General features: G+C 34.4%; 11 protein-coding genes and 1 pseudogene across 27 annotated transcripts in view; 5 read left to right on the top strand and 7 right to left on the bottom strand.

Moving 5' to 3' along the window:
- Window positions 1-2523, bottom strand: part of LOC117929085 (putative serine/threonine-protein kinase) — a 3256-nt gene extending 733 nt beyond the window's left edge. Inside the window, exons 1-6 of one of the 3 annotated variants that reach the window (XM_034849289.1) lie at window positions 2337-2523; window positions 1681-1808; window positions 1084-1294; window positions 759-996; window positions 251-401; window positions 1-14 (exon numbers count right to left, since the gene is read on the bottom strand). The exon at window positions 1-14 is cut by the window's left edge and continues 733 nt beyond it. In XM_034849289.1, the coding sequence (XP_034705180.1) occupies window positions 1-14; window positions 251-401; window positions 759-996; window positions 1084-1294; window positions 1681-1808; window positions 2337-2412 (818 nt within the window). In that variant the 5' untranslated portion in view covers window positions 2413-2523. The remainder of the gene's footprint in view (window positions 15-250; window positions 402-758; window positions 997-1083; window positions 1295-1680; window positions 1809-2336) is intronic. The other 2 variants (XM_034849290.1, XM_034849291.1) reach the window with 2 other exon arrangements.
- Window positions 2524-21941: 19418 nt separating this feature from the next.
- LOC117928095 (aminodeoxychorismate synthase, chloroplastic-like) lies at window positions 21942-44981 on the top strand. Of its 7 annotated transcripts, XM_034847923.1 has the most exons (15): window positions 21942-22016; window positions 23757-23921; window positions 24030-24135; window positions 24928-25059; window positions 25659-25735; window positions 32347-32411; window positions 33905-33971; window positions 35309-35596; window positions 35682-35795; window positions 36020-36283; window positions 37244-37320; window positions 37571-37658; window positions 39212-39294; window positions 42611-43228; window positions 44156-44981. In XM_034847923.1, exons 2-15 carry the CDS (start codon window positions 23817-23819, stop codon window positions 44661-44663), a joined length of 2592 nt encoding a protein of 863 aa, XP_034703814.1. In that variant the 5' UTR covers window positions 21942-22016; window positions 23757-23816; the 3' UTR covers window positions 44664-44981. The 7 variants fall into 7 exon arrangements, with proteins under 7 accessions (XP_034703814.1, XP_034703813.1, XP_034703812.1 ...); XM_034847922.1 differs by having other exon boundaries at window positions 23757-24135; window positions 25659-25726; XM_034847921.1 differs by having other exon boundaries at window positions 23757-24135; window positions 37574-37658.
- An 8150-nt stretch (window positions 44982-53131) lies between these two features.
- LOC117928439 (aminodeoxychorismate synthase, chloroplastic-like) lies at window positions 53132-61151 on the top strand. The gene is made up of 12 exons (XM_034848321.1): window positions 53132-53447; window positions 54437-54568; window positions 54648-54715; window positions 55457-55521; window positions 55806-55872; window positions 56655-57024; window positions 57383-57666; window positions 58398-58474; window positions 58621-58723; window positions 58906-58988; window positions 59526-60143; window positions 60617-61151. Exons 1-12 carry the CDS (start codon window positions 53132-53134, stop codon window positions 61149-61151), a joined length of 2718 nt encoding a protein of 905 aa, XP_034704212.1.
- A 4743-nt stretch (window positions 61152-65894) lies between these two features.
- LOC117928870 (chorismate synthase 1, chloroplastic-like) lies at window positions 65895-75926 on the top strand. 3 transcript variants are annotated; one of them, XM_034848940.1, is made up of 14 exons: window positions 65895-66163; window positions 66996-67146; window positions 67411-67487; window positions 67598-67656; window positions 68595-68678; window positions 68800-68892; window positions 69827-69907; window positions 70906-71037; window positions 71190-71292; window positions 71464-71558; window positions 71665-71730; window positions 72405-72489; window positions 73119-73270; window positions 75726-75926. In XM_034848940.1, the coding sequence occupies exons 1-13, from the start codon at window positions 66028-66030 to the stop codon at window positions 73265-73267; spliced, it is 1311 nt and encodes a 436-aa protein (XP_034704831.1). In that variant the 5' UTR covers window positions 65895-66027; the 3' UTR covers window positions 73268-73270; window positions 75726-75926. The 3 variants fall into 3 exon arrangements, with proteins under 3 accessions (XP_034704831.1, XP_034704832.1, XP_034704830.1); XM_034848941.1 differs by lacking the exon at window positions 75726-75926 and adding an exon at window positions 74186-75090; XM_034848939.1 differs by lacking the exon at window positions 75726-75926 and having other exon boundaries at window positions 65896-66163; window positions 73119-73606.
- LOC117929410 lies at window positions 69983-70125 on the top strand (annotated as a pseudogene).
- A 5683-nt stretch (window positions 75927-81609) lies between the features above and the next one.
- Window positions 81610-87302, bottom strand: LOC117928868 (patatin-like protein 6). 2 transcript variants are annotated; one of them, XM_034848937.1, is made up of 3 exons: window positions 85771-87301; window positions 84221-84515; window positions 81610-82493 (listed from the first exon to the last, which is right to left on the bottom strand). In XM_034848937.1, exons 1-2 carry the CDS (start codon window positions 86875-86877, stop codon window positions 84246-84248), a joined length of 1377 nt encoding a protein of 458 aa, XP_034704828.1. In that variant the 5' UTR covers window positions 86878-87301; the 3' UTR covers window positions 81610-82493; window positions 84221-84245. The 2 variants fall into 2 exon arrangements, with proteins under 2 accessions (XP_034704828.1, XP_034704829.1); XM_034848938.1 differs by lacking the exon at window positions 81610-82493 and adding an exon at window positions 82690-83164 and having other exon boundaries at window positions 85771-87302.
- Window positions 87303-89360: 2058 nt separating this feature from the next.
- LOC117927927 (pentatricopeptide repeat-containing protein At3g13880-like) lies at window positions 89361-92735 on the bottom strand. 4 transcript variants are annotated; one of them, XM_034847658.1, is made up of 3 exons: window positions 92317-92735; window positions 90278-90470; window positions 89361-89830 (listed from the first exon to the last, which is right to left on the bottom strand). In XM_034847658.1, exons 1-3 carry the CDS (start codon window positions 92358-92360, stop codon window positions 89777-89779), a joined length of 291 nt encoding a protein of 96 aa, XP_034703549.1. In that variant the 5' UTR covers window positions 92361-92735; the 3' UTR covers window positions 89361-89776. The 4 variants fall into 4 exon arrangements, 1 of the variants encoding a protein (XP_034703549.1); XR_004653451.1 differs by lacking the exon at window positions 89361-89830 and adding an exon at window positions 91637-91770 and having other exon boundaries at window positions 89866-90470; XR_004653452.1 differs by lacking the exon at window positions 89361-89830 and adding an exon at window positions 91654-91770 and having other exon boundaries at window positions 89866-90470.
- Window positions 92736-94941: 2206 nt separating this feature from the next.
- LOC117928826 (tyrosine-specific transport protein-like) lies at window positions 94942-97361 on the top strand. 3 transcript variants are annotated; one of them, XM_034848863.1, is made up of 8 exons: window positions 94942-95123; window positions 95214-95415; window positions 95485-95875; window positions 95959-96096; window positions 96182-96341; window positions 96449-96602; window positions 96713-96856; window positions 96949-97361. In XM_034848863.1, exons 1-8 carry the CDS (start codon window positions 94993-94995, stop codon window positions 97141-97143), a joined length of 1515 nt encoding a protein of 504 aa, XP_034704754.1. In that variant the 5' UTR covers window positions 94942-94992; the 3' UTR covers window positions 97144-97361. The 3 variants fall into 3 exon arrangements, with proteins under 3 accessions (XP_034704754.1, XP_034704753.1, XP_034704752.1); XM_034848862.1 differs by having other exon boundaries at window positions 95196-95415; window positions 96716-96856; XM_034848861.1 differs by having other exon boundaries at window positions 95196-95415.
- A 221-nt stretch (window positions 97362-97582) lies between these two features.
- On the bottom strand, window positions 97583-101027 carry LOC117928827 (V-type proton ATPase subunit G1-like). Its single transcript, XM_034848864.1, has 4 exons — window positions 100928-101027; window positions 98741-98833; window positions 98426-98526; window positions 97583-97989 (listed from the first exon to the last, which is right to left on the bottom strand). Exons 2-4 carry the CDS (start codon window positions 98826-98828, stop codon window positions 97846-97848), a joined length of 333 nt encoding a protein of 110 aa, XP_034704755.1. The 5' UTR covers window positions 98829-98833; window positions 100928-101027; the 3' UTR covers window positions 97583-97845.
- A 2043-nt stretch (window positions 101028-103070) lies between these two features.
- Window positions 103071-121832, bottom strand: LOC117928694 (protein disulfide isomerase-like 1-4). Its single transcript, XM_034848673.1, has 12 exons — window positions 121065-121832; window positions 107696-107825; window positions 106846-107011; window positions 106636-106754; window positions 106474-106554; window positions 105290-105373; window positions 105105-105179; window positions 104890-104958; window positions 104717-104797; window positions 104466-104600; window positions 103764-103820; window positions 103071-103611 (listed from the first exon to the last, which is right to left on the bottom strand). The coding sequence occupies exons 1-12, from the start codon at window positions 121580-121582 to the stop codon at window positions 103447-103449; spliced, it is 1680 nt and encodes a 559-aa protein (XP_034704564.1). The 5' UTR covers window positions 121583-121832; the 3' UTR covers window positions 103071-103446.
- An 825-nt stretch (window positions 121833-122657) lies between these two features.
- LOC117929092 lies at window positions 122658-129337 on the bottom strand. Its single transcript, XM_034849302.1, has 4 exons — window positions 126162-129337; window positions 125507-125633; window positions 125275-125376; window positions 122658-123328 (listed from the first exon to the last, which is right to left on the bottom strand). The coding sequence occupies exons 1-4, from the start codon at window positions 129173-129175 to the stop codon at window positions 123275-123277; spliced, it is 3297 nt and encodes a 1098-aa protein (XP_034705193.1). The 5' UTR covers window positions 129176-129337; the 3' UTR covers window positions 122658-123274.
- A 756-nt stretch (window positions 129338-130093) lies between these two features.
- Window positions 130094-131509, bottom strand: LOC117929093 (caffeoylshikimate esterase-like). Its single transcript, XM_034849303.1, has one exon. It carries the CDS (start codon window positions 131320-131322, stop codon window positions 130333-130335), a length of 990 nt encoding a protein of 329 aa, XP_034705194.1. The 5' UTR covers window positions 131323-131509; the 3' UTR covers window positions 130094-130332.
- Window positions 131510-142262: the final 10753 nt, after the last annotated feature.

Genomic DNA, 142262 nt, shown 5'->3' with positions numbered 1-142262 from the left:
TACAGTTCCCAGGCCTGCACCACAGGTCCATATGTAAGTGTTGCATGGGGCCTACGTCTGAGCTGGTCTAAGGCCCAGCACATGCCCCTCCAGAATAACTTCTGGTGGCGTGTCTTAGCCTCCCGTTGAATCACCCTAACTTTCTTACTTAAATTTATCATATGAAAATAAATATTTGATAATTTATTCATTGTCTCTGTAGATGTATTGCATGAGAGTGGGGTTGTGGGTTATGGGTTGTTGGTGTTACCTTCTGGACGAGGTAATGCTCTCCCAGGTCCAAGTCAAAGTCGATAGCGGTTCTTCCGCTCACAATCTCTAAAATCAGCACTCCAAAGCTATATACATCAGATTTTCTGGTCAAATGCCCACTTAAGGCATATTCCGGAGCAAGATAGCCTCTGCAATATCATCCAACGTGAAAACCCAACACACCATTACTACTACTCATATACTAGATACAATTGAATGCTTAGTAAAGAAATTCATATACAATTCAATTCAAGGTAGCCTGCGAAAAGCTCCTGGAGTTATATATTGTAAGGTTATCTAGGTCTTAAATAGATGATATTAATATATAAGACTAAAAGTACGTCATTATAAATAGTATTAGAATTGATATCGATCTTACTGTAAGAATTATTTGGCCATGAGTGTCCCAAAAAACATTATATCTTCATGGGGTGCTTTATTTAACCATATAAACGCATTTTAAAGTAAGCATCTAAGCCTATTTGAGTAGGAGTGATTTCACTTACAATGTCCCGGCAACCCGTGTTGTAATGTGAGTGATGTTGGTATAAAGGAGTTTGGAGAGGCCAAAATCTGAAATTTTTGGGGTAAAATCTCCATCAAGAAGTATATTGCTAGCTTTAATGTCCCGGTGAACCACGTGGGGTGTAATGTCCTCGTGGATATAAGCAAGCCCTCGAGCAATCCCCAAGCAAATTTCCCTTCTCGTTTTCCAGCTAAATTTAGCTCTTCTTTTCTCCCCACCTAGAGTTGGAAAAGAATTAGAGAATTAATAAGGGTGTGATTTCTTAAATTGTAAGAAAAAGAAATGAACAACATTGATGTACGTACGGAGTAAGGTATAAGAAAGGCTATTGTTCTGCATATAGTCGTAAACGAGCATTCTACGGGCTCCATGGACGCAACCACCATGCAGCTTGACAAGATTTTCATGGTTGATATTAGATATTGAAGCCATCTCAGACATAAACTCCCTGTCCCCTTGCTTTGATTCTGCTGAAAGAACCTTCACTGCCACCACTGTTCCATCTTGAAGTCTTCCCTTTATAGTCCAAACCAAAACCGGTTCATTAGCTAACAGTACACATTACAGCAAAATGGAACAGATCATGGGAATTATTATTCAAATGGATTAGTAATTAGTTTGATAAAACACTTCTTTTAATGCTTTCTCCTAAAAACATCGGTAGAAAAAATACTTCTACTAAAATTAATTCAAATAAAAACACTAAGGTGGTGTTTGTTTTTTTTTTAATAGAAAATATTTTGATTTTTTCTATTCAGCCAAACACCAAACACCACCTAAAGAACATACTAAAAGAGTAGGTGTGAATGATTTTAAGAGTGACAAAAAAGGTTAAAAACGTTTTTTAATGTTTGAAAGCATTTTTTTATAAATTAATGCACGTATGAACTGTATAATTATACCTTATAAACAGATCCGAATCCCCCTTGGCCGATCTTATCTGATGAGCGGAAGCCACCGGTGGCAATTTTGAGTTCATTGTATGTGAAAACATGAGCGTTTTGGAGTGTCGGTAGACCTGATTTTATGACTAGTTAGCCAAACCAACCAACAGTCAAAAATTAATAATTGATGAGAGAGCCATTATACTTATATATCTAATATGCAAATTGTCAATTTGAGGGTGCGCCAAGTGTATGTGTATTTTCAGTCAATACCAAATTCAAAGGCAAGTTACATTTGATTTCTGTAAGCTACTATGCAATATTGGAGTACTGTGTACCAAATCCTCAGTCCCACGACCACTCATGGGCTCATTCTGGGGTTATAGACAAAATTCATCAGCATTTTGTTAGGCTGAAGGACCCAGAAAACATGGCTGTTGGACACCTACATTATCCTTTCAATGGAAGTGAACTTTTCTTTTTCTGACCTTTTGTTTCTCCAATCAATGAACCTTAAAACTAGCTCACTTTTGGTTTTCTCTCTGAACAATCAAATCAATTTTGATGGGGAAGGAGAAGGAAAAGAAAATGGGAATCCTCCTTGAGTTTTTCCAAAACCAAAAAAGAAAAAGAAAAAGAAAAAGAGAGAAAGAAAAGGAATAAAAGATGCGCACCTCGTCCTCCGTTGTTGTCATGGAGGTCGTCAGAAGAAGGATAGAAGCACTCTGAGCATGCAAGTGGGAATTTCATTCCGTCAAGGGTTCAAAGCGGCGTCGTGCTGAAACCAACTCTTCTTCATTCCCTCAAAGCGCACGCAGTGCCTCTGAGCAGCAACAGGCAAACGTTGTCCAAATGTGAGACACAGACACGGCTCAAATGCAATGAACCTGGGTTTTAAATTCTTTATATATACATACACAATCATTGGACAGGTTCTTTTTTTTTTTCTCTGTTCTTTTAATATTGGGGATTGAATGGATAGATGACTGGGGTGGTCGAGGCGGCTGCTGATGCTACAGGCCACGTCTTTAATTTTCCTCCCTTCATAGCTTTGGACTTGTTGATTTCCACTTAAAACAACCATCTTGTTAGAAAAGTCTCATTTTATTTTAACTTTTGTAAAGTCCGTGATTTTCATTTTTGAGTTGCAAATCAAAAAGAGTAATTAAGATATAAATGAATGAAGTATAAATATGATATAAAATACTATCATCAAATTATACATATGACGTATTATGATTGATCTTATTCTTTAATGGGTTTTCGACCGATACCGTCTCAAACCGAAAAACATAATGTGACCAAAACTCATTGGGGAAGTTGGGAAATGAAACAAAAGTTATTAATACAATAAAGTTTGTTCTGAGGCAGGTACATGTAATTGAAATTAAAGCAATCCTGGTAATTAATTAATAGAAAGGGTAGAGAAAATGGTGAGGAGGTAAATGGGAGAAGGTGTGGAAGATGAAGTTTGAAGGAGGGCGAGCAGACCCTCTCGAGGGTATAGAACTAAATGGGCAACACAAAGGGTCCATTCAACCAAGACAGGCATGGTCAAGGTCCAACTCAGTCCTGCAGCTTTGATTTTAAGCCATACATGACTCAGTCTTACGTGATTAAAACCAGATTATTTAGCCAATGGCTTCCCTTTCGGGTCACAATCCAGCATGCCCACGTGGAGTCTTTATCTTATACTCAGGGTCCATCGCTTCCATTGGCACAATGAAGCTTCAAATTTGTCTTCATGTGGAAGCCGCCAGCCCCCTGCAAATACCAAAAGACTAGAGCCAATATTTGCTGACTTTGAAATGGGATGGAGAAAATACTCCTCCCATCTCTAACAGTGTGTCTAAAATTTCAATATTCTCCAAAAGAACATGCATGTTTGTTTCTTTCATACTAGGTATTTACAAATTTTTATCATCATAAATTTTTTAAAAATAATTTTTAAGACATAATATTGTTAAGGACCTATGGAATGACATGTGAGAAAGAGTGTTAAAAATATATATATATATATATATATATATATCGAGTCCAAATTTTATAAATTTAAATTTGTATTCCTTAAAAAAAGAATGAACATGAAATATTATTAGAAAAAATGGAGTAGCATATATTTTAATAATTTAAAAAAATTAAAATTTTAAAAATAATTTCTTAAAATAAAAGCTAAATTTTTATATTTTATATAAGACTTAATGCATCCCAACCATTAATATATCTGGTCTGACTGAGCATTCAGCAATTCATCCAGCATCAAATCAAAGTCCTAAAATATTTAGGTGATGCAAGACAGATGGCTTCATTCAGCCGCCACCTGTGCATTTAATTTTTTTAATTAAGTCAACTTTGACAATTTCAATCTTCTATTCAAATTTTAATCCTTCAAATACATCTCTCTCATTCAGCATCCTTAGTCATATATATATATATATATATATAGTCTTTGATGATAGATAATCTCAATTAAAAACAATATTATTCAGATTTTTGGTTTTACTTGACACAAGTTCTACGGTGGGTAAAGGTGGGATCCGAGGTCAGGTTCAATCTTTACGATAAACAAACAAAAAGCCAATTAAAAAGACGGGTTAATATAAGCTATTAAGACTATATTTAGAAAGTATTTTCAAAAAATAATTTCTGAAAGTTTTTTTATAATATTTTGTAAAATAAAAATCTAATATTTTGAATATATTTTTTATATTTTTAAATAGAATTAAATACATTTTATCCCATTAATCTTTTATTTGTTTTACATTTTGTCTCATCATGTTTAAAACTCAAGGTTTTGCTTCTCAAATTTACTAAAATGCAACACTTAGCCCGGTAAATTTATTAAAAAGTGAAGAAATAGTTTGTTAAGTAAAAAAATAATATTTAAATACAAAGAAAATTTGTTGAAATGTAAATAAAAACATTTATTACTCAAGTTCCCAGCAACTGCACTTTGTAATTATATGTAAAAATCATGAATAGTCACTTGAACATCTCTTTAAAATAAAAAAATAAAATAATAAAATCAAAATTAATAATTACTATATTTTGAAAGTATTTGAAAATTTTTACTTCAAGACTCTTAATTCAAAGTTAGTTTTACCTAATTTCATATAATCAAAGTTCTCTTTTATAATTTCATGAACGGTTTGTAATTTGGGGCACAATGTGAGTATTTAATAAGTTTAGGAGACAAAATATCAGGTTTTGAATGTGAAAGGACAAAGTGTAAAATACAAAAAAATAAAAATAAAAATTGAGGGTAATTTTATCATATTAAATATATTTTAAAAATAATTTTTATACGTAATACTTTATTTTTTAATCATTCTTCATATTTTTAAAATAACATTTAGAAAATAATTGAAAATAACTAAAACATATTATCTTAAAATATTGTATTTTTTTTATTTCTTATTGTCAAATATGTTTTTCTTTTTTTTTAAGGGGAATAAAAAAACTTCTAAAATAGTCATCAATGACCTTTTATTATTTTTTTTTTATTTTTTTTATCTTTTCTTGTGTCGACTTTGTGTGATTTTGACTGAAACAAATGAAAAGATGGTTTAACTTCTTGAGAAACCATGCGTATTGAATTATGGAGCAATCTAGAAGATTAGTTTATCACCTAGTAAGTCAATAATACTGTATATTATGTGGAATAAATTCAATGAACTGAGGAATAAAAATAAAAGATGATTAAAATCAATTCTACCGTCCAAACCTAATACATTGATTATTACTTACCTTGTTAAAATCATCTCTAATTAGTCCTTACTAGGAATGGCTTTTTCTTAGCGGTCATTGATCATTACTTTTTTGAGTACTATGTAGAAAGGATTTTGCATTTGTTTTTGAAAAAAAAAAAGGACTCTTTAAAAATATTTATTTATTTCAATTCATTTGAATTTTATTGTTATCATGAATCTCTATGGATTTGGTTTGACTGTCAAATGAGGTTTTGAACATTGTTCCTTGCAATGCACTTTGGTGAAATTTTTAGAACATGATGAGTACAAATTTGGGAAAAATTTATTGTTGAAGATATTTCTCAAAATAATTTTATATTGTTTTTAAAAGTAAAATTTCGTTTTGAAACTGAATTTTGAAAAATGGTTTTCTTTTTCAAGTAAAAAGATGTTTAAATAATTTAACAAATGGAGATTTATAAAACAATAGCTTAGAAATGAGATATAATAATGACATGTTTTTTATTAATACTACATATAACATTTTGTATTATAACTCTTTTTAACCTTTAAAACTAGTTTGTCTCTCGGTCAAAACCTTCACATACGTGTCATCAATTGCATCAATTCGATCTTATAACAAAAAATTGCATTATTTGTAAAGATAAAAAAAACATATGTACTTATTCACATCAACTTCAAATAGTTAAATATTATGTATAAAATCTTACCTTGAACCATAGAATATCCCCATGGAGGCAACTCACTAGCTATATTGTTAAGGTAGATAAGGATTTGTTTGGATAATATAATGCTTCTTTAACTTCTTTAAAATGTCAAGAAATGGTTTTTGTTGAGTGTTGAAAGCAATTTGATGTGACCTTGATTATCACATTATGTCGTACTATCAATAAAAAAATAATAACGGTCTTTTCTACTATTTTCCATTGTATATATTTTAAGTTTTCATATCTCTTAAGATAATCACAAAGGTTAACAAAAGTTTGTTTATTCATTCCAAACAAGTCATAATATGTTTAATGATGACCATCTAAGGTACATGATACAAAATGTACACCACTTAGCATAATGTTCTGTGAGCTATCTTGCTTAATATATATATATATTGATCATACTCTTCTATTTTTAGTGTAATAAATATTTCATCTTTATCATTATCTATCTCAAAAAATGAAGTTGAGTCATCCGGTAAACTACTACTCATGCTCTAATTATCCATTATGAGTTACATAAAATGAAATAATATACAATATCAAATAACATTTGATAAACATTAAAATAGATACTATTTAAGTTTCATAAGCATAAATGAAATCTACACAAAATCTAAACATAATAAAAGTAGTCTAACAAAAGATAAAGAGTATATTCATTGAGGGTGTGAATACTTGATCTCGAATTAAAGATACTTTAAAATTGTTTTTTAGATCTTCAAACTTGTTCTTTGAGTCTTCGAATTTGTTCCTCAAATATTTAAACTTGTTCTTCAAATTTACCAAGGTTTAGCCTGACATGATAATAAATTTCTTGAACAAAATCATCGAGAGTTTTCTGCAGGACTCATTCTTGAACAAAATGATAATAAATTTCCACATGTTTAGCCTGAGAATGAAGAACAATATTTGCAGCCAAATAAGTAGTGTTGAGATTATCATAGTAAAGAACAAGAGGTTGAAATAGGAGAACAAAGAGTTTTTTAAGTGGTGATTGGATCCAAGTGTGTTCAACCGCTGCATTGGTGAAACCCTTATACTCAGATTCGATACTAAAACGAGAAACCACCTTTTGTTTAGAAGCTGACCAAGAAACCAAATTACCACCAAAAAATATACAGTAGCTACTAATGCTATGTCTATCATCAAGGCAAGATGCCCAATCGACATCTATATAAACAATAAGATCGAGTGAGGAAGATGGTTAGAAAAAAAGCCCATAAAATAATGAACCTTTAAGATAACAAAAATCACGCTTCACAGCTAGAAGATGAGTAGAGGTTGGAGCATGCATAAATTGACAAAGCTTATTAAAAATATGAGCAATGTCTAGTCTAGTGATTGTGCAATCCTAAAAGACACCCGCAAGACTCTAATACAAATTGGGATCTTCTAATTTGGTACCATCAGCTATGGAGAGAACAGGACCAACAACCATTGGGGAAGCTATAGACTTTGATCTAGACAAACCATCATGCTGACGAAGATCATAGATATGTCTAGCTTGGCTTAAATGCAAAGAAGATCCAAAACTGAACACCTCTATTCCAAGAAAGAAGTTGAGATGACCAAGATCCTTGAGAGCAAAGCAAGAGTTTAAGGATGATATAAGTTATTCAATGAGCAAGGAATTTGATCTAGTGACAATAATATCATCAACTTAAACCAAGACAACAAACATGACAAAATTGTTACAGTAAACAGACATTGACGTATCTACTTGAGGTGTTGTGTCTCAAATGTGAAGTGTAATGTAGGTGTTGGGGAGTAAGACTTAGTGATAACTTCCATCTTGTAAAAATGTTTATTGTACTTTCGAATATTGGATTGGTGATTAGAGGTCTCTAACCTTGTGATTTTTACATCCACACATTTTGTGGTTGGTTTTCCATGTAAAAATCTTGTATGTCTTGTATTAAATGTCTTTTGGCTTCTTCAAATTGAAAAATAGTTATTACAGGATTAAAAAATAACTAATTATTTGGGACCAAAGATTTAAACACCTATTCACCCCCTTTAAGTGTTACCTAAACTAGATCATATAACTTTCAATTAGTATCAGAGTAGAAAAATTTATTGAAAATAATTTTTTTTTATTCTACTAGATTTAATTATGGACCAATAGAGGGTAGAACCCTCCATTCATAATCCACTCCACTTTTATGGTGACAACTATTCACACTCAAAGGCTTGTATGATGTTTTTCTTGAAAATGCAAGGAAAATGGGAGTGGAACTTAGTAGCCATGAAAATTGGATGGAACTAGATAACCAATTGGAAAACTTAAGCTTAAACAAGAATAGGTCAAACTAGATAATAAGGATAGTAATGCAAAAGCTCAAGCTCTCTATAACATATTTAATAGGGTCAATCCTCACAATTGTTTTAGGATATATAGTTGTGGTCCTGCATTTTTCATGTGCGTTCCCACTCAATCAACAAGACTCGCTTTTGTTTTATTGATGAAAAATTAGTTTTGGAAAAGTTGGAGTCGCCACTTATTTTAATTTATTTTAAAATGAAAAATAAAATAAGAAAAAAAAAACCCTAAAGAATTGACTCCATAGTTTTGGAAAAACATGTATTTGAAAACTCAAGTCTTGGTTCGGGGATCAAGTTACCTATTGGGAAGGTACCTGTAAGAGGTAGCACCTCTCTAAGCCCTAAAGAGGTCTTTAATGACTAGGTTGAGGGAAAAACGGCAATTAATCAATTGATTGAAGGTACCTAGGTAGGCTAAGGTAATTTCAAAACTAGCATGCTAAAAAATAAATCAAATCATAATCGCAAAGGAAAGTTAGGATGTGTACCTGGATTGTCTCTCAAGTGCTATCATAAGACATTAAAATTAACACAGAAATATAGCACACGACATGTATTTAATCATAGCAAATCAAACATACATCTAAGCATCAAAGGATTACATCAAACATAAATATAGTCTTCAATAGTATACATGTTCATAAAATTCTCGAAAGTAGGTGAAAAAGAGCGTATCTGGATAGCATGCATAATTTATAAGATTCCTCCAAAAATGTTAGAGTGGTTAGGACAAGTATAAATTATATAACATATTCATTATGTGTAATATACAGTACCAAAGCCAAAATTGAGCCAAGGTAAGTCAAATGACTCCAAAAATAAGTAACAAATTCAAGCAAAGTATAAGATCATCAACATGCAATTAGAAAATGGAGCATCTCAAAACAATTTCTAAAAAAATATCTTGGAGTGAAATTTAATTACAAAAAAAAATATTCAAGAAACAACTCCTACACATTTAGAACAAGATACCAAAGGCCAAACACTCATTCAAATGACAAATTACAGCAAAGACACCCAAAAGTTCTAGAAGGTCTAGATTTGGTAAAAAATAGTGGCATGCATAAACGATTTTTAAAAAAAAAATAATAATAATAAGACAACACATAAAGCTGTACAAAAAATCACACATATCGTTCAAAGTGTCTATATCACAACAAAAAAAAAAAATGAATCCAGGGTCGAGTCGGGTAGTACTCAAAAATATTTTTAAAATACTCCAGCTAATCAGATGTCCAGAATCCATCATGTACAGTAGGTACAACTTTGAAAAATCATATCTCCCTCAAAAAAGCATATTTTTCAATATTTTATATATTTAAAATAAATTTCAAGAAGTCTAGAATTAAGAAAAAATATCGAGTCAAATTTAAAAAGTCATCTATTATTTTATTTTTATAGAAAGATTTCGGGTGTTCAGAATTGGGTGAAAACAAAACCCTCCTAAAAACTCATTCATATCTTCTATTCCAGAATTTCTTTCTAACTCAAACGAAATTTTAAATTCAAGTTCAAGAAGTGAGGAAAATCATACAAGTTTTGGAAATTTTTTAAAAATAATTTAAAGTTGCTGAAACAAATTTTAAAGTTAAAGGGTCAATAGTGTAACTAAAATATGTTATCTCAAAATACCGTATTTTCTTATTTCTTATTGTCAAATATGCTTTTTTTTTTTAAGGAGAATAAAAAAACTTCTAAAATAGTCATCAATGACCTTTTATTATTTTATTTTATTTTTTTTATCTTTTCTTGTGTGGACATTGTGTGATTTTAACCGAAACAAATGAAAAGATGGTTTAACTTCTTGAGAAACCATGCGTATTGAATTATGGAGCAATCTAGAAGATTAGTTTATCATCTAGTAAGTCAATAATAATGTATATTATGTGGAACAAATTCAATGAACTGAGGAATAAAAATAAAAGATGATTAAAATCAATTCTAAGACCGTCCAAACCTAATACATTGATTATTACTTACCTTGTTAAAATCATCTCTAATTAGTCCTTACTAGGAATGGCTTTTTCTTACCGGTCATTGATCATGACTTTTTTGAGTACTTTGTAAAAAGGATTTTGCATTTGTTTTTGAAAAAAAAAAAAAAAAGACTCTCTAAAAATATTTTTTTATTTCAATTCATTTGAATTTTATTGTTATCGTGAATCTCTATAGATTTGGTTTGACTGCCAAATGAGGTTTTGAACATTGTTCCTTGCAATGCACTTTGGTGAAATCTTTAGAACATGATTTCTTTTAGATTGGAAAATTTTATTGTCGAAGATATTTCTCAAAATAATTTTATATTGTTTTTAAAAGTAAAATTTCGTTTTGAAACTGAATTTTGAAAAATGTTTTTCTTTTTCGAGTAAAAAGATGTTTAAATAATTTAACAAAAGGAGATTTATAAAACAATAGCTTAGAAATGAGATATAATAATGACATGTTTTTTTATTAATACTACATATAACATTTTGTATTATGATTATTTTTAACCTTTAAAACTAGTTTGTCTCTCGGTCAAAACCTTCACATACGTGTCATCAATTGCATCAATTCCATCTTATAACAAAAAATTGCATTATTTGCAAAGATAAAAAAAAAATATGTACTTATTCACATCTACTTCAAATAGTTAAATATTATGTATAAAATCTTACCTTGAACCATAGAAAATCCCCATGGAGGTAACTCACCAACTATATTGTTAAGGTAGATAAGGATTTGTTTGGATAATATAATGCTTCTTTAATTTCTTTAAAATGTCAAGAAATGGTTTTTGTTGAGTGTTGAAAGTAATCTAATGTGACCCTGATTATCACATTATGTCGTACTATCAATAAAAATATAATAATTGTCTCTTGTATGATTATCCATTGTATATATTTTAAGTTTCCATATCTCTTAAGATAATCAAAAGGTTAACAAAAGTTTGTTTATTCATTCCAAACAAGTCATAATATATTTAATGATGACCACCTAATGTACATGATACAAACTATACACCACTTAACATAATGTTCTGTGAGCTATCTTGGTTAGAAACAATATATCTTAATCATACTCTTTTATTATGAGTGTAATAAATATTTCATCTTTATCATTATCTATCTCAAAAAATGAAGTTGAGTCATATAGTAAACTACTACTCATGTTCTAATTATCCATTATGAGTTACATAAAATGAAATAATAAATAACATTTGATAAACATCAAAATAGATACCATTTGATAAACATTAAAATAGATACCATTTAAGTTTCATAAGCATAAATGAAATCTACACAAAATCTAAACATAATAAAAGTAGTCTAACAAAAGATAAAGAGTATATTAATTGAGAGTGTGAATACTTGATCTCGAATTAAAGATACTTTAAAATTTTTTTTTAGATCTTTGAACTTGTTCTTTGAGTCTTTGCATTTGTTCCTCAAATATTTAAACTTGTTCTTCAAATTTACCAAGGTTTAGACTATTAAAATGTATGAAGTTTAATTAACATCCTGATAGTTATTGCCCTAACGCAAATTAACCTTATGCAGAGATAACACGCAGATCGACCTTAGTAGAGTCCCCCGGATGAAATTTTGTATGTAAGCATACTTTAAGTTGGGGTATTTTAGGGATTTTACACATTTGATTTGGTTATCCGAATTAAGTTATATGTTTAAAGTAGCCAACTTGATGAGTTTTTTTATACATTGAGAGAGATAGATAAACGTAGAGAATAAAACCTAAAGAGTGTGAGGTGGTTTGTGATTCTCTTGTAATCTTCATTTCCTTATAGTAAAAATTTGTACCAATTACAAATGGACATAACTCTCACATTGAGAGTAAATCACTATAAATCTCGTATGTTCTTGTACTTTAATTTTTCGCATTCATTTATTATTGCTTTCAAGGATTAGGGTATTTTAATCCTAACATAAATCAAAATGTCTCCAATTCTTGTCAAGTGTCATAGTGCATAAGTGTACAAATGTGCTTTCAAAGCTAAAAAGGTCTATTTACAGAGGTTGAGAATCTTCTATGGTGTTCATTATTATTATTTTTAATAATTACCTTCATTAATTATTTTTAAATTTTTATAATTATTGGAAGTTTCTTACTCCTTTGTATAGGTCTTATGTGACAAATGTTATGATCATATTCGAATATACGAATGAGAAATGATAAAATTTGATGTGTCATAAGTGCCACACTTTGGAGACGTGGTATTATATTATTTAAAACAATTAATGTCATACGGTATTTTCTTTACTTGCTAGAAGTATCTACTATTGTAAGTTTAATTACGACACTTGGACAAGTTTTCATTTAGCTACTTAACACCTCAATTTAGGATTGATCATTTTTTAATACATGGTAGTTTGTGAGTGGTCAAATTTTACCTTTTACAAACACAACAAAGTAATTATAATTTTATTATTGCCTAGCATGGACAACAATAGTAGAATCTTGGGCAACAATAGTAGAGAAAAAGCTCAGAGATATGGAGAGAAAAAAAATGTAGAACACCTGATTGAGAGAAAACTGGAGAGATGAAAAATAAAAATTTAACAACAACCTAGCAACATTGATAAGTGTTCTATCTCTTATATACAAAAATTCAAAGATTAGTTACAAATGACTAACAACTTTCTAATTAGTTACAAACAACTAACAATCTACTAAGTACTTAATAACTCTAATTGACATCCACCCTCAAGCACACAGACGAGAAAAAACTGTGAGCTTGCTTTAGAGATGAAGGAAAATTTTGAGTGGAGAGAGGTTTGGTTAAGATATTGGCAACTTGGTATTCAGACGGAAAAAACCGAACATCGAGAGCTTTCTACAGGACTCATTTGTGAACAAAATGATAATCAATTTCCTCATGTTTAGCCCAAGAATGAAGAACAGGATTTGCAGCCAAATAAGTAGTGTCGAGATTATCACAGTAAAGAACAAGATGATGAAATAGGAGAACAAAGAATTCTTTAAGTAAGGACTGGATCCAAGTGTGTTCAACCGCTGCATTAGTGAAACCTTTATACTCAAATTTGATACTAGAGCAAGAAACCACCTTTTGTTTAGAAGCTGACTAAGAGACCAGATTACCACAAAAAATATATAGTAGCTACTAGTGCTATGTCTATCATCAAGGTAAGATGCCCAATCAACATCTCTATAGGCAATAAGATCGAGTGAGAAAGATGGTTAGAAAGAAAGCCCATGAAATAATGAACCTTTGAGATAACGAAAAACACGCTTCACAGCTTGAAAATGAGTAGAGGTTGGACCATGCATAAATTGACAAAGCTTATTAACAATATGAGCAATGTCTAGTCTAGTGATTGTGCAATACTAAAAGATACCCACAAGATTCCAATACAAATTGGGATCTTCTAATCTAGTACCATCAGTTATGGAGAGAACAGGACCAACAACCATTGGGGAAGCTATAGACTTTGATTTAGACAAACCATCATGCTGACGAAGATCATAGATATGTCTAGCTTGGCTTAAATGTAAAGAAAATCCATAATTTTACACCTCTATTCCAAGAAAGAAGTTGAGATGACCAAGATCCTTGAGAACAAAGCAAGAGTTTAAGGAGAATATAAGTTGTTCAATGAGCAAGGAATTTGATCTAGTAACAATAATATCATTGACATAAACCAAGACAACAAGCATGGCAAAATTGTTACAGTAAACAAACATTGACGTATTTGCTTGAGGTGTTGTGTCTCAAATGTGAAGTGCAATATAGGTGTTGGGGAATAAGACTTAGTGATAGCTTCCATATTGTAAAATTGTATATTGTACTTTCGAATATTGGATTAGTGATTAAAGGTCTCCGACCTTGTGATTTTTACATCCACACATTGTGTGGTTGGTTTTCCATGTAAAAAATCTTGTATGTATTGTATTAAATGTCTTTAGGCTTCTTCAAATTGAAAAATAGTTATTACAGAATTAAAAAATAACTAATTATTTGGGTCCAAAGATTTAAACACTTATTCACCCCCTTTTAAGTGTTACCTAAACTAGATCATATAACTTTCAATTAGTATCAGAGTAAAAAAATTATTAAAAATCATTTTTTTTTATTCTACTAGATTTAATTATGGACCAATAGAGGGTAGAACCCTCTATTCATAATCCACTCTACTTTGATGGTGACAACTATTCACACTAGAAGGTCTATATGATGTTTTTCTTGAAAATGTAAGGAGAATGGGAGTGGAACTTAGTAGCCATTGAAATTGGATGGAACTAGATAATCAATTAGAAAACTTAAGCTTAAACAAGAATAGGTCAAACTAGATAATAAGAGTGGTAATGCAAAAACTCAGGCTCTCTATAACATATTTAATAGAGTCAATCTTCACAAATTTTGTAGGATATATAGTTGTGGTCCCGTATTTTTCATGTGCATCCCCATTCAATCAGCGAGACTCGCTTTTGTTTTAATTGTGAAAAATTAGTTTTGGAAAAGTTAGAGTCACCGCTTATTTTAATTTATTTTAAAAGGAAAAATAAAATAAGAAAGAAAACCCTAAAGAAGTGACTCCATAGTTTTGGAAAAATGTGTCTTTGAAAACCAAAGTCTTGGTTCGAGGATCAGGTTACCTATTAGGAAGGTACCTCTAAGATGTAACACCCCTCTAAGCCTTAAAGAGGTCTCTAATGACTAAGTTGAGGGAAAAGTGGCAATTAATCAATTGATTGAAGGTACCTAGGTAGGCTAAGGTAATTTCAAAACTAACATGTCAAAAAAGAAATCAAATCACAATCGCAAAGGAAAGTTAGGATGTGTACCTAGACTGTCTCTCAAGTGCTATCATAAGACATTAAAATTAGCACAAAAATATAGCACACGACATGTATTTAATCATAGCAAATCAAACATACATCTAAGCATCAAAGGATTACATCAAACATAAATATAGTCTTCAATAGTATACATGTTCATAGAATTCTCGAAAGTAGGTGAGAAAGAGAGTACTTGGATAGCATGCATAATTTATAAGATTCCTCCAAAAATGTTAGAGTGGTTAGGATAAGTATAAATTATATAATATATTCATTATGTCTAATATACAATACCAAATCCAAAATTGAGCTAAGGTAAGTCAAATGACTCCAAAAATAAATAACAAATTCAAGCAAAGTACAAGATCATCAGTATGCAATTAGAAAATGGAGTATCACAAAACAATTTCTAAAAAATATCTTGGAGTGGAATTTAATTACAAAAAAAAAAAATTCAGGAAATAACTTCCACACATTTAGAACAAGATACCAAAGGCCTAACACTCATTCAAATGAAAAATTATAGCAAAGACACCCAAAAGTTCTAGAAGGTCCAGATTTGGTAAAAAATAGTGGCATGCATAAACGATATTTAAAAAAAAAATCATAATAAGACATCACATTAAATTGTACAAAAAATCACACACATCTTTCAAAGTGTCTATATCAAAAAAAAAAAAAAAAATGAAACCAGGGTCGGGTAGTACTCAAAAATATTTTTAAAACACTCTAGCTAATTAGATGTCTAGAATCCATCATGTACAGTAGGTACGAATTTGAAAAATCATATCTCCCTAAAAAATGCATATTTTTTAATATTTTATATATCTAACATCAATTTCAAGAAGTCTAGAATTAAGAAAAAATATCGAGTCAAATTTAAAAAGTCATCTGTTATTTTATTTTTATAAAAAGATTTCGGGTATCCAGAATTGGATGAAAATAGAGACCTCCTAAAAACTCATTTATATCTTTTATTCCAGAATTTCTTTGTAACTGAAACGAAATTTTAAATTCAATTTCAAGAAGTAAGGAAAATTATACAAGTTTTGGAAATTTTTTAAAAATATTCTAAAGTTGCTGAAACAAATTTTAAAGCTAAAGGGTCAATAATTGAGTGAAAACTGGCAACAAGGAAGAGTTTTGAAAAAATGATTTTATGTAGAGGTTCCACCAATTCCCCAATTGTTTTTGCATGAGTTGGTTTTATTTGGCACCATGAAGTTCTAGAGGTTCAGTTTCAATGTTCTCAATTTCGTCACTGACCCACATAATTGGTATGAGCAATCCCAATAAAAAATAGTAAGGAGTGCCAACCACTATTGCAGCGTCAATTGGGTATTGTAAGCCAAAGATAATCAGATTCTATACTAAGAGTTGGAAAGTCAAGTTGATATTGATCTCTAATTTGAGGAAGTACATCTGAATTCCCTAAGGCATTATATATATCAGTGGATTTTGAAGACAGTGATTGTGCATTAGATACATCTTCAGTAAAACATCATCAATATCTTTACCATCCTTCCCCAACCCACTAACAATCATGTACCCATGGATCTCTCTACCATGCATCAATGCTACTAAATGAGAGCAAGTTGGAAGGACAGTTGTGACTGTAACCAAATCAGGCTGAATCCCTGTACCCAGCATCCTATCAAGAAGCCTTAGAGTTCCATCATGATCACCACACTGTTCATGAACAGATACAATCGAGTCCCATGAGAATATATCATTCTCTCTCATCATCTCAAAAAATTTCCAATGCATCTTTAATGCGCTTGCATTTCCATACATATCAATCAATGAGTTTGAAACAACAACACCTGGATCATACCCATTTTTATGGCAAACCCATGAATTATTCTGCCATTATTCAAATCTCTCATCACAACAAAAATTGATAAGACCCCAATATCAGTAAATTTACTTGGAACAACACTCTCGTCATTTTTCCTCCTAAAAGTCTCTAACACCATCTCAAACTAGCCAATCTGTGCACACCCATTAACCATAGCATTCCATAGCACAACATCTCTTATTGGCAATTCCTCAAATGCTACTTCTGCATGCTCCATCAGACCAAATTTCAAATAACAATTTACCAAAGCACTACCAATGAAGACATCCAATTCCAATCCAAATTTGAACAACAACTCATGAATCTTTTTAATCTCCAAAACATCAAGGCAAGCTTTGATTGCACATGGGAAGGTGAACTTACCTAGAATAACACCCTCATTCTACATCTTTTGATAGAATTCAAACCCCTCTTCAGGAAAACCATTGGTGATGAACCCAGATATGATTACATTAAAAGCAAACGCATTTATTTCATGGGTGGGGTCGCCGAAGATTGATAAAGCAAGGCTTGTGATAGAAAGCGGGGAGTTGAGGAAGCCATTGATAAGCATATATGAGTGGATTTCTTTACCTTTAGCAAGGTTCTTATGGTAAGCAGAGGCTTGCAATGAAGCAACGCATGTGGTGAGATTGTAGGGTTGTTGGAAAAATTGAATTGCGGTGGATATGGAAAAGAAGTTGAAAAAAAAAAATGAGACTTCTTGATTAGAATTCCAAAGAAGCATGTTATTTTGTTCATTTAATATGCGTTCAGTATTAGTTGAAACTAGATTTAATGAGTTGAATCTCGTATCTTGTTTTTTAATGGTACAAACGAGAGAGGAAGCCAACAGATCAAATACTCATCATTTGAAGCTAGAAAAACTAAAACAAATTACACACCCAAAAAACCTTTCCCAATCTCATGGTTCAAAAACAAAAACCTAACTTTATTTCAGCAAGAAAATAAATCACAAGATACAAGATTAGCCAAGTGTGTTTAAGTGAACCTAAATAGACCAAGGTGAACCTAGATGGGCCTAAGGTAATGGGCTTAATGTGGTGCCTAATGAGCCAAGAGTGTCTTAGTAACCTAAACATGCCTAAGTGTGCTATTCTAAAAGTGCACCTAAAAGAGTTATCCAAAAAAGAAAGAAAAATCCTAAGCCTAACTCAAGACTGCTAAGGTCACAATGAGGAGTCAGATAAACCCCTCAACCAAAGTCTCCAAGATGGCTAAAAAAAAGTAAGTAGTATGAATAGTAATGAGCCACTAAGGAACTATTGTGGAGCACTGGAAGTGGACTTAAAGACATGTGCTAAAGGGACAAAATGGAGGGTCTACAATAACCATATACAAACATGATAAGAAAGCATAAGGCATTCTCTCTGTAACCCATGAGGGCACTTTGGTTGTGAAGTTGTCTAAAATATAGATGCTCATGTCTAAATTTGAGAGCATAAGGACACAAGAGAATAAGACTCTCTTTGCATTCCATTTTAAACTTAGTGACATAGTCAACTCTTATTTTAACCTAGGAGAGAAGTTACTTGAATCCAAAGTTATGAGAAAAATTCTAAGATCTCTCCTTAAGAGATTCAAACCCAAAGTCATGACCATAAAGGAAAGCAAGGACATCGATTTTAGGAAGGTTGATGAACTTATAAGATCACTTTAGACCTATGAGATGTCTCTACATGATACTTAAAAGCCTTGGGAAATCACTATTAAGACTTCTAAGAATGAAATAAAAGAGACTGAAAACTTTGAGCTTATAAGAATGGAAGAGCTTGCTTCAATGTCTAAATGAATTAAAGATACCATGAGATTTTAGAAAAGGCTTTTTAGGAAACAAGACTCAAAGAAATGAAAAATAATTGAACATTCAATTAAGAAAAATGACAAGGGCTCCTCTAAGGAAAAAAATTGTCAAACATTATAACTATGGTGAGCTAGGACATGTGTCTTCTAACCGCCTTAGCTCCAAAAATGCTAAAAATTCTATGCAATCAACCTAAGGTGACATAGATTCAAATGTAAGCAATTTATAAAGACAATAGGTATGATCAACAAGACTACCTTGCCTTTATTGCATCAATTGGTTCTTATTAGGATAATTGTAGTGATAGTAGTAGTGATTTTGATGATAATGCATCCATAATTGAAAATTGATGTAAAAAGTATTAGTTTTTATTAAATAATTGCATCAAAGTTATTGTTACTTATGAATCACAAAACCTAAAATTAGTGTGTTAAATGAAGATAAATTGAATTATCTTGAAAAGATACATGGTTTCACCTCAAATGGGTCTAGGTAGGAGATAATGAAGGGCTTCTCTCTCTCTCTTTCTTTCTCTCATGAGGGTAGTTAGGGTTTCTTTTTAGAAGCTCTTTGGGAGATGATAGACCAAAAACTAAACCCCAAACCCCTAAAGAGGTTTATATAAGATTCCTTATGGGCTTAAGTGACTTGAACCCAAGTTGGGCTTGGGCCCCCTAATCCAACTCACTTGGGTTCTACTTAATTAATTAACTCTATTGGATCCTAATTAATTAATTATTAGTCCAAAAAGACGATTCATAAAGTTTAATCCAACCTTACATTTTTACCAAAACCCTCTTATACATACTTATGAATCAAAAACCCAAATCCCTCAAATAAAAAGTGTCACCATAAACTAAGAGCTTGAGTGGACCCATAAGAAAATATTAACTCTCATAATCCAATCTTGAAGTTGAGTCAACACTCCATTAAAAAAAGTTAACCGCACTTCAGTATCCTATGAAATTACAACGAGCCAAAGTTCGGTTTGATAACTTACTATTCATTATATGCAAACTCTCTATAAACTAATGTCCATAATTTAATAAGATAGTATTATCAATTTATCAAGTTTACATTTTCAATCATTGAATTATAAATCATCTTATTATGTGATCAACTCACATAATTTAGTTAATAAAGAACATATGTTAAATTTCTTTTAAGGAATTATTATGATCATAAGTTTCATAATCACATGTCTTTTGGATCACCTAAGAAGACATGTTATCTCAATCTTATGAAATATCATAGGTTGTTTTATTATATATTAGAACTAGAAATCCTTACTACATGAATTAGTGATAAATTAAAGAAAATATGATAGAAATCCTCAATCTAAGCCTGCTTTGGTTCTTCAAAATAGTCCTCATATCACGCCTTGAGTAATTATAGGCAAAGAGAAAACTTGGCAAGAGATCCCAATTTGGAATTTTTTGCCTGTAGGAAGAAATCCCAACTTGGGAATCAAGTTTTGATTGAAAGTCTCACTCTTGGACAATCAAGTTTTGATTGACAGATTCAATTTTGGGCAATCAAGTGCTAATTGTAGGATGATCTTGCATATTATGTTAAACTTCATTTTCAAACCTTCAGTTTGCAACAAGTCCTAATTAAACTAATACTTCGTTTCTTTAATTTAATAAAATTATTTTATTAATATTTGAATTATTAGTTTTTTAGAATTTGAAATCCTAGTTTTATTAAAAATAATATATTAAAAAAATACTAAGAAATGGGTGTAGTAATTTTTTCGTACATTTTCTTAACAAATTTTGAAAAAATTGTTGTAGTTCAAAATTTATCAACAAAGTTTCAATTCAACCGTTTTTAATAACGGTTTTCAAAGCCCTAACAAGAAAGAAAGCCTATCACAAATTAAGTGATGAAGTGGAATATCCATTTTGTACCATAATTGGGGATATGATACATAGAATCCTGGGGGCTTGACACTTGTCGCTTAGTCAGTTGTCAATGAATCTGGACCATATTCTAAGAGGAACCCAAATGCAGAGCACAACTGCACAAGTGGTAACCGCCCTATCCCACTCCCACCCTTCAAATTAGAAACACTTTTTTTATTGGAAAATTTTGATTTATATATAATTTCACATATATTTTATATCTTTTAATAATCATGAATTTTAATATTTATTTATTTATTTTTAATATTTTTATTAAACATATTTATTTATCATTAATTTGAAATTTATCAAATAACCGATCATATTGATATCTTAAAAATCTTTATATTTCCGGTTTAAGTTTCTAACCTTCTTTCATGTTATTATTGCGTATTGTCATAGATTTAGAGATTTCTTAAACTCAGTTGCAATACTTAGACAATTCAACTAATGTAAGTTGAAGGGTTAGTTACTTGAATAGATTGTGATGATAAGGTTTTACCATTTTTTTTTATAATTTGTTATTTTCATGTCTTTAATTGACTCAGAATAAAAGAAAATATTTCATGAAATTTCAAATTAATGATATTAAATTAATTATTTTATTATTTGACTTTTTATACTAATTATTTAACTATAACATATATGAACATTAAAAATTTTAATTGTTATCCTAATCATTCCTCATTTATGTGGAATGTCGAAGAATATAGTTTTTTAATTATTATTTTTATTGTTTGAATATTATTTAATATTTTTGTCTCTAATTTTTTTTCTTTTTTTAATCTCATTATAAAATTTAACAATATAATAATCTTCATTTTTTTTTAATTTATTCCTTAATTTCTTATCTCTAATATGCTTTCATTTTTTTAAAAAATATATATAGATATTCCTATTTTTTATTTTACACAAAGTTATATACTTTTGATAATTTTAATTTTTTTATAATTATGATGGGTTTAATAAATAAATATTTATTTCCTATTTAGTTTTTTATAATAGATATATTATTAAGCTTTATTGCATTTAATAATTATGAATAAAAATTTCAAAAATATTTTAAATTCTTAAAAAAAATTCTTTGAATAAAATTAATATGGCATAATTTTTAAAAAATCGAGAAATAATTATTTATATGATTTTTTTTCCTAATACTAAGGGTGGGTGTTTGGTAGACTTATTTTCTTCACAACGCAACCACCAAAGGCCTTTCAATCTCTTCAGAATTGAGCTGAATCGGCTAGGGTTAGAGTTTCTCAACCCTTACGCCTTTGTTTCTTTCTATTTGATTTAAATTGTAAAATTTATGCTGAAATGCTAATTTCTAGGTTTGGTATTGTTTGGTTTCCGCGAAAACGAGGAGAAAATTACCCGAACTAAGCTAGTTGTATTATATTTGGTCGAGCGAGCGGCTTGATTTGATTCAAACCCCTGTGATACAAAGTTTTATTTTTTAGTTTTTGTTTTTTTTTTCCTTGGTTTTCCAGCATTTTCTCGGCAACCAAACTGATAATCTGGGTTTGCTATGGGTGTTCCTTATATTCGATTTTTCCGAAGGAATGCTTGTTTTTCTTTTCTTTTTTAATGTATAGGTCCGATGTTGTTTGGTTCACAGTAACTGAGTTAAGTTAGGTTCGATTGAGCTGGCAACTTCGTTTAATTCAAAGCCCTGTGATTCAAATTCATTAATTGTCCAGCATGTTATCGGCAACCAAACTGATAATTTGGGTTTGCTATGGGAAATGAAATATAATGTTGATCATGGGTTTGATTTATGTGGAAATTTCAAAATTTGTGATTTCGGGAAAACCACAAGAAATTTATACGGTCTAGAGTGTATTGTGTCAGCTATTCACTTCCTTACCTAGAAAAAATAATCTTGCCTGAAAATACAGTATTCTACAAAAAATACACTTAGTTGCTGGAATTGACAACCAAGAAAATTACAAAAAGCTCACAATAACTGATTAGCTGTATTACGTTTGGTGTGCTCCCCCAACCTCTCTTTCATTTTTTTTTTTTCTTTTATTTCTTTTTCCTTCCATCTCTGTTTCCAAGATCTGCATATTTTCTTCCTAATTCTTATTTGGGATTTCTTTGTAATATTTGAACTGTAAGTGTTCCTGTTTTTACTGCTTTCTTTGGAAAGGAATTTTATAGGAGTTTTGGTTAGCACCCAGTTGCAGGATTTGTTTGTCTGGATCCATTGAGATGAAGTTATGTTCGGTCAGATAAGAAACCATTGCTGAACTTTTAGAATCTGTTGTTACTCCAATATATTGTCTTTTATGTATGTAAATATAGTTCTGTGTTTTGATGTGTTTGTGGTCACTCGTCTTGGTTTTTTTCCTTTCAATATATATGTGTTGATGTGTATGACTATTTTTAGAATCCTAAAATAGCCATTATTTGTTTTGTGAATGAATAGACAAATGCTTCTGGGTTTTGTGGGTTCATGGAGGACCCATCAAATTATGATAGCAATAAGACCTCCTTGCTTTAAGGGATTGGTAAAGCATTATAAAAACCTAAGATGAGTGAATAGTAAAAGAAAAAATTAATGATTATGAAAGAAATGTTTTTTTGGGAAGCAAAAAATTTCATCAATTGAGAACAAAAGGAGGGAGCCTTGAAACGATGGTTGGAAGATGTACAATGGGGACTAGCAAATTAATGTGTTGGTAAAGAGGAGTGATTTATTTTAAGTTGAAAGTGCTCAATGGATGAGGGGAGGAAGATAGGAAAGAACATGTTTTGAGGCAATAAGAAAAGATGTGCTATTCATTGATTTAGTAGAAAACATAGCCCTAGATAAAGCTGGATGGATGTTAAAGATTCATGTTCCAATTCCAAATAGTTAATATCTCAGGTCTGGTTGCTGCACATTAAAAAAATAGTCTCAACTTCTAAACAGAATAATTTATTCAAACTGATCCACATGGAACCCTCATGGTGTACCTGACTCTGCATCTTGTTATTTTGCAGAAGGTGTGGAGGTTGTAGAGGTTTCTCAGACAAATTTGTCATTCCCAGTCCAAGACAAAAATGAAATTTACTTCATGCTCATCATCTTCTGAGCTCATGTTTCCCTCTTTTGAGGGTTTACAATGTACAAACCTGAATGCAGTCATATCCAAACATATACTAAAGGTCAAGAAAAATAATGTTAAAGTATCTAATTGTTATGCCAAAAGGCTGTTCATTTCTAGCCATTTAATGCCTGGACACTTAGAAGGTTTGCATACAGGAAAGAAACAGCTAGAAGATGCAGGTCAGAAATTGGAATTTGTGAGGACATTGTTGATTGACAACTATGATAGTTATACATACAATATTTACCAAGAGTTATCCATCATTAATGGATGTAAGTTCTCTCTCCTCTTCCCCTCATGCCATTGCTTTTTTGTTTTCCAACACCTTTTGCTTGCTTTGATTGTTCTTGATCCTGCAATGCATGACCTATCTTTGCAACTTGGGTTGTCTGTGATTTTTCCATTCCTCCTCTTTGGTTTATGTGATAAGTTTAGTAGTTGTGTGCATCCCTCAAACATCTTGGTAACATACGTTTAAGTCTATTTAACTGAGATCTGGACCTTTTACATAAACTTTTTCCCTCAAAACATAGAAATTAAATTATTCTAACAAATTATAAATATCCTATATGCTTCCTAAAACAATTATATTGAAGTTCTTCTTATAGGCATTAATGAAAAATGTTGGACAATTTTGAAGCATTATTGCCTTAGAGTTAACAAAAGATATGGATGCAGAAAGAGTTGAGTAGAAAAACATGGTTCATATGACAATTGGGATTAAGGATTTGTAAGTTGCGCTGATGATCTGACAAAAAAAGTTGGTAGAATGGAAATGGTCATACTTATGGCTTACCATAGTTTTATTTGATCATCATTAACCAGATTTAGGTTGATGTTCACAATCTTATGCATCTATCTTGATTATTATAGTTTTTCTATGTTTTTTATTCAGTCACACTACTTAATTTTTGTTTCAAATTAAATGAATTGTTCAACTTTGATTCATAATCTTAAATTCCATGGAAATTATTAGTGACATTCTATTGGGCGAGTTAGAAGTTTATCTTTTTGGTGATAACTATGTTTTGATGGTATTCCTTTTTGCTTTTTCGCTGTGCCAGTGCCTCCAGTTGTGGTCCACAATGATGATTTGGGATGGAAAGAAGTTTGCCATTATTTATACGAAGAAAATGCCTTTGATAATATTGTTATATCTCCTGGACCTGGTTCTCCAGCATGCTCGGCAGATATAGGTTAGAAAGATAAATAAACTGTATCATATCCAATTTTTCTTTTTCTTTCGGAGTCAAAAGATTCATTTAAACTATATTCTGGAATTACAGTTTATGACAATTATACCCACATTTTGTGAAGTCATGGCTTTGTCTGGCCACCACCCAATAAATCATGCTTAGAATATCCTCACGGCCTGGAACTGATAGAGGAAGCTGATACCAATATGATTTTCACTTCTCAAGTGGTTCATATTACAATTTGATTGTTGTAGAATCCAAGCAATGCATTAATTGTGTGATTTCCTGAGCCAAGAAAAACATACTGTTGGTGGGAAAATCTCAGCTAAACCTTCAGAATTATGCACTTCCTATACCTGACCTTCATGGGTTTTTAGAGGTTTGTGAGTCAATGCCGTAGGTGATAACAATGCAATTATCATATTCTAGAGTAATGCTTATTTATTGCACTGATAATTACAATTGAAGTTGGTCGAAGATAGGTGGGGGATTGATTCAAAATTGGCTGCAATGAAATCAAGGAACAAATGCATTAGCAATGTGGAATTACGCTTAGTTATTGCATTAACAATTACACTTGAACAATTTCAATCTTACAGGAATATGCCTTCAGCTACTGCTTGAGTGCAGGGATATCCCTATTTTGGGTGTTTGTCTTGGACACCAGGTACTTCACGTATGTTTGAATGCTGTTGATGAACTTTGTATTTCTCATCCAATTCATAGCTCCCACATGCAAACATACGTAGACACAGGCATAGAAACATTTTCATGTATCTATTCAGATGTCTTTTGTAGATCTGGTCTAGCATGCTCTGGTATGTTTGCCTTAAGTTATAGCTGTTGATCTACGATCTATCCTTTTTCTTTATTTTTCACTGTTTTTTATTTTTCCATACCTGTATATGAAATTCATGAAGCTAACCTCATAGATATGAGATCCAGAAGTATAACATTTGGGCTGTAAGAGAGACAATGAAGAAAGGAACTCAGCCTTATGACCTGCTCAATCAGCTATTAAAACTGGGCTTATCTCTAATTACATAAATTATTCAACAAACAAAACTGCTTAGAAATGTCCCAATGGAATATTACTAGTAGTAAGACGTAAACAACAGCAACAATAATAATAATGTCTTATTGGTCCTTGGCATGAAGTAAGATTTGAGAGCTAAACGTCTAGTGTTGATAAAGAAACTTCCTAAATCATCCTCAATGGCCCTTCTCCTGCACACTGAGGCTCATTGAAAAGCCCTCCTTTCAAAACCCTCACAAGTTCCACCTTTGCATTCAGACCTAAGCCCCAATCCCTAAAAGGAAAACTTGCCCTTTTGGCTAAAAGGGCCTTCTTGGTAAATGAGAAACCCAATTTAGTAGTCTAGAGGGGAGCCTTGGGAATATTGGATTTATCTTGAGTAAAAATCACGCTTTAGATCTCTTGCCTTGCTCTTTTCACTATGATGAAGAGGCAAAAAACCATTCTTAATAAGTTCTTTCAATTTTGATAAAATGTTCTCAATTTTTGCATTACATATAAAATAAAAAAATTAGAACTTTTGCTATATGAATATTTGATTGAAGTTTGTAATTAGAATGTATTTTATTAATAATTTACATGACATATTATTATGATGATTATTAATGTCAGAGAGCATGATATACATTGTAAGTCCAAATCTTACAAGCTTAAACTTTTATGAAAATTAATAGTTTAACATGGTATCAAAGTCTCATATGATGATGATGACTAATGTTGGGGAGCATGATATACATTATAAGTCCAAATCTTATAAGCTTAAGTTTTTATGAAAATTGGTAGTCCAACATGGTCTTAGAGCCTCGTTTAACAGGAGGTCATGTGTTTGAACTTCACCACATTTCTTTCCCCAATTTATTGAGGCCATGTGTAGGCCTAAAAGAGGTTGTTTGTAATTTGTTTGTCGACAAGCCTGTTTGAAGAACATAATACCCATTCTAGACCCAAATCTTACAAATTTAAGCTTTTAGGAAAATCAGTAGTCCAACAATTAATTTGATATAATATATTGATATATTAAAGGAATTGAAGTAATTAGCAACCAAATAAATAAAAAACCCAAATCTAGTTACTAAATTTTTAAAAAATATTAGATTTCTAACCGAAGGAAGAAGCAAAAGATTATTTATCTATTAAGCTCATTACAAGGATTGGTTACTTAAAAGTTTTTGAAGGAAAAAATGCAATCTAAAAATTATACTATTGGAAATCATTATTTTGTTCTGAAATAGGCCTATCAAAACCTGATTAATTAATAAATGAACTGGTTTTAAGAAGAATTCAGACTTAAGTGGTAGCCTACTATGGTTATTAAATGTGCCACACAAGTGGGACTCAGTGAACTTAGTTATTTTCCCACTTTTTAGTGCTGATTATTGTGTATGAAACCCATCCCTCTAAGTCTTACTTTGAAAACTCCTTTTTAAGAAAAAAGGGGTTCAAAATCATGTAAGTGTGTAAACCTAAGGAGGAAGGTGATTTGAGTTTAGGAGTATTTTTGAGAGGAACACTAGTCTTGAAGTGAAAAGGGGTTAAAAATCTCTTAAGTATGTAAACCTAAGGTGGAAGGTGGTTTGAGTTTCAAGAGTATTTCTGTAAGGAACCTTAATAGGGAAGTGGCTTTGAAGGTTTTCTAAAGAAAGAACTGCTCTTTGGGATTGTCAGATTGAGTACCTATGGGACACACCCATTAGTTAGGATGCCAACATTCTAGCTAGGTTGTTGCATCGTTGTTCTTGGAAAGCCATTGCTCAGGTTTTCTAGGAATTTTCCAATCATACCTTGTTTAAAGTGGAAAATGGGGCAAAAAATTTGTTTTTGAAAAGACTTGCGATGGGAAGATCAACCTCTTCTCAATTTCGAAATCTGTTCAGAGTTGTCACAATTAGAAATGCTTCTACTTCATCTATTCTTGGTTTTCTTCCTCTTTTTCTTGGAACTTTCATTTTCATGGAAACCTCACTGGTCTTGAAATATAGGATCTTGAAAGATTCATATCATCTCTTGCTAGTGCGATCTTTACATCATAATTTCCAAACATGAGAATTTGATTTATATTGCTTTAGGCTTGTTCAAAGTGAAATATTTCTTCTTAGCCCCATCCAAGCAATCAAATCCAGTATTTTTTATTTTTTTATTTTTTGTAATTCTCCAACAAAAATCATATGGAAATCTAAAGCCCGTCAAAATTTAAAGCTTTTGCCTAGTTAGTGGTCAATAAAAAGGTTAATAGCAATGATTTGCTCTATGTGAGAAGATCTTTCAAAGCCCTTGGCCCAGATTGTTGCACCATGTGCATGGGTAGTGGAAAATCTATTGATCATTTCTTTTATATTGTTTGATGACTTTGTGGTAATGACATAGACTATTCAGATTAACCAAGCTAGGGTGAGTTTCCCTTAGAAGTATAAGTAATGAGATGCCTATTTCTTTTAGAGGGTTGGGGGGCTTTATTAGAGACAAAGTTCTATGACAAAGTGCTTGTCTCATGCTAATTTGGATAGTGTGATAGGAAAGAAATGCAAGATTTTTGAGAATAAGTAGAGGATGTCAAAGGCTATATGAGACCTAATTTATTTCTATTCCCCTTTTTGGGCTTCCCCTACTAAAGCTTTCAAGGGCACTCTCCTCAATGTTATTCAACTTGATTGGGCAATGTTATCTAGTCCAAAGGGTTAAAATAACAAAGGGAGGGACATTGCTTAGGGTCCATTGTGTTAGGGTATGGATTAACTCTTGAGTGGTAATTAAATGATATATGGTTCTTGTATGTTGGCGAAGGTTTCTCCTCTTCTTTTGATCAACGTTTGTACATTTTGGGAAGGAGTCGTCATCCTTCAATTGTACTTTTAATTCATATAAATAAACATTTGTTATTGATAAAAAAATAGGAAAACAAGAAAAGGGGTTTAAAACATGTATTAGATTTTGAAGTGTAAGCTCTAAGTAAGAAATATATCTGAAAATATTAGTTTTTATTTTGGATAAAGTTTCCACAAAATCATAAAATTAATTCCTTAAGCAACTTCTAGGAATAGTGTTTCAAAACTACCTTATTCCACAAAATCTTTTAATTTAAAATAGAAACGTTGAAAGTCAAAATTTTCCACAAAGTAGAAAATTTTAAATGTTGTCCCCCTAACAAAATGAAAAAAGAAAAAAATATTACAGCCTATTTGGGAACCATTTTTAAAAACAATTTTCTATTCTTAAGAATAAAAAATTGTTTTTTAGACTCAAAAACACATTTGTTTATTTTTTGACAAATTTTTTTTTTTTTTAAAGATTTGTTATGATTCTTATGAAAATAGTGTTTTTTGAGAATATATTTTAATTGTTTTCACCTTTTTTTTTGGATGTTTTAAAATTGTTTTCACTTATTTTCTGGAGGCTGTTTTAAATAACAATTATATAAATATGAAGAATGATTGAAAATGAAGAAATATGGATAAAAATTATTTTTAAGAAATATTTGGAAACACATAAATCAAGTTGAAAACATTTTAAGTTCCCAAACATACTTTGCTCTATCAAACATCAAATAATTGTCTTTGAAGACTGTTCTCAAAAACTATTTTCTGAAAATTGTTTTTGATAACGTTCCCAAACAAGCCATAAGTTTTCATAAAATAGTAACTTTTTGAATCTTCTTGAGAAAACAATTTAAGAAATATTATTATTATTTTTTTTGAAAATAATTTGCAACTCGTTTATTTAAATTGACTTCCCTAAAAAGCAATTTGGAAACTAAACATTTTCACATTGATTATTTTTGGATTGTGTGGAAATTGACCAATCTTGAACTCTTTTATATTTATTTATTTATTTTTGATAAGCAAATAATGCCAGTATATTAAAAAGTGCCAAAAGGACGGTAATATATACAAGAACCACTTAACAAAATCAAATAAAGATAGAACCTATATCCATGTACATCTCTGCCCATGAAGACAAATATCTAAGAAAGGTGTTTTTTAAAGCTTGATCTAAATCTCTTCATTATCAAATGACCTCCAATTCCTTATTTCCATATAGTCTAGAAGATGCACAATGGAGCTCCTCTTCAAACCTTCTTACGTCTTTTACTCATAAAGGAATCATGCCACCCCAAGAGTCTCTTTAATGGTAGCAACTTGCACCCATTGAATACCACATAATGCAAAAAGCAATTGCTAAAGAACCCTTACCTTAGGATAAAGGAGAAGGATGTGATCTACGGATTCTTTTTTAACTTCACAAATAAAATATCTATTGACCAAGGGGGGCTTGGAATAAGGATGCTAACCCTTGTGAATAAAGCGTTACTTGGCAAATGGATTTGGAGATTCGCTTCTGATAAGGAGGCTCTTTAGAAGCAAGTGCTGGTGGCAAAGTATGGTCAAGAGGAATACGGATGGAGGACCAAAAAGGTTGTGGATGCGTTTGGGGTGGGGGTTTGGAAAGAGATTTTAAAGGAAGTTGGCTGGTGCTGGGAAAACTTGGTGTTCAAAGTGGGGAAAGGCAATAAAATTAGGTTCTGGACTGACACTTGGTGTGGGGATATAGCGTTGTCCCAAAGGTTCTCGCACCTCTACATCATGGCAGCCCATAGAAACGCGTCAGTTGAAGAAATGTGGGACCAGAATGTTGGAGAAGGAGGCTGGAATTTGAGATTTATTAGGGATTTTAATGATTGGGAGGTGGAGATGGTAGGCGATTTGCTCCAGGTGTTGAGGGAATTCAAGATTACTTGGGAGGAAGATTCGGTTTTTTGGAAGGGAGAGGGAAGTGGGCAGTTTAGAGTGAAGGAAGGGTACAACCGGTTGGATAGGCCTTTGGAGGTCGTCTTCCCGAAAAACAAAATTTGGGTGGAGAGAGTTCCAATTAAAATCATGTTTTTTGCGTGGGAAGCTACTTGGGGGAAGATATTGACTCTTGATATGCTCCAGAAGAGAGGATGACAGCTTCCCAACTGCTGTTTTTTGTGTGCTTGTGAAGCGGAAAATGTGAACCACATCTTCTACATTGTACAGTGGCCAGAGTGCTGTGGGATTTAGTGTTGGGTTTAGTTGGGGAAAAAAAGGAAAAAGCTTTGGAATTCCATTCTATTATTTATTTTTTGGACGGTTTGGAAGGAAAGGAATAGACTAACTTTTAGGGGGAGGAGTTAGCAATTCAGAGATTTAAATATTCTTTTGTATGTAACATTTGGGGTTGGGCTAAATTGTATATGGATGAGGAGCCGCATTCCCTTATAGGATTCCTGGAGTGGCTAGCCTCCAGTTAAGGGGTGGTAAGTTTTTGGCCTTTTTGCTTGTAAGGCCTTAGCTGCCTTGTATACGTCCTGTATACTTTGGGACTTTTTAGCCTTCTTTCAATGAATTTTGTGTTTGCTTATAAAAAAAAAAAAAAAAAAAATCTATTGACCAACAACCACCCTCTCTTTTGAAGTTGGTCTAGCGTTAAGACCTTTCCCTACCTAGCCTCCCAAATGAAAAAACGAACTTTAGAAGGCACCTAAGAATTCCAAATAATGTTTGTTAGAAAGGAAATCGATTCCCTTGGATCCAAGGTGACGTAAAGAGACATAATTGAGAACTTTTTGTTTTTCTTAAGTTCATCCACACCACCTTGTTTTCCCCCTCACTATCTATTGCCACTTCATGTCGCCTTGAAAATAAATCTGTCTAATTCTCAATCATTTAAAGGTTTAGAGAAACAAGGGTTCTAAATACTCCTCTCTCTGGTATGATCCCATAAATCCGCAACCTAGGCTCTTTTGAAATGGCTAAGGCATATAATAAAGAAGGGAAGAAAACATACAACAGTTCATTCCCATACCACTTATCCTTCCAAAACTTCACCCTCCTTCTATTACCTACCATGAATGAAGATCTACTATAAAAGTTGTTTCAATCCTTCCTGATGAATTTTCAAAGCCTGACCCCATAACCATCTCTCATTTCATGGGATTGCCAGCCTCCCTCCTCCACCCCACATTTTTCATTGATGGCCAGACTCCAGTTCACTTAGGGATTCATAAGAGCAGTTCACTTTTATTATCATAGTTATTTCAACTCACATATTATTATTTTTTGAATTCTCACGTATATGTTTTGTTGCTTATCAAATTAGCTTTTGCTATTTTTAAAAGAGAGCATGAGGCTAATCTTTCCATTGTATGTTTATGTCAAGTGCTAATGTTTCTGCTGACTCTTTTCTTTTGCATTCTTGTAAAAAAGAGTTGAGCTGAATTATTTGTGATTTGACAGGCTTTGGGATATGTGCATGGCGCTCGAGTTGTCCATGCATCTGAACCAATTCATGGACGCTTGAGGTATGGTGATATTTAATTGCAAGGTTGCCTTTTGGTTCTTTTTGTTCTTATTGACAATTTAGAGAACTAGTTTTCCCATTTTAGCATGAGACGCAATTTGTTTGTAGACACTTGAATTGACACATTGGTCAATGTTTGGTTGAAATGAGTCATGTCATTTTTTTGGTTGAATATGGATAAGCTAGGATATGGTTGTACTTCTGTTTTTTTGTCAGTTTTTGTCTTCTCTTTTGCACTTAGTTCTTAGGTCTGCAAATGAGCAGATCTGGTCATTAGTAGCTTGGTTTCGCACAAAAGAAAGTATTTACTAGATGAGCCAAGCTTGAGATTTCCTCTTGGGCTTTCATTAAGCAGCACCAAGCTTGGGTCATATGGGCTAGTGAACTCTTTGTATGATAATAATATAGGTTTTTTTTAAGTCATTTTGAATTCCTGAACTTGTATTTGAAGTTTTAAGATTTTTCACACTTTAAAAATTGGAAAGACCCAGGCTGTGACCGGTTGGAATGTAAATCTCCAGGCCCAAGGTCTTTAAAATGATAATTCTTAATGAACTTGGCAAGCTTTTGAAGTCTCCAGCAACAGCAAATAAGGAATGTGTTGATAATAGATTCTACTTCATCATGGGTTTTGTATTCAAATCACTACACATTTCCATTGAAGTGAACTTTGTTAGAGTGCATTATATACATTGCATGCCCAAATTCTACAAACTTAAACTTTTAGGAAAATTGGTTGTGAGATACATGGTGTTAGAACCTTGTTTGGTGGGAGGTCATGTGTTTGAACCTTAATGTGTGTTTATTTTCCTAATTTATTAGTAAGCTCGAAAGAGGCCGATTGTGGTTGTTTGCCTGCGAGTTTGTGTGTCTTTTCATGTGTCGGTATGAGGTCACACATGAGGGAGGGTGTTAGAATGCATGATATGCATTTTGGGCCCAAATCCTACAAACTTAATGTGAAGAAGGGTGTTAGAGTACATGATAATCTTACAAACCTAACATGAGGAAGGGTGTTAGAGTACATGATATACATTATGGTCCAAAGTGCATATCATGCACTCTAACACCCTCCCTCACACGTGGCCCATATTGGCACATAGGCCTATAGGCAAATAACCACAATCAGTCTCTTTTGGGCTTAATAAATTGGAGAAATAAATATGCGGTGAGGTTTAAACACATGACTTTCAGCTAAAGAAGACTTTGATACTATGTTAGACAATCAGGTTTTTTAAAAGTAAAAACTTTTAGGATTTGGGCCTGCAATGTATATCATGTATCCTAACAAACTTAACTTAGCAAGCTTGTGAGTGGAGCCAAGCTACTAAAAACAAGGTCATGCTGAGTTTGAATAGAGATTAGTTTGAGCTTGAACAATGCTAAATTCAGGCAAGCTGGACTCAAATGCCACACTAGTTGCCTTGGCTCAATTTGACTCATTTGCTTACCTATTGATTTTACTCCTGCTAACCTTTTCCTTTCTCATCACAGTGAGATTGAGCATAATGGGTGCAGGCTGTTTCACAACATTCCTTCTGGCAAGAATTCTGGATTCAAGGTCAGTCTATTTTCATAAAAATAAAGAGTTTAAATTCATTAATCACCTTGTAGTGGATTTTATTTTTCCTGGCAAGTTCATTAGTATATCCTTAAGAACTATATTTTGGTTTGTGAACCAGTCATTGAAGGAGCATTTTTGGGAGTGATAAAAAAAACTTGTACCATAAATTTATGGGACTTGAACCTGTGCCATTAAGGTGTTAGGTTATCTCTTACCACTAGATTAAGTTTAGCATTGTCTTTTTTGTTTATTTTTTTGGTGTTGTATAAAGAGAAAAACTGTGCTTAACCTTTGATTGTTTGAAAAGCAAAATGCTAGAACAAAAATCCCACTTGGATCCAGTTTTGCATCTTTTAAGTAAAGAAAACCACTCAGGCGATTTCATTGTAGGGAAAAAAGAAAATAGGAGGAGAAAAAAAAAAGAAGCTGTAGCACAACACAACACATCAACTTCCACACAAATTGCCCTTTGCCCTGTTTTGCACAACATCTTAGGAACAATGAATGTTCCTATTTTTATTTAAATCTTACTACACTTTTTTTTATCACCTACTTTTCTTTTTATCCTTCTGTATAACAAAAATTTTCTTCATTTTCTTAATGAAATTATTAGATTTTTAAAATTAACAACAAAATTGAGTGGGAGATCAATGGATGAATCAGTGCTTGGTTTTATATATCTAGAAAAACATATTAATGGCATTGATAATGAGGTTATCATATAACACCTTCAAAATATAAGAACTTATCGAGGACAATAGTAAGTTTATGAATAAGAAGTACTATCAATCAATATTTAAGTTTTTGTTTTCATTATTAGTTCAAGAATTTTCTTTAATCTTCTTGTTGTTAAAGGTTGCCCTTCCATTGTAAATTCTTGCATAGTGACTCTGCTCAATTTTTCATTACTTTTATTGTTGTATTGCTAATATTGCATGCATTAAGCAGGATGTTCAGTTGCTGTTGTTTTGCAATTATTCTGAAATGACATCCTGGAAAGGGCAATGACAAAAAAGTGCCATCAAAGCTAAATCATATAAAACAACTCTTGATATGTTGCAAGATTTTGTGGGGAAATATTAGAAAAGTGAGAAAAATCACTACCTTGCATTCTAACTGTTTTGCTAGAATTAAAGTTACAATTGTTCTTCAAATTTGAACCGTGTTTGTAAAAAATTGGAGGATAGTCTGATGGTATTAACCTTGTTCCTTGGCAATAACCTTGTTCCTTGGCAATTACCTTGTTCCTTGGCAATTACATGCTTCATCTCCTATGGACCAATATGATAAATATGGCTTCCCCCTTAATTTTGATTTGTCATTGTTTGTTTCAGGTGGTTCGGTATCATTCCCTTGTTGTAGATGCTGAATCACTTCCAAATGAACTTATTCCTATTGCATGGACATCTTCTAGCGACTTACTTTCTTATCTTGAGACCCAGAAGTCTGATATTGTTCTTGAGGCTTATGAGAGTCAGAAAGGGCAAAAATCCTCCTTCGATTCTTTCTCATCAAAATTAAAGAATGGAACTTCTTGGCCGTCCAGGCATACTGAACGCATGGGAAACAGTAAAGTCCTCATGGGTATCATGCACTCTACCAGGCCTCATTATGGTTTGCAGGTGTGTTAAATTTTTGTTGTGTTTGTAATTGTCTCAGCTATATTTATTGGATTGCTAGTCTGTCACCTTTTATTTTTGCCTTCAGTTTCATCCTGAGAGCATTGGGACCAGTTTTGGAAGGCAAATATTCAAGAACTTCAGAGAGATGACCCAGGATTATTGGCTGAGGTCAAGATCATCAGTTGTTAGTGAGAGAAAGGTGAAATTGGTTATAATTTAAAGTTGGGGCTATCCTCTGAGCCTCCTAATTGAAATTATTAATGGATAGACCGGTTATTGTCCTGCATGGCATTGCTGGACAGTGCTCTTTAGCTTACACTGTAGGATGGTGTATAGCTTTCATTATTTTCGTTTGCATTTGGAAATGTGTATGCATTCCTGTTATTTCTTTCAAGCCATACAGTTTATTTAGCATATGTGCAGGCACGTCATGCAGGTCTACCATTCAGAGGGATTCCCAAACGTAAGCAATTAGTAAATGATGTAGATGCCAGAAAGTCTTTTGGCATGTTGAATTTGCTAAATCTTTCAGTTCCAAGCAGTGGTTTTACATTTCTGAAATTGAAATGGAGGAAATTCAATCACTTGGCTAGTGAAGTTGGTGGAGCGAGAAATATATTTTGCAAACTCTTTGGAGATCACAAGGCTGAAAACACCTTTTGGCTGGACAGTTCCTCCACAGAAAAGGTTTATTGTTGTTGAATGTTCTTCTGTTTTCCCCCTCTTTATAAGGATAATTACTTTGAGATGTTTGCTTACAAATAACTGCCGCAATTTGCAACACATTCTTCTTTTGACTGGATTTCAAAGTTTTATTGACCACAATTTCCTTCTCAAGATAAAAAAATTGAGCCTTTCTATCTCAAAAGTTTTGTTGTAGGTCTCATATGCTCTCACAAGTTTTGTATTGGGTTTCACATGCTCATACATGTAACTTTACAAGTTCAGCCAGAAACTTGAAATTTTAGTTGTTGAGGGATCTCTTTTGGGGGAGTAAGCAGATAAATCTCTGGAAAATTTGGGAAGTAGGTTTTATATTTTTCTTTTCTAGATTTTGAAAATACTTTTGATTTTGTTTGAAACCTAAAATTTTGAATTAGAATTTGACTTTTGATAGACATGGTAAGATATGTGCCTTTCTCTGGCTTCCCTTTTGCATACTTTCAATGATATTTTAATGTAAAATTTGAAAGTTCAAATGTTTGACCTGTGTTATATTTCACTATTTTAGATTGGAAATCTTTTAGATGCCGTGTTCAACCTCCCTCTCTTATAGTAGCTGATAACACAGTGACTCCCTCATAAATAGATACCCCTTGTTTGCACCTACACACATTGAGCATGTGGCAATTTTTTGTTATGTAGGGTTGCTATTTTATTCAAAAGAACTCAATAGATGGTAAGTTCCTGTGGAAAATCGAAGTTTGTGTGCAAAAATTGTAGGAAGCTTTATGATGGGATGGTTACAGCTATATGACTGTAAATTCCCTAGCTAGGGATGGATAAGTTTTTTATGCTGTTGCATTATTTTTATTTGTAACTTAGACACCATTGGAGTCTTGTTACCATGGTTTTGGTGAAGTTCATTGTAGTTTTGTCTTGATGGTGGAAATTCCTCTCTTTAAGACAGCTTTTATCTATGTCTAGAGGGCACGCTTTTCATTCATGGGAGGTAAAGGTGGATCTCTCTGGAAGCAGGTTACGTTTAAGTTGTCACACGAAAGGTTTGGACTTATCAATCTACTCAGTTTTTGCCAGATATTTGATATTTGTTTTTTTCTTTAAGATTTGAAGTTCTATTCCATGGTGGGCACAACTGTGTTTTCTTCTAATATCTTTTACCAGATTATGTGGTTATCCTTATTCTTAAATTGGAGAACAATCTTTAAGTTCTGATGCATCCATCAAGTATATTAGTTTCTCCTTTGAAAATGATACATTTGCTTCCTTCATTTTTACCGATATGACTTTTAGAAGGGGAGGTAACCTGTTGATTGAAGATGGTCAAGGCTGTATCAGAAGCATATTTTTGGAAGATGGTTTCTTAGATTTTTTGAACAAGGTATATTTGATGAATATTATTGTGATAATTGTATGTTCTATTCATACTTAAACACAAGCATCTGCATATGATATTGTCAAATAAAAATTTAATTCATATTTGATCTATTCTACTGTGCTTTATTCCTCTTTTTCTGAACAGCAACCAGTGTGCATTAAGAAATAAATTGTGACTCACATGCAACTTTACCATGCATGGGATACCCTTTTACATTAACTTGCACCTCTAAGTTTATTTTTTCCTTACAAAACCTTTTTTTGTACTATATCAAAGTTCATATCATCCGGCTTGACTAAGTTATCTAGTCTTCTTTCACTTTTTCAATCCACATATAACCTTAATTCATTTTTCTACCAACAAACGCTGTGCCATAAGGCATGGTGGTGCCTATTGCCATTGTGTTGTACTAGCTCAAGAGTAAGCATATTCTTGAGAAATCTTGTCCTTAATTTGGATATGACCAAGTGCAGGTCATATCATTCCTTCCCATGCCTATCCATGTGAAGTCTCTCTTAAGCCTGACCTCTAAGATTGGGGAAGTGGAATCTTATGAGCATTTGTTGTGAAGTTTTTATGGCTAACATATGAGGCACCCATGAGAAAACGAATGAGATTGGTTTTTTTAATGTTTTGCAGGCTTTCTCTGAGATAATTTAACGGATTTTCAGCTGCTTTTGGTAATAGTCTGCCCCTTAATGAGCTTGTTTGGAAGCAACAGCTTCATGTAAAAATGCTTTCCCCTTCCCTATTAGTTTGTGGCCCTAGATACAGCTTCCACTATCTGTGATCTGATGCTTGTAAATAGGAGATGTCAAATAGATGTACCTTTGTATCCAACCAGAAACCATGGACCATTTCCCATTCATCTTCATTCTTTATTCTGTAGTGGAGCTGATTCCTTCTCAAATTCAGCATGTAAAGGATAATGCTTAAATTTGTGGTCAATCTTCTCTAATCTTAGAGTTCTGAAATTTGGAATAGGAGAGGATGTTAGATGTGGAAGGTTTTGATCTTTTCCTATGTTCAGATTTTATGGGAAGATTGAGAGAATGATTGTTATCATCATCCACTTGCATATGTTCTCCCCTTCAATTTGCAACATTTTCTGTTTGAAAGCAGTCAAATCAAGTATGGTAGATCTCTCTTGCTTTAATTCGTGTGGTTGCCAATGGTTTTCACCATTTTTCCCATACATTTCTCTTTCTTAGTATATCTGTTTACCAATAATTTTCAGTATTTCACTGTATCTGGATGAATATACAGTTCCTTAGGTGGGAATGATAGAAAAACTCTCTTAGGAGAATACTGGTTGTGATATTTTTCTTTCTTGTCTTTATCCCCCTTTTTCTAGGCAATTTTAACATGTATTTTTATATATTGTTGTGCTTATTCAAATATTTTTCCATGGAAAGTGCTTTTCTTTTTAGTGATCCAAAACTCTTATTGCTCATACATACTCTTATTTTCTGTTTATTCTGAATTAAAATTTTGTCTGATTCTATGCATAGAACTGATTTTATTAAGTATTTCTTGTTTCTTGATCTGTGTATTAGGAGCTCTTATCATTACGTTACGAGGAAAAGGACTATGAAGGACTACCATTCGACTTTCATGGTGGATATGTTGGGTACATTGGGTATGTGTTTAAGTTTATTCAAAAGTGCAATTTGTGAATGAACTTTTCATTACCCCCGATTCTTTATCTCAACTATTAGAATTTATGGCATGAATCCAATTTCATTGTTCTATCCTGTGGAAAAACAACATCATACAGTAATGCATGACATTCAAAATGTCACTTAATCTCTACCTGTAGTTTATTGGTTATCCTTGACTTTGATTGCTTTCTACCTCATACTAGCCCACCTAACCAGGGTCTCATAAACTTGTACAATCATTCAGTGAAGTGTTTCTCACTTTTATCACTTCTTGAGGTACTATTAGGTTTCCCATGATTATCATCTTTTGTTTTCTTTCTCTCAGTATTATTATCTCATGAACATTTATTTTTTTAGTTGGAAAAAAGCTATCTGTATTTTTTTTCTCCAAAACGCTTGTGGAAATGGAATCCTTGTTGAGAATCCTTATTTTTTCCTTTGAAGAGAATACTGTAGTGTTCTTAACCAATAGTTCCCAATTTGTTGTAAATTTGTGATGCAAGATGCATTAGGTTAATCTTGCATAATAAATCAACAAAGGGTAAATTCCAAGTTAAAGAAATGAATGTCAATTCGATATGCAAAGAGCAAAAAGGGGTAGACAAATGGAATGCTGAATGAAGGACTACATAAGTGCACAAGAAATTAAAAATAAAAGGGGAAACTAAAATGGAAAGGACATTATATAGAAATCAAATCCTTTTGAAGCAAGAGCCACTTACAGGGTCTGTAGTATGACTCAGCAGCTTCCATGAGGAGTCCAATATCAAATACTTTTATCCACAGACATGGCACAGAATTGGTCTGACTCTGTTGACTCGGTAGAGCTGTTGATTCAACTTGGTTGACTTGCCCAATTTAGTGAAATTATCTTAACTTGAATCTCATATTTTTCATTAAGATTCACCAATAAAAAATATGAAATCGCTGTGAATTTTTCTCAAATTTCCTCTACAACGGAAGAAAATAATAGATTCATCCATTATGAGGAAGAAGAAAGGGTTGAAATCACCCCATGAATCATCTTGCAAGCTCCATAAGAACCTTAGGCTTGGGTTTAGTCAAGCTTAGGGCTATGGAATAGGCTATTCAATCAAACTAGGATGGATTGGGTTCTGCATGATCATTTCATACAAGGGTTTGGGGAACTCCATTAGAAGCAAAGACCTTTTGACAAATCACTTGTCTTTGCTTTGGATTGTGTGGTGAGAGAGAAATATTAGAATCTTTGATAATAAGTGGAGGATGATAGAAATGTTGTGGGATTTACTTCACTTATATTCTTCATTTTAGGCCTCTTGTACCAACACTTTTAAAGACATTCCTCTCAATGTTATTTATCTCAACTGGCATTTGATGTGTAGAGAAAAAAAGTTTGGATGACAATGCAAGGAACTTATTCTAGGTTTGAGATGGTGTCTGTGTAATTCTTATGTGGACTAAACCATGTTGTTTAGGTTTCCATGTATAGTAGAAGAGTTTTGACATATTTTGAAAATGTTTTTTATGATTATGGGAAGGACTTCTCATCCTTCTCATGTACATTTTATCCATAATAAAATTTTCCAATCAAAAAGATAAAAACTAAAACCCTAGACTTGAGACTAGGATTCACATCATTGAGTTTTGAACTTTGTAAGTGATTCATTAGGTTTTCAATAGAGAAAATGAACAACTTCATTGATGGAATCAAAAGGAACTTTGGTTGTAACGAATTGATGCTATGACTTACTTCGACAAACTGGCATCATCGAAATCTTCATTGGGAGCAATAATTTCAATATCATCTCATCTCAATGAGTCTAATGACATCTCATATATATATGTATTTATATTTTGATCATAAACAAACATATGTATTAATTAAGAATAAATACAACATGAGAATGATAAGAAATCCTCCTCATGAAATATAGACCTGATAAAAAAGAACTAAGTAAACCTCCTCAATACAAGGGGCTATACAAAATGTACAAAAAGCCTATACAAGTGTAACAAAACATTAAATCGAGTTTGGGTTAGGCTTAGGTTGTTTGAACCTTGGCTTGAGTCAAACCCAAATTGAGTTTAGGTTGAAAAAACCTAACCCAAGCCCAACCAGAATATTGAAAATGATTGCCCAAACCTGTCTAAATTTTGGATTGATTGACTAACTAGCCCAAGATGCACTCCTAATGATTTGTCTCATCTCTCTAAAAGTGGCCTATAGGCATGAATTTTCAAAGAGTTCAAGAAAAGGAAGAAAGGAATTTGGGAAGTTCTTTTATTGGAAATTTCTGTTTTAACTTGTATTTTTAAACTTTCTATTTTCTAAAAAGTTTGTTTTTTAAGAGTTTCCATTTGCGTCATTTTAATAATTTTCGAAACTTTTTTATTAGAAACTTTTGCTACATTTAAAAAAATAAATAAATAAATAAAGTTTTAGGTTTCTAATTCTGAAAGTAAAGTTTATATTTTCTTTTTAATTCCATCATTTAAAGGGTTTAGGATTTTGAGGATAGAAATAAAAGTCCTAACAAATTACTATCTATTGAGTCTTAGGATTTTTTGAAGTCTATAAATGAGGTTAATTGCTATAAAATTAGATTAATGATGAGCAATGTTATTTTTCTTTTGATGGCATACTTTGCAATGTTTTCTTCTAGGCGAGATTCCTAAAAGACCTTAGTGAGATTTGAATGTTTCCTGTCTTTTCTTTTCTTTCTCATCTTTCTTTTTCTCCTTGCCATTATTTTTATTCATCGTTCTTTCCTTACGTCCTAAAAGAGTGGAGCCGTAGGCCACTTTGTTTAATTATAGACAACCACCCTAGGTTTTACCTGCATCATGCCCTTAACATAGAAGATGTTTCAAAAGCATCTGGAGGGAGTGGCTGGGCCTTCTCAGAATTCATTTGATGCTCTGTTGGGGATGGCGTTTGAGTGAGATTCTGATAAGAAAGTTGATGTGGAGATATTGCTCCAAAAGGATAGATTTCTGGACCTTTTCAGAATAGTTGGGAACAAAGAGGCTTCTGTTTCTATTGGAGCTCTGCTTGGAGTCAGGGTGCTGTTGGAACCTCAGATTTATATGGTTACTTAAGTGACTTTGAGTTGGCTTTGGTAGCTTCATTTCTGAACCCAATCCAGAATTTGTCAATCATACTTCAAAATAGAAGTTGAAATCTAGCATCAGATGAGAATTTCTGTTGTTTTGTAACTGTTTGCATTTGTTTGGTTTCTAATTTTCATGTCATTCTTTGTATGGATTTCAGCATGTTTTGTAATAGCTAATATGAACCCTCCTGTAATGCAGGTACAACCTTAAAGTCGAATGTGGCATGGCATCGAACCATCACAAATCAAGCACACCAGATGCTTGCTTCTTCTTTGCAGATAATCTTATAGTCATTGATCATCATTATGATGATGTATATATTATGTCCTTACATGAAGGACAGACTGCTACAACACAGTGGTTGGATGATACTGAGCAAAAACTTCTAGGTTTAAAAGCTTCTGCTGCAAAAAAATTCAAGGTGGAGAGTCCACAGCCTGTGACGCATTCCCCATCTAAAGCAGGTTTTTTTGCTGAGAAATCTAGAGAACAGTATATGAAAGATGTTGAGAAGTGTCTTAAGTTAATTAAAGATGGAGAAAGTTATGAATTGTGTCTTACAACTCAAATAAGAAAGAGAATTGGGCAAATAGATTACTTGGGACTTTATCTTAACCTTAGAGAAAAAAATCCAGCACCATATGCAGCCTGGCTTAATTTTTCGAAGGAAAACCTGTGCATCTGCTGTTCTTCACCAGAGAGGTTTCTACAGCTGGATGGAAATGGTATTTTAGAAGCAAAGCCCATCAAGGGTACTATTGCTCGTGGTTTGACGAAAGAGGAAGATGAACACCTCAAATTGCAACTACAATACAGGTAATACAAGTTGAAATTGTCAGTTTCTATGTTTTCTATTTTGAAATTCAAGAGAGAAAAGAGGAGAGAAAGAGAATGATGTAAAAGAAATTAGCGTTCTCTCTCTAGCTTATTACATTCATATTTAAAAAGGCCAAAATACTGTCTTGCAGTGTCAGCCATAGACAGCATTGAAACTGAAAAGATGGCACTGCTATGCAACACGGCCAACAATATGGACCGGCTCTTATTTCAGCAAAATAAAAACTATAATTGCGTTTGGTTGTATTTCCCTGAAAAATAAATCAGTTCTTGAAATTGCTATTTAGTTACATGAAATAGAAGCAAATTTTCTTATAATGCTCTCTTGCAATACACTATCAGTTGCTGCTTATCTTTGAGGTCTATGATGTGATGAACATAGAATGCCTGGTTGATAATGAGGTGAATATGAATTCTTGTCTCTACTCTCACACTTTTCTTTAAAGTAGATTAGTGTTTTGTGAAAAAGAGTGATAAACCACCAACAGTGTCTTATCAGAAGGTTAATTCTTCCTTTTCGCTGTTCTTTTAGACCATGTAGCCAATCTTGCAGCATTGGTAGTGACCATTCATTTTGATGATCATCAATTAATTTCTTTTCTACTCTTAGCTGAGTTTCTTAAGTTACGGTGCTTGTTTATTGGTAGTATACTCAGCTTTTAATCTTTATGCAAATCCCTGTTTACATTCTTGACAATTTAGTCCTCTGGTTTTTATACATGCTTACAAATGTTATTGGTTAATGATTCACCTGTGCTGGTGGAATATGAATTTCAATTTTGTTATTCTGATTAGGAGATTTTCTATACAAATATCTAATGAAGACAATGTTTTTGAGTCCAAAAATAATAATTTTTAAAGCCTAATATGTTGTTTGCCATAAACTAACTCTCTCTTCCTCAACAGTGAAAAAGATCAGGCTGAAAATCTGATGATCGTTGATCTTCTAAGAAATGACCTTGGTCGTGTCTGTGAACCTGGATCTATTCATGTTCCTTGTCTTATGGATGTGGAATCATATGCAACTGTTCATACCATGGTGAGTACCATTCGAGGAAAAAAGCAATCCAAGATGAGCCCAGTCGATTGTGTCAGAGCAGCCTTCCCAGGTGGATCAATGACAGGTGCCCCGAAGTTAAGATCAATGGAACTTCTTGATTCTATTGAAAATAGTTCTAGAGGTATCTACTCTGGCTCCATTGGGTTTTTCTCATACAACCAGACATTTGATCTCAACATTGTGATAAGAACGATTGTCATACATGAGGGTGAAGCTTCGGTAGGTGGAGGAGGGGCTATTGTTGCTTTGTCGAATCCTGAGAGTGAGTATGAAGAAATGATTCTTAAAACACGTGCCCCAGTAAATACTGTTCTTGAATTTCAAAAAGAATCAGTATCAAATCAAGTAAAATAGTCAAGTTAGTGGGGCAAATGCTGTTGTAGAATTTCAAAAGGAATCAGTGTCAAATTAGTGAAGTAGCAAAGTTAGACATTCTTTATTCATAGCCTTCTGCATTGTTTTTTTTACTATTTTCCTTCTCATGATTTGATTATAGAACACAAAGAATTCAAAAGGGCACAGAAAACTATACCAGTGTAGGTTGTAGTGTAACATCTGATTCATGTGCTATTATTTTGTCACACAATAAGGAACATTGTATTTTTTACTCAAATTTTGAGATTGAAGCAGAAAGAATCAAGTGGGTCAACTGAGAACTGCAGTATTATTTCATAGCTTTCTTTCTTTTACTATTTGGCTTTTTATATTTGTTTGGTTGTGTCTTGAACTAGTTATTGAAGCAACTTTAAATTAGTTACATGTTGAAAATAATTAGCCACCCAAAGCAGAAAGCACAGAGCATTTTTCTGATTTGGGGTCCAAGCATTAGTGTATTGGTTTCAGCAGGCACCACATGCAGGACTCTACAATGTAAATGATATAGGTTTGAATGCTCAAAGCAAGTAAAGATAGAATAGTGGAAACTTAAATCTCATTTGTTATCTTTGTTTTGTCCTTACACTACCTTAAAGATGTCTTTCTACTTCTCATACTCCCTTGAAGATGTTTTATTTAAGACTTAGCACTTGATGTTGTTATGTTTGCTAGAGTTAAAACCAATAATAGAGGGATTTAACATAGACTTGTTACATCTCAATAATAGGTTGACCCTCTCGCTATTAAATTTTTTTATGGAAAGTTAAAGAGTCTTGCTTGATGGTTCGAGTTAGAAGTTTGTCAAGGTGAGATGATTTGTGCATGCATTAAACCCATCTAATAGAATTGAGAAGAAAAGGGTATGTCAACATTGAGGGCCCATCAACATCTATTGTCATGTCACCATAAGCATAAGCATGGGAATGTGATTAGTATAAGAGGTGATTTTTGAAGGTCTAGGGAGGCTCCTATTAGTTAGGTTTGACAAACGGATGGGGTTCAACATTGGACCTCTATATAAAGAGCCTAAAGGTTCACCAAGAATAATAAAATTGGTAACAAGAAAAATAGACTTCAATTACTTTGGATCTTAGCCTCCTTATTGATCTTAAGCCTATTTTCTAGAATCTCTTCTTAAGTTCTGCTTGGTACTTTGTCTCAACTTTGGCACCAATGTTGCTTGCTCCTTCCTATTCTTCTCCTAATCAAAGCTTAAATTCTCACTCAAGGCTTGAAACTTTCTTTTTGAGTCAACTTTTATTCATAAAAGAACCCTTCATCAACAAGTTCTCCATCAAATATCATTTCCATGACCTCCAATACACGATATATTAGCGATATATTTCGATATTTTCTTCCATAATTGGATATATTGTTTATAAGCATTTAATAGTATTTTTATTATTATAAGAGAGCATGCCGAGTTTTCTTGAAATTAATAATGTCATGTACATCTTATTTTACACACACAAAACACATCTAGAAGTGGTAAGAAAAAAAAAACACTATTTTCTATTAGGGTACCATAATGTTGTTCTTAAGCCCGATAGATGGATCGCTTAAATGATGACTCATAGAATAAGTTACTACAACAAATACTAATTTTTGTGGTGAAAATATTAGCGGTAAAAAGACAATAATCATTATGACTTATGTCATGACAAAAAACTTTTTGTCATGAGGTATGTAGTGTGTAGGCATAAGCCTATCACTAATTGTTATGATCTCCAAATCTCTTATTTTATTAAAATAGAAAAAGAAAAAAAAGGTGATAGGTGACAAAATTTGAAATTTTACTTAATAATGACATTTTATCATGCAAGAAATCATCGTAAAAATAACAAACATTTGTCACTAGATCCTATCATTTCACCACTAAAGAGATATTTTTTGTGACAAAAATAATATAATTTCATTACCAAAAATCTATTTTTATTATAAAAATTATCATCACCACAATGATATCTTTAGTGATGATTGCTAACTTATTTTTCATTCTTTTGGAATGTTTTTGACCTCCAATAATTAGGGTTTAACTTTTAATTTTCATTCTATGACAAATTTGTTTTGTCATTTCATCTATGAGCCAATTGATGTTTAAAATGGTATACTAAACTTTTAATTAAATTTAATATTATTTTACACCCATCTTGAACTATGATTATTTCTTTCATAATTGCACTAATCAAAGAGTAAAAAGTAGAAAAAAAATTAAATATTTTAAAACAAACTTCATGAAATTACCAATTCTCATTTGCATATGAATATTATCATCTTTAAAAAAAATATTCAAAGATAGAAAATTTATAAAAAAAAATTATGTAAAAATATGAAACCATTTTTTAAAATTTTTATCAATTTCCCCTTTTATCGGTACAAAATAGAAAATGCTATTGTGATGACATCATACAATATATGTAAATCTCCAAAATTACCTTTATTTATATTATTGTTTGTGATTAAACACTATATAATATAATGGTAATTATATATGTGACAAAATATATTTATAAAAAAATATATTCTTTATGACCAAATATATATGTACTTCTTTACAATCTTGTATGATCTAAACATTTGTGATGTAAAATTTTTGTCAGAAAATATTTAATAGTAATTTTTTATGACATAACGTATATAAATGAATAATTTATGACATTACAATATTTGTTCTTAAATATGTTAGCAAAGATGAAATTTAAAATATTATTATTTTTTGTAACTTAGCATTATAGCCACAAAAAGAAAAAAAAAAGAAAAAGAAAAACAACTTTGATGACAAAGTATTTTGTCACGAAAGAATAAATATTTTTATAACCTAAATTTTCTTTTTTTCTTCTAGGAACATTATTATCACAAAATAATAATTTTGAATTGTATACATATTCTTCCAAAAATGATTAAGGAGTTGGCAACAAAAAATTATTTCACCAAAAAAAAAAAAACAAAAAAACCAACAACTTTGATGACAAAGTACTTTGTCACAAAAAAGTAAATATTTTTATAATTTAAAAGTTCATTTTTTTCTTGGTGGAACATAATATCACAAAATAATGTAGTAAATATATTTTCCAAAAATGATTAAGGAGTTGTGACAAAAAATAAAAAATAAAAAATTCACCACTAAATATTGAAAATCACTAACAAATAATTTGTTTTTGTCATTAAAAAAAAAAAAAATTCCTTCCATATGGTAGGCACGACAATTGTTTGCACCGACTCTCTAGTGAAAAAATTTAGTGATGAAAGTAGATTTATAGGAAAAAAAACTTAATAGTGAAATATTTTATGAAAAAATATACTTTTCGTACTGTAAGGTTTATAATTAGTGACCAATTTTTAATTGTAGATAAAATATTTGTTACAAAATATAACATTTATTGAAGTGAATATGTGACGTGTGATATCAATGCCATAGAACATTTATTTTACCCTTATTAAATACACATTGATTTTTAGATAATGTAGTCAAAGTCCGATCCAAGAATAATTATTAAAGCTAAGGATCATAGGTTTAAATTATGGGAGTACTATGTTAGGGGAAGGATTGTTAGGGTTTAATTTCACTCTTAAGTTAAAGGAATAGGCTAGCCAAATGGTAGCTCATGGAATAAACCCTTAGGATATGAGGTTGAATATCATAAATGATTAGACATACCCTTATTAGACAACAATTGATTCTTAAATACAAGGATTTTTTTTTAAAAATGAAAAACTGAAAATAATATAGAAAATACATTTGGTATAAGGTCATGTGTACAATGAAATTCATTTTTCTTAGTGTAAGATGTATATAACTTGGTACTTTTTCTCGTACTCATTTTTAAATTGTACACTTCAACTCTTTTGTGTAATAAGTTATTTGAAAAGAAAATTCTTAATTAAAAAAAAAAAAAAAGATTTTATTTTGACTTGTCTAACACCATAGTTGAAGCATTCACTCATTGTTTCATTTGTTTCAAGTGTTGTCTAATTCCTATAATCTAAAAAAGAAAATGTTGTCCAATTTCAAAATTTCATTTTTAGACTCATTTTGAGTTGATTTGTGGCTTAAAAAGAAATTACTAGATTTTTTAAAAATTGAAATTTTGAAAATTGGTATAAATGGTAACTATGATATGTAGGGACACATTTGTAAATTAATATACTTGATTCAAAAACTTAGATTCCTTGAAAAAGTAAAGTTATGATAAAATGATAAAGTATCATATATAGGGATATTATTTCTATTCAAACCCTAGTTTCCTTGACAAATAATAGTTTCCATACTTAACATAATGAAATAGAAACTTTAGCAATCATAAACTAATCATACACAATCTACTTGAGATTGACAGCAACAAGAATAATATAGAAGAAGCAAAGATTAGAGGAAGAAGCAGAAGTCTTAGAAGGCATATAGGTACAATCTCTATTTCTTTTTCTTTTGTTTAATTTTTTTGAAATGGTATTCCTCAGATTTTGTGCTTAGAGTGAATAGATTTGGAGATAAAGAGAGAAAATTAAAGAAATCATGATTTTTTTTTTCCCTCCTTGGAATTGATAGAGTATGTGAAAAATTACTATTTTATATGATGTTTTAGTAGTTCTTCTTGGTAGGTTTAATCCTTATCTTGAGTCAATTAAGATTTTTCTTTGATTCAAATATTTGCTTTCAGTACGTGCAGTTCTTTGAAACTTTTGCGGTACTAGTAAATAATTTGTCAATTATTCATCAAAATCTATTTTAATGACATCATCAATATAATAGAAAATGATAGCATTATATTCAAAGTCAATGTTTTTTGTAGTTTGTATGAGTTCCAATGATAATTTTCTTCATACAAAGGAATAATGAAAATGAATTTTTTCTTTTTAATGCCAAGAAGGATAAAAGCAAATAAATTCAATTTCTTTTATTTTATTTCCGTAGAATGACTTTTTTGTTTTTTTGGGTTTTTCAAATATGTCATTCCAACCAGATGGTTTAACAAAAGTTGCATAATTCAGTCTACAAGTTTAGTAAATTAGAAATCCTAACTATGTATTACCTTTAAAGTCATACCTTTGGCACTAAATGATATGACCATTGTTTTGCACAAAGAAAAATATTCAAATAAATCCATATTATTAATTTGCATGGGTTAATTCAAGATTTATGATTTCCATATTGATCACAAATTGAGAAACTTTTAAGGACTTAACCTAAGTCTGAAGATTTGTAGAATTGACTTGAATCTTGGCTTGATTTGAGTTTTAAAAGATTTGAAAAGTTCATTTGATCTTTAGTCTCATTTCAGTTTTAGAGATTTGAAGACTCAATCTAAATTTGTTGGTTTAAGTTTTGGAGATTTGAGACTTGATAGAAGAATCTTAAAAGATTTGAAGACTTTACTTCATATTTACCTTGATTTCAATATTAAAGTTTTGAAAAGTTAACTTGATTGGGTTAAGTCTTGAAAATTTGAGATTTGACTTGAATTTTGACTTAATTTATTTTCATTTCAAACAAACCTCTATGAGTTCTTGTATCTTATATAAAAATTACTATTATTTATTGATTTTAAAAATGGAAAGAAAGCAAAAAAGTGTATCCCAAAGGATACAAAAGGATTTATTTTTTTAAAACCATTACTTTTTCCATATGAATCTTTATGAGATCTTGTATCTCATATAAAAGTTACCATCATTTCCTAATTTTAAAAAATAGAAAGTAGAAAGTATATATAAACAGACAAAAAAGTATATGTTTTTTTTTTTTTAATTTCCTTTGATATAGTTTCTAAAATATTTCATTTTATCAAGTTATTTCTTGCCTTCCATGGAGTTTTCAAGAATTAACCATCTATGCTTAATTACAATCCCTAAAGCATGTTGACACTCAGTGTTGTCTTTCTCATCTATCGATGCCTAGCTATCCACTCTAAGTTTCTCCTCATTTGAAGATTGCACCTTACTTTAAAGCCATGCCAAGCTAAGGTGCCTTGAACCTCTTGTCAAGAAGCTTTCAAAAGCCTTTTAAGATGTAGACCTATACAAAGCTACTTTTCAACTTTGTGTCTCCCAAATTGTATAACTTAAAGTTCTAGGGGTCTATAAAGATCATTCTAATAGTTATATTTTGTTCAAGTAAAAATCAAATTTTATCTTTTCATGGTTTTATTAGAAAACTTGTCTTTTGTTAGGCTTCACATGGTGAGAGGCATGATTATATTTATAGAAAATTTTATGTTGTTGGTTCTTTATTTGATCGATGTGGCAAATTGGAAAAAGTTCAATTTTATCCTTTCAAATTGTTTGTTTCAACATAATCAAATTATTAGGCATTTATCTTGGTTTATAGACACTTGAAATTATTTCCAAAAGAAAACAAAATCATCCTAATCTATATATATATAAATAAGTCACATCTCAATATAATATCATAACAATAATCAAATAAATAAATTACACAAAATCACCAAAGGTTATGAATCTAGGCTCAAGGTATTACAAAATAAAACTTATCAAAATCTCCTTCTTTCTTGGCTCGATAATCACTATAGAGAGATCTTAGATTTCAGACTTTAGGGTTAGGATTAACAGTAGAAGGCATTCAACTATAGAGAGATCTCATATTTGGGGAATTTTTATTTTTAAATTATTATTATTATGCACAATTGGTAAGTTTGGGATTGTCAAGGGTAAATATCTAATTTTTCCCATATTTGCGATAGAGCAAGGCAAGGTGGGGTAGGTTGACATAAAACCCAAACTTACCCAAATTTTACGCTAAGTTTAAAGAAAATCTTGTACCCACACCTACTCTATTTACCATTCTTTCAAACCCATCCAAGAGAGAAAATGATCCAAACAAAAGAAAAAGTGAAAGAAGAAGAAGAAAATGATTATATGATTTATTAGTATTTTAAGTGGATTTGTTTGTCAATTGAAAATCAATAATAAACATTTGCTACTAGGAAATTATTTCCATCAAAATAAAGGCTTTAATAATATCTAAGTGAAATAATTAAAATAAAATAAAAATATTTCCAAGGGGAAACACATTAAACCCCATAACCTATTTATATTTGATCTAATTTGTACATTAAATGCTACAATGTGCTAAATTGAACAGCATAAGCTCATAGTTACTAAAAATTGTGATCATCAAGTGCAACTCATATGCTAGCTAGCTAGCTATCGATATGTATTATATATGATATGTGCCACGTGTATTGGTAGATAAGTATTGGCCACATTGAAAGAATTGTATACACTACAAAGCTAATAGGCTCATGGATTAGTTTTACAACAAAGGAAAGAAACATAATATACACTTATCCACTGCATAGCCTTGTGACATGTAAGATAGATTTTAAAGTAAGAGAGGATGTCAGAATAACATTCCTCCGGGCAAAAACAATGGAAGTGTACCGCCAGCCAATTTGGTTTTGACTTCCAAGACACGGGTATATGTGGTGAAATGGTTTGCAAAGTGAGTCATGTGATTGGTATCACCCAAGTATATAACACAGGAGCCGGAAAAACATTCATTCAAGGCACTTAGAGCATGAGATAACGGATATAGGCCTGAGGGTGCCAAGGAACATGGGGCGCTCAATTTGTCTAATCAGGTGATAGGATTTTCGAGTTTTTCAATTTCTTCTTTATTAAACATCCCCACTTTTGAGCTATTAGGTTTTGGGTTTCCCTGGAAAGAAGGTTCACAATGAGCCAGATGGATCTGGACACCTTGTTGTCCATATGCTCCACCTCTATGGTTGCTACTTGTACAAAGGGACTGAAGCTTTCAACAAGTTTCTTTTGTATGTTTCTTGCAATAATTGCACCACAAGCCATCTTTATTATTGGGTGGTTTAAGTCCTTTAGTTCTCACAAGATCTGGACTACCTCCATTATTGTTATTCAACAAGTCACCACTGGGTTTTGCCGGAACAGGAGCTGACCATTCAAGGATGCAGTGCCAAGCATGACTATCCTATGTCCTTCTTCAGCTCATATTATGCACATATAATTTATAATATATATTAGCTTGATTGACTATTTAATTTAATATTAATTATAATTTTTTATTCTTAAGGGTTTTTAGATGCCTGTCATTTATTTGGAATTACTATATTTGGATTATTTTTCATGTTAAGTTAGCCTAGTGTGACAAATGAATGTCAAACCCTAGAACCCCAAGATGTGAGTCTGGTGATTTGGCATACTTGAAGTGAAGAAAAGTGAACTTGGGTCAAAGCAATGAGAAAAGGCAGGAAAATGATGCACATAGCCAACCCTCAACAGATATAGAATTTAATGATTTGGTTGTTGTGAATGAACAAGTTTCTCTAAACTTGTAAAATTTTCAAATGTGGTCATAGTTCCCAAATGATCCACATTGAACTTTAGGGCATATCTGACAGTTGTATGTTGTTTTCTCAGAAGGCTAGCAGTAAAGATTTTCCTTCTTGGAGGCCAAGATGGAATCTACTCGGACTATCTTATCTTCTGAACTCAAATTTCCTTGTTTCAAGGGTTTGCACTGCAGAGACTTGAATGAAGTAGCATCCAAATCTTTTCTGAGGGTTAAGAAAGATAATGTGCAAGTATCTAAACATCAAGCCGGAAAATCCTTTGTTTCTAGCCTTTTAGTGCCTGCACAGTCTGAAGGCTTGTCTAAGGGAAAGAAACAGCTGGAAGTGGCTAATGGAAATGAAATTGTGAGGACATTGTTGATTGACAACTATGATAGTTACACCTACAATGTTTACCAAGAGTTGTCCATCGTTAATGGGGGTAAGTTCTCTCTCTTTCTTTGTTGCTAATTACTTACATTATTATTGTTATTTATTTTATATATTCTACTTCATGATCCTGCAATCCATGATGACTTTTACTTGAAACCGGATTGTTAGCGACGATACCATAAGTTAGTAGTTATACATAACCAACATATGAGTCATGTTACCAAGCTGAAGAAGTTTTTGTTTGAAATTTTATTCGAATTAAAACTATCTTTCAATTGTGTCTATATCCGGTATAATTAATAAAATTATGTGTTCTGACAGTAAAGAAAACCACTGAAAATTTTTGAAACATGAATGAAGGATAAGACTCAAATAGTTTAAATGGTTAAAAGGGGATTCATGTACCTGTTGGACTTCGACTTTGTTAAGTTGAAGTTAAATTTATGCACATGGCAAATTTTCACAAATTGAGGAGCATTTATGTTGTGAGTGTATTTGGCTAGTAATTCCTTCATTACAAAAAGTATAAAGCCTTCAGTAAGATTGAATATGATGTGATCCATTTTGTTGTGCTTAAGACATTGGAATCATTTCCCATTCTTAGGATCCCACAAGCATCTTGTTTCTTCTATACTTCTGCAAGTACAATATTGGGTGGATATGGTTCTCTTATGGTCTTCTTCTACTCTCTTTGTGGGTTAGTGCCCATAAAAGTTGAGCCCTGCTGGAGCTTTTTACCTGACGGAACAAAGAACTTATCCAAGTACTCTGGATTAAGAAAGTCGCTATGCTTTACAAGCTACCTTTTTGTTAAAGTTTGTCTTTTGGACAACACACCATGTGGAGTAACCGGATTTAGGCAGAAGATAGAAGTTCAAAATCATATGCATCTGTATTCAATTAATTTTATTCAGTTACACTAGATAACTCTATTTTCACTTAAGTGAAGTTCAGCTTAAATCTGCAATCTTCAGCTTTAAGGAGATCATGGGTAAGTACCATTATCCATAGTTGATGACTAGGGTTTTGCTTTTGCAGTGCCTCCAGTGGTGGTGTATAATGATGATTTGACATGGGAAGAGGTTTGTCACTACTTATATGAAGAAAAAGCCTTTGATAACGTTGTTATTTCTCCTGGACCTGGAACTCCATCACGCCCGGAAGATATAGGTGAGAATTCAATGAACTCTGTAATTTTACTTGGTTAAAAGATCATAATTACATTGTAGTAATCATTTCAATCTTACAGGAATATGCCTTCGGCTGCTGCGTGAGTGCAAGGACATCCCTATTTTGGGTGTTTGCCTTGGCTATGAGGTATTTTTTTCACATGGCTTTGCAGGATAGATGTTTATTAACTTTGTATCTCGTATCCAACCTATCTCTTATATACATGTATTTATGCATCTAACCACATGTTTTTCTTGAAACCGGTTGGCTATGCTGCTGGCTTAATTGAAACTGTTTGTCCATCATTTGTCGGATTTTTTTTTCTTCCCTTTTTGCTATTTCTCTTCACATTTATGTTAATCATATCATAGTTTTTATTTACTTGTGAGGCAAGGAGAAAAGAAACTGACACTATGCTCAAACAATAACAGGGTTTCTGCCCATACAAACTGATATGTGAAGTACATTTCCTTTTGTTAAGTTAATTTGAGTGAGCTTTTGTTATGTTGCTTTCTGAACATATGCTCCCTCTCTCTCTCTCTCTCTTCTAAATATAGGTCGAGAATAGTGTGGACAATTTTAAAGAGTAGAAATTTACTTATTTGCCTACAGGTTTCATGAATTCATGGCTTCAAATATTTATTTCCCTTTGCAATTTTCTCCTGTTGTTAGCAATGTAAGAATCTTGTGATTGTACCTCTGTACTAAAAAATATGCAGGATTTCTATTGCAGTCACTGATTGATTTTGTAAGGTTACTCTCAAGTCTTAAGGATCTTCATTGAGAAGAAAAGTTAATAGGGAATATGTATTTAAAACTCAAGATTTTTTAGTCCTGCAGTGAGGCCCCTCTTTCTCTCTCTCATTCTAATGCCTTATGATTTGGCAGGCTCTGGGACATGTGCATGGCGCTGAAATTGTTCATGCACCTGAACCAATCCATGGACGCTTGAGGTATACCCAATTACAATTGCAAGGTTTTCTAGTTTGCTTTCAAACCATTCACAGATACTAAAGAAAAATATTCAACTGAACTTAAGAGAGCCTGTGAAACTGATCCAAACTACTTAGAAAGGCTGAGCTGAGGCCAAACTAGGCATGAGTTGAGCAATTGAATGATGCTAAAGTCAAGCAAGCTGACATCAAATGCCACATATGTGGCTCAACTTAACATGAGTCATTTGCTTCGTGGCCGGGATTCTACATCTATTAACATAAATTTTCCTTGTGCCTTGCAGCGAACTTGAGCATAATGGGTGCAGTCTATTTGATGATATACCTTCTGGGCCTAATTCGGGATTCAAGGTTAGTCTGTCTTCTTTAACATGAGAGTTTGAATCTACTAATGTCCTTATTTTATAAATTCCTTTTTCAATGCAAGCTCTTTAGTATAATATACCAGTAGGAACCAATATCTTTTAGTTTATAGTCCAATCACTCATAGGTAGCATTACTGAGAGTTTCCGACATTTTATTCTGCCTGCTGTATATGATTTCTATCAGGTATTTGCGTGACAGGATCCATTATAATAGTACATGTCCTATGTTATGGAAGTGTGGCTGTTTCTGTAGAACAAATTAAGACGTAAATCATTTTACACCATTATTGTAGAAGATGCAAAAAAATATATTGGTTGTTTTTATTGCAAGTCATTTTAAACAAACCAAACTGACAAAAACACAAAGAATAACTAAGTCAGAAGTAAAACCAGGCTAACAATGGGCATGCTTTTTGGTTAGGAAGCAGCTGCACGAAACAAGCACATTATTCATCACCCACAAGCACTGAATTGCATGTTAGGGACCGAATCCAGTCTTAGTAAAGTGGGGGTGCCTGGTGTTTTCCAGGCTATTTTTCAGAAATACATCCTAAAAATGGAAAAAAGAAAAAGAAATTCAGACAAAGCTGAATGATAGGAGAAAAAAAGAGAAAGAAAAAACTCTTGATATATTGCAAGATTTTGGTGTGACAAACTTGGATTCTATCTGGCTGCTAGAATTGAAGTTGTCATCTCTTTTGGAATTCCCAAACCATGAAATACATATGGCATCACCCTTTAACCCTTCTTTGATGTGGCAAATTTCAGGTGGTTCGATATCATTCCCTTGTTATAGATGCCAAAACACTTTCGAAGGAACTCGTACCTATAGCATGGACATCTTCCAGTGACGCACTTTCTTATCTTGAGATCCAGAAGTCTGGTGAGAGTCCTGATGCTTACGAAAGTCAGATGGGGCAAAAGCATGGAAATTCATCACCTTCCAGGCATTCAGAGAAAATTCAGAATGGGAAAATCCTCATGGGTATAATGCACTGCACGAGACCTCATTATGGGGTTCAGTTTCACCCTGAGAGCATTGGAACCGCTTATGGAAGGAAAATATTCAAGAACTTCAGAGAGATTACCCAGGATTATTGGCTGAGAAAGATATTATTCTCAAACGAGAGAAGGGTCAGTTCATTATAATTTTAAAGTTGGAAATATTTTAGGAAATATCAAGGCATCATTGTTGCTCCCTGAATCCTTTTCTTTACTGACAATGATTCAAGTTAAAATGCTTGTAATTTGGTGCTTATGTCTATCTTTGGAAGAGATATATTATTTGACACACCTGAAAAGGTAGTGACAGGATTCATTTTTGGCATTCCATGAACCTCCAAAAGTGAAACTGTTGGTGGATGTCTTGGTTCACCTCCTGCACTGGCAAGGCCCCTAATATTGGGGATCATGACCTGTAACTTACACTGGTTTTTTTTTTTTTTTTTTTCATGTTTTGAAATGCATAGGCATGGTTGTTCTTTCTCCTGTGCCAGATGATTTATTTAGTATTATGCAGGAACCTCGTTCGAGTCGACTGTTTAAAGAACTTCTCGGCCATAGACGGCTAGTACATAACGCAGGAGAAAGGAGGTCCTCTGGTTTTCCCAGTTTACTAAATCTGTCACTCCCAAGCTCTGATGTTAAATTTCTGAACTTGGAATGGAGGAAATTCATTGGCTTGGCTGGACAAGTTGGTGGATCAAGAAATATATTTTGCGAACTATTTGGAGGCAATAATGCTGAGTACACCTTTTGGCTGGACAGTGCTTCAACAGAGGTTTGTTTGTTGCTTAAGGATGTCTGCTTACAGAAATTTTCAATTTAAACCCTAATTGACTGCATTTCATACTTTGATTGGCAGCGATGCCCTTCTTAAGACAAAGTACACAGAATCTTTTCTTTTACAGTGACTGCATTTCATACTATGATTTGCAGCTATGCCCTTCTTAAGACAAAGTACACAGAATCTTTTCTTTTACAGATTCTTTTGTAGGGTTTATGCACATATGTTAACTTGAAAGGCAAATTTGAGGGGATTTATTTTCGGCATAATGTTGGAAAATCTATGGCAAAGAACTAGGTTCTCTATTTAAACTCCCACACTTCAATTTTCCTCACAATAGTTGATAAGACCATGATTCAAAAACTTACATATTAACACCAACAAACACACATTAAATGCACGCTTGCAACCACGCCATTGAAAATTTTTGTTATGAGACTTCTACCATATTCAAGCAAATCTCAATAGATGGTAAATTGAGGAGAATCAAAGATTTTGTGTGAAGAGGTTAGGAAGCTTTAAAATAGGTGGTCACTGCTGCACCACCTTTTACGTGTTGCCTAATGACTTAGGAAGGGAGGATTTTGAACATCTTTTCACTATTTTAGTTGTAACTTAGACAACATTATGGTCTTGTTGCTACAATTTTGGTAATGTTCATGGTACTTTTGTTTTATCCGTGAAGATTCTCTTGTTGGTCTAACACCCCTTTTATCCATGTTTAGAGAGGGCGTTTTTCGTTTATGGGAGCTAAAGGTGGATCTCTTTGGAAGCAATTCACCTTCAGACTGTCCCATAAAAGGTTTGAATATTTCAATTTAGTTTCCATTATGGCTATATCTTTGAGATTTGATCTGATGCCTTATATCTATTTACATAGTTTTTATGCATCTATAAGGCCATTGTGTTCCTTTTAAAAGTGATATATGGGTGTCCCTCTTTTGTCAGTGATACAGCTTCTGAAGGGGGAGGTCATCTATCTATTGAAGATTCTCAGGGCTCCATCACAAACACATTTCTGGAAGGTGGTTTCCTAGATTTTCTGAACAAGGTATATGATGCTTTTTTTGTTGCCATAAATGATACACTCTCTACATACTGAAAGACAAGTACATCACATTAATCTATTGCTGTGCTTTAATCCTCTTTTTTTTCAACTAGAGCTGGTTGTTTATGCGATATAACTCTTGAACCTCATACGAGATATTTCTTGTTTCTTGATCTGTATATCAGGAGCTTCTATCAATTCGGTATGATAAAAGAGATTATGAGGGACTACCATTTGCCTTTCATGGTGGATATGTTGGTTATCTTGGGTAAGTGTTTAGCTTTCTTGAAAGTGAAATCTCCCAATGAATTTTTGTTTCTTACTTACCTTGGTTATATTGATGAAATCAATGACCATACCCTCAGAGATATTCCTCTCCATCTCTCTCCAAAACCCAAATGCACCTAACCAAAAAAAAAATAGGGGGCAGCTATCAAGAGAATCTGCCATGCTAAGAACTTTGGTTTCTGGAAAAACCCATGTCACACCTCTATGGAAAAAATCATGATGCATCCTCTCCCCTTTTGACTGCCATTGAAGGAGTTAAAGCCCACATATCTGTTACTCTGAAAATTTTTACACGCTCTTGTTGTTTAGAGCTGCAAAATAAGGAAATCAGTGACGAGAAGATACATATTGTGCTTGGTACTGAACTAGGAATTGAAACAGACCAATATATGAGAATAATCCATCTTTTTCTATGAAGTGTGTGCGTGCGTGCGTGCATGTGTCAGGTTTTTTCATTTCCATGCCACACCTTTCCTCAACTTTTCCTATAAAGGCTAATGTTTGTCCTGAAATGCAGGTATGACCTGAAAGTTGAATGTGGTGCTGCATTTAACCGGCACAAATCAAAGACTCCAGATGCTTGTTTTTTCTTTGCAGACAATATTGTGGTGATTGATCATCATTATGATGATGTTTATATTCTGTCCTTACAAGAAGGAAGCACAGCCACACCAGCATGGTTAGATGAAACAGAGAAGAGGCTTTTAGGCCTAAAAGCTTCTGATACAAACAAGTCTGAGGTGGCTATGTCACTGACAGCCACACTATCCCCATCTGAAGCAGGCTTTCTGGCTGACAAATCCAAGGAGCAATACATGAAAGATGTGAAGCAGTGTCTTCAATTCATCAAAGATGGAGAAAGTTATGAGTTGTGTCTTACAAGTCAGCTAAGAAAGAGAATTGGGGAAATGGATTTGCTCGGCTTTTACCTACACCTCAGAGATAAGAATCCTGCACCATTTGCTGCCTGGCTTAATTTCCCGAAGGAAAAGCTCTGCATCTGCTCTTCTTCTCCAGAAAGGTTCCTAAAGCTGGATGAAAATGGGATGCTGGAAGCAAAGCCCATCAAGGGAACCGTGCCGCGTGGTTCCGCGAAGGAGGCAGATGAACAACTGAAACAGAAACTACAGTGCAGGTATGGGTTGCATTTCTTTAGTTTTCTTCTTTCAGTATTCTTTTACACCAATTTATACCCAGTCTCACATAATGCACGGAACTCACACGGCAATGTGCAGAAATTGAAGAACAGTAATAACATAGATGCAAAAGTTGCTACAGTATGTCAGGATCTGTTCCCAGGCTTAAGGTTATTTAATTTTTATATTGATAATTTAAAATAAGTAAAATAAATTTAAAGTATTGTATAAAATTAATTTATTAATTTTGAATCTATTTTTTATTTTTATTATTTTTTTTTTTTAAGTTTCCTTTCCTTTCCATTTTTACTCAAATTTTCCGTGACAAACATAGCCTAAGACTATGTTTGAGTGTCCTTAACAATGATACATAATCTAGCTATTTTTTGGTGTACGTGCAATACAATTTTGTTATGATTTTTGCATGCATTGTTTGTAAACTAACACGTACACTCTTTAATTATCTGAACAGTGAAAAGGATCAGGCTGAAAATTTGATGATTGTTGATCTGCTGAGGAATGATCTAGGTCGTGTCTGCGAGGTGGGTTCTGTGCATGTACCCCTTCTCATGGATGTGGAGTCGTATACAACTGTTCACACAATGGTGAGCACAATTCGTGGGAAGAAGGACTCCACTATGAGCCCTGTGGATTGTGTGAGAGCTGCATTCCCTGGCGGTTCTATGACTGGTGCACCAAAGTTGAGATCAATGGAGCTTCTTGACTCCATTGAGAGCAGTTCCCGAGGTATCTACTCTGGCTCCATCGGGTTTTTCTCATACAACCAGACATTTGATCTCAACATCGTGATAAGAACAGTGGTGATACATGAGGGTGAAGCTTCAGTGGGAGCAGGAGGAGCTATTATTGCTCTGTCGGATCCTGCAGGCGAGCACGAAGAGATGATCCTGAAGACTCGTGCCCCAGTAAATGCTGTTGCCAGCTATCAGAAGGGAGCAGCATCAAATGAGAAGAGCAGTGACAGTGAGCTACAATCTGAGGAATAATGTTGTATTTGCTTCCTTGGGTTATCATCTGGCTTTAGTCCTTTGCAGCTGAGCTGCTAATGGATGTAGAATAAAGCCAAACCCAAATCCAACAATTTTCCTCTATTTTGTAGAATTGATTTGAATGAAGAACAATATTGTACTTGGAAATTCTGTCGAGCAGCTTCCCATATTTAGTTTTTAAGTTTGTGTCAAGCCTGCGTGCATTTTGTGTCCAACCTTCATACACATGAATTGCCTTACAGAATGCAGAAGTTAGGAAAGAAATTTCCCAAGGCTAGGATTGAAGGCTCTACCATGAAATTTTAGATTGCATTTGGTTTGAAAAACATTTCTTAGTTTTTTTTTTCTTGAAAATCTAATTAGTTAAGAATAGAAAACTATTTAAAAAAAATAAAATTGAGGAATTTTATTTAGTATTGAATTTTTTCGTATGAAAATAATGAAAAAAATCAAATTGCATTTGTGGACTATTTTTTTTTTTTTTTTCATCTATTTGTTATTTTAGTAGTATAAAAAAAAATAGCATGTGCATACCTAACAAATAAATTGACCATGTACATATTTTGATTCACTACGATGAATTATTTTTTAATACAAAAGTTGTCCATTTCACGGTATTCCATAGTTTAATAAATAAGATATAAAAAATTATATAATCAAAACCGATAATAATATTTTGAATATAATATTTGATTTTGGATGTAAGAAAAATCATCATTCACTACAATGATAATCTTCCCATGGATAACAATTCATATCTAGTTTTTGTCGGTCAACTTGTTTGAGTAATGTAAATTATGATAGGATCTTGTTTGACACCTTTGTCTTCTTCTTCATCATGAATATCAAGATCTTCTTGTAAATATTTTTTGAATAGTTTATCTATTCTATGTTCTTCTAAGATGAAATTATTCACCACATAACATGTTATGGGAATTTTTTGTTGTCGTGAAGGGTATAGTTTTGCATCAACTTCAAAATAGGAAATCTTGCCTTAAGCGCTTCAAAATACGGTTTTATTACATTATGTAATGATAAGAGTGTGTATACTCGAATAATTTGTATTGGTCACATGTTTATCCATGCCCATGACCTTGATATAGGACAAAAATCCTAGTATGGTAAGATATCTAGAGTTCACAAGAAAATTAATTAATTTGTACCAAAAATAAATGAAAAATATGAGATATACATGAATTCTAATGTTCGGATAATATTGTATAATATAAAGATACTAATCTATGTACCCCACTTACATTATATACATGTTATCATCTTGTTACCGCATAAACAACATATTGAAATTATAAGCAACTGCTCGTTAGTACTTTTCGACCATGAAAAGATGATCGAACTGTTGTAGGTAACTATGTAACCACATGAGTTTCATCAATTACCTTCGTACAATTCTAAAATATAATATGTAAAATTATAATTAGTGATATCAATGAATAATTGTAGATAAAACTATTACCTAGAAATTTGGATAGTCCTTGGAGTTGTGGAGAATATATATTTAAATATTGAACAAACGTCCCTCAAAATCCTTTTAAAACTACTTACAATTTGTGGAATGTTGAACATGTTTTAGCAAAAACTTAAATGTTATAGATTATGACAAATTATATTAAAGAACATTGCTAGTCTAATTTTCAAAACTCTTGAGATGGATACTGCTTAGAAATAATTTAAATGCAGGCATCACATTCTAATTTAGTATATCCACAATCTTACATAAACATCTTAAAAGTAAGCTTGATAAACCTTCCTAATGCATACATTAATTTTCTTCAATCTTGATGATGTCTTCTTCCTTTATGATTTTCTTTTAGTTTGATATGTTCTTGAATGCCTCTTTGGAAATATTTCTTGCCTAATGATTTGTTTGTAAATTACATAGTTTCTTAAAGCCAAAATGATGTTCTTTTCAAAATAATTGTACGTGCACAAGTTAACTACTTTAGCCTATATTTGTGTTATTGCCTTGGAGTTAAGGTTGGAAGCTAGTGAGTAGTTGTGCTGAATTGAGGCATATTAAAGTTTTAACATTAATCCAACAAAAATCAAACAATATTAAGAGGATAATTGCAGCAAATGAGAGAGGAATAAGGAAATGTGATGTTATATTCTACACTATTTTGATATGCGACAATAGAGTAGATGGCAAGATGAAGAGATTTTTGATAAGCAAATCTTGTATATTCCAATTGGTGAAGCCTGAGAAGATTTCAATACCTCAGTGGTATCGATTTAGACTTTGGACACTAGGACAACGTTGTTGAGTGTATGGACGATGACAATGAATGTATAAAAATTACATTTCGATACAAAGCGATATAAGGATCTCAGTAGCATTTAAAAAAAAAAATTAAGGTTCTATTTAACAGTTTTTTATAATTGTTTTATGATATTTTATAAAATAAAAGTTTATTTGAAAATTTGAAATGTTTTTAACATATTTTAAATATTTTTAAATATACTTTAAAAATAATTTTTATATCTAGTACTTTGTTTTTAATCATTCTATATGTTTGTATAATTATTTTTAAAATAATTCTTAAAAAATAAATAAAAAGCAACTAAAAGATGTTATTTCAAAACACTGTATTTTCTATTTTTAAAAATAGAAAACGATTTTACCAAACATATTTTCCTTTTTTAATAGGATAAAATACTATTTTCAAAAACAGTCGGTAGGTCTTAAAACTTTCTATTTTTTCTAATAAGATAGAAATAAAAAATTTTGGAAAGAAAAAATTAGCATATATATATATATATATATATATATATATATATATATTTATGAAAGTAAAATCAAATAGCAAAATATACCACTTCTGATAAAAATTTAAATATACTTTTTATAGGAAAAAATGTAAAAGGAAAACTATATAAGTATGAAAAAAAAAAACCTTTCTTTTGAAACCAGAAAAAATTCACCTATTATGTGCCACTCTTTGTTAATCAAGTGATATTTTAAATTTAGTTTGAAAGTGAAGTACTTGCCCACAATAAATGTGATTTTTATAGTTTATTTTTGAACTAGAGAGATCTCCCGTCATACTGGTATTTAAAATATATATATATATATTTGGTTAAAAATATCAAATAATACTAATACCAAAGTAAAAATGGGTAAAAGCATCCATACAATCCCATAAACCTCCTTTTAAGTATTTCAATCTCGAAAAAAAATTGATATCTTGTACTTCTTGTATATCAATTATCATTTTAACAATCAAACTTTTTTATAATTATATTTATGTTACGTAGTATTGTCGTAATGTCAACCAATTTCATTCTTTTAACTAAGAAGAATTTTCAAATTGATAAAATCCGTTGATCAAATTTTCCATCTAAAAAAAAATCATTATGATCTCCTATCAGAAAAATTCTCAACTCTGTCTCCAGGGCTTTCACTCTAACATAAAGTTCTTGTTTCTACAATTCAAAAGTAGGAAAATATTTTTTACTAATAAATCAATATTCAAAATCATTCAATTTAGAATCCTCGAAGTATTGTGATTTCTAAATTCTTATAAATAATACTCATATATGAAAAAATAACTTTAAAGAAGACTTGTACTTTCATTCACCAAATATCTCCACCCATGCACTTGAATTAAGAATTTTTTAAAGATAAAAATTTCAACAATTTAGAAAGGTTTCTTATTTTCTTCATTTCTCTTCGATTTTATTTTATTTTTTAAATTTTACTTCTAAATTATTCCTAACTATTTTTTTTAAACCATTTTTGTAACAACTCTTTTTCAAATTATATATAAATCATAATCCCCAAAAATACATTCATATAGTACAAACATACTATTAGTGTATAGATTAAAAAAATGTTAAATTTTTTTTTGAATTAGCTTTTAACTTATCTCAAATACTTTTTTATTAACAAATAAGATTGGAAAAAAATACTTTGCTTTAAATTATGTTTAGTTCTCATCAAGTGGAATGAAAAAAAATGTTAAAGAAAATGATTAAATTTTCATGTATTGAATATCCTATGAAAAATATTTTTTAAAAAACAAATATAAGAAAAGCTAGTTAGAAACTTATCTGTTTTTAAATTATTTAATTTTTATAATAATGAGTAAAATAAGTTTAAAGTGACAAATAAAAATAATTTATTAAATTTTAATTTTTTTTTATTTTCTTGACATTTACTCTCAAATTTTGGGAGAACCAAACATAGTCTTAGGATTTATTGTTAAGGAAAAAAATTTAAAGAAAAAGGTAGAAAATAAATGTGAAAGAGAATAACAAATAATTTAAATATGTATTAAAAATTGATATTTTTAGATTTAAAATTTTTATGTAAAAAGTGTTAGGTAGTGTTTATTTTTTTTGCTAAATGAAAAAGTAAAAATATTCGATTTTTTTTATTTAGTTAAAAATAATTTATTGATATAGCAACATAATTAAAGTTATTTTTAGTTATATAAAAAAAAAAGTAATTGCATTTTGCATTGTTTTTATTTATTTAAATACAAACATATAAATAAGGGAGAAATTCGCCATACGTGATGGTGAAATGGTAATAATCCACAAGACCAAAAAAATTAGATGCGGCGACCTACTTCATCACCAGACGGCTGTTACGTCCGCCACAGCCAACAACCACGCTTTGCAGCTTCGCCGAAATTCAAACCCAAAACTGGAAACAAGGCACCAAAAAAAAAAAAAAAAAAAAAAAGGCAGTACCATAGAAACGTGGAGGGTAGGTGAGGGTGGGCTTGGTGGTCATACTGTTACTTTCTTGGATATAAATATAAATAGCCACTCCCAGGCCCCAACCACCCACCCCCGCGCTGCCTAGTATTGCACCTACCTGGTTTTCTCTCTTCGCCTGCCCGTCTTTCCAATGGCGTCTTCCCTCTCTTCCAAGCCTTTCCTTACTTCTCCCTCAACTGATGGAGCCTCCGGTTTTGGATCCCTTCGCAAGCTCTCTTTTCCCTCCGTCCGGTACGCGATCCGTCCGACGCATCGTCGTACTCTCGGTTTGTCTCCGCTGCTATTTTACCCTAGTTTTTATTCATTTCTCGCTGCTTTTTTGGCTTTTGAGGGTCTGCTTTGTGAGGGCTCGGTCCGGATCTTTCGGATTGAAGTGTTTTGGCGTTTCCCTGTTTTTGCATTATTGCTCCGTTTGGCTGCTAAGGAAGTGTGGGAAAATGAAATAAATTATTATTTCGTATCTCAAATTCAATTCAATTATTAGAAAATTGAAACTTTGGGCAAGGTTCATAGGTGGTTTATTCAATTTTGGTTCGTCCCTCCCATTTTCCCGCCAACTAAAGGGGTCTTAGCTATTCCCTTGCATCTGTTTATTAGATATGAGGCAAAAGAGTTTCCCGTTTGGATGTGATGGACTGGAATACTGAGGAGAGTGTTAGTAATTTGAATAAAAGGGATATTAATTATGCAAATTCGGTTTCAATTCGGAAGAACATATATATGTATTTGAAGATATCCTACTAGATACATGAATGGGGTAGAGCCATGGGCCTTCAGCGTAATTCTTCTTTACTTCTTTGCAACTTATAATTAGAGTATTGAATGTGTAACTTGAAATGATTCCAAAATCTCTTTTGCCCGGTGGATTGAAAATTCTAAAAGTTTGTCCTAATAATTTGTCCATGTAAGAGTTTCTATGATTTTGAGAAAACACAAGTTTAACCATAAGACGTTTTAAATTATGGGAATTGGAATAACATTTTTTCCTAGAAATACTTTGTAATTTAAGGATAAAATTTTCTATGCTTTCTCTATTCTTTTGATATGAAGTTGCAAACTTCAAACTTCAACTCTGACATCTTGCTTGCTGAATAACAGAAATACAGGCAGCTGGGAGTACATATGGAACATATTTCCGTGTTACGACATATGGAGAATCTCATGGAGGTGGTGTTGGTTGCATAATTGATGGATGTCCTCCTCGCCTTCCCCTCACAGAAGCTGATATGCAAATAGATCTTGATAGAAGGTAACTGACTTTTAAGGACTTGGCTTTGACTTAGAGATGGAAGTCTATCCTTGGTTTCATGTTAGAATTTGTCTGGTTTTTGATCAATGAATGTTTAAACTGGCTGTTGAGTTGAAGACGACTCCTGTATATGCATGTTAGAATGAGTAACATGTATTTCCTGGTAGTATTGTGCACAAAAATTTTCACTGATGAACACTGGATTCTGATTTCTTCTGATGTCAAATTTCTTGAAGGGTTTACATTTATTTTTGTTGTGTCTAGGAGGCCAGGTCAGAGCCGAATTACTACACCAAGGAAAGAGACTGATACTTGCCGAATATATTCTGGAGTTGCTGAAGGTTAGATGTCTGTTTTTATCATTTAGAATTTGCTTTTATGGCCTTCTCACCTAAAAAGTTATGTTTTTGTCTTACTTGGAATGAATGGATGCATGATATATCATGTGCAGGAATGACTACTGGATCACCAATAATGGTAAATGTACCTAATACTGATCAGAGAGGAAATGTGAGTATCCATTTGTGAAGCTTATGATATTGGGTTCGAAAGTTGAAAATTTAACTGAGAAAAAAAAAAAGGAACTACTTTTGAATGATCAAGATTGGTCAATCGTATATTATGGCTGTGTTCATGCACTGTGCACTCACCAGATAGGACTCCAAATACTTGACCTATTAGGTTGCCAATTTCTACTCTGCATTTGGATGCTTAAATGGAATCAATCCATTGGGTTTTTGCAAGCGTCTAGAGCGATTGCATTTTGTTTCATGCAGAATTTCAGTCTATATTCATTAGACATGGAGGAATATAGAGAATCAATCTTGGTTAATTGAAATGATATCATTTTAGTTAATACCATCATTAGTGGTGTTGGGTTCATTTTCTGAAATGATTCCATTCCCAGGGATGAAATTTGTGAGCGAAGATGAAATGGAAGCATTCCATTGTCATGGTTCTATTCAAAGATGAATTTGTGACCGGAAGGCACAATAGAACCATTCCACTTCCTTGGGATGTCCCAATATGCCCTTGATTAGTTTTGTTTTGGCTTCCCTTTTTTATTTGCTTTTCTTTTCTTGGTTTTTTTTGTTTTTTTAAGTACTTGAACTTACAACCTCCCACAAACCCTCCCCAATCCTTTACCACTTGACCTACGCCTCAAGGGCACTCTTGTTTAGGATGCCAAATAAGTTAAATCAAGAGAGAATGTGATATATAGGTTGAACTGGTACATATATTGATTAGTATGTCCAATTGTTACCACAGGAATTCATTTTAATATAGAACATTAGAAATTGATCACCATGCATGTTGAATAATTGTGAGCAAACTCCTTCACTTCACACTCTTGTTTCCTTGGGCTTTGAATTTAGTTTGTAACCATTTGTCTCTTCAGTTATGTAATGTTTAGAAGATCCCAACAATTTTTTTATTGGAATTTTCAGGATTATACAGAAATGTCAAAAGCGTATAGGCCTTCACATGCAGATGCTACTTATGACTTCAAGTATGGTGTGAGGTCGGTGCAGGTAATGTATTTTGGGCTCACATTGTAATGACATTATGGGAACTGGAAAAAAACAAAATGAGAACTTGACTTCATGTAGTTTGTAGTTTTATGGTTGTTCCACAATTTGGATGAAAATGTAGGGTGGTGGTAGATCTTCAGCGAGAGAAACCATTGGGAGAGTTGCAGCTGGAGCTGTTGCTAAAAAAATACTCAAAATTTTTTCTGGAACTGAGGTATGTCCTTGACTGACTGGGGTGTTTATTTTCTTTATTCTTCTAGTTGTTTTAAACTCTTATATGGGTATAGAGTTCTTATGTTTTGATGCATCTAGTTTTTTCTGTAGAATAATATTAAGAATGTGATGTGCATATTTTTGTGTCTTAATATGGATACCGTTGTCCATTTGGTGTTTATGTTTGTTTAGATTTGTAACCTATGGCCTGTTTAATTAATTTCCTATTAGTTGATTCAGTAATTATGCAAATGGATTTATTTATTGCATTTTTTTAATTCTTATGAAATGTAAAATACATCAGACCAAAAAAGGGATTTGACTTAAACTGATGAATTTGCATGACTATAAGTTGGCTCTCCAATTTGTATGTTGTTGAAGTAATTAGAGCTGGGAAATCCTAATTTCTCTTTGCCTGTATTTTTCTTTTGGGTGAAATGAGGATTGAAGCTTCTTTTCCTGGTGAAGACTTTCAAGATTAATAGCCTGTGAATAGAATGAGGTTTGGTGGTTATTCTCTCTTGCTTGTCTCAAGGAAGATGGGTGTTTGGTGATAGGATGATTACAAAATTATGGATTTCTTCAGGGAGATGAGTTGCTTGTTATATTGGAAACCTTGTTCAGCCCTGAATTGTAGATTAGTTGGCTGAGTGAGAAGGCTTCATTTTTTGAAGTTGTTTGCCGAGGGGATTTGGATTTTGGTGTTCCTTGATATTAATTTGTAATTTCCTCTTCTTATTTGGCTTGAAGGACATCTCATCTTCCTTCTTTTTGCCCTAATTTTTAGTGATGAATTGTTTGCTTCTAGAAACCTCTTTGGCCAATGTTTGCCTATAGTAGCTGCTATTACTTTTTAGAAACAATGCATCCAGAAAAGTGCTGGTGGATCTTATTTGTGTGTTTCTGTCTTTGCCTTAATTTTATAACATCTGCAGGTTCTTGCTTATGTCTCTCAAGTGCACAAGGTTGTACTTCCTGAGGATTTGGTTGACCACGAAACTCTGGCACTCAATCAGGTATGCTTAATGACCTTGCTTTTAAGGTTTCTAATAGTGTGCTATATGATGGCCAAATTATGGGAACCTCTTCTAATATTTTTAGAAACGAAAGAAGGTGGGCATCTGCCCTGGCAAGGACGGGAATGGCCTCTTTGGGTTTTCCTGTTACCACACATCTGGTTAAGGCTTCCTGCTTAAATGGATCCTGTGTGCATGGATTGCACCCACCTTTTGGTGCTTATCTGATAATACCTTACTTGTCAAAAAGATAGAAACCTCTCTCAAAGTCTTTGAAAATAATAGGAATAACGTAAGGTTCCTGAAAAAATCTTAGGTCCTAATACATATGCCTTTGAATTTTCATGCAATGAAGGCATGTTGGGAACATTTGGTACTTTATCATCTCAAAATGTGTTGATTACATTTAGATACTGGAGAAGTGAAAGACCAATCTTAATGAAGGTTAGTGTCATTTTAGAAATTTGGGTTGTACCAAATATGTCCAAAATGATTTTGGACTACTATTAAACTGGGATGTGTAGATGCATAATTTGATAAAAATAAAAAATAAAAAAATTATGATTTATTACTTCTTTAAGTATTACATATATCACATATTTTTTCCTGGTTTGGTCCACATGAGTATTTGCAAAATTGACCATTTTATCATAGTTGGTATCCATTGTCATTAAATTATCTGGATTCTGGAAGAGACCAGAAGTACACTATTTTTAATAACACTATGTATGTGACCTTGTAATATTTTGTGCATAATTCCTGGATTTCCAGGTTTATTCACGATTATCCTTAACTTATTTCTGTCATGTACTGCTTTCAATCCTGGTACTCATCCAAAATCTTTGTTTTACTTTCTCTGTTGTGCCAATTCCTTGCTTTATGACCTTTCTTTCTTTCTTTCTTTCTTTTTTCTTTTTCTTTTTTAGTCCTTTTTGTTATATTCTTATGATGAATTGTAGAATTCCCATTAAGGTTCTCTCTCTATGGAACATTGCCAGATAGAGAGTAATATTGTGAGGTGCCCAGATCCTGAATATGCAGAGAAGATGATTGCTGCAATTGATGCCGTTCGAGTGAGGGGAGATTCTGTTGGTGGTGTTGTAACTTGCATTGTGAGGAATGTCCCACGTGTGAGAACTCTCTCTCTCTCTCACTGTCTCACACACACAAAGATGTTGAAAATTATAGAAGACAGTTTCTTAAGTACCACAAAATTAAGAAAATACTTGGTTGTGAATTGTGATTTGCAAAAAACATTCTTCAAATGATTATTGGATTGCAGGGCCTTGGATCACCAGTCTTTGATAAACTTGAAGCTGAGTTGGCTAAAGCTGCTTTGTCATTACCTGCAACAAAGGGCTTTGAATTTGGCAGTGGTTTTGCAGGTAGAGAAACTTTTGGTGCTTTTTGGTTATATTTTCCTCCAAAATTTTAAATTTGGGGTGGATAACTAGATTGATTATTTGAATTGCAATTATATGCATCTTATGTTGTCATTCTTCCTTGATATTATTTCTTTGTTATTTCCAACTATTTATCATTGGAAATTCCTGCAGGTACATTTATGACTGGGAGTGAACATAATGATGAGTTCTTCACAGATGCACATGGACGAATCAGGACAAGAACTAATCGCTCTGGTGGGATACAGGTACTTGTTATGTACTTTAAGCATTTGTATGTGTTTGGGATTAGATTTGTTATGCACCATTTTTTAAGCATCTGCAGTCCTTGAGATTGTTTCTGCTGACAAACAGGGCGGAATATCAAACGGGGAAATCATAAACATAAGAATAGGTTTCAAGCCAACATCTACAATTGGAGTAAGCAAGCTCTCTCTCTCTCTCTCTCATGCACAAGACAACAAACACATGCATTCATGAGAATAATCAGCATCCTTTGGTTGTAATGGAGCTCAGCCAATTCATATAGAGATTGTGGTCTAATCATTGATGTACTGGTAATGTGTTGTGTAGATAACTAATCCGAAAGGGCTGAGAGATGAATACCTGCCTCCCAGATTGCATGAGATTTAGACTTGCTCTGGGGGTTGTTTGGGAGACCTTACTGTCCCTTATAGGGCATGTCTTATTATGACTTAATCTTGCATGCTAGTGTTGGTAATCTCTAGGAATTTAGATATGAACCTTGTGCACACATTCCAGCATATTATGTCATAAATACCGAAAGCTTCTGCTACCTTCTGGTAAACACATGAGCCTTTTGTACAGAAGTTTAATGACTCCTCATATAGTGGACTTAATACTCTCCTGGGTGAGATTCTTATAAATTTGTATTGTAAACTTTTTCATACACTCCTGCCATTTGTGTGTCATAAGAACCAAAGACTTGTGTTGCCTCCTAGGTTAACACAAGTTTTTAGTACAGAAGTTAAAAATTTTTGGGTTTTTTATTTTGCATATATAGATTGTCCTGGCTACCTTTTTTTCTTCTTAATTATATAGGAATCATATATGTTACTGCAATGTTCATGCAGAAGAAACAGCACACTGTTACTAGAGATAAACAAGAGACAGAGCTAATAGCTCGTGGCCGCCATGATCCATGTGTTGTTCCACGAGGTTTGTTTCTAAATGATGATTCTTATCCATTACCTGAGCCTTCCTCTGTGTTTGATTAGTTTTCACTTGTTAATGATGCCCTTTATTTTTTATCCATGTTTCATCTTGTCCTTTCATAATTCGGGTAATTACCAATCACAACCTGCCACATTATGGTAATCTGGGACTTCTGTGTGTGTGTGTTCAGTAATTTATGGTGGTATTTGCCAGATTGCCTGAGAAACTGTAATGCGGTTTAGTGTGGTTAGTAATTGCTAGAATTAAATTATATTCAGCTGACACCTGCCAAGGTAGCCCAGTTGGTCAGGATGAACATTGGGAAGTGTGGTCCCAATAAGTGGTACATGGTCCTGGGTTCGAATTATGTCACTGATGATATTCTTAATTTACCTGGTGCTGGTTATTGTAGGGTGGTCAACACCCCGAGATTTGGGTCCTCATGGAGAGTCCTAAGGGCTTGGCCATGGAAAGTTCCTCGGTTATAAAAATAAACTAAAATAAAATTATATGCAGCTGACCTGTACACGTTCTTATTCTGTTTCTCCTTGGTCACTACCCTAATTTTTCTGAAAAATAAAATCCTGCAAGAAGTGATTAAATTTTGTTTGATGGGGCTGACGTTACACGAGCGGTACCAATGGTGGAAGCTGCAGTAGCCCTGGTGCTTGTGGATCAGTTGATGGCACAGTATGCACAATGTGAGCTGTTTCCCATCAATCCAGCTTTACAAGAACCCTTGGAGTTCCGGGATCCTGAGCTGGCTGGCACTCACATTTAAAAGGTACAAGCAGTTTGTAGCATGTTCTCCATCATACCCTGCCAATCTTCTGGACTTCATATCAATGCTAAATTCTAGTGTTATGAGAAGTTTTTGTACTTGTAAGAGTGAGATTTGAAATTTCAATTTATTTTCCTTTTCTTGTTATAATCTCTCAAAAGTTAGAGATCATATTTCAAATGTTGTATTGCTCAATGTACAAGCAAGTGACTAGTTTGGCCATGGAAGGTTCCTCAGTTATCAAAAAATAAAAATAAAATTGTACAAGCAAGTGACTATATAAAACGATAAATTTCTCAATAGAAGGTGAATAAATAGCTGTGACCTTTACTTCTTTCACTGGGATTTAATATGACTTGTAATTTTGTTGTATAACCTATACATGTCATTTTACAATAAACACTAATCCCAACATCAGCAAAAGTGCATGTCATCCAAGCGACACCTTAATTAAAGATTTTTAATTAACTAAAAAAGGACTCTTTTGGACTTTCCTAAGCTAGAATCTAACAGCAATTAAAGGTTAAATGAGAGATACTAAGAGTTTTGTGATTAAGTAGGAAACACGAAGGCTCATTAAAATCCTATAGGAGGATGTAAACTAATGCAAATTAAATATTGGGTTTAGCTCTAGATCCAGGTTAGTCAGCATGGGTTTAAATCCATGTTTGAAATTTATTTAAGGCTTAGAAATTAGTGAAAAAGGATCTAAGAAAACTCTTTAAGGGTTTTGGGTTGGTTGACCTTAGGCTCAATTGAGACAATTTTAAGGAATATGGAGAAAATCAATAGAGGCTTAATATAGACATTAATAGAGGGTTCTTGCCTTTTTTAATTTTTTTAAAGAATCTTGCACAAATCAAAATCAGTTAAGATACTTATAATATGTTGTGTTTGATTAACTCCAAATTATAGCAGAAGTATTTTCGAAATATCACATATGAATTAAAGACCCTTGATAAAGCTAGAGGAATGAGCAGGTGAGCTTTCATTCATTATGGCTACATTCTGAATTGTTCTGAAACTTCATTTATTTATTGATTTTTCTTTGGAAGATTTTGTGTCTTTATTTGAGACTTTGATACATGTGGTTGTTACACTAAAGATCTTCAGATCACATTAGACTATTAGAACATTTTGCCCTAGTTGACTAGGGATAAGTTGTTGAACCTTAAACCTATATTGGATGTGTGTTAATCTAGATCTCAGCCCACAGGATCAATCATTGGAGCCTGGTGAGCTGCCCTTTTGATCCTAGCTAGTTGTTAAGATGTTAGTAAAGAATTTTAGACATATATATCTTTAAACTCACGATCATGAATATTTACCATGACAATAATTAAATCATCTTCATCCATGGATTCAACAATAAGACCAAGTTCGTTAGCAGCAGTTTTGGCATGCTGCATATAGTCCAAGATGCTGTTTGATGCTTGTGCAGCATCAATTCTCTCTTTGACTCTCATAATTTTGCTGCAGGACAGTTTGACATACATGTTGGCAAGCCTGGTCCAGGCATCTTGCAAAGTCTTGGCTGATGCCACATAAGACTAACTTTCTTGGAAAGAGAAGCAACTATTACATTGATTTAGAGCGGATCCTGCCCTTATCCTCGAAACACGGTCAGGATTTTTAGTGTTTCTTTTCCATCTGTTTTAAAAATAGCGGAAGGACAAGAGGTAGAGGTATTGAGATAGCCCATGAGATTGTAACCAATCAAGAAAGAGTTGAACTGCACCCTCTATGAAATATAATTTGAGGGAGTGAGTTTCAATGGGGATTGGCCTGCTATGTTAAGAGAAATGTGAGAAGGGTTTTTGGGAGACACAGTTTTCAACTGAAGTGTTGAAAGGGTAGAAACTTCGGATGATTTGGGAGAGTTTGAGGTAAATCCATTATCTTCCATGGGAGCTCATTTGAGCATTAGGCTGTGATACCGTAACGAATTTTAGATAGAAGGTTTTGCAAAGAAGCTTAATTGTATTCATTGATCGTGTTTCATTGACATAAAAGTTGCTCTAATCTGAAAATAGAAAATACAACCTAAGGGAAAGTAAATAATACAAAAATGACAATCCATACAACGCATAAATACAAAATAAGATCAAGTATTAATGCAGCAGTTGACCATGATTTTTGGAGTCTGCTCTAATATTCTCATGATCTTCAGATTCAATATTTGCTCTAATGGTTAGTCATAAAGTTTGTAGGAATTCACATTCTGTATTTGGATCATTCAATATAATTTTGGACTTATGACTGCTGATTTTATATGCATTTGAATGTTAAGTATTTGAAATATCCGAACCCTTGAAATTGGACGTAGCTATGTTTGAAACTATGTTTTGCACTCGCTATTTGGATGCATGTTGTTTAACTTCTGATTATGTCTGCTATACTACAATATTTGTTCATTACTGAGCAGTTGAACTCATCCCCAATGCTTGCCACATTTCAGGCAAGGACCAAACAAATAAGGAGTGTTCAGTTGGATTGATTGTTACAGATGTACCTTGAAAATTGTACATGTCGCTTTTACACCATGAATATTTGTATTGAGCTTAGGTTTTATTATGTTTGGCATTTATGTATTCGATTCAGTTGTAATTGGAACTTAAGGTATTAGTGAGATCAGTTTCAAGTTTTGCAGTTTGGTCTAGCTTGATGTTTGAGGATCATTAGTTGATCTGAGCTATCTTTTCCCTGGAGGCAGTTTTCCATTAGCAAGCCCATAGTAGTTTATTTGGGTCATTTCTGTCTTTTAGGTGAGACTTGATCTGTGAAATAACAGTCATGCTGAGGATTCCAAGGGTCTGTGGTTTTGGACGTGACATTCTTCTCATCATGTTGGATGAATAAGTGAAAGCTTCTGGCTAATTTTGCATGAAAATTGTGCCGAATGGTGTTTTGGAAAAATTAAAAAACAGAAAAAAAAAAAAAAGTGATTACTAAAGGGAAAAAGAAAATATTAGTGGTTGAAGTTTGAACTTAGATCCCAATCATGCAGAAATCAGGATCAGTTTGGTTAATGGGGTAAGGCGCTGAGATTTTTAGGAAAGCTGCATATGGGTTGATATTTTTGTTTGTATTTCAGTAGATTAGATAACCCACAAGCCCATCCTGTGTGCTTAGCATAACCAGAACTCCCTTCTCTTATGCTTATATGGTTAAAGTGTTTTATGTCTGAATTTGGATTCATATATAAAGTACGGTATTTTTGAGACAAATGCGAGGGGGGAGGAGTTACTTAGTCCAGCACAGGTAGGATCAGGTCTCCATTCAGGATAGACTATCAAGCCTCACATAACACTGCCAGTCCAACTTTGGTTGTCTAGGTTTACCCAAACACGTCCTTTTCTGAAGCACAACTAACAAGGTGAATTAGCACATCTGGGTGTAACTAAAATCTAAAATGTCCAATTAGTTCACACTTTGAAAGAGAAGAATTCCCTAGAGATTACTTAATATATTTTCTTTGGTAACCTTTTCAAGTAGTCTTATTGTAGTTAAACTGTAGTACCTACCTCAATTGTTTTCTGCTTTTAAAGCCCAACCCACACCTAAACCTCACTTTGTAATCAACGGGAACTTAAGCTCCAACTTTAGGTTTTTTAATCCGATAAACATTCCTAAATCCTGAAGCAAGCTTGTTTATGGTGAACCTGAAGTTACAGCTTCAAAATTTCATCCTCAAAAGTCATTTATACTAAGGGTTGAGTAGCAAGTCAGATTTTCTTGCTTTATCCATCTTTTCCTCATTCTTTCTCTCTTCCAGAAGTTTCATTAGGAAATAGCATATTTATTTGGATCTGCGGCATCTGCCCTATACTTATCATATGACCCTAATCAAGTTAGGTGGGTTCTCTGTCGCTCTACATTAGTTTCCTGTAGGAATTCTTTCTAGAAACCTAAGAGGACTAACATTTCCTATTTTCCCCTTTGGAAGGAGACTTCAATAATTAGGTTCAGGACACTGTTAGATTGAATATACATGGTTTCACTTTCACAATGTTTCTCTTTAACACTTTATAAAAGCACCTTGTACCCCTTCTAGTGTCTATCACTTCTTTTCCATATAAAAATACTTACTGCTTATAAACAACATAACACTATTTCTTTTTCACAAAGAGACTTGGTATTATAGTAATATCCAAACCCTACTAGCCTCTCATGTTAGCACTGTGTGGTATTCCACTGCTAGGACTAGGAGCCCTCTACTGTCTTGTTGCATCATGTCAAAAAGAACCCATCAAAGGTGGACATCCCCCATCACCTTCTGAAAGTGAAAGAGCTTGATGTGTCTGTTTTCATTTTTTGTTTTTTGGGGTTTATCTTTGATTCCTCCCAAGAGAATTCCTAACTGCAAAGCAAACATCTAGTTTGCAGCCACGACAAGCAATAGGAAAGAAACCCCTACTTGATCATCTGTGAGGTCAGGTTGTTTGGATTTAGGTCATGTCAGGTTCCATTATATTTCTCTTATGAATTCACAACTATATCATATGACATATACGTGGGTGGTGGTGGTGGTGGTGGTGGTGCACAGCTTCCTCCTGATTTCTTATCCCCTCTCCCTTTTTGAGGTTCATTGATTAAGTACCAATGATCATTATCTATGAATATTTTAATCCAAAAACAAGTGCACGGATGGGAATCAATCAACAAAGGGCAAGAGTTGTTATCATTATCATTATCATCGTCATCATCATCTTTATCACGAACTTCGTTAGGTTTTAAAGTTGCCCACCTCTCAATTCACCAAACATCATAATCTATGTAATATTAAAAGAATATTAAGGGTCATTGTTTGAATGGGGGATGAAGAGTCTAATAGTCTAATGGCCCAAAAGGGTGTAAAGTAGATTCCAAGATAAAGTTAGGCCCTCCACGGCAGACCAAAATAGTACCCTTTTCATATTATTAAGACGTCATTAGAATAATTAGTTGCAGAGGCAAAGGACCATTTGATTGAGTGAGATGTAGGTGGGCGACCCTACGATTCTATACTAAAACAGAAATATGTAGAATGGTCTCCACCCATTGCTTGGAATACAAGGACTCTATTGCCTTGTCTAATTCATGAATACAAGGACCCTATTGCCTTGTTTAATTCATGCTGAGATCTTTTTTCTCTTGATCATAAGCATACAATATTGGGTGGGTAAGAGGTACTTATCGAAAAGTATAATCAATTAAATTGTGTCACATGTACGATTGATCTTATTGTTTTATACCATTATTTTATACTTATAGTCTCGTTAATTTGTATCTTAATCGTTTTTTTTGTACCTTCGTTTCATCGGGAGTTTGATAGATACATCTTTCATACCTTAATTTTTTTTTAATCTAAAACATATGTTATATACACGGATTGTTTAGTATTGTCATGGAATCACCAATGTATGCAATGCTTGGGATTTGTTTTACTTCTTTTGAGTAGGGTTTAGTCTAAATTTGGGATTGAACATATGACGTTTAGCTCTAATATTAGAGGGTTGTAAGTAAATGAAACTTTTAGGGAGGGACGGAAGGGATGAAACTGAGCTCGACGTACGATTTTACTCTCAAACTAAAGGCAGCGTTCAATTAGGGATGTGTCCCCCAAGTTGGGCACCGCCGAGCTCACCTCATAGCACAGGAAAAACCTTATCCTGTCTTTTGCCCTAATCGAAAGTTTGGTGGATTTTTTGGGTGCCTGCAAATTTGCAACATTGTTAGGTATCCATATTTTAAAAAAGCATTGCCTCTCGCCTCATACTGCCATCCAATTTTGTTAATGTCAAATTTCAATTTTTGGAAAGTTGATTTGCAGGGGTGACTTGCCCTTCAAGACTTAGAACATATAACCTGTGTGAAAGTGTTTTCTTGAAAAAATTAAGAATTTGTTTTGTAACTATTTTCAAAAATAATTTTTAAAAATAGTTTTTAAGAACAATTTTTGAAAATAATTAATACATATCATGTTTTATTTTTAATTATTTGACATATTTGTATATTTACTTTTTAAAACAATCATAAAAAAAAACAAGTAAAAATTGTTTTCTTAAAACTTCCTTGAACAAAAAAAAAAAAAAAAGATATTTTATGTTTCTTAAATAAAAAATAGTTTTTGGTTAACAACAAGAAAATTGTTTTCGAAAACAATTATCAAATAGAGAGCATAAGTTCTTATATTTGATGTAAATTTATTATTTTTTGTTTTTAAATTATAAAACCATAAACTATATTATATTTTTAGATTTAAAAATTTATGATTAACCATTTGAGAAATTTTCTATGGTTGTTGATGATGATGATGCTTTTATATTCATACACACAAAGGGAAAAAAAACGAAATAATTGATGGTATGATAATTATTAGTCGAACGTTGTTGGGGCTAGACTTTCGTGTGAGAAATGACAGATATATCCTTGACCTTGGGGTTCAGGGGCATGATGTGTTGATGTTAGAGCAAATTGCTTTTGTGGTACAGTTTGATTTTTGTGAAAACAAAATTTTAAAATTTCTTTTGACGGTTTGCATTTTTTAAATAATTTCTAACATAAAGGATTCTTTCTCTGTACTATATTTTAAAGTGTTATAAAATGTCCCAACAAGAAAGATGATAAGGTTGGAGTATAATAAATTTATAAATGAGCAGAATAACATATCTTACTAGTACAAGTGGACCACAAAAATCAAAGGACAAATTTGTTTTTGGAGAGATTAAATCAAAATACATTATAATTATGTTGGAAATGTTTGTCTTTTGATACAATGCTTCAAATAAGTATTATTCGATTAGTGTCCCATTGGGGGCTTAATCATCATTAAAAAAATGTATTATTTATTTTTATAATTTATCATTTGAAAACACTAAGGGTACAATTGATAATATATATTTTTTGGAAAACATTTTCTTTATAAACCTGTTTTAAATGGTGTTTGTTTTTTTATTTTTTTATTACTTATTATAAATTTTTTATTAAATAAAAAAAGTTAAAATATGTAATTTTTTTAAATAAAAAAAATAACATATTGATTTTTTTTTTACTTTTTAATACTTAATAAAAATAAAATACTATAAAAACACACAACCTAATATTTAACACTATTATTTAAAATTAAATAAAAATATAAACACCACCTTAAAAAATTACTTATGAAGTGTTTCATTAGGAACAATATAATTTAAAAAAAAAGAGTGATGGAGGAGGGTATAGCTTGAGAATCAAAGATAAACTTGGTGTAGCTTGAAGTTGACATGGTATTATGACACTAGTGAAAGTGAAGTGAGAATCAAAAAAAAAAAAAAAAAAAAGAAGAGTGATAGAGGAGGGTATAGCTTGAGAATCAAAGATAAACTTATTGTAGGTTGAAGTTGACATGGTATTATGACACTAGTGAAAGTGAAGTGAATCAAAAAAAAAAAAAAAAAAAAGAAGAGTGATAGAGGAGGGTATAGCTTGAGAATCAAAGATAAACTTATTGTAGGTTGAAGTTGACAGGGTATTATGACACTAGTGAAGAGTGAAGAGAAATGGTATGTCATCATGGACCATGGTAAAGGATTGCATTGGATATATGTGTGGAATCTCAAATATCCATTGATCAATGGGGTGGAAAGAAAAAGAGCACACATTTTATGGGAAGGACTTGCATTTATGGCAGGCGTTGAATTGAAAGACTCAGATGAAACATAAAAGCTCCTATGCCTTGAAAAGTAGGGTTGGAAACAAAGAAAAAGAAAATGTGAAAATGGTTTAACCCCAACCACCCACCAAAAGGTCGAAAAAGAGAAAGCATTATTACTAGTGGGCCCAAGACCTCCCCAGGGTGATCTCCAATAGCCTCACTCTTCTGTGGGCATCGAAGTAACTGCCCATTCATAATCACACCCTCCACCGAAAGTCTCTTTGTGTAAAACACACATTCTTGGTGCTAAACTTGAGCATTAACTAAAAGGTAAGTGAGACAAAGGCTTCTCCAATTTCTCATTCACATTGGTTAAAAGAAAATTCCCTGATGGGGAAAAGTGAAAACTACCAAGAGGGATTTTGAAGTTTAAAGCTCAAAGGCACCAAAACCTACCAATAGGGTTTGTATGCAATCAAACATTTGATGTCTTTTCTTCCTGTTGGTTGAAGAGGTTTTGAAATTATAGTGATGGGAGTGGAGTGGAGTGAGAGTTGATGGAGGGTGTGAACTATTTTGAAGTGGGTTTATTGAAGGCAATGACAGAGGCATGCCCATATGCCATGTTGAAATTTCAAACCTACCTGCCATCCATCAAGTATCCTCCATTAATCATGGGGCAGCAGTCAACAGTGGGAAATGAAAAAGCTAGAGCACAGCCAAGAAAAAAAACACAAACATCAACCACCACCCACCATTACTCCTTTTTTAACATACACAAGTTTACAAAAGGAAAGGGAAAGACTGAAATTTTCTTTGCCCCCCAAACAATCATGAGATCATCAACATTTTCTAAAGAGAACACTTGGAATTTGAGGACCCCCAGGGACCCCAAACCCTGTGTACTAAAGATTTAAAAAACAAAAATGAAATTGGTCTTTTCTTGGAAAAGGGTCCCACCCAGACTCTTCATGTTGGCTCATCCATCAATCCCATTTCTAGGAGGAGCTGTGGTCGGTTGATTAAAAAAGATACCCACCCTCAAATCTCTTCACCAGCACATCTATATTGAAGAAATAAAATAAAAATAAAAAAGAATACCAAAGGTCAGACATTCAACTTTGGCTATATTTATGGGGATGCTTCACAAGGTAGGCCCACCACCCAAATTCAAGTTTGCTGAGGCTGATTAAGGAAGAAAGAGGCTGAAACCAAAAGTAAATAAAGGCGGAGCCGAGGAAATCAGGAACAGTTCTTCCCCACAGCCACTTCTTTCAAATTAAAAGGTTCCAATCGAATTCATATTGTTTGACCCCCCACAGGACAAAGCTCAAAGCTCAATGCCTTCAAACTCAATTTGCTTTTCTCTAATGGTTTCTTGACATAGTAGAGAATTGGAGTGGACACCACATGCCTGTCCTGTGGCGGGCAAAGAATCCCACAAAGATCTTCCACCCTTTTTACACTACTAGTCCTTTTCACTCAATTCCCTGACCCTCCTCCTCTTCTTTTACTATCTTCTCTTTCAAAAGTAAAAGCTGCTATATTACTTTTCTTCTCTTTTCCTTTTTCTTTTTTTTTTTTTTTTTTGAATTTATTGTTCTGCCTCCCCTGCATTCCAAAAAGACAGATTTCAATATTGAGATTTATTAAAAGGAGAATTAATTAATGGGTATGACCCAAGGCATGACTACTACAAAAGCAGTATAAATAAGGTGAACTGCATGAGACATAACAAGATCTAAAAACAACTGATGTGAACCGCGTAAGGGGCGAAATAGAAGAACAAGAAGACAAAAGCCCAAAATCACATGACTCAATGTAAATTTCTAACCACAACTGAACCCATATCAAGGCATTAAAGCACAAAGTAAGAGATAGCAGGGCTACAATGTGGAACACTTTTTTTTAACCCCCTTTTAGAAGTCTGAGCCTAGCTATGTTTTGCTTTCACTTTCTCTTCTTTTATAACAAAAAAAAAAAAAAAAAAAAAAAAAGAACATGACTTCACGTTTTGGTTGAATATAGTTGGGAAGAGAACCAAGAACCAGGACCCAAGCATTATTTTACAGGTTTCTCTGAGCATGGTTCTAACGTGGCTGTCTCTTTGGCATCCTTCCATTGACCAGTACAAATCACCATGTAGAAACATGATTTGATTATTGCATCCATTGATTCTTTACAGGTTGAAGGTGGGTGGAACAGGGTATAAGATTTACTTCAGTCAAGTTACTCTTTTATTCACTCCATCCAACAGATGAGACACAGGTAAGCATAAAGATCTGCTTAGGAACAAGAAAGGTTGGGGAATTTTCAGTAAATTGAAGCCAAAATAATATGGGGGTGACAGGTCACAGATTCACAAGAAGCTTACATATGGGGACATTAGGGCATACTTAAAAAAGGTGAATAAAAATTCTCAAATTACCAAAAAAACCTTCACCTGGAACAGGTGTTATATGTGCTCAAAAAATTGTAAAAGGCAAAGGTCGTGGTCAGTGGTTTTTCATAGGCCAAAGCTCAGGAGGAAAGGAATGAACTTTGTCCACACACTCAAACCAAAACATGGTCACGGAGACACCCTTTTCCGGACCACGGATACGTATCCAGGAGCACCCAAAATGATTTGATTCCCATCCCCCAAAATGACCATAGCAACCCCCCTAACCATTGCAGAACTTTCTCTCAAATGACTCAAATGTCCCCATTCTTTACCAAGCATTGGTGTCGGTGGGCCGACAACAGTGGGGTTACCTTCCCCCACATCAACTATTTCGTCTCTTGGAGTTTATGTTGAACAACAACAACTGGTTGTTATAACATTTGATCTTTGAATCAAAAGAGAAAGGGACAAGATGAGCCCACTAAGATTCACAAACTGACAATACCAATATTTGCCCGTGATTATGATCCACATGATTTTTACTCTTAAGACCACCACCAAAGGGATTAAGAGAAAGAAATTCTAGTTGCAAAGGGCATGTGACAGAGGTAACAGTAACATTAGTAGTAATAATATAGTAAATACTTCCAAAAGATTTTTGCTTAACATGGAGAATATCAGGTGGTTTCTAAACATCTGTGCTTTTGATCAATGCATCTTCTGTAGATTATATTAACTACAGCATTTTCATACTACTGAACATCTTAAGCTCAACAATGGACCATTGATAGTCCATGATGGACCACCATCTTTTCAGGGCCTTTAATATGCAAGGAAAGGAGGTTGCCTAGGATAGTGAAGCAAGGGTGGATTCAAGCTTTATGTAGGGCATGTTTTCTTGATCAATTTGTGTAATTAAAATAAAATGGAAATGAAATAGCAGGGACAAGCTTACCCTTTTTCTTCAGGCTACTGTTGGCCTAGGTGGATTTGGGGGTAGCTTGCTTAAATGCAACAGTGGGAGCTATTCGGCAACTCCTCCTCTGATGCTCCAGCACAAGCTCACCAGCAAACCAGTCGAGTTTCTCGAAATTGCTCTGCTCTCCTATCCTTTTACCTCCAAAGAGCACTGATTCAACATTCTTTTGCTTCAGCATTTCCTCAGCTATTCCATTTAGCATCTTTACATTGCTAGGACTAGGATCTGTGTCCATATTTGCCCCACAACGACCCAAGGTGGACCCATTTGCCTGTCATTCCAGAAATGATTGAAGTATTGTAGTTAGAGAACAGATACAACTCAATTTGCCTAAGCTTCTACTGAACTCAAATGATTTCGCAAGAAAACATCAGGAATATACATCATCTAGACTATAACTGTGCAAGATTGATTTAAATCAACAAGTTGGAAGGCCCAATATTAAGAGAGACAAAAAGAATGAAAGAAAGAAAAACAAAATGCTGACCACATTCAGGCATTTCAGGATCCATGAACTTTCTTTTTTGAAATGGGGTAAAAAACTGATTCCGGACCAACCTAACTACATCAAACTGATTTGAGTGAGTGCTTTAGAACAGTAGCTGACAAAAGGGGCACGCTTCCCTTTATGCTTCATGCACTCAATTTCACTTGGAAATGAATGCATTGTAGGAAAAGTGCATGCAGCAGAAATGTGGAGTGCCAATAGCACAGCCCGGTCATCATCAAAGAACAGGGAAAAGGAGACAGAAAAGGATTGAATTGATGAGGGAAACCTTCTCTTTAATCGTAAATTGAAAGGGAAGACCAAAACCAATTGGAAGGAAAACCCACAACTTTATTGAATTTAGGTGGCTCACATTAAGGCAGTATAAGAATAGCAAGCCAGATACAAGGTCCCAGCACATTGACAGAGCATACTTTATACTATAAACAGCCCTAATGGTAAGGCTAGCCAGGATCAGAAAGCCCATCATCTCTCGTATTCATTTAATACCAACATCTGAGTCCCATTTTTCCAAACACTCCTAAAAATTCCCATACTTGGCAAACCCAAACCCCAGCTCTCCTGCTTTTCCCATTCACCCCACTGCAAAGGAGCACCCATAGCAACAAATTTCCATTCTCTCACCACTCACCCAATTCAAATTGGCATGAAACTAATAATTATCTCTATATATATAATAATTCAAAATCATGGGTTAAAACTTCAGTTTTTGTCTGAATCAAAATTGGGAAAAAAATCAAATAAAATAAGACCCCCAGCTATTACTTTCTTTTTGTTCTTTTTGTTGATCCAGCTTGGGATTGAATGGACGGGATTGAAATGAAATTTATTTGGAATTGAAAATTTGGATGGACCGGAAAGTGAAAATTATGACAGAAATCGAGGCTATTGGGCATTAGGCTGCATACCCACTACTGCCCCACAACGACCATGGCAGAGTTGCATGAGCCGTCCAAAATGGAGGCGCACGTTTTGACTAAACCAGCGCACTGGTCGCACGTTAGCTTAGGAGGCGTACCTGAATACGGACGTAGTTACTGCTCCGACTCTGCCCAAACGCCATCGCCACCGAGTGGTCCACCATATCGGCGGCACCGTCGCCGGAGATTCGAGCCATGGGTCGAGCCCAGTCCTTAGCTTTCCAGTTCTTCACTTGATCGTAATCGTAGCTTCCTTCCAGAAGCTGACCTGTTCCTAGTGAAAGTACCAAAAGGTCCTCCACCCCTCGCACGAATGGAAACTCCTGTTTGTTGTGTAGCACGTGCGTGATTGCCGCTGCGGTAGGGTTGCTCATGGCCAAACCACCGTCAATCGCCACGCACCGGGTTTGGCCGTCGACAGACCGCATCGAGACCGGTTCGAATATGGATGGCTCGGCCGACGTGGCTCGGCACACCTCCCAGAGGCGGAAGTCGAAGCTGTCTGTTTCGAGAGCGTCGGCTCTGGAGAACAGGAACGGCGCCGAGCTGGAGAGGTCGTAGCACGGTATCAACACCGGCTTCAACGTGTCTTTCAGCGTCAAACTTCGGCCGTTCTCCGCGAACGCTTCCTTCATGGCTTTCTCTAGTCCGGACGCCGCCGAGCCGCTGGAGCCACCTCGGAGAATCCGCCGGAGGAAACTGCCGCCGCCGGAGCTGGAACCGGACGAAGAACGATAGCATCTCTTCCCCTGCTCCGCCAGGAACTTCCACGTGTCCTCCGCTTGGAAAATCGGGCGGCTATTGTCCTTTGTCCCAAAGAGCATGGCGGTGAAAATCCCTCCGACACCGGCACCGGCCGCGACGTCGAAATAGTCGGCGATTCTAGCTTGAGGATTCCCTGATTTCGTTTTAAGGGCTTGTTCGAGATAAGCGAGGGCTCTTCCGGATAATATCCCTCGCATTCCACCACCGTCGATGGAGAGTATGCAGATTTTGCCCCTCTGATTCTTGATAGCGGAGACGCCATTGTCGGGGGGAGGTGGAGTAGAAACCTCGGACTTGGTCTCGATCTGTTTGGGGATCCAGAGCTTCTGGTCATCGTAGCCAAAGAGAAACTTACTTTCGAGAATTGAGAAGATTTCGTAGCTAAGTTTATCGGTATCGATACTGGGTTCCTGCATTTCTGATTGAAGATTACAAGCCATCTCTTCACTTCACGTCCTTGTTGACATCACATGCGTTATTCACTGCTTCCACAATCTCAAACCTCCTCCCTCTCTGCAGATGGTAGCAGCTTCAGCTTCAGCACTATATGCAAATGAATTTTGAATTATGAGGCGGACAAGTGAAGTGAGCTCAATGCCGAAAGCAAAACCCAGAAAAGAAGAGAACCCTTTAAAGAGGAGCAAGGAGAGCTGAAATGGAGTGATTGATGAGGAACATCACATTGAATGGCATAGCTTTCTGAATAAGAAGGTAGAGGTATCAGCTATATATGAGAATATATGTTACCGATGAAAAAAACCCAAACAAGCCAACCAGCAAAGGACCAAATGGAGGAGGAGGAGGCAAGAACACAGCAGTTTCAGAGCATGTCTGAGATGGATATATTTATATCCACCATATTATCATATATAAGCAAAACAGAAAAATATGAAAATTATTATATTTATATTTAAATCCACCGAAGAAACAAACAAGATTTTCTCTCTCCTAATCTCCAAATTTGGGACCTCTTAACCAGGCTGTGTACTGCCGTCTTAACCGTGGTTTACACGTTTACATCGCACAAGGGCCACCGACGGTTCACTTCCCGTTCCAATCCCACGCTTCAGATGATCACTCAACCCTCTGCCTCCGTAATCGACGGCCAACTCGCAAAATTTTCTGCCGCGCCTGTCGTTACGCGTGGGTCCCACCGCCACATCGTCGGCAAAAGGCATGGGCGCGCACTAATTGTGTCCAATTTGCCCAGTTCATCCCCATTTTTGGTTTTTTTTAATGACCAAACTGCCCTTTATTAGTGGCCTGAGCTGGTGGGCTCCACGTGGACGTGCTGACGGCTATGGTGGGCCAGTCGTCACTAATCCCGCATGCCTCCCTCGTTACCGGTCACCGGTTACTGTCACAACGCAGAATCATGGTAAATTTGGGAAATGAGTGTGGATAAGATGATTGGTGAACAGTGAGTTGACCCTTGTTAACCACTCCCACATGCTCTCATCCATTATGTGCCTTTTTCTACTGTGGTAACTTTGACCCACGACAATGTAAATCCATTTGATTTTTCTAATGATTGTACGGAACAATATGAACAGGAACTTGGCAGGAAAAAATGTACTAAGTTCGTTAAACATTTCATACTTTGTTTGAAACAGGTCAAGAACATTGAAATCAAATTTGGGTTCATCATTATTCAAAAGCCTTCGAGTCAAATGTGGAAATAAAACTTGAGACTTTCAAGACTCGTATTAAAGTTAAGGGCACGTCATGTTTTTCTTAATGGAGTATAATTGCGCCTTCAATTAAAGAAGAGATAAGAAGGGGTCTGATATGGTAGGAAGTATGAGATCGTTTTACCATTTCTTTTCCAAAAAATAATTGTCATTTTCAGAGACACCCCTCCTTCAACAAACACAATAATTTGTTTGTCAGTATCCCCAGAAGAAAATGAAGGGAGAGATCAGGGGGAGGGAGGAGGCTGGGAGGGTCATTGGAATGCACGTGTGGGTGCTGGAGGAGGTGGTGGCGGAGATGGAGGAGGAGGAGGAGGAGGAGGAGGAGGGTGAGGAGCAGTGGGTGGTGAGGGCCTGAGGAGACAGCAAGACAAGGCATTCTCTCCTCCTGCCCTCTCCCCCCGCATTAAATCTCTGACTGCCTCATGTTTGTCGCAATCTCCTCAAATTGCTCCCACCTCCATAACACAGCTCCTCATCTCTGAAGTCTGAGCCACACTGGGCCTCACACTCTTCCATATCACCAATCCACGCCATCGTCCTCCTCGGATCCCATCCACTTGTTTACCTGTGGGGACAGTCCTTTTCTACCTCCCCTCTTTTCTAGCCCAACTCTTTCAACCTATAGGCCTCATGGAAATTGAACTGTAAAACATTAATGCAAGGAAGTACAGAAGAGAGAAAAAGAATAGGAGAGGATTCTAGTCTGATTCCGCCTTATGACATTATTTGTGCAGACTGAATCCTATTGTACACAGTGACTGAGATACAGTTGGGATAAAGGCCCACTGAGTAGTAATCACAGGAAGAGGAAGTAGCCCCTACACACGGCCCAGTCCCACTCTAGGCTTTTACTATTTTGCTACAAATGTAACCATCTGGGGGGGCTCAGCTGCTAATCCATGCCTAGAAAAAGTGGGCGTAGGGGACCAGATGGTGTCAACCCATAAACCCACATGGTTTTTTCCTGGCCAAACTCTTCAAGTCTAGTGCATGAAATGCTTTTGCTTTGTCTTTTATTTTGATATTCATAGATTTTTTATCAAATATATTGGCATTTAGTGGTGTGCCGGTTTTAAAGGAGAAAATGAACCCTTTGAACCTTTTGAGGAACAGCTGGTTAGAGTGAAAATTTTGCAAAATATATGAAATCCATTAGGAGGTATTGGTAGAGATTGGAAGTGAGAAACTACTAGTATGCATATTCCCAACCCAGAATATCAAAGCTGAACTGGATGTAACCTTCAAATCAATAATTTCATTACCTGATGAGATACCAACCAAACAATAAGGGTACTGATGTACCGCTCTGAGTCATAAAATGCAGTTGCGGAAATGGTGAGAGAGACGTGTTGGAAGCAGAGACTTGGGCGAGGACCTCCATCATTTCTCATAAATTACATAAAAACCGGTTCTCCAATCGCACTTCCTCCAGGAAAAATGCAGGAGATGGACCTCTGACAATAGGAACTCTGATAGTAGGCAATGGGTCTCCCATAGTCACCCATCATCAGTTCTGATCCCTCTGACAGCATCATTGATCCCATCTTATTCATGAGTTTCTGACATGTAGGAACTCTGGCAATAGGCAATGGGGCTCACATATAGATTCCAATCAATTCAGATCCTTTCCAACGGCATGATTAATTCATTTTACCAAGCGTTTGTAGTAAAACAGTTTTACTCTCACTACCAATAGTCCCTACAAGAACAAGAACCATCTGTGAGAGTCTGGGATCAGTTCAAGAGAGCAACAATCTTCTAAATAGTCAATCTTACTTCCCCTGTGAATGGTCTCTACAAGAACAAGAACCTTCTATGACAGAATGGAAACTTATTGGACCTATGAGAATTCTCTCTTTTTCAGCACTGAGAAGAGCCTCATTTTTGTATGGCAATCTCAGCAGGCTTCCAACTTCATCAACACTTTCATAGAAGCTGATGTTGGCAAACTAATGGATCATGGCTAACTTTTAGTTATGGTAGCCACCACAAAGCTATTGTTCTGTTCAGGTTTAGGGACTCTAAAAACAAGCCCCTCGTTAGCAAATACTACTTATTTCATATTTCTTCCAACCGTGCATAAATAGTTTGACTTCAATGATGACATTTATCACCCACCACAAAAGAAAGGCCAATGTGTTCCTACCTCAATCCAACTTAGACCAGGTTTCATTGCAATTCTACCATCTTTCAGCAAGTCCTTGATTCTTTTGGCTGGCATGCATTTTTCCACATCAGTGTAGCTGTTGTCAAGAAGCACATAAGAGACTGCAGCTTCAGGTTCAAGCTCAATCAGTCTCTCTGTAACATGTTTCTCAGTGACAGTATCTTTATGGACCCTGCAAGCATTCAACAACACATAAGATGTTTACAAATCATCTTCAAAGCCAGAGTTGATAACGAAGTTTTCATAATGAACCAATCTTTCAAGCTCAATCCAAGAGGTCAACATTTCAGGCAGAATGCTCTGTTTTTTGGAGTCATACCATGATCCTTCTTCATGATTTTGAAATGTTTGCCATTGAAAAAGGTAATCCAATTACATGAATGATGAATTAATTACAAACGCATATATCACTAAGAGATAGGTTTTAAAAATTGCATGTGCAAGCATTTAACAATCTCACTAGTGTATGAATTATACTTAGCTTAATAGGCATGCATGTCCAATCTAGTGCTTATATTAATTCAAGAGTAAATTATCCTCAAAATCGCATATAATTCCAAAAATTTTGTGCAAAAATTAAAAATTAATCCTAATAATTCAGAAAGATAAAACAGGTTTCCCCTTTCCCTCTGCTGTTTCCCCGAATCCGATCCATTCTTCCATCTCAACAGTTTATTCTTAATCCAGTCACGAACTTGGAAACACTAACTCCCAACCCCAAAAAGTTTAATCCCCTTGGAATTTGAAGAAAGCCCCTACCAGCATGAACATCAAATAAGTACTGAAAACTTACCATAATCAATCTTCAACATGGCTCAATTAAGAAATCTGAGAAATGTAATGTGACTGGGCACTTACCCTAATCTTTCATCAACTTAAAGAGGCTTAGAGCTTCGTGTGCACATTCCAGTCGCACATTGCTTTAAACAAGCAATGACCAAGACACTATTTTAGAATTCTATTTCTTAGAAGGTTGGATATGAAGAATCTATGTCTCCACAGTTTGCACCAAGGCCCATCTTTGGATTTCGAATGGATAGTGAGTTTCCTATCCCAGTTTTCATTGCATACCCCTGGACCTGGTTACAAGATATTTGATGTAGGCTAATTGGCATAACCTGAACATGCTAAGTATTATGAAGTCATCTAGTTCTCTTCCCAATTCAAGAGGCATTGCACTCAAATTATCCTGCAGACATGTATGTCCTTGAGCCAATCTATAGCTTGAGTCTCAAAAGAAAACATTTCAGCCCATCTTTGAAAGTACACACTTCCAAATGAAATTATTTGACTCAAATTCAATTGTTTTTTCAGATTTGAGCATGATTTTTGCCTTACATGGTCAAAAGCTTCACCTGCCTTACAAGCTTTGAATGTACTTGAGAATATGAACTTCAAGAGCTCCATTCCTTTCTTTTGCATCTAAAAGAAAACAGCATAAGTATTCCTCCCCAAACTCATTGCTTCAGTCTCTGTTCAGAGTAATCCAGGAGTCATTGCATTATACATTACAACATTATAAGCAGGCATGATCTTAAAAATCTGATCTGTATCATTGAAATCCAACCCAACTTGGTTGCACACCTGTGAAGAATTACTTCCACATTTTATTGAGTAAACAAAGTTAGAACAACATTCCCATGGGCTTAACAATTCAAATTCATCTGTATTCATGATTTTTTCAAGAGTTTCAACAATTCTTCATTCAAACCAATTTTTAATTATCTTGCAGTCATCAAATAAAAAGAAAAAAAAAATCAGGCCCACATCATCCAAATTCACAAACAAAAAACATCAGGTCATCCAGCACCTAGTAACAATTATTAAGTCATGAATCAGATGACCCAAGTGCATATCCCCAGTTTGACAACACACACTGAAAGCATTGGCATTACTGAATTCATTAAACACCAGCCATTGGTAAAAACATCCATGGGCTTATCATTAAAAATTAATAAAAAATAAATAAACCCACTTGATTATGCCCAGAAATTAAAGAGTTCCAAGATATAACATACAGGCATTTCATCCAACATGTGGCGGGCAACACCGAGTTCGCCATATTGGCAACCCAATCGAAGAGGATTCATTGGAAAAAAGTAGACAAGGGTTTGAAACAAGTCCTGGTGATGTGGGCATGTACAATCTCACTTTGGATCAAATACACTGTTCTGGTGGAGAATTGGACTAGTTTTTGTGAAGGCCAAGCCCTGATAAAGGAATAGAGATGCCCAGAAAAATGGTGAGCATTTAGCGGCGGGGTTAACATGGACTGAGGCAATGCGGTGAGAACGGCGGTGAGCGACGGGTCGAGATGAGAAACTCAGAAAATCAGAATGGTGGTCCTGAATCCTGATTGAAGTTAAAGTTGGAAGTTGGAACTACGTTGAATTGATCTCTTCAAACATGGCTACCTCCGTACCGATGCTTTTGCAACCCGACCCATAACCGAACGGGACAAATAAAAGAATGGGATATGTGATATAATTTATAATTATTAAAATTAAAAATAATTATCAAAAATAAAAGTTATACATAAATAATTAAAAAAGATTGAAATATTTCATCTTTTTATTTTTAATATTATTACATCATATCATAATTGCATAAATGTATTAACCTTTTTTTATTAAATTAAATAATAGAATTATAATATTTAATTATTATAATGAATATTTATATTATTCATATTTTATTAATTTTTATTTATATTTTATTACATTCATACTTTATATGTTTTTGTTATAACTTAAGAATGTAATCGAAAAGTTAAAATTTAAGGTCAATTTCATTCACTTTTATTAAAGTTTTGATTAATTACATGTGATTCTCGTTGGTTTGAAATTTTATCAAATACTGTCCTTATTTTGAATGTTCAAGAGATGATGTGAGTAAAAATAACAAATGAAAAAGATAGTAAAATTATTTGATGAAATTTCAAATCAACAAGGATTAATTATATTTAGCTAAAATCTTAAAGAAGGGGAGGCAAATTAACTTTTACACTTTATTTAGTCAAAAAGATGTTTGACTTGGTGATAACTTTCTTACGTTAGGCCAAGATTTAGTCGATTTTGATTTTGATAAAGCAAAATAAAGTTTGAATATAATATTTTATATTTGTGTGTGTTAAATAAGAATGTTTCTAAAGAGATGATCTTAAAGATATCTCAAACCAGAAGAAAATCAAGAAAAAGTAGAACGCTTGAAAGAGATGGTTTTCTAAATTCAATATTTTACAATCTCCTTGTAAGATTATAGTTATACTAAATTAGAAAATAATATTCAAGAATGACATAGAACTCTTCCATCATCAATACAATAAGTTTGGAACCTTTAAATAAAAGTTAGAAGCCCAAACCAACCATTATGGACAAATTGGGGACGTCTGATCAACCAATTGATCAAGATTATACACCTTAACCAATAGAGACAAGCTTCTACCACTTTAAAATTTTTCTTAACCAATCAATTGTTTAGTTCAACTAACAATCACTTGGTTTAATTAGTTGACCGTTGGTTCAATCCGTTAACCTCTTTGCTCACCCAATCAACATCTTGGTTCAATTAGTCAACCTCTTGGTCCACCCAACCGATTTATTGGTTTAATCAATCAAACTATTGGTTCAACAATTCAACCTATTAGTCAACCAGTGGTAAACAAGATAGAAAAAAGTGAGAAATGTTGCACAAATGACCTTTAATGGCTAATATTGTTTTAATATGAAAACTTAATATTAAAAAATCTTGTTTGATGATAAACTGCATATCAAAGTATGAGTTTTTATCTTTGAAACGATGAATCTCAATTTTTTTACAAAAATTGTTCAAAGATTCATAAACAAACCTACAATTTTTACAACTTTTCATCTTTAACATAAAATTTTTAGGGAAATCGACAAGATAACTCATTGTTATTTTGAGAACCTTTTTAACCACGAATAACATTAAACAAAAGTTGTTTTTATTTAGAAAGATTTTTCGTTCAATTTATAAAAGAATAAAATCAATTTAGGCATTTAGATGATTTTAGGTGCTTAAAAAAAAATGTAATGCACTATGAAACTAGTGCACCAACAACCTAGAGAATAAGTTTTGATTGATATTCCTTTTGAGGTTTCTCTTTCTTCATGATTTTCCTTTGACCTGTTTTATCTTTGTGATTACTATTTTGAAAATCATCATGTCTAATCACATTTAAAATTAGCTATTAGTCTCAAACCTTGTTTTATTATCATCAAAATTGAGATTAATCTAACATTGATTTTACAAGATGATTATGTCGAATATAAGCATTTCAATTTATTTACTCCCCTTAGATTACTTGACAATTTTATTTTTATTTTTTAAAAATTCATTTTAATATGAAAAATATTATAAAATATAGGAAAATTATCAAGTGCCAAATTGGCATGTAATCCAAATTATTAAAAGTATATGATAAAATTTAGATCATTGGATGATGTTACAAATGTATAAGAATTAGTTACAAAGGAACAAGACGAAGTTACAAGACTTTGGTAAAAAAAAAAAAAAAAAAAATACCTCGGTATTGGTACGATCCGAGTGATCTCGCTTCTGGGTATGTATACTGTGACCTAAAATATAGTGGGATCCACTCCCAAGATATTTGGGAAACTTTGTATTTCCTGTCCATTCATTCCGATGCTTGTCTTTCTCTTCCCCCCATCCCCATGGATATACAGTGCATGCCTTCATCTTCCTGCTTGCATCCCATAGGCTATGGGGTAGCAAAGCTAAGTCCATCATATTCATGGGCAAGGGATCATCAACACAATGCAACCATTTGCTTCAAGTTGAGGATGTATGATGTCACTCCTTTCAATTCCTTCCTCTTCTAAGTTATACGTTAAGTTTCATTTCTTCTTGCAATCAGCCGCTCCTATGCTTGCAGTTGCCACCTCCAAAAAGAGCAAAGGCCATGGCTTACTTGGAAACCTTCTGCAACCAAGGCAAACAGAAGTGTTGCAGAATTGAGGAAGGAGCCCATCAAAGAATCAAAGAAAAAGGGAACTATCTCTGGAGCAGTTGCCCTGATCATCGGAACAAGTATCGGTTCAGGAATACTTGCACTGCCACAGAAAGCTGCTCCTGCAGTACTTTACCTCTCTCCGTCTCTTTGAAGATGCATGAGGATATACCCATGTTTGTTTTTCATGTTGCAGGGACTTGTTCCAAGTTCGATCTCCGTCATTGTGTGTTGGGGTTTTCTCCTAATTGAAGCTCTTCTGCTTGTGGAAATCAACGTAGGTTTGCGGAGGAAGAAGGGAAAGATAGAGGAAGAGAATGAGTTAGACATAATCTCCATTAGGACCATGGCCCAAGAGACATTAGGAGAATGGGGTGGAATTTTAGCCACTGCCACCTATGTCTTCTTAGGATACACTTCCATGGTTGCCTATAGCTCCAAGTCAGGGGAGATCCTTTTCCATTTGATTAATTTTCCGGCATCAATCTCAGGTTTCTTCTTCACTGCACTCTTCACCATTCTCATCTCCATAGGAGGGACTCGTGCCACTGATCAAGTCAACCAATGGCTCACTGCTTCCATGCTATGTATATATCTGCAAACTTTTTGACTGAATGATGGCAGCAGTTATCTTCCTGAGGTTTAACAATGCATTGAAACTGATGAACAGGTCTGCTGCTAGCAATTGAAGTGCTTGGAGTTGTGTTGGGAGGGTGGTCAGGACTGGAGGGAAGTGGGGACTGGGGAAAAGTCCCGGCCACAATTCCTGTGATAATCTTTTCTTTGGTGTATCATGATCTAGCACCGGGTAAAGATGACAGTGGTTTTAGTATGAACTCGATCATATCAGGCATTGAAGTGATGGCATTTTACAGTATGTGATTTTCTTGCAGTTATATGTGCTTATCTGGGCAGCGATCTTACACGCATAAGGGCATCAGTTTTGCTTGGTAGTCTGGTTCCGCTGGTAGCACTGCTTCTATGGGATGCAATTGCCCTAGGCCTCTCTTCCCAGGCCGACCAAGCTGTTGACCCTGTTGAACTGCTCATGAGGTATACCATCTCCTCCCCACTGTTTAAGATCTTCAATACATGTTCATAGTACAACAAGATAACAATATGTAATCATTCACAAATCCCTAATTGTCATCCTGGTTTAGTGTAAATTGGAGTGGGGTACCATTTATGGTGGATGTCTTCTCACTTCTGGCAATAGGAACATCACTCATCGGAACTCTCCTCAGCTTCTCCCAGTTCTTCAAGGAACAGCTTGATAACCTGTCATGGAATTCTCCCTCCACACAAATATTACCAGTAACCTTTTATACCTTTTCCTCTCTAAATCTATTGTTGGCTCTCAGTTATGAGATTTGGTAAAGTGCATATTAGCTTTTGATTAACATGTGATTGAGAGTCATATTTAGCAGAAACCTGGCGAGCTCTTTGGGCTGGGGAAATGGTGGGGAAGAAACAAAAGTAGCTTCACAGCAATGGCAATGGTGGTCGCTCCTACTCTACTTGTATCAGCAACCGTTCCAGATGCATTCTCTGCTGCTACAGACATTGCCGTGAGTAGCTTCAGGGAAACAGAGCGTACAAATTGTTATTACTATCTTATTGCAAAGGTTTTGTAATTAGTCATGGCTCTGATGTGAAACAGGGGGGTTACTGTATGACAATGCTTTACGGCGTTCTCCCGCCAGCAATGGCTTGGGCAATGCATAACAGAGAATGTGAAGACACCAATCAAAAGGCATTGTCAAGAGCAAGGCCTGCACTGCTTGGGTTGGGACTCTTTGCATGTGGGATAGTGATGGAGCAAATTTACCAAGATCTCTCACCACTGCATCCTTAGTAAGGATTGAAGCCTCTGTTTCACTATTCACTAGGCAATTGTAACTTCACTATTCTTTGGAGGAGAACTAGGCTTCTCCCAAGCACTTTCTCCCACACTCTGTATATAAGCTTCCCACTAAAGTATACTAAAGATTTGCTTAACCAGAGTTGAGCAACATAATTGTGGTTAACAAGAGATCTTCTGGGCATTTGGATGAAGTATATACATTTAACACACAGCAAAACTCAGTGACCTCATGCACATGTTTGCAGAAGCTCCTTGAAGGTGCTTCCACTGCAAACTAGGGCTGAGCTTCCTGGAAGGATGGCTATGCGATGTTCAGATCATATCATTCTGCAAATTCTTCTGCAGTCATATATAAGCTTTTATCCAACAGCACTGACACTACTCCAAGAGTTCATTTTCTGTTCATAAAATGGAGCATAAATGCAGCTTATTGCATCAAAAAAGGCCCTTGATCGAAACTAGTATTAATTTTTAGCACCAATACAAAAAGCACATAATTGATTGTTTAATATACCAAGGAACAAAGGCAGCCAATCACTGACAAATATAATTAAGACATAGGAAAATACAAGCAGCTTATTTTAACCAAGGGGGATTCCAAGACTCAATAGAGACAAAAGGGGAAGGAGGGAAGAAGCAACACAGGCAAAAGCAAGTATCCAGATATTTCGCCCATCAGGTACAGCCAAGATTTTAGGTCCTCACAGTATTCACATGCTTCAGAAGCATGTGAACAACATCATGGGAAATTCTTGCAGCCTCCACCTTCAGATTCTGGATCTTTGCATCTGTTTCCAGCTCAAGGCGTTTCACATTAGCACCAGAGTCCCCACTACTCTGTTTCAAGACAAATGAGAACACGCTGAAAACGTTATTTCCAAACAGTGCCATAGCAATAGAAGTTGAAAAATTCACCAACATATTTATTAGTAGTAATGAATGCAGGACTTGAATATTATGGTGATAAACATAGCTATAAAATTATTCAGAATAATCCAAAATATTAGTCAGAGTAATTTAAAACTTCGTTAATAATCATAAGATGTTCCATATAAGCAAAATATGATTGGGGTGGATTCTCTTAAGGAAAAAACTACACATAATTCAGAACATGTGAACCTGCCAACTTTTTTTTGATCAGTCAGAACCTGCCAACTTATAAATCACAGTTAACAACTGAAAATTGCCAGTGGGTTCATCATGAAAGTAGGCCTCACAGAATATTTATCAATATTCTCTTTTCTTTTCTTTTCTCTGTCTTTTTTTTTTTTACCTCTGCAACCTTTCTTTGAAATTCTTTTTCCATTCGAACACGGAATTCAGCAATCTCCTTCTCAGCCTCTTCTTTGGCCTGTTTAAGTCTAGCCATTTTTGCTGAAAACAGAAACCAACATGGGTATGAACCATTAGTTGGAACAGAGAATTTAACTAATACAGTGGCATGTTGTAGAAAGCAAACATGAAATCATACAAACCATATTCCAAGTTTAGCTCCAAACATGGGGTTTCCAATGCATGGCATCCATAACTTGCAACTCATGTTCTGTTTAGAAGAATATTCAAGATAGAGAATGAAGCAAGAAATTACCATTTCTGGCAGCATTAACAATATGCTGAGCTTCTTGTTCTACAGCTAGCAATTGTTGAATTCCATTCTGGCCTCTGTTGGATTCCATACTTGCTGAAAATACCAAAGCAGCTAAAAATTGAAGTAGCTTTCAAGAAATGGAAACTCAGGAGGCAAAACTAATATTTAAGTAAAGTAGCATATATAGAGAAGATAGACAGTCCATTATTATGGTGTATTTGGTTTCATGAGGGTGGAAATGTCTGTTACATCACCTGGCAGGACAGTTTTGTAGAAAAATATTTCCAGCATAAAATCATCTAAGAATAACCTCAAGGGAAGCAACTTTATTCTAGATGAAATTGTATTATGACTAGTTCCATTTTTTCATGTAAGCATGTGTCCAATGTGTCCCAGAATCAAAAGGCTTTAAATCTTGGGATGATACTCATTCTTAAGGATAGCTCACCATGTGCTGGTTCAGACTATCATATCCTAAATTCCTGAAATGAAACTTTAGCATTTCCCCAAAAATATAAATTACAAAACACAAAAATATTGTCCAAGAAAAAGAATTTGACTTTGGGTGACTAAGATGGTGGATGATAGATCTATTATACTTGTTGAACTCAGGCCATTGTTGCATAACTCTCATTCCTACTCTCTCTCAAAGACACCCTCACTCCCATCCCTCCCCAACTGAATATCCAACACTACCTCTTCTTGTATCCACATTTGTTTCACTAAGAGTCCAGGCTAGTACATGATTAACAGAACAGAATCATGTCAATGCATATCAAAAGATATGCCAAAAAAAAAAAAAATTGCAACAAGAATTGGGACATATGTTGTAATGAATACAACTCAGTGGGTCTCATCAGCCATCTGACATTCTAAAATCCATCATCCAGCCCTTTATCCCCACCCACCTCTACTGCATCAATCCTCTTTTTATTAAAGCCTACTATAGAGAAGCATATATGCTTTTTGTCAAAATTATTAGCAGCCTACCCAGCATTCTATGCTTCCATGCATAAAGCCACCCTCCTAGTTGAATTTGCTTATTCACTAATGTTAACAACAGCACAAATTTACCTTAGAACCTTGAATCTATCAAAAAGTAAGAGCACAAGAAAAATCTAGAACAACAAATATAAGATAAAAGAAAAGGAAAACCCAATAAATCAATAAATTCAAATAAATTTATAACCATTCAAGAAAAAGAAATCACTGTTGTTGGCTCGAAATGCAGAGAAAGAGAGTGAATTCAACCACTTTCTAGAAACAGAACCACAATGATTAAAAAGGAGAAAGAATGAGAAAATGTGAATAATACAGTATGCTTAAAATGATTGTGACCCGTTGAACATGATTAGAACGGAAACAAAAATGCAAAGAGCTATACCCAGTTAACATTGAGAATAGGCCAATACAATCTAAAGTATAGAAAATCTAATAGAATGATTCAGATGAATCAGTTAGATTATACATCGAAATTGAGTAGATCAAATGCATAATTCCAAATATAACAACTAGATACCACTTGATATTTCCCAGAAAAGTTTAACGGTATAAAAAATGCCACACATCAAACCGGATTATCATGACTCCCCATCACAATTCATGCACCCACCATCATCCCATTGGTTTCAAAATCAATCCCCACCAAACCAATCGAGATGAATGAATTTTCTTATCAAGGAGAACCGATCATAAGTTCTTCACCTAATTACTCTCTCCACACTGAATTTTCCCGCAAGTGGGAGCTTAGTGAACATTCCACGCCCGAACAGACCAAACAAATAAATTGAGTTTCCAAATCCCAGCCATTACGCCCTAGAAACCCATACGAAATCCACCCTTCTTTACGCTGATAACAAAGAATTCCATCACGGAGCACCCCCACTTCTGATCACCCAAAAACAAACCCAGTATTGCGTATATCTCACTTAACCCAACAATAAAACACCGATCAAGATCAAATTAGCAATACCCATAAAAAAATTCACCCAAAAAATAGAAAAAGAAGAACGGAAAACAGATCAAGAAAATGTATTGAAACATAATTAAAGATCTAGTCGTCTATGAAGTGAAAGTGACAGTGCGAGTGATCTGTGCTTGCTATGAAAAAATCATAAATATATTAAGAGAGAAGAAAGTCATGATAATGTAGAAGAGATGATATCTTCCAGACAGAGGAAAACGTGCCTGCAGAAGTTGCGGTGGTCTGCTGGTAGTCAAGAAAACTCTACCGGAATTGAGCTACAGCAGAGGGAAGCTTCATTATGATTTATGAACTGCCCTTTTGGGATTCGAAATCACGGATATGCCCTTGCTCCTCAATAGAATTACGACATACCCGTTTAGAATCATTGCAGTGTCTCTTTCCTATGGGTGCCACGAAGATGAGAGCTAAGTGGTAATGATGGAATCTTTCATTGTTATCGGCGTGATATATAATTAGTAAAGGAGATCCTGTGAGAAATTAAAAGAGAAATTAAGATGAGAATAGGTTGCATATCAAGAGTATGTTTGGCCGTAATTTTATTAACCTTTTGTAATACCCGAAGGATAAAAAATTTTAAGTATTAGAAAAATTAGAAATACTTCTTAAAACCGTTATCAAACGAACTCTAAATCATATGCGTAATACATCTTCGATTTAAATTTAAGGCAAATGTATAATGATATAATTATTAAGAAAATGATTTTATTTTTACAATTTTGGGGACTAGAAACAACCCCAACATCCAATATGTCATTAACGTGGTATTTGTTTTAGTGTCTTAACATCGCCATGGTCTAGTCAGTGGAATTAGTAATTTTACGAATTCCATTATCTAAATGGGTCGTCAATAAGTTGTACTAGCATTTTAATGTCATCGCGACTTGATCAATGGGGCTAATGACTTTGTTGTACCAACAATTTGTATCTACTTGTATTCCAACCATATTCCCAAGCACAATAAATTTGAAGCCCTTCCTTAAGATAAAAAAAGAACCTAGTACATGCAAAGTGCTCCAACTTATGCGTACCCTCGCTTGATGAAGTTAGCTTTGATCGTATTCTCCTAAGCATGCTCATGGTTGGAAGGAAAATTATCACTTAGGGATAGTAACTAATTCCACTTAACAAAATCAAATCGATAATCTTGGGGACAAAAATTCTTTGACCTACCTATGTTAGTGTAATCAAGGTCACCAAATTGTATGTCACACTCCCTACCAAAAGGTGAGAGGTTTTTGCTACATCAAATACTCTATCACCCTTTTTACATAGAATATCAAAGATTATGTCGGCAAATTATATATTAATATAGATGAAGAACCATATCTTAAATTATGATTGATTACCTTCTTTATTGAAATCGCAGTGGTGTATTTCCTAAGCACAAAATCCTATTAATTTGTCAATTTTTTTATTTAATAAATAGAATTTAAGATTTGAAGGAAGAGAGGAGAGAAAGAAGTAAACTAATGATAAATTAAGTTAATTTGATTCAATAATTAAATCAGTTTTAATATATTTCAATTTATTCAACTTCGGTTCAATTCTTGGATTGCTTAAAGAACCAAACTAAACTAAATTATGCCTATCCTATCCCTATCCTCAACCCAGCATTCTTACTCTTGGAAGGAAATACACTAGCTTACTTCCCATCTATCTACAAAATAAAAATACACTGGACAAATCCTCCTCATCATCCCTAGAGCAAAGGAACTAGGTCTTGAGGAAAGTGTTTTCTTTTTCCCCTTTCTCTTTGTCATTCTGACAATAATTTTAGAAAATGTTTTTAGATTTTATAATACTTGAATGATAAAAAAAATTTAATTATTAAAAAAGTTAAAAGCGCTTTTTAAAATCACTGTCAAACAAGTTCTAATTTTTAAACTATTTTACGATTGGATCTAACAAAAACTCATTGCTATTTTGGCAAAACCTCATTAACTGATGGTTGCAAAAATACCCAAGCCACCACCCCAAATGATGAGCAAACCAAAGAGCAAAGGCAACACCTATTAATTAAAGACCATCCCTTATAAGAGTGATCAATCTTGAGAATTTTCTTCCATGCCACCACGAGAAAGATCATTCATGATGAACAAAAATCTATGAAAAATTATGTCAACAGAATTTGACAAAATCACTGGAGTTATCGTTTAAATTACCCAAATATGAGAATGATGAAAAATGGAGTAAGATGTTCGTTCTCACTCCTCATTCCGACATACCAAGCATGACTTCAAGATTTTTAATTTTGAAATCTAACAATTGGCACCATATTGGCATGTGTTCTAACTTCCAATTTCAGATATAGAAGACAATAACTAATAGCAAACAATAGGAAGCTGCCAAAAAACAATAAGCCTATTTTTTAAATTTCATGATATATAACTGAAAAATATATCCCTCTATAACTCCATCGGCCCATTTGAACCTTACAAATGGAGCCACCAATGCCTTCATTACACTCATCCACAATGGGTATTAGCCACTGCACCCCTATCTTCATTACCTCCTTAACCGCACTACTATAAACATCTTACATGAATAAAAACTTTTATGGCATTCTCAGGATTCTTGAATGGGGGGAAGAAGGAGAATTTAAGTTACAAAATACAATTAATATAATTGAACTCTGCCTTGCCTAAGCCTTTTTTATACTCTCTGTTGTTTTCTGTATCCAAAACCTAATAACCAAATCCAACAAAATGCTGGTCAGATCTCACAATTCATCCTTGACACTGTTATTGTTCTCATTGCCATCCTTGGCCTCAGCACCCTTGGAGCTCTGGTATGAAGCTGGTTTTTTGAGCTTGAAAGGGATGGATGCATACTTCTTGAGGAACTTATAGAATGCCACCAAAGTACGGTCACCATCAAAAGTGATCTGCAGAACCCAAAAATCAAATCTCAGATAAGAAAATCAAGTGATGCTAGAGGGCATGGGTGATACTGATACCTGAGTTAACTAGACAAGAATGATGGGAATTTAAACAGTATCCACAAAAGTGACAAATTGGAGAAATTAATTCCACTAACCGGATCAAAGCTCTTATTCCCAGCCGGGAAGAAAAGAATTGTAGGGAACCCATCAGTCTGCAAAAGAAAAACAACTTTCACCCAAATGTTCTCGCTTTTCTCTCATAAGCATTTACTGTCACCCTTCAGTATCCTCAATTTTATAAACCAAAACAAATCAATGGTGCATACTAAAATTTCCATGGTTGCATGTTATCTGTCACACATCAGTTCAATGGGCTTCAAGGAGAAAAATAATAAGAGTAGGTCTATGAATGCTTTCACATTTACATCCTCTCCATACCATTCTGTGAGATAAATAATGATGTATAAACATAAAGGAATCAGCGATGCAAACAAGGAGCAGAAATTAACCTGTCCAAATATATATTAAGGAGAAGATATATCTATATGTTGTCAAAATAACTCAATCCATGACATTGTCACAAAAAAAACATTCAGAAAACTGAAATTGACTAACTTGGCCATGGTGCTTCTTATGGACTCCAAAAAGCATTTTTGAAGGGGAGGGAGTGGTATGGCTTATTCTTTGCCAACCACTTGCCCAGTTGAACTCCAAAACCAAAACTAGTTATCAATCAAAACAAGGGTTCTTGAATGCACTCACAGACTCATATCCCACATACTAGTGAAGCAGTTTTAACAATATAAACAGTCAGGGGAGACAAACAATTACAATAACTGAAAGCTTCTAAATGATACCTTTGCTCTTGGGTGCTCATTTTTTGTCCCATCCATCTTGGCTATAACAAGTGAATCAATGCCTCTCAAATACTTGGCAAGCTTGTTGTATGTTGGTTCCAATGCTTGGCAATACCCACACGAGGGATCGTATATCTAATTCAAACAAGAAATAGAAATCACAAAAATACATCAGAATAAATCCACAGAGAACAATTAAAAACTTAATGTATATTTGATGATTCATCTATTAACATTAGCTACATTACTACCTCAAGAAGAACATCCTTTGATTCATCCAAAACAAGTTCATCGAAATTATCACTGACAACAATTTTTACATCCCCATCATTCTGCAACAATTATACATGGAAAGAAAGTTGGATCAGAGGGATGAGAGTGCTCATCAATCACCAGTGTCATAAAGGAAGTCTTAACAACTTACTATCTCTGGGATTGGGTCTGACTTGTAAAAACGCTTAAGCTTGTCTTCCAAGAAATCTTCGCCAAATGACTATGAGATGATAGAGAGATATGATAGTTACAACAGTAGATCATGAACCATCATGCTTATTGGAAAATGAAAAAAATTATGGATATTTGCGTTATTTGCCCAGAATAAAACTCGGAATAAAATAAATATAAAATAAAACATCATACCTTAATACTGGTCAAGGTTAATTCACCATCCAATACATACTTCTTGGCATCGTCATTTCCTGTGTATGCAAGAACCTACAAGCAAATGGATGACAACCAAAAGTTGGTTCAAGTCGTGGATGGATCAAATACATGAAAGGATAAATAGAAACAAAAGCAGGAACTGAGTATGGGGAAAAACTCACTCTTGGAGCATCTCCAGTTACACCAAAGTAATCTGCAACTGATTTACCATCCTTGTTGTCCATTTCCACATACACAAAAATAAGCTGCAAGGAACCCAGAAGATCATATTAATAAATAAGTTAGCTGTTAAAATGTCTGCTAGAAACAAGGATTGAACATAGACAATGATCACATAATATAAAAGAGACATGTCAAAGAAACTAAGATATTTCTTTCTTTTTCCACAAGTTCTATAATTAGTTGTTGTTGCTACATTGTTTTATTAATTTTGCAGAGCCCAACGGATTCTCATGGCTTTAAAATGTGTCTACATGACTAAGATGAGTTCATACATTTATAATGTTAGAAACTTTTTCCTCTATCCACCCCCCTCTCATATGCAGGCAAGACATCTTCATCATGTCTCATAGGATTGCAGAGTCAAACAAAAACAGACACCCCTTATAAGCCAAACAAATAGAGGCCCACATCAAGGTCGAGGATAAACTCTGATACCATTTATAATAACCTATTTCCAACCATGTAGATATTGTTGACTTTGGACCTACGACTTTAAAACTTGTTTACATGTTAAAGAGGAGTTCATATATATATGTGTGTGTGTGTGTGTGTGTGTGTGTGTGTGTGTAGTGTCAAGAACTTTTTCCCAACTCCTTGCAGTTCTTTTCCTCTTGACTGCATATGAACTTAAAGACAAATATTTATATCCCATGCAGTACATTCAAAAAACAAGCACACATATAACCATGCCCCAAGACCTAGATCTCAGGGGTTTTTTGTGTCAGCAACATAGTGTCTATATTGGAACCCAACATCCAGACCCATGCTTGTATTTGTAGTGAAGAAACGATCACATCCAAACAATGACTAAAAGCACACATTGCATGGACTGTTTTTAATTTGACAACAATATTCAAGGAGAATATGATCAAATGAATTCTAGGTCAGTTTCTTGGTTTGATATTGATCACGAACTAAAATCTGGATGATTCAGACAGTTTTTCATTTGGAGGGAAGAAATTTATTAATTAAAACCAAAGAAAGGAAAATTCTAAATGACTTATCTACATTAAATTAAACAAGGCAATGGTTATTCACATAGATGGCTCTGAGTTCAGTAAAGGAACAAAAATTTATGCTATTAACAGATGTTCATAATGCACTCCACAAATAATAAATTTACCTTTCCCTTGAAAGCTTTTGCTGCTTCTTGAAATTGAGGTAGAACATTCTCTGAATCCTTTGAAGTGGCAAAAAGCAACAACTGAGAAAGAAACAGATACATGTCAAAATGGTGAAATATTAAAATACCTAAATGTAAGAGTATGGAACCAGCAGGACTTACCTGTTTTTTAATTGGATTTTCGAAAATCTGCCGAGAACTTTCCTTAGTAAAAATGATTACCAAAGGATGCTTGTTTGCAAATACAAACTCAGCTATAGCCGATTTGATAAACTGACCATCTGTTGACATGAAAATTGGAAGTATAAGTAAAGGTCCCTCTGTAATATACATTTGAAACCACCAGAGCATTAAGGTGTTGAGCAGACTAACCAAAGTGGCTCAATTTTTCAGCCTCCTTCTTTAGCAATACCAGTGCAGGACGTTTGACTTGTTGATCAATGTGGAAAAGCTTTGCCACCTCTGGACTAGCAGTTTGATAGAAGTTGACATCATCTTCCAATCTTGAAGCAGCAGCCAACTCCTGACTCTCTGGACCCTGTAAATATTGTAGGAAATATAGTTGAGCAGTGTTTACATCACAGAGGTTTAACATGTTGACCTTCCATAGCTTTCATGAAATAATTCCACTAATATAGTAGTGAAGTTCAAATATATGCAAGTTTTTTTAGTTATCAAAATCCAATTAAAGGAATTAAGGGGGAAAAAAATCTCAAACTCAGGAATTGATCTTTCAGTTTCTAAGGGCAAATTGTTAGCAGTGCTCAATCTCTCCAAATTATGGCATTACAACCACCCAACCAGCAGAGGCTACAAAACTCTTGGAGACATGATAAGATTAAGCATCTAATGCAGTTAAATAAAATTGCAGACAGTTTATGTCAGTAAAATAATACATCTGTTTCATAATTTCCGGGTTTCCAAGGTTTGATCATCTAATTGGAATTTGATAATCTCCATAAAAGAAAAATGGATAACCTAGAGTATTATAGGAAATGTTATATCAATCATCATTGTGATTTTTAATTATCCACCAAAACTACTGTGGAATTGAAGGAGGAAGAACCTTTGCAGCAAAGAACTTCCAGGAAAAGAGAATAAAAAGCTCCAGCTATATTTTCAATATGGACACTTGTTTTTGTTTTCCTTGCTAAATCACTGTCAAGGTTGTTTGGAATCAAACCACAATCAGTAGAGTGCCTTTAGATAAATAGAGAAATACCTCTAAACTGTCCAGGAACCCCAAAACAATTTTTGATTCTGTAGTCAATATGCTTTCTGCCTCCACTATTGTTGTTATGTTGTGGATGCCAGACTCCATCTTCTTCTTAACCCAAGCCACAATAGCATCTCTGTATATTAAATTAAGAAGTATTAAGACTGATAAGGGACACAAAACAAGCCATTCTTTTTCCACACTGCATCTGCAATGATGATCTATTTTTGAAACTATTACATGAAAGAATGCCCCAAATTACAACAACTACTGCAGGTAAATATTAAATCTTCCCCACTTTAATTTTCATCCAAACTTTCATGACATTAAAAAATAAAATAAAATAAAAAACTCAACTGCTATACAATCTAGTTTCTTATCATTCAATTTATATTGTATTATATTTTGTATTGAAAATTTCGTCTTAAATTTAGTTTATGTTTTTTGTTCTGACTTGAGCCATATGATCAATCAGTGGCAACAATGTCAAGGTTCAAGGTCGGTGTCCTCCATCAGAAGACAATGTCAAGTGCTATATGTTAAAAGGTACATAATTATCTCAAGGCAAGACTTAAGCTTGTGCAAGAAATACACAAGGTACTTGGGCAATTGTGTAAGAGACTTGCAAACATGTATTAAAGTGGCTAAAGAGGTCATTTTCTGCATCTCAATTGCACAAATGCACAGGAAAGTCCAAAGATGCAATCTTTTAGCATCTCATTTGTGCACATGCATAAAGGGACTTGTACACTGTGCAAGCAAATACATGAAGTAGCATCCCTTTTATGCATGTCTGCAAGAGAGGCAAGATCATTTTGTAAGTCTGGTGTTAATCCATTTCAAATCTTTGGGTATCAAAAGTTAGTTATAAAGGTTGTCACAAAGATCTAACCACCGATGAATAGGGCTTGATCACTTTATCCATAACCAACTTTGTTGAGAACTCAATGAGAGCATCTTTGGGAAAAATTTAGGGTTACTTGTCACGAATTTAGGCCTTTCCTAAGCTCACGTGCGGCACTTAGACAACTCAAGCCACTTGATGTTGCTAAATCAGTCTTTCCCCAATCTTAGCTTGCTATGCTAACCAACGCTACATGACTTTGTAGCTACAATGCACAATGAAGGCAACACTTAAGAAAGAAAGTTTTGTATTGCACAAGAATGCTTTACAATGCTAGGAAGCTCTCAACCTACTTGGTGTCTTGGCCAAATGAGGTCACCTCCTATTTATAGGCACCCAAGGACCTCTCTGGAACCCACAAAGGTTCCACTGTACCTTAAAATTCTCTAGAATTCTCTATACAAAGGTTATGTACAACATATGTACAAGTGTAATCTAGAACTCTCTAGAATGCCTCACACACTTCCCTTGTCTTCCATCCTTGTGTAGAGATGTGTGGACATCTCTAGACTTCTCTAAAATCTTCCACACTCCTCCACTAGTAGACAAATGTGGATTGTTCTAAGAGGTTCCAGAAGCTTCCTGCTCTCCCATATAAGTTCAAAGGAGGGTTATTTGAGCAATTCTTGTGTACACTAGAGACAATTTTACCACAACTTTGAATTCTCCATGGATTTTTTATCAATGCAATCTCATTCATTCTCAAATGTAGAGGGAGTTCAAAGATTTCGCATGAAGGTAGGAGTCTTGAAGAAATTTTAAATGTTAGAAGAAATCAAGGATTGATTGAAAAAGAGTAGCATGGGCTAAGCAAACCAAAGATTAATCTAGTGGCTCAAATTTGGTAAGAAAAACATTTGTATCAATTTTTTTATTAATGGATTGTTGAGAAGTCAATTGTGTCTCATGGTTTTTTACCTTGTGAAGACGCTTTCCATTAAAATGATTGAGTAATTGTGGATGTGTTTTTTATTTGGATTGTGAGATACTAATACTTTGAATTCATAAAATAGAACATTCCATCAATTGAGAGAAATTTAGACAAATTTTCTATTGACATCAAAGCAAGCTCGCTCAAAATTTGTTTTGATTCAATCCGTAAATTGCTTAAAAGAGAAGCATCAATAGCAAGACCTCAATATTTTGGGATCACAACCACACTCATTCAAAGGTTAATACATACATACATATATATATAACGGACAAGTTTAGAATTCGGTTGAGCTTGGTTGATCATCACTTATGGTTCTACATAAGGATACAAGTTCTAATGTATAGAAAAACCAAAACTAAGTTGGGACAAAAATGAGAATGAAATGAGTGAGAACAATGTGAAAGTCATGTAATCAATCTTTAGTGCATCAAGTTGTGACAATTTTCATAAAATTTCTTCCTCTAAATCTTCTAGGGGAGCTTGAGACATATCACAATTAACTCATAAGGGCACAAACACAGTTAAATGCCAAAACTCTTAATGCCCTATAACTATAGTTAATTTTATTGATTGGTTGGGATCCTCTTAAGGTTGTTTTTTGGCTAGGTGACTTTTTGGGCCTCTTTATTTTTCTTTAGCCTTTTTGGTGGTGAGTGTTTAGGTTTGTATACCTTGTAAAGTTTTGTATACCTTGAGTCGCTTTTTTGGCGTCTCTTTTTAATGAATTATCTTTACCTATCAAAAAAAAAAAAGAAGGTCCAAATCCATTCAAATAGAAGACACTAAGACTTTTTAGAGAACAATGCAAAGTTGATGAGCAAAATAAATTATACCTTTCCTACTATATACCTTCAATGGAGATTAAGAATCTTAACATATATTTTTATGATGTTATATAGCTCTATTAGATTCATCTAAACACATTTTTTTTCCCAAAAAAAAAAAAAAATCATTGGAAACTTCAGTGTGCTGATTATAAGGATGTAGCCATGGTTGACATGAGTTCTTCATATGAATTAATAGAATTTCAAATACTATAGGCAAAAAACTTGATTCATATTTTGCATATGGTTTGATAATGTATTTGCCTATCAAAAATGAAAAAAAAAAGTAGTTTTGAAAATGTGTGAGCCAAGGGTGCTCAATTTCTCAGCAATTTGCACTCTTCTCCCCCCAAGGAATTATGCTCAAATCTACTCTCAAGGTCATTTGACTTGTATTGTCCAGTATCTTGATGTTGGTGATCCTTAGATGAACAATGCCGGTAGCATCCCCTGTTGGTAGGTGCTGGTTTGGTGTGGAGTTGAAGACTTTTGAGATTAGCATAGAAGAACACAAAGGAAAAGTGAGCGGTAAGATCTGTGAAAGAGGCCCTAAGTTTTCTTCATGGGTCAAATTTGGAGGGAAAAGTTTAGCTCTGCTGCTTGAAGGGGTTGAGGCATGTTGTGGGCTAAAGGAAAGAATCCCCTTCAGGAAGCTATGGTCGGAAGGAGATAGAGAATACAGCCTGGAGATCCGAAATAATAGAGCAGGGAGATTCTTGTTTTGCATTGTAAGAGACGCGGGGAACAAAAGATTTTCATTGGCTTTTCCTGAAGGGAGAGGATTTGTAGGAGGCTGGAAAATTCTCGCTAGCAAACTGAGAAGTTTGGGAGTCTCTCCCCTTCAATGGAAAGGAGCCCTGCTGAAAAACCTCTTACCTTCTCAGGTTTCACCCAGCAGTAGTGTAGTCAGAGACACATCTCCCCCTAGGGATTGCCCCGCGCCTCGCGATGCCATCTGGCTAGAAATGGAGAAAGAAACTCTGGACAGGAACAAGGAATTGTTGGGCAGATGCCTTGTGGGCTCTTGGGAAGGTGACTCTGATCGTCTTCCGGACCCTGTTGCTTTCGGGTCGTGGGCGAAGAACTCATGGTTCTTGGAAGGGAATCTTTGGATGTCAAATATGAGAGCAAATCTCTTGATTCTGGAGTTTGAATTTGAGGACGAAGCAGAGAGAGTGTTTAACTCAGGGTCGAGATGCTTCAGAGGTAGAAGCTTCTGCCTAGAAAAATGGAAACCATCCGTGGGATGCCTTGAGGGAGTTAGAGGGGAAGTGCGCCTCGTATGGGTCAGAATCTTAGGTCTTCCTCTGCACCTCTGGGGCAGAAGTCTCTTCAAGAAATTTGGAGACTCTTGTGGGAGGTTCGTGGCCGTGGACGAAAACACTGCTGATCGTCGGAACCTCAAGTGGGCCAGAGTCCTCGTCGAAACCAGAGGATGGCAACACCCAAGTTCGCTGCAGGTGGTTGCTGGAACCTCATGTTTTGCTTTGCAACTATGGTGGGAAGATGAGCCCTGCTTCTCCCCTGTGATCCCCTCCCACGGGTCTGGTGTTTGGAAGATTGGGGAAGACGAGGTGAGCCCTTCACGCGCTAAGGGGAGCGTGGACTCCCGGCCCTCTTCCTCTGTCCTCCCGCAGTCTGAAAAGCTGCCCTCGCCGGTCATGGGAAGTGGTGCCCCTACCACGGACAAGACTGATGCAGCTGCTACCCCTTCCCCAGCCCACGAAGATGAGACGGGCCGGCTGCCCCCTGGCCGTGATGTGGAGACGGGCCAATGTTTGGACGCCCTGGTCCATTCGGGCCTGACTCGTGGCGCCTCCTTTGGGCCTGGGCTAGGGAAGGCCCAAGACTCAGCCTCTTTGGGGTCTTCCCCTAAGCCCCTCGATCCAGCCCATCTTAATGACTTTGGGCGAGGAAGCCCTAAGTGTTCGTCGAGCCGGTGGAGAGAAGCCCCCGCTCCGACTCCTACCTTCGCAGTTCCTCCCCAGATGGAAGCATGGCCCCGCTTGGACATGCCGACGCCAGCGGCTGAGCCTTCCCTCCTCGCCGAAGCTTGCAAATCTCCCCAGAGACAGGCGTCGCCCCTTTTGGATGCGTCGACGTCAGCGATGGAGCCCTCCCTCGCCGTCGAAGATCGCAAATCACCCCAAAGGCAAGCGTCGCCCCTTTCGAATGAGTCGCCGCCTGTGAAGGAGCCTTCCTCTCCTGCCCAACCTCGAGATCCACAAGGTACCCTGTCTCTACCCCTGATCTCCTCGAGAGGGGAGCCATCCTCTTCTTCTACTCCATTCTAGGATTCGGGGCTTGAGAGGGGTAAGGGTCGATGCTCTAGTCAGCGGAAATTGACGACAAGGGAAGAGGAAGCGACGCCGAGCCCTCTGTCCATGATGCTCAGAGACGGGTCGACAGTGGTTCTGACGGAAGCACCGAGCTCTGATCCGGAAACTGACGTGGCAAAGCAGAGAGACACGTCGGTTGCTCATCCAAGTGAAGAAGGATGGTCAGATGAGGAGATCTCCAAGCTTTTTCATTTTAGCAGTGTATTGGGAATGCCTGTTGAAGGGCATGAAGTAGAAATTCTGGCCTTGCTTAAGAAACTGAAGCTGAGGACTGGAAATAATTCCCTCTGCAAGAGAAGGAAGAAGAAAAAATCTTGCACCACCCGCTTTGAAAGAGAGTTAAAAAGATTGGAATGCTCTGTTAGTTATGGGGAGACATCCGGGATAACCAAAAGATCCGGTCATAGCTCCTGGGATTTGATTCCAGTTGATTAATGAGAATTAAAATTCTCTGTTGGAACGTCCGAGGGATTAATGATGGTGCAAAAAGAAATCTGATTAAGGGAGTGGTGAGGAATCAAAAACCAGATTTGGTTTGCCTCTTGGAGACGAAGGTGAAAGAAGTTTCTCCGCAATTGGTTAAAAGTGTGGGAGTAGGAAGATTTCTCAATTGGGCTTCAGTGGACGCTAGGGTGCGGCAGGAGGTCTCCTTCTCTTCTGGGATAACAGAGTCTTGGAGAAGTTAGAGATTGAAAGAGGGGGGTACTCCATCTCTGTTCGCTTTAGAAACTGCGCTGATGGATTCTCTTGGATTTTCTCTGGAGTTTATGGGCCAGTGATAGGCAGTGAAAAGGAAGATTTTTGGGAGGAGCTTGGAGCCATCCGTGGCCTCTGGGAAGACCCCTGGTGCATAGGGGGGACTTTAATGCTGTAAGATTTCCAGAGGAAAGAAGAAATGCCCCTAGATTCACAGCGGAAATGAGGAGATTTACTGAAGTGATTGAGGAGCTGGGGCTGAGGGATTTCCATCTGGCTGGAGGTCCTTTCACTTGGATAGGGGGTTTGAACTCCCAAGCTGCCTCTAGATTGGATCGCTTCCTAATCTCAGAACCTTGGGAGGACCACTTCTCTGCCATCACTCAATCTGCTCTCCCTCGCTTGGTCTCGGATCACAGCCCCATAGTTCTAGAAGCTGGTGGATTCTCGTCAGGCAAAAGTCCTTTCCGTTTCGAAAATATGTGGCTGAAATTAGATGGTTTCAAAGACCTAGTAAGAAGCTGGTGGAATGGCTATTCAGTCGAAGGCTATAGTAGCCATTGCATCGCTGTGAAGATCAAAGCTCTTAAGAAGGACCTTAAAATCTGGAACAAAGAGGTGGTAGGCAACGTTTCTTCTAATAGAGCAGAGGCCTTCTCTCGCCTGCAGCAGTGGGAGGCCAAGGAGAATGAGAACCCTCTGTCTCCTGGAGAAGTGGAGGCCAAAAACAAGGCTCTTGAGGACTATAAGAAATGGGCTCTGTTGGAAGAAACATCTTGGAGACAAAAGTCAAGAGAAATCTGGTTAAAAGAAGGCGATAAAAACACCAAATATTTCCACAAAATGGCTAATGCTAAGGCAAGAAGAAACTTCATGTCTAAGATCAAAGTGAATGGTGTGAATCTCTCTTCCTTGGATGATATAAAAGAAGGTGTATGTAGGGCCTACCAGGCCTTACTCTCAGATTCAGGGGATTGGAGGCCTAGTATCAATGGCCTTAACTTCAAGGAGCTGGGAGAAGGTTCGGCCAGCAGCCTAGAAGTTATGTTTTCAGAGGAAGAAATTTTTGCAGCCCTAAGCAGTTTCTGTGGTGACAAAGCCCCAGGACCGGATGGGTTCACAATGGCTTTCTGGTTGTTTTGTTGGGACGTTATTAAACCAGAGATTTTGGGCCTCTTTAGAGAGTTCTACCTCCATGGGACTTTCCAAAGAAGCTTAAATTCCACGTTCCTCTTGCTCATCCCTAAGAAAGAGGGGGCCGAAGACCTAAGAGATTTCAGACCAATCAGCTTAGTAGGGAGTGTCTACAAATTGCTTGCCAAAGTCCTTGCCAATAGACTAAAATCAGTGATGGGGGAGGTGATTTCAGATACACAGCATGCTTTCGTTCATGGGAGACAGATTTTGGACGCTGTTCTCATCGCTAATGAAGCCCTTGATTCTAGATTGAAAGGCAACAATCCGGGCCTCCTTCTCAAGATGGACATTGAGAAGGCTTTTGACCATGTCAAGTGGGACTTTCTCATGGATGTGATGACTAAGATGGGATTTGGGCATAGATGGAAAAAGTGGATGAATTGGTGCTACTCTACGGCTACCTTCTCAATCCTCATCAATGGAAGTCCCACGGGTTTCTTTCGTAGCTCTAGGGGATTGAGACAAGGAGACCCCCTATCCCCCTATCTTTTCCTTTTTGCCATGGAAGCCCTTAGCCAATTGCTGTCTTGTGCAAGAAATGGGGGCTTTATCTCGGGTTTCAGAGTGGGAGGAAGAGGAAGAGAGGGGCTGCTTGTGTCCCATCTCCTGTTTGCCGATGACACCTTAATCTTTTGTGACGCCGAAGCAGATCAGTTGCATTATCTTAGTTGGACATTCATGTGGTTTGAGGCGATTTCAGGATTAAAAGTCAATCTGAGCAAAACGGAGGCCATCCCAGTGGGGAAGGCATCCCTATGGAGACTCTTGCGTCGGTCTTGGGATGTAAGATAGGGAGTTTACCTACCTCCTACTTGGGTCTTCCCCTTGGAGCCCCTTACAAATCTACTAGGGTGTGGGATGCAGTGGAAGAAAGATTCAGGAAAAGGTTGTCTCTCTGGAAAAGGCAATACCTCTCCAAAGGTGGCCGCCTCACATTGCTAAAAAGCACCCTCTCTAGTCTCCCAACCTATTTCCTTTCCCTCTTTGTGATCCCCAAGAAAGTGTGCGCAAGGCTTGAAAAGATCCAAAGGGATTTCTTATGGGGCGGTGGTGCCTTAGAGAATAAACCCCACTTGGTGAGTTGGAAGGCTATTTGTGCTACTAAAAAGAAAGGAGGCCTGGGCATTCGCAGTCTATCTACTTTTAATAAGGCCCTCCTTGGGAAGTGGTTGTGGAGATTAGCTAATGAGAATGAGTCCCTTTGGAAGCAAATTATCTCTAGTAAGTATGACCTCCAAGAGGGGGGTTGGTGCTCCAAAGGAGTGAGAGACCGCTATGGGTGGGAGTTTGGAAGGCTATCAGAAATGGTTGGGAGAACTTTCGCTCTCATTCCCGCTTCACCATAGGGGATGGCACTAGAGTGAAATTTGGAAGGACTTGTGGTGCGGAAATCAAGCTTTGGAAGAAGCTTTCCCCATCTTGTTTAATCTTTCCGTCAACAAAGAAGGCTGGGTAGCTGAGGCTTGGGAGGAAGATGAAGTTGGGGAAGCTGGGGACTTCGTTTTAACAGGCACCTTAATGATTGGGAGGTGGGAGAAGTAGAAAGCTTATTATGTAAGCTTCATCCTTTGACCATTAGAAGAGGTGTAGAGGACTTACTCCGGTGGAAAGAGAACAAGAATGGGACGTTTTCTGTCAAGTCTTTTACAGTTCACTTTCAAGGGACACCAAGCCCCCCTTCCCGGCTAGAACTATTTGGACGCCTTGGGTTCCAATTAGGGCTAGCTTCTTTGGGTGGGAGGCGGCTTGGAACAGGCTCCTCACCACTGACCGCCTGAAGAGATTAGGTTGGAGCATTCCCAACAGATGTTTTCTGTGTAAACAAGAGGAGGAAACCACAGATCACCTTCTTCTATTCTGTGAAAAAGCTAGAATGTTATGGCTTTTGATTTTCTCCCTTTTTGGGGTGCAATGGGTGATGCACTCCTCTGTGAAAAGAAACCTCCTGGGTTGGCATGGTTCTTTTGTGGGCAAGAAAAGAGAGAAAGCTTGGAGAGCTGCCCCCCTCTGCCTAATGTGGACCATTTGGAAAGAAAGGAATAGAAGGGCTTTCGACGATATTGAGAGGAACGATCAAGATATTAAATCCATTTTTTTGTACACTTTTGTGAATTGGGTTAGGGTATACATAGAGGATCATACATTGTCTTTGATAGATTTCGTTGACTGGCTAGCCACCAAGTAAGGGTCAGGCTTGCTCGTCCTTTTGTTTTTTGCTGATTTGTACTTGGTATACTACGTGTATACCCTTTCTCTAGCCTTTTGGCTCTTAATGAATTTTCTTTACCTATCAAAAAAAAAAAAAAGATTAATCAATAATCAACATGAGAATATTCATTGATATATCAAGGTTTTACTTAATTAATTCTAGAACAATTAACGATGAATTTTCTAGCTTTCTACCTCCTTATCTCCCTATCCCTTGGTTGTTTGCTCATGTTTAATAAAACTAAATAATAAAGACATTTGTCCAAAAGAATTTGTGATACACACTTTAATTTCACCCAAAATACCTATGCCAATATGATATGACAAGGGTGTGGGTATCGATATGGGGATCATTTTCAAATACTCTTATATTACTTTGGATATTCTCTATTTTCACTATTTTTTCTTTTCTAAAGATAAGGATGAAAGAGAAAAGAAAGAGAACCTTGTTTTTTCCAAGGAAATGTTAATTTTTTGTTTCTAATTGAAAATTTCCCTTTATTATGTCATATCCAAATATCATTCAAGATCATTTTTCAATCGAAGCCTGTATCCAGAATTTGATATATGAAGGATCAAAAAGCTAGATACATACTAGCATTGGCCCTGTACCCAAATCCATGTGACATAGCAAAAAATATTTCCCCCATTTAATAACCAAGTCCTATGCCTAAGTAGGCGCACTAGGATTTGTGTCAGAGATGGTAAGAGAATAGTCAAGAGCACAAATGATGAACAATAACTTTTCTACTTACCCAATAATTAGGTTTCTTGGCTAACTAAATAGCAATGAGACGCATCAAACAATGGATATAGCATGTATGCATATGTAACTTAGCTGTTGCACCCTTTTTTGTTTGAGTCTGTGTTCCTAACAAATGTCTTAGCATCTAATGTCTAAAGCCAATTGGCTTCATGGTTGTTGCTCTTGAACTTACTACATGGCTATCTAGAAAGCTTAAGAACTTTGTTGGGTAGTGCTTTGGTAAATAAAATAAAGGTTATATATTCGATGACTATGACTATTAAGGACAACTGACTCCAAGTTGTCTAGTGAATTAAATAAGTCCATAAGTTGAATTTGTTGATTTGAAGGGAGCAAATTCCTAGTAAGACTTGGTACGTCATTGAATGTGCAATTGATACGTTTTAGATTTCTTTTGTCTTTGTGTTTTTTTTTTTTTTGATAGGTATTAGATTTTTCGTCTTATCATAAAAAAGATTGCTTTCAAAACTAGTGTTGAGTGTATCCTTAGTTTTTGGTTTGATCATTTTTATAAGCTCAAGAGCATGTCTTTGTGCTTGCTCAATCTTGCAATTGGCTTTGGCGAGCATTTGCTTCATTTTTGCAAGATGGATGACCTTACATGATTCCCATTGACCCAATATGACATGCTAAACATCATTCAGAAGTTCAGGTATCAATCTAGCTTTTGTAACATTCAACTTATGTATTACATTCATATTAGCAATTCCATCTTAATTTTAGCTTTGGTTTTTATAACAACTTGAATCGTAGGATCAATCAATGCCAACAAAGTTCAAGTTCAAGTCCAAGGTTGGTGTCTATCAATAAAAGACAATGTCTATACGCTCTCCAATATTTTAAAAGGCTAAAAGCGGTCTCGAGGTGTTTTGCCTTAATGAGAGGAAGCATAACCTCAAGGAACAAGGCGTAAGCCTCAATTTAAAACATCATAATAATAATAATAATAGTAAAAAGAAAAAATATCTTAAAATCAGAAAAATACTAACAAATCACATGAAAATTAAATAATAAGTAAATCATATAGTAAATAATAATCAAATTAGTTGAATGTCATTTTCAATAACTTCTAATTTAGTTTTTCTTGTCTCTTCTAAAGTCCAACTCTCTCTCATGCATTTATCAAATAATCTTCAAAACCACCATCATTATCACTAGTAAGATTCTCCAATGAATCATAATTATATCTCATTACTCTATTATCCTCTCCATCAATGTTATTAGCAACCCCTTTTTCTTTATCCATTAATCACTGTGATCTTTTTTTCCTTTATCCATCAATAATAAGATAATGACTATATATAAACTTGATCACTATAGAGAGCAACAATTCTTTTATTTCTTCTTCCCAATCTCTTCCTTTCATTTCCATTTAAAGGATTAATTAGTAGTCAACAAAGCCCTTTTTTAAAAAAAAAATTAATCCTAATCTTGGATGCAAAACAAAACTTATAAATCTATACCAAAACCCTCTTAACAAATGTATAAAAAAAGCCCATAAAGGCCTTAAACCCATTCAAACGTTTTGAATATTTAAGGCTTAAGCCTCAATAGCCTCAATGCCATAACCTCAAGGCTATAACCCTCAATCGAGTAAGGCTTAAACCTTGATTACCCTCTATTAAGGCTATAGCCTATAGGCTAATTTGCATAGCCTAGCCTTGAGGCAAGCCTTTTAGAACAATTGCCTCAAGGCACAAAATAATGGATTGTAGAATAGTGATGCAAACTTAACCTTGAACAAGGAAGATGCATGCATGTGTAAGGCACTTGTGCACATGTACAAGAGTAGCCAAAGAGGCAGCTTCCTACATCTCACTTGAGCACATGATCAAGGGACTGGCTCACATGGGCAAGAAAGTTTAAAGACAAGTTCTTTAGCATCTTACTTTCCACATGTGCAAGAAAATCTTGAACGCATGTGTGCTAAGGACTTGCCCAAATGCACAAGTGAGGCAAGATCAATTTATGATTCTAGTGCTAATCTATGTCAATTCTTTGTGTGCCAAAAGATAGTTATGAAGGTTGCTATGAAGCTCTAACCAACTATAAATAGGGTTTCATCACTTAATTTACAACTAACTTTATTGAGAGCTCTTTAAAAGCATCTTTGAGAAAAATCTAGGGTTAGATTTCCACAATCTATATCTTGTGTGCACTTGAGACAATTTTACCACAATTTTGGATCCTCCATGTATCATTAACCAATGTAATCTTGCTCTTCTTCAAATGTAGAAAGAGTCCAAATGTTTGGCATGACGTTGGGGATCTTGAAGCAATTTCAAGTGTTGAAGAAATTAAGGATTGATTGCAAGAAATTACACAAGATGGGTAGGCAAGAGATTCACCTAGTGGCTCAGATTTAAAAATACAATCATTTGGATATCCATTCTTTGAGTAATGGATTGTTGAGAAACCGAATGAGGCTTGAGGTTCTTGACTTGGCAAAGAGGATTTCCATGTAAATTATTAAGTAGAATGTGGTTTTTTTTTCTATATAGTGTGACATGTCAATAAATTGAATTCATTAAATAGAACATTCTATTACTTGGGAGAATCTTAAAAAAAAAAATCATATAAGATGTTAAACAAGATGAAAAAGGAGATCCCTTATTTAGTGGTGTTATTTCGTAATTAATATTTAAAATTACCTTGTATCCTAAGAACTCTACTCCATTTTATAAGTTCTAAACATCTGGGTTGTCTTCTAATGTTATAAAAGTTCTCAATTACCATAACATTTTAATAGCACATAATAAAAATCAAATGGAAAACTCATCAAATTGAGCTATTTTCTTACTACAAAATTCACTAAGGCTCCATTTTAGAAAGTATGAAGGAAAATACAATGAAAAGAAAATGGAGGGGGAAAATGGAAGACAAGAAAAGTTGAAGCAAAATAAAAATAGGTCCAAATTAAATGAATTTTTTTACATACCTCTCCAAATTTATTTAATGAAAAATGTGAAAATATAAGAAATTTCAAAAATATATATATATATATTTGATTCCTTTGTGGTTTTCAAGATAAAACAAATAGGAAAATTTGGATTCTTTCCTACATTTTTTTTCCTTCTTTTTCCCATTTTAAAGTACTCTTCAGGATCCAAACGGAGCATAAATAAATGAACTTATTCGAACGGAACAGCAATCAGTCATATGGAAAAATTGAAAAATAAGTGTGGTTTTGCATCTATTTGCTTCTTCTCCGACTTAGCCAAGATTTAACAATTTAAGCATATCACATTTTCCAACTCAAGTCAAATCTCCAACCCTCAGGTTGATTGACAAGAAAACCACAGAAAAGCAAAAAGACAAAAAAAAAATTGAATCTTATATTCGGCAGCATTGTTTTTCCCCAAAATTGAAAAACTCAGGCATAATTAAAATGCAAGACACATTTTGTTAATTTCATTTCTTTACCTACATTTTCTCAGCACCCAAGGAGAGCACAACCACAAGTCAAAATTAAAATCCAACAAAAGCAAAGGAATTGAAGGAACTCACTTAGTCCTCAGTCCAGAATAGGCCTTATGAACTCCATCAGCATAGAAATACAAAGTCGGAAACCCCTGCACCTCATACTTGTCCATGAGCCCACTCTCCTCCGTACCATCAACCTTGGCGAGCACCGCCTCTCCCTTCAACTCAGTCGCCGCCTCCGCATACTCCGGCGCCAGAGCCTTGCAATGGCCGCACCACGGCGCATAGAATTCAACCATCACGTAGGGATTCCTCTCCAGGAACTCGCTGAAATTCGCCTCCTTCAACACCACGACATCCTTCTCATCCACCACCTCGCGATCCGAGTCGTCGTCGCCGCCGGCACCGTCTGAATCGGATAGGTCATCGTCATCGCCGCCGCCGTTGAAGCGGTTTGGATCTGGAGGAGGCAATACGGCGTCGTTTTGGTCTTGGGATTGGAGCAGAGTGAGATCTTCTGGCTCGTCGGCTTTGGAGAGGGAAAAGGCAACGAAGGGAAGAAGAATTAAGATTGATAAAATCATAACCACTCTTCCCGCCATTCCGTAGAGCAGTGGAGTTTCGGACGATACAGAAGGACTACAGAGTCAGAGTGTATGTGGATCTGTGACGGAGGCTTAAAGTACAGCACTGTGACGTTGAAGAACACTACTGCTTGAAACGTGGCAGACTTTTATTCGCAACATTTTCCGATCACACCCACATAGCAAATCCAAAGCGGACACGTCTGAGCAGTGACTCACAGTGCAAGGTTTGACTTAGGCTTCCTGGGACATGGAAAACAAAAGAGGAGAACGAGAGTTAGAGGGAAGTGGAAAATGGGAAGAAGACTTATATGTAAATATATTATGTGAGTTTTTTTTATCAAAATAATTCTTTTTTGAAAAAAAAAAAAACACCCAATTTCGATCGGTTTCAAAACACCCAATCATTGATTACGTTTTTAATGAAGGAAAAAAAATATCCAAACATAACAGATTTAATAATAAAAATAAAAATAAATGAAAAATCATTTTTAGTGACTTCCCTTATTATTTTCAAATATTTTATTCTTTTAAATTAAAATAATATTTGATCTTACCCTTCTAAATTAAAATAATATCTATAATTAGAATTTAAAAAAAAAATCATAAAAACAAGTATAATTAAAAAAAAAATCCTATTTGAAATTTTTTTATGTTAGTTGATGAAAATGAAAAAAGAAAAAATCATAACACACTTTATTTGGTTTCTATGATGTTTTGAAAGTTAAAAATTAATGAAAACAAATTGTTATTCCTTATTATAAATTTTTATTTTAAAAATAGCTTTTTTATTTTTGAAATTAAAAACTATTTTGAAATCATACCATGGAATAGACTCCAACTTTATACTTGTTGCTTGAAATTATAATTATTTTTTATTTTATTTTAAAAAATTACTTGTAGAGAATAATTACCAAATAAACACATAAATTTTTAAAAACAATTTTTTTTTTTTTTTACAACCATAAATTGCATGTGGCTCTAATACCATAAAGGATTAGAGACAACTATAATCGGGTGAAAGCCTGACGATGCAATACTGCATGGAGGTAGAAGGCTCATGTATCATGAACTTCTGCTCTTGAAGAAGAAGTAATGAAGGTATCTAAGGAATAAGCATCAATTAGCTCTATGTCAGCAGTCGTGGTAATACAGAGAATGCAAGTATCATCTGGAATGATTGGACGTAAAGGGTCTGTAGGTGGTTTTTTAAGTCCATCGTCAAATCCCAACCCTAGACGGGTGGTGAAAACTACCAAGGTAGAGTATGGTAAGGGTAGAGGGAACTTTCGATGGAGTGGTCAAATACATAGAGATTGGAAAGAACACTGCATGCGTTCAAAGAACCTAACGGTAATAGTTGAGTGGAATGCTCCCTGTCTGGTTTAGAATAATAAATTCCAAGCTACCAAATAAGAGGTGGGGCTAATCTCTAAAAGTTTCCTTGAACAAGCAGGGTATTCAAATATTTAACGAATGATAATCAAAAAGTGCAATTGTAGAAACAATAACAGAGAGAATGAAGTTCTACAGCTGCAAATTGGCATTGGATGAGGCCCCATTTCATAGTTTTCCCTATGGGCAAAGTTTTAGGCAGAGCTACTCAGCTTGAAAGCTTTGAAATTTGCAACACGGCAATTGTTGTCAAAATGCTTTCTGCTCTCTACTCCCTCAAGGACCAGTCTGATTCACTTTCTTTGGACTTGAAAACTAAGCAGCCGTGCCAATTAATACATTCCTGATCAACTTCAAGATGTCCGAGACCTGAACAAAACCACAGGTACTTAAAAACACATCTCCTTAAGAAATTCAAGCAGACATCAGTTGATATGCATGCATAAATATATGTATGGCTACAAGTGTTGTGTGCTTGCTAACTAGGTATAGAATGCGACGAGTGCACAGCACAATAAGTCTTTTCATTGATGTTCTGCCGCAACTATGATTCAAATACAGATGAACTATTGAGGGTATGCCTCTGCCTACATCCTTTGGAACATGTCATAGAGGGGAAAACGATTGGTTCTAATGAAAAAAAAAATTATTTTTCATTTCATGCCCTGCCTAAATTCATTACCAAAAAAAGACAGTTTTGATTTCATAGCATTTTCTGGCATTTTTCTATGAAAAAGTATAGCAGCCATAGTTTTGAACATTGGTAGCAATACCAGAACCACAAGTTTGGACGCTTGGAAAACTGAAAAGCGAAAAAGCAAGCACCAGCCTTTTATAGTTAGGTTTAAATGGATGTGCAAGAAATGAAAGTGATATCAGAGGCCCAATCCTAAAAGATTCCAGGAGATTAGCCTAAAAGCTTATTTTTAGGCTTGAGCCTAACTTCTGTCAACATTAGACTTGTTAATGCTTTAAATTAGATTGACAATTTTGTTCCATTCATACATTGCTTCCCACACTACTTACTTTCTTGGGTCTCTACCATCATGATTGAGTTTGAGATGTTTGAAAGATTATTTCAATGGAAGTCAGTAGGCGTTCAATCTTATGACAATGCACTAGCTATTTAAAATGCGATGAAATGGAAATTCAAAGCAAAATACACAAGAAAACAGCCAAAAAGGCAAAGGGAGGAGGGATATTTGAATGTCCATAAGGGAACGTTCAAACACCACCTATTGTGCATTTGAATGTCCACCAGCATTCAAGTGCCCTCCTACATGCAGTTGCATGCTCAGCCAAATTTCATCCAATTTCGTGATTTTTAATGTTTTAAAATGTACCTTTTGGTAATTTTACCTTTCATATGCTTACTCTAGGGACTTTGATTTGTTGTTGATGAGATAATGAAGAGATAGTCATTACTTTGCCTTAAAACTCCTAACTTTCAAAATTTTCAAGATTATTCTTGGAAGTCATCATGGGATTGAGGACTAAGGAGTAAAAGGTGTTGCATCATGGACGTGAAAGAAGAATGTAGGGGCTGATATCAAGTAAAACTATGTATCTTTTTTTTTAAATCTAGTAGATTTAATATACAGTGTCCATTGTGTGGATCAATTATTGTTATACTTTTTTCAAATTATTTTTTAATTCAAAAATTGGATCTTGAATTGATTGAAATGCAAAAGATGAAAAAGGTTTTACCCCCTTCCCATCCCTCTGTAGGTAATCCTGTTCTTTTCCTCTCTTTGGGCCTCTTGTACTGCAGCTTTTAGAGGAGTTCCTCTAAGTGTTTTACAATTCAACTGGGCTGCGGTTTGCGCTTCAAAAGTTTGAGAGTGTTGGGGTTTCTCTTTGTTTTTAGTTTTCTAAAGTTGAGTGGTTTCTACTTTGTTCAGTTTTTGTTTTTGTGGGAAGGACCTCTCATCCTTCTCTTGTTTTCTTCTCTTTCTCTTGTATCTTTTCTTCTATTAATATAATTTTCTTTGTTTCTGATCAAAAAAGAACAAACTTTCAAGATTGAAAAAAGATGAAGGCTGTGAATACAATTTCCTTTTCAGAACAAGAGGAACCCAAAACCTTCCTATGGTTGGAAGCTAGGAAATATAACTTACTACAAATGCTGGTGGTAAGGCCATGACCTGAGGAATTCACAATTTTCACAAAGATATGGAATATGAGCTGCTCAGTTTTTGTGAGGTCTGGGTTAAAATCATTGGCTGATGATCAGAAGATGTTTCTGACTGGACTAGACATTTTAGTACCACCACATGAAAATATAAAACATTTTCAACATTATGAACATAGCTCACCTCAAAATATTGCTGCAAAACTGGTGAATACCGATCCAGTGTCAAGTATATTCTCTCAAGTAGGCCCAGAAGAACATCCACTTGATCACCCAACAGATCCACCTAAATGGAACATGCCACCATCTTTAGAAAAATAAATTTCAGTTTGAAAACTTACAAACCAAAATTCAAAATAACTCCATCTGCTAATCATGAACGTAAAAGAAATGCAAACTGTATTGTATTTTGGAACCTCAATTTCAGCCTTCTGGAGATTATGGCACCTCCTCATAAAAGCATTCCTGTAAAGCGACTCTTTTTGGCTTAGTGAGGCAATGAGTTCAACAAGTGATTCTAATTTATTTTTTACCTCATCCAACCTGTAAGAGGCACAAAGGAGTTGTTAGCTCATGTAGAGGTACGTTTATTTTTAAGTATAAATTGAAATCATAGCTAAATTTGCTTGTGGGAATGCTTTTCAGTTCTTTATACTAATTTTGATGTCATCAAATCCTTGTAACATAAAAAAGTTCCATTCTCATGCAGCTACATATATATAGGTGAAAGATCTCTCTTCAAGTGGTGGTGGTGGTGGTGGTGGTGATGTAGTGATAGCAGGATTGCTATCTTAGGAAAAGAAAATATAATCATCATATTATGGACGCAAAAATCTAATGAAAAATGTCATCTACAATTAAACATGATTTCAACTATGAAACAATGATTAATTCAAGTCCTTACAAAATGCCTAATCATCATAAAGATTTAGCACACTTTGTTTAATAAAATAGAAACAAATACAAAAATGGTTCTGCAGAGTCTTGACAATAAAACCAACAAGGGGATCTGATCAAATGTTTGAATTGCATGTTCATAAAACAGTAGAAATTCATCCAAAATCTAAGTACCTCAAAGCATTTGTTCTCAATTTTTTGTTAACTGCATCCTCAAAATTCACAAGTAGTTGTGGAAATCCAATGAAATTGGAGAACGCAAAATTAGATGGGTCTGACTGTGTTTCTTTTGGTGGGCATGGGTGCACTTCGTCACGTGCAACACCTTCAATAGGAGTCATCTGATCATGAACCTTTACCAAATTGCCTACATCTATGCCTATACTAGATACCAAGTTGCTCAATAGATCCTTACTCATAATTAAGTGCTGCAAAGTCTTCTCTATTTTGCTAATTACAGAACTGATCATGCTTTCCTCCTCAGTCAACAGCTCTTCAAACAAGTCATCCCACTTCAACCATCCACATCGCAACCCCACAAGGTTAATATATGCATTATGTTCCTTTAATTTTGAGCTTGCACTCAGCATCAAGTCTTCCCCCATATAAAAAGATTTTAGCAGTGAATTTAGTTTCTGAATCAAACTTCCATCTCCACTTTCCTCTTCAATTCCATATAACTTGTTAGCAGAGAACAAGTTGCCTGGAAAATTTTCTGGATTCTGGCCTTCAGATTCTGTTGGAAAGATATAAGCATTTTTCATTGCCTCAACAATGACATATTTATATATATCTTCCTCAATGAGGCTCCCCATGTTATAAGCATCTATATCCATTCTCCAATTCTGAACCATTTCCTTGAGGAAAACCATACAAATGTCCTCCTTCACTAGGGTTTCTAAACTTTGAGATAACTCATTGGTAAATGGGAAGTTGCACAGAGAATTGTCCAGAACTCTAACCCCTTGCTGTTGACTTAATGGGGAATTGGAGATGTTCACAATATCTTTTATAGTCTCATCAAAGACAATCCAATATATATCTTCCCTAAGAAGACTCTCAGACTTATAACTTTCTATGACCTTGTTCCATTCCTCAACCATTTCCATGATGAAAACTGCATATACATCCTCCCTTATTATGCCCTCCAAGTCATGCAACAACATATTTGTAGATGCTGAGTCTTCCAGACAGCTAACACCAGCTTTGGCACCCTGATTTTTTGCTAATGCAAAGGCATGAGTACATCCAAAATCCTTAACTGCTTCATTGAAGATAATGTAATATATTTCTTCCCGGATCTGGGCTTCAGCTTCACTGCTTTCAAGGTTCTGGTTCCAATCAATGACCATTTCCCTAAAGATGTCCCAACATATACACTCCCTTATCAGAGTCTCGGCATCATGATTATAGAACTTGATATAAAATTCTTTCATCAATCCTTTAAAAAGAATGACATTAGTTGCTTCCATTATCATGGATTGCAAAGCTAAATCTTCCACATCTTGCTTTAGTTTCTTTATCTCAGTCTGCAGTTCTTCATCTCCTGCAAGAGAAACTGTATCGCTACCCACTTTCTCCATAACATCTTCTGAAGTATCAATTCCCATTTCCAATTGATCAGTTATATCAAGTCTTGATAACCTTTTCTCAGGAAAATTTTGCTCCTCATGGATGCCAAAATCATCATGAAAAGTTTCACCTAACTCAGATTTCCATTTGATTAAATTGTTCAATTTTACAATAACTTCTTCAATCCTTCTTTTTGGACCATCAGGATCCTTGTCACTCCTGCGAGATGAAAGTCCCTTCTCTCGGAGAATTTCCCCCTTCACCAAATTCAGCTCTTCACATTTTTTCCTGATAATGGATTCATGGCTCTTTATCATCTTTGCAACAAGGTGGCTTCTGTCCCCTTCTAGATCCTCTTCAAGTGCCTTTTCCATATGGTCCAATTCTTCAACCTTTGAGGAGGAATTATCAGGTTTGCCACAAATTTTGCATTCTGGTAAACAGTTTTCTCTTGCATGTTGAGAGATCTTAAACCCAGTATTTGTTTGGGATGAAGGAGCTAAAGTTTCATGATCGTTGGTACTATTGATCTGCACCTCATTTTGACCACCAAGAGGCACAAGTTCATCACGCAAAATAGTAATATCATTCACTAAATCAGTCCATTGCTCACTTAAGAAGAAAAGAGAAGCTTGCTTTTTGCACTTCCTCATTTCCCCTTCAAAATTCTCCCCAAAATCCCTCATGAAGCCTTTAGTCAAGATGGATATTGTGTCTTTCTCAATAGTCCACCTCCATTGCTGCTCTATTGTTCCCACCTCAGACAAGAAAATTGCATTCTGCATCTTTCCAAAAGTAACGTCCAAAGCTTCTCTTAGGCTCTCTAGTTCCGAGCTCATTTGATCGAATCCTATGTTCACTTCTGGCCTGATGGAATAATTTGAGCGCTCGCTCTCACTATCGTTCACCTTCTCACAAAGCTCAATTTCATTACTTTCAATAGACCAACCCTGTTCCTTGTCTCCCAGTCCAGAATCAGCCTCAAGATTTACCAGAGTGGAAGGGGCCTGGTTGACCTTCCTCATCCCACTTGTTATATTCATCCGCTCATCCTCAAGCTTTTGTTTAATATTCCAAACCCTCTGATCTACATTATTCTTTAATTCACAAAGCTCACCTTCTCTATTTTCATCCCCACTTATCCGATTGCTCAAAATAAACTCTTGAAGACCCTCACTCTTTGTTTTTTCAACCTCAAGGTCAGTACAAAGGGAGATTAACTCTGCTTCTTTTAGTTCCAATGCTTGCCTAAGCTTCAACTCATTCTCTAACCTCTCAGTTAACTCTCTATCCTTCTCTGAGAGAGCAAACTCAGTTTCCTTAAGACGTCCTCGAAGCCGGTCTCTAATTTCTTTCACATCCAGGAGCATCTTTTCATGGCAGCTTTCAGGGATGTAGTTGTCCGTCTCTTCTTCGACAAAATTCAAACAACCTTCCAATTGCATTATTGCCAATTCGTAAAACTTTGTTATCTCATTCAAACGCCCTATATCTCCTTCTTTGGACTTCACTTTTTCATGGGCTTTATCCATTGCAGAGTGCAAAATTGACATCATAATAGAATCAGTTATAGAAACCCTTAATCTACAATCCATCCCAGCAAAAAACCCATCCATTCTTCCAAGAGAAAAAAAGAAGTAAAAGAAATGTGTCACCAAATCAAAGCAATGAGCAGTTATCTATGGCAAGAAACAAAACAGAGTATAGACATGCATAAAATAAACAAAGAGTTTACATAATTTCTTTACAAAAAATATCAGAAAATTGTCTGTAAAACCAAAGAATAGGATCTAACCAGGTTGGATGTGTCAACTCACCTGTTCCAAGATGTTGCAAGGTCCACTCCTATGTGTCTCTCTCTCCCCAGGTGTTTGTCAGAGCTGCTTTTGCTCTCCCTATGTCCCTACCTCATGAAATTCGGCCATGTGCTAGTTGGAATAGGTTAGAAGACCAAGTCATGTGGCACTTTACCTGGGATTTACCCAGAGCAAGTGATCAACAATCAAACTTCTATAAACACCGCATCAGATCTTAGAGGCTTGGCCACAATTCCTCAAGAAACTTCATGAATGTTAGGAAAGCCCATCTTAGGAAACAATAGCACAGTTCAAGACTTTTGAGTTTGTGGGCTCATTATTAGAATTACAAAATGCCATTTTCAGGTTGAATCTATGCCGAGTCCTATATTTCATTCTTAGGCTGGAAGCCAACACAGCCCAGATCACCATAAGCATGTACCCTCATTCACGTTTATGAGGTTCACTCTTATGCTCTAATTTCCAACTTCTAACCACATCCATGGTGTTTCACATATTTCTCTTTCCAACCATTAAATCTGGTTGGTGGAAGAGTCATTTCCTTGACGTTTTCCAACCACCACCTCCTCCTGTCATCATCTTGGATTCAATTTCCATCACCCAGTACCCCTCCAACCTCAGTAGTGATACAACCACACCTTCACATTCCAAGAGAAATTAGCAAACTTGAGGGCTAAAACTTCTCCTCTGGAATAAAATTAAGAACAACATAAAATATATGTAAGGATTCAGAAAACCGTCCTCCAGCTCTGATGTAGAATTGAGAAATATTGGTTTACATCCCAGAACATTAAAAATGTAGGTATAGATTATTTGTCTCACAATGATCGATACCCTTATATCACTTATCAGAACTGAAAAAGAGTTGAAGGATACAGCTTATTTTAAAGGCATAAACTAGTATATGACACGGCATGTTATAATTGGCATCATCCCATTTTATAAGAGAACGGCGCCTACGCGCCACCATCTCCACCACCGGCAGCGGCCCTTTCGGCTCTGGTTCGAAGCCACTCGACGATGTCCCCAAACACCAACTCTACATTCTCATCAGGCTCACCCACCAACTGGTGGATCATATCGGGGTAGATCTTCAGCGTCTTATCCTTACTCGGGGCGCGTCGGTACAGCTCCTCCACGCACGCAGGATCGCACACCACGTCATCGGCGCCGTGCACCACTAGAAACGGCACCTCCACCTCACCGTATCTGTTTTGGATCTCTCGGCACACTCTCAGAAGCTCCTGCGCTGTGGCGGCTCTCGGCCTCGCCACCGGACGGCGCGGGCTCGCCAGGGCCAGGTTCCGCTTCCACTCCACCTTGAACGACAGCTGCGGCAAGGCGCCGCGCGTGGGCACCACGCGCCACGTGGGGACCACGGCGGCCAAGAGGAACAGAAAGTGTTCTAATGGCCAAGGGGGTTTGAACTTGGGGCTTATTCCGCACATGGCGCCGTTAAGCACGAGGCCGTCCCAGGGGCGGCTAGGTCCGCGGCGGAGAGTGATGAGGAGGGCGATGGCCCCGCCGAGGGACTCGGAGTAGAGGAAGGAGGGGAGGGATGGCGCGTGGCGGGCACGGAAGGAGTCGAAGAAGGCGATGCAGTCATCGACGACAGGGTTGATGTCGGGGATATGGGCAACGAGGCCGTCGGAGAAGCCGTGGCCCTGGTGATCGATGGCGCAGGTGGCGAAACCGGCTTTGGTGAAATGGACGGCCGTGAGCTGGAGAAACCAGCTGGACTCGCCGGTGAAACCGTGGACGACGGCAAGAGTACCGATAATTTTAGTAGGAGGGAGGGGAGTCCAGGACTGCGTGAAGAGCTTCATGCCCCTGGAGTTGGTGATGTACTCGGAGGAGTGAGTGACCGAGTGACGAGCGTAGAACTCGGAGGGAGAGAGCGAGCCAAAGGGGCTCTGCTCGTTGGCCTCAGCCACTGGGTGCACCATTGTTGGCTAAAATGCGCCTGGACTGAGAGGCTAGTAGTATCAACTATCAAATGAAGCGCATATGCAGAGAGAAGAGGAGGGAGGTGTGGATTGGAGGATTGTTGAAAACGGGTGGGGTGGATTTATTAATATTCAATGCCTCCATTCTTGGACATTATTCTGTGAATTTCGTCTCAAATTTCTGCGGCTCTTTCAAATATGGACTATTTCGTCAGACGATGAATCCCAAGGAACTCAAAATTTCAAAAATAACCCTGCTATTACTTCTTCCTTTTTTTCTTTTTCTTTTTTTAACATCTTTACCTCAATTTATTTTCCTCCAAAACCACCATATCCCTATGGTCTATTGAACTTTGAACCAAAATACTACATTTAAAAAAAAAATCCATAAATTACCCCCTTTCTAAAATAATGTTCAATCTAATATGTACGCATCACGTAAATTGCCACGTCATAAAACCGTAGTTGATAACTACGGTTTTATTTTTAAAAAATAGTTAAAACTGTAGTCACCAACTACAGCTTTAACTTTCCTTTACCTTTTTTCCCTTTCTCGATTAGTTTTATTCATTTAAACTAATTGGTTTTAGGTTTAAATTTAGACTAATTATATTTATAACTAATTAGTTACAACAACACTATATTGATATAGAAAAAATAATATATTAAAAAAAATTTACAATCTAAACCTCCAATCAAAATAACTTTTAAAAAATTGAACATTCACATGATTTAAAATTTGAACTTAAAAAATTGGTTTTAGGTTTAAATTTAAAGTTATGATCACCAACTATTATTTTGACTATTTTTTAAAAAAAAAATCAAAAATCATGATTACCAATTACAATTTTGTGATGTGAATACCCACGTGAATAAGACACACATCACATTAAAAATTATTTTGAGAATAAAATTATTTTATGAATTTTTTGTTTTAAAGAAATCATTTTTGCCCAAAACTCCCATTAGTACCCAATAAAAAACATTTTTCTTATTATCAATGAATTTACAAAAATATTTCAAAGCATTTTCATCTATTTACTAAAACAATTAAACTAAATAGTGAATCGATTGGAAAAACAAAGGTATTTTCTTTCTACAATTCTATATTTTAAGAAATGGAAAAACAAATTCTTTTATGTTGGCATTTTAAGTTTAACATTTTAAGCCTTTCCATTCCATTTTGATCCCATTTTGAAAGGAGAAAAATGGAAAAAAAAAAATTATTTTTGTTGTATTTAAGTAATTTTCCAATTATTTACCCACTTGAAGTCATATTATATTTTGAACAAGTGCATAATTGCCTTTAATTTTTGCACAAAGTTACAAAATAATATAATATTCTTCATTATGAGGGTATAAAATAGTATATTTATAACTAATTATATTTATATTGAGTATAGTGCCAATATTTTCATAAAATTATCAAAATATATTTTTATACTAAATTAAAGACATCAATTATTTAATTTTATATATTACTATTCTTTAAATAATGAGATTAATTAAAATTAAATATTTTTATTACACCACTTACATATTTTTAATCAATATAAAATCAAAATAATATAATATTTTATTTAAAAATTAAAGGTAAATATATATATATATATATAAATATAAATTTATATATAAAATTAAAATTAAAGTCGTAGTTGGTGACTACGACTTTGACTGTTTTTAAAAATAGTCAAAGCCGTAATCACCAACTACGATTTTAACTTTAAGTTAAAACCGTGGTTGGTGTTAAAAACAGTCAAAGCCGTAGTCACCAACTACGGTTTTAACTTTAAGTTAAAACCGTGGTTGGTGACTACGGTTTTGATTGTTCTTTAAAAGTAAAACCGTAGTTGGTAACTACGGTTTTATGACATTAGATTGGGCATTATTTTGGAAATGGGGGTACTTTATGGATTTTTTTTTTTAAAACATAGTATTTTGGGTCAAAGCTCTGGTCTATTTTCCTTCAAATGTCTCTTTTAGTCTTTTCTCTATGTTTTATTCCAAAAAAAATTGAGAGAAAATGTGATGAAAAGAAAATAAAAAGGAAAAGTAGTAGCTGAAAATTAAAAAATAAAATAAAATAAAATAAAATAAATTATTTTTATATATTATTTTATTTAATTAAATTTTTATATAAACATTAAATGATTTTTATATATATAAACTTTTATTTAATTTTAATTATATTTTATTTTCTTTCATAAAAACTAAACATAAAAAATCATTTTCCTCTAATTTTTACAATTTTATCTAATTTCCTCGTTCAGGACATATTTTTTTCTATCTTACTAATTTTAAGTTAGTTTTATTTTGTTATCATCGAGATTGCACTAATTTTCTCTTACCACTATCAATTTTTGTTTATATTTCTCTCACTAACACGCTCTCACCCAATGATAAAAAAAATCGATAATTATGGATATATCGGTACTTTGATTTTACATATATATCGGATATATACGGATATTTTGAAAAAAAAAATTGATAAGTCTAAAATTTATCAAAACTCATGAAAATATAAGAAAAACATGTAATTAGAAGTATAATAAACATTTTAAAGTTATTTTGTTGGATAATTTGATATATATGTATGTGTTTGAAAATTGAAATTTTATAAATTATTTGAAAATAGAATTTTTGAGAATTATTTAAAAATTTTAGTTTTGAAAATTAAATTTTGACACCAAAATATGAAAAATTAAAAGGATGACATTTGACCTTTAGGTAGTGCACTGGAAGGTGGCCGTGCATAGCCATATGGGAGTGAGTCTTAGGGTAGAGAGATGCTAGTAGGGATGGGTAGAACTCTGGTGTGCTGCTGAAACTTATTTAGATCAAAGCATCAAGTAGCTACAATCTCTTCATAAATCTAAGCTTTCATCACTGAATTCTCACCATAAAAACCACCATATGCAGCCCACAATATCACCTGAACTCCACTGAAAATTCAATCTCCAAGAATCCATTAACAACAATGAAAATTCAGCAAGTTTTGGTTAGCTTCAACAATAACAAATGGAAGAGTTGAACTCCACTTTCAGCAAATAAATAAAAAATCTCATTTTCTCCAACCATAGCCCGGCCATTGATGATATCATCCCACCATCAACAAGAAACATAGCAATAAAGTGATAAACAGAGAAGAATGAAAAAAACAAAAACATGAAAAATAGAATATGAACTTAGCTCTTTTTCATGGATTGTTAAAAAGTTAAGAACATGTGGATTTAGCAAAGAAAGCAAGCATGATTCTTATATATATATATATATCAAGTCCAGGGATGGAGTAATGCATCAACTACTTACAAGAGGAATCAAGGAAACCAATATAAAATCAAATAGAGCATGTATGCAAACAAACATATTCGGCTAAACAGACTAAAAATCCTTAATGTCCAAACCAAACAATAAAATAACACCCAAGAATCTGCAGAAAAATGTAGGACAATAATATGAAAATGAGGAAATGTAAGGTTCACAAAGACCTTACTTGGGAGGCCTCCTCTTGAGCAAGACTTTTTTCGTCCAGCTTCCCAATTCTTTTTCCTCTGCTCCAACTCTCTATCTCACAGTTTTTCTTGATAGACTCATAGCTCTCCCTTTTTCCCTCAAGCTCCCCAATGGATCCTCTCTAACAGCTCGTCATCGGAAAATGTTCCCCTAAACTAGAATCTGAATCCTCTATTTCCTTAATGTCTCTTATCTGATCTCTCTTCCATTACCTCACTCTCTCGAAATCACTCCCCTATAACCCTCTAGCTCCCCCTTTCTTTGCTCTGTTTTTCTTTCTTCTTTTTTTCAAGTCTCCAACTCCCTCCAAAAACCATTTTTCTGCAACTCTCTCCTTCTCGAATCCCTTTCTTTGTCACACCCCTTCGGACTCCTCATTCTTCTCTATTTAATGCTCATATCATCATCATCTAAAGCTCCCTCCTTCCAATCATCTCCCTCTTTTCCTTTTTGCTCTGTTTTTCTTCCCTTCCCAATCTCTACCCGTTCCACTGCTCACCCTCTACTCTCATGCCCTCTATTCAGAAAATGTCTCCATCTCAACCACCACCATGGAAAGGTGGTAGTGTATTTTTGTCACATGTCCCATGCAGTTCTAAGCACTTATGGATTTCGTCTCCCACTCCTCTAAATGAAAAAAAAAAAAAAAAAAAACAGTTCCTCTATGGTCCAAAGAGGGTCTAAAGTATGATACAATTTATCATATTTGATAATAATATGGTATACGTGGGTAAAAAAAATGTAAATTCTATAAGGGGGTGTTTGGTACACGGGAATAGGAAGTGGGAATAGACATCTCATTCCTTTTCTCCCCTATTCCTATGTTTGGATAAATGTTAAGAAGGCGGAAATGAAATAAAAAATTATTCCGGCAGAAATCAAATCCAACTTATGAGTCGGATTTGCATTCATTAAAAGTAGGTGGTATTCTGATTCATTAAACCTATTTGATAATATAAAATAACCTAAATTACTATTTTACCCTCTTATCTTGTTCTTCAAACCCGATGTTTATCTTCTTTGTAAAGGTAGAGATCCATTCATCATCCACTTCTTATCTTCTTTGCAAAGCTAGAGACTCACTCATCATCCAATTCTCTGCAACAAGTGATTCTTCCAAATTGAATCAATTAAACCTTCCACGATATTTAAAAAAAAAAAAAAATCAATTTCTAATTTATAGGGTTTTGGATGTTCATTTTGATTGTTGGATCTAGGATTCGTCATTGTTTGCTGCAACTAGGTTCTGAAAACTCCCTTCTACATCTTGGATTAGGTTTACCTTATTTTCTCTTTCTTCTTCTACTTCTTTATATTTGTTTATTCTTCTCTATAAAATAATTAATTTTGGAGGATATACTAGTTGTAGATTTTAGTAGATATGGTACTTATATTGAGAACTAGAATGAAGTTTGTGTTTTTTTATTTCCTTTTTTGCAAATAAGAAATAAGTATTTGGTAGCTTTGACAATTTATATGTTCTTATATTTTTTTCTCTTTTTTTCTTAGTAAAATATAATTCTATAGCTTTTTTTTGCATGGCAAATTATTTAAAATTTTGATAAAAAAAAACGAATATTTAAAATTTTTTAAGGTTATGGATTTTATCGGATATGATACTTGTTGAAAATTAGAATAAATTTGAATTCTTTTATTTCCTCCTTTGAAAATAGGAAAAACATTTGCTAGCTTTGAGAATTTAAATATTATAATAAATAATTTTTTTTTGCAAAATATAATTTTATAACTACTTAAGCATGACAAATTATTCAAATTTTTAATAAAAATAATAATTGAATATTTGTACATTAGGGTTATACGATTTTTTATGGTTAATTTTTTATTTATTGAGTATATATATATTTTTTAGTCTTATTATTTAATAACGAAAAACCTCTCAAATTTTATTTTTTTTAAAATAAATGTAAAAATAAAAAATATTTTAAATTATATGTAAGGATATTATTGTAAATTTATTTCTTTTTCATTTCCATTCCTATTATTATCAAACATTGGAATGGAAACAAATAATCATTCCAATCTTGCATTCCTAAGTTCATCCAAATGCTAGAAATGAAATCATCAAATTCATTTCATTCCACAAAAAAATAGGAAAGGAAACAAAATATTATTTCCATTCCCTATTCCGACGTACCAAACACCCCCTAAGTGTAAATTCATTATTCAATTACATCAAATATTATCCAATAATAATATTATAATATTTTATTATAATATATCTAATTTCAAAATATATTTAATATTAAAATTATGATATATTTAATTGAAGTGTATTAAATGGAATAAAATAAATGATGATATATGTATAATTTTTTTTATATTTAATTAATATATTAAAAATATTAAAAATACTATGAAAAAATTATCATAATATTTTTTATATTTTTGGTAATTAATTAAAAAACTATTTGATTATAAAATAATTATCTTTTAATATTTTTTTATGAGATAACTTTTAATATAAATATATTAAGATATTTTAAAAGTTAATATATATTACACCACTTAAAATAAGGTGAGTTGGACTCCTCAACTACGTAGAAAATAAGGTGAGCTTTGACCGCATTTGACTGGAGTTGGTAGCAATTTTTTTGCCAAATTTCGACAAAATTTATATTTTTCCTGCTTCATTGATTAATCGATAAATGCAGAAATTTCGATGAAATTTTGGTGAAACTTGTCGATTTTTTTAGATATTTCTGGCCTTCGACATTTCGATTCTCTGTTTTGTTTCCATGACTACCAAAACGCGATATTTCGACGAAATTTTGCCAAAATTTATGGAAGTTTTGCCAAATTTTATGAAAGTTTTGCCAAAATTTATGGAAATTTTCATCCATGCTTTCACCTCATGGTACTCTCATTTATAAGTTGCAATCCTCTTTTAAAAAAAACATGAAGAAAAATATATGACAAGATCAAACAAAAGTATAAAAAAATATATATATATATATGACAATATCAAATGAAAGTAAAAAAATAATAATAATGATAACTGAAACAACGTTAGCTTGCTATTCTTAGCACTAATGATTGTAAGGAAATTATGAAATTTTAGACTAAAACTCAATGAAATTACTTGTAAAAGAAATTTATATGAAGTGAAGTGATATTCATATTTAACAATATAAATTTGGATGTCACAAGTGTCAAGTTTTTTATAGATGAAACTTAAGGACAATTAATTATGGCTTAAATATTGATAGACAATTCAACGATATTAAGTTGCTTGCAAGGAATGTTAACACCAATTAAGTCTAACATTGTTTATCAGTACTAATATTCTAATCATTTTTTGTTAGAATGATTAATAAAGTGAAAATAATGTTTCAAAAGAGACCGGGTGCAAAATGAAAATATGTACCACTTTGAAGGGTGTTAAGGTAAGGATACCGAGATTAAGAAGAATACGACCTATGAAAAATTCTTAAGATTTATATGTCACATTTTAAAAGCAAATCCAACATAGTGTCATCATTCAATGAAATAAGTATTCAATGTTAATATACCAACTCCCATACAACTAGATTATTACGGGGATGTGAAATTTTTCATTCATTTAAATTGCACAAATAATAGGTTACCAATTCTATTAAATATCACAATATAAAAGAGAATAAATGGGCATGAATCAATCATCCACATTAATGTTGATTATCATACGTAATTTGGGTTTGAGAAAGAAATCGATGGAGACCTCATATCCATACGTGCAAATGAACCTCAAAGTAACTTTGATGATGAAAGCAAAACAATATTAAATTATAATCCACTTAATTGTTTTGATAGTAATGACTTGAACATTAACAAGGATGATGACGATGGTGGGATGAATGTTAACCCTATTGAGAGTGGCCAAATGACCCAAATTAATTAAATCGAAAAGACAACCATAGAATATGAAATTAATGAAAATTAAACATAAGGAAATAGTTATACTTGTGTCACTCGTTATAACCATATGAAAGACCACCAAATATGCTATAATAAGAAAGAATTGCAAAAAGGAGTTATACATGATTACTTAGAAAGTAAAGTTTCAATTTTAAACATTAAAACCTTCAACCAAGTCATTACATGTGCAATCAAATTAAGAAATTCTTATTTATTTGAAATAAGGAAATATTATTCAATACATGCATGTAGCTAAGACAGTATCTCCCCTTCTCATCATCATGCAAATAGTTGGTTGGTCGTCAACCCAATCAAAACACATTGTAACTAGCGTTTGAAATAAGTATGGGGTGGGGATCAACTAGGTCTAAGTGAAAATCAAAAAACAATAAATCCAAGCTTATTAGAATTGACCAAATCAGTTTGGTTTTTAGTTTCTTTATCTCCTAATCAATAAAATCCAAAAAAAAAACCAACATTTTGAGACTAATATCTCTTGTGGTTTATAATTATTCAATGTTTGATGAGTTTTTTATATTACACTCTATTAAATTAATTTATTATTAGAAGACTATGGTCACATTGATTTCTAAATGTACTCATTATATTTTGGGTTATAATTTTTAAATGTATTTTCAATGTCAAATCAAAGTTGGTTTTAATTACTTTTAAAAACAAATTGAACTTAAGGCCTAAATTAATTTGTATCCAACCGATCATTTCAATAGAACTAAATCAAATCAACCTCAAATAAGCTTGGTTTAGTTGAGGTTGTTCATCATTGAAAGGTCAATTTGATTTTGATTCAAGCAAAAAATCAACCATATCAACTCAATTTAACTTTTCTTTAAAAAAAAAAAAATCGATTAAAACATGCATTTTTACACTCTTAGGACAAACTATAACAAGGCATAGAGAGAGAGAGAGAGAAAGAGAGAGGATTTGCTCTAAATTTTATTTGAGGATCACTAAAGAAGGGACATTATTGTGTTTTACCATCTTATAATTATGTCTTATAAATAAAGCAAAAGAATCATGATATCGTTATCAATATAGTTATTAACCATGACAATTAATTTTAAGTATTTTTTATGGCTTTTGGTGTCTATTTTTTGGATTTCACGCATCAATAAGGCATGTTATTTCAATCAATAAAACATTTTCAATGACAAAATTGTTATGAATTTTGTTTGTTGCAGCATGCAAGGATGACAATAATCATAAATGCCCTTTGTGTTTTAGAATTGGTGATTCTAAAAATGATTCTTCTTGGGAATGGTTCCTTATAAAATTGTATGAAGTGATTAAAGATGTTGATGATTTAGTCATGGTTTTGGATCATCACAACAACATTGAAAAAGTTGCGCAAAAAGTGTTTCCCCATGTAACCCATGGTGTACGTAGTTATTGTACAAAATAAAACTTCAAAACAAACTTTAAAAATGTCATAATCCATAAGTTTTTTCATGATGTTGCTACAAATATCACTAATTGAAGTTTAATGTTATATTTAGGCAATTACAAATAATTTCTCTAAGAGTAGCAATATACATAATGAATGCATGTGTTGATTAATTTATTTGCTATACTCCATCAAAAAAATATATAATGTTAAATACTTCATCAATTTGAGACTTTAACTGAGTACTTTAAACATTCCAAATGGCTCTGAAATCCTATAATACATAGTGAGGGCATTGTACTTATATAAGGGGTGATTGCGATATCCCATCTGGATAAAGGAAGAAGTTCTTTGCACTATATATGTGATATTCTCTTATTTAGCTAGATGCATATTAAAGTCATGCGGGTTCCTTGTGCCTAAAGTGGATAATATATATATATAGGAGATAACATACCATTACAAATGGTATCAAATTTAATCTTCAACCCAAAGTGAGACTTTTTCCGTCCAATCTCACAAAATATGTTTATCTATTAGAGCTTGTAATCCTATTAAATACAATAAAGATGTTATGCCTGCATAGAAAGATGATTGTGGGTATGATGATTATAATATTCCACATCGATTAAAGGAATAAGTGAACAATATTTACACAAAATAGAGTGCTTTGAGTATTTTGAGTGGTCACACAATCTCATGAGACACAACAAAAATGTTGTGTCTGCATAAGGGGTGATTGTGATGTCCCATATAAAATGGGATAAAAAGTTTTTTACACTATATATATAGTAAACTTTTCTTAATTGGGTAGACACATTTTAAAGTAATGAGGACGTATTGGACCTTACACAAACAATACTTGCATAAAAGAGAGTAAATGATTATAAATAATATTAAAGTCAATCGTCAATCCTAATATGGAACTTTATCTTTCTAGCTTGTAAAGTGAAAGTGTATATGTCTATTTGGCTCCGCAATCCCATATGACATAATGAGAAGATTGTGTTTGCATGAGAAGGTAATTATGATATTTCATATCAATTAAAGAAAAAAGTTTTAACACTGTATAAGTATTGAGTTCCTCTTATTTATCTTAACTTTACAATTTTGAAGATTAAAAAATATTATAAAATTTAAATTTTATGAAATGTATAAAAAAAAAACCAATAAGATGATTGCGATCCGTTTGTTCTTATCATGTATTTGTCTCTTTTTTCATAACTTTCCTAAAGTAGAATTCTCTCTATCATAGAAAAACTTATTAAATGCCAAATAAATGAGATGAACAAACAAAAAGGCGATGACCAGACAAAATGATGGTTGGCACGCTCATGCTCCAACAACATCTCATTCATTAGTCATGACACTTCACTTCCCATCTTCCCCTCTTTAATTTCTCACTTTGTCTTTTTCAAGTTTACATTTATTAGTCATGACACTTCACTTCCCATCTTTAACTTTTCACTTTGTTTTTTTCAAGTTTTTGCCTATCCTTAGAGTCTGTATGTAACTAATAGCAATAAGGAATGAAGTCCAATGACTTCTTTCTCAAGTTTTTTTCCACTTCTATATATATCTTTTTAAATTAAAAAAAGTTAAATATTATTTACTCTCTCACATTATTTTTACTATATTTCTTCATATATTTTATTGGCAAATCGAAGATTGATATCTAGCTTCACCCTAATTTTAACACCTAAACAAAGGTTTAAATACTTTAAAACATTTAAAATATTTTTCCAAAAAGTTGTGTGTATTAAGATTGAAGTCATTTCACATTGGTTAATAGACAAAAGAGGGGAGTTTCCTTATACCATAAAAGGAGGCTTTCACCCCCTACAATATTCATAAAATAAAAGGGATTGCATTCTTTTGCAAGTTTTTATATTCTCTTATCTTAATTTAGAGAGAGGTTATAATTTTGTCATCATAGTGGATGTTTTTTCGGTTTCTTGAGTATCATTTCATAACAATATACATTAGTAGGCTATTAGTTTTAATATGCATAAAGCAAAAGAAAAAAAAATCACACATTGTATTTTGAATAAGTTTTAAAGCAAAAAGTTAATAATAAACATATTGTGAAATGAAAAGAGTGCATTTGTAC

Source organism: Vitis riparia, chromosome 13, assembly GCF_004353265.1.
Source record: "Vitis riparia cultivar Riparia Gloire de Montpellier isolate 1030 chromosome 13, EGFV_Vit.rip_1.0, whole genome shotgun sequence".
In the NCBI taxonomy this organism is placed as follows: domain Eukaryota; kingdom Viridiplantae; phylum Streptophyta; class Magnoliopsida; order Vitales; family Vitaceae; genus Vitis; species Vitis riparia.
Note: the sequence above shows the minus strand (reverse complement) of the source record. Positions and strands in the feature narration are given on the sequence as shown.

What these genes read in the sequence shown, in the direction of transcription:
- LOC117928095 (XM_034847919.1), top strand. Translation starts at nt 23,817, where the DNA reads ATGAAATTTACTTCATGCTCATCATCTTCTGAGCTCATGTTTCCCTCT. An exon ending in GGCCTCATTATGGTTTGCAG is followed by an intron (nt 35,597 to 35,681) that starts GTGTGTTAAATT and finishes TTTTGCCTTCAG; the next exon opens with TTTCATCCTGAGAGCATTGG. An exon ending in AAATTGCAACTACAATACAG is followed by an intron (nt 43,229 to 44,155) that starts GTAATACAAGTT and finishes CTTCCTCAACAG; the next exon opens with TGAAAAAGATCAGGCTGAAA.
- LOC117928439 (XM_034848321.1), top strand. Translation starts at nt 53,132, where the DNA reads ATGGAATCTACTCGGACTATCTTATCTTCTGAACTCAAATTTCCTTGT. An exon ending in GGCCTAATTCGGGATTCAAG is followed by an intron (nt 55,873 to 56,654) that starts GTTAGTCTGTCT and finishes GGCAAATTTCAG; the next exon opens with GTGGTTCGATATCATTCCCT. An exon ending in TTCAGACTGTCCCATAAAAG is followed by an intron (nt 58,475 to 58,620) that starts GTTTGAATATTT and finishes CTCTTTTGTCAG; the next exon opens with TGATACAGCTTCTGAAGGGG.
- LOC117928870 (XM_034848940.1), top strand. Translation starts at nt 66,028, where the DNA reads ATGGCGTCTTCCCTCTCTTCCAAGCCTTTCCTTACTTCTCCCTCAACT. An exon ending in ATACTGATCAGAGAGGAAAT is followed by an intron (nt 67,657 to 68,594) that starts GTGAGTATCCAT and finishes TGGAATTTTCAG; the next exon opens with GATTATACAGAAATGTCAAA. An exon ending in TCCATGTGTTGTTCCACGAG is followed by an intron (nt 72,490 to 73,118) that starts GTTTGTTTCTAA and finishes ACGTTACACGAG; the next exon opens with CGGTACCAATGGTGGAAGCT.
- LOC117928868 (XM_034848938.1), bottom strand. Translation starts at nt 86,877, where the DNA reads ATGGCTTGTAATCTTCAATCAGAAATGCAGGAACCCAGTATCGATACC. An exon ending in GTAACTACGTCCGTATTCAG is followed by an intron (nt 84,516 to 85,770) that starts GTACGCCTCCTA and finishes CTGGAATGACAG; the next exon opens with GCAAATGGGTCCACCTTGGG.
- LOC117927927 (XM_034847658.1), bottom strand. Translation starts at nt 92,360, where the DNA reads ATGGCGAACTCGGTGTTGCCCGCCACATGTTGGATGAAATGCCT. An exon ending in ACATGTTGGATGAAATGCCT is followed by an intron (nt 90,471 to 92,316) that starts GTATGTTATATC and finishes GAATGCTTGCAG; the next exon opens with GGTCCATAAAGATACTGTCA. An exon ending in CTGGTCTAAGTTGGATTGAG is followed by an intron (nt 89,831 to 90,277) that starts GTAGGAACACAT and finishes TTGTTCTTGTAG; the next exon opens with GGACTATTGGTAGTGAGAGT.
- LOC117928826 (XM_034848861.1), top strand. Translation starts at nt 94,993, where the DNA reads ATGGATATACAGTGCATGCCTTCATCTTCCTGCTTGCATCCCATAGGC. An exon ending in CACAGAAAGCTGCTCCTGCA is followed by an intron (nt 95,416 to 95,484) that starts GTACTTTACCTC and finishes TTCATGTTGCAG; the next exon opens with GGACTTGTTCCAAGTTCGAT. An exon ending in CCTGTTGAACTGCTCATGAG is followed by an intron (nt 96,342 to 96,448) that starts GTATACCATCTC and finishes ATCCTGGTTTAG; the next exon opens with TGTAAATTGGAGTGGGGTAC.
- LOC117928827 (XM_034848864.1), bottom strand. Translation starts at nt 98,828, where the DNA reads ATGGAATCCAACAGAGGCCAGAATGGAATTCAACAATTGCTAGCTGTA. An exon ending in TGTTAATGCTGCCAGAAATG is followed by an intron (nt 98,527 to 98,740) that starts GTAATTTCTTGC and finishes TTCTGTTTTCAG; the next exon opens with CAAAAATGGCTAGACTTAAA. An exon ending in TTCAAAGAAAGGTTGCAGAG is followed by an intron (nt 97,990 to 98,425) that starts GTAAAAAAAAAA and finishes GTCTTGAAACAG; the next exon opens with AGTAGTGGGGACTCTGGTGC.
- LOC117928694 (XM_034848673.1), bottom strand. Translation starts at nt 121,582, where the DNA reads ATGGCGGGAAGAGTGGTTATGATTTTATCAATCTTAATTCTTCTTCCC. An exon ending in GGTTCCTGGACAGTTTAGAG is followed by an intron (nt 107,012 to 107,695) that starts GTATTTCTCTAT and finishes CAATATTTACAG; the next exon opens with GGTCCAGAGAGTCAGGAGTT. An exon ending in TAACTGGAGATGCTCCAAGA is followed by an intron (nt 105,180 to 105,289) that starts GTGAGTTTTTCC and finishes ATTTGCTTGTAG; the next exon opens with GTTCTTGCATACACAGGAAA.
- LOC117929092 (XM_034849302.1), bottom strand. Translation starts at nt 129,175, where the DNA reads ATGGATGGGTTTTTTGCTGGGATGGATTGTAGATTAAGGGTTTCTATA. An exon ending in TCCAGAAGGCTGAAATTGAG is followed by an intron (nt 125,377 to 125,506) that starts GTTCCAAAATAC and finishes TGTTCCATTTAG; the next exon opens with GTGGATCTGTTGGGTGATCA. An exon ending in TTTTGCAGCAATATTTTGAG is followed by an intron (nt 123,329 to 125,274) that starts GTGAGCTATGTT and finishes GGTTTTGTTCAG; the next exon opens with GTCTCGGACATCTTGAAGTT.
- LOC117929093 (XM_034849303.1), bottom strand. Translation starts at nt 131,322, where the DNA reads ATGGTGCACCCAGTGGCTGAGGCCAACGAGCAGAGCCCCTTTGGCTCG.